Source organism: Erithacus rubecula (genome assembly GCF_903797595.1).
Source record: "Erithacus rubecula genome assembly, contig: SUPER_Z_unloc_4, whole genome shotgun sequence".
NCBI lineage: Eukaryota > Metazoa > Chordata > Aves > Passeriformes > Muscicapidae > Erithacus > Erithacus rubecula.
In genome coordinates this window covers 994,653-1,138,831 of record NW_027635670.1, presented here as the reverse complement: position 1 = coordinate 1,138,831, position 144,179 = coordinate 994,653, and the positions used below count along the sequence as shown (strand labels likewise).

Below are 144,179 nucleotides of genomic sequence, written 5' to 3'. Positions count from 1 at the left end.
CTAAACCATCTGTCAATGGAGGACCTGCAACAGACAGATGAGACAGGACATATAATGAACTTAATTTTACCATGCATTAATTATATTTCACGTGCCTTCTTAGCTAAAGTGCATGCCATCATTATTATTGTTGATTTTTGTGCCTGGACATAGGGTTTGAGCAAGAGTTTCTGAAATTTAAATAAGTTAAGTTATTTCTGGTAAACAGAGAATTCTACTGTCACAATTGCTGTCTTTAAGTGAGATGTCAAGAACTATGTGGACTGAAACAAGTTTCAGCAATTCACCTTATTCTGTGAATGAAGGGCACCCATTCTCACTGCTAAAAGCACTGTGATATTGAGGGATACCTGCTCACTTATGCACTTTTGCATGCATCCATCAGCTTTTCTGTCTTAGTTGTCTGGCTGAAGACATCTGAACATAGAACAGTACATTTGAAAGTATTTTGTGCAGCATTTTCAAAGTTTAACGTATTGGGTTACAGTGTTTGCCTGCCTTAGAGAATGTCTTTGGGTCTCATGTCTTATGCAGAAAACAGAATGTCTAAATAGAGTTTGTTCATTTTTATCTGAAATATAACCTTCCTTTTTTTTTTTTTTTCCTTCCAGATACTAAAGTCTACTCTAGCAATCTTCCTGCCACTTCCTGCCAATCTTTTTCTATTAACCACAGTTGTTTCTAGATAATTTTCCTGAAAATTGCCCAGATTTGCCTAACTGGAAATGCAAAACAGATCACTGGATTTCCCTGGTTTCTGGTAAAGCAAAAGTCTTTCTCACAGATGAGTGTGCTTTAAATGCATTCTCATTTAGGTAACATTGTATTCCCAATTAAACACAACAAACAAACAACAAACAACCTGGATTTTATCTAGAAGTTAATTATATAACTTCTTATGAAAATGATAACATATATCTTCTTTCCATGTCTATAAAAAGCAGCCTGAAATTTTTCAACAAGCTTTAAAGATGCTGGATGAAAATTTTCAACTTTTCCAAACATGTTAATCACTGCTTTGTTTTCCACAACATCTGTTCATTTAAGACATACTTTTTCTGTTTTGCTCTTTCACCCTTGGATTTCATGAATCACCTTCACTTTCCTATTTATTTTCAGCCTAGGAATGCTTTTAGCCTAGTGCAGGAAGTATTTTATTTTCCTCATATGCCATCTTCCTGTTTATTGTAGCTATTTTCATTCTAGGATTTTTTTCTCCATTTTGAGTCACAATTATTTCACATTTCACCTAAATAATGATATGCATTTCTTGACCAATAACTATTTGTAGTGCTGTACTATTATTTCAAGTAGTGAATTATACAACAATTGGATATTACAGCTATTGAAGCTTACATAGTTTTGTTGCTAATGTTTTCTTGGAAATGTTATATTCTATGTAATTATTTTCTTTTGGTCAATAATTTGATTGTTATTTGTTGCCTTTTCACTGCTGAAGGAAGGAGCCCTAGAGACTCCATACCCTAGCAAACTATGTGATGTGTTTTCTGACTTTGTGATAGTGCTTTCTGTATTCCAAAACACAATATCATTCCAGTTCAAAATTGTTCCCATGTTTAATACAAGTTCAGAGAGGAACTAGAGTAGAAGTTCACCATGCAAGTTGTGATTAAGCTGTTCCATGCCTTGCTGAACTACATTGGCTGTGGTAAAGTATGAGACCAATGACTGCATGAACTATAGGTTGGATTTATGTCACTTTGTGTCAGGAAGTTAAGTAAAATCTTTATGCTAGAAACAAGTTGTAAATATTTTTTCTATGTGTCTCTTCTCAAAGATTAAAAAAAAATTAATAATCAAACACAGCCTACCAAACTACGAGTTCTTCTCATACATGACCATACAGTGGGACATCAAAAATGTTGTAAGATTTTCACTGAGTTCATTGTAGCCCGGGTGTGCAAACTATTTGGCCTATATTGAGGCTCACTGCAGCCCCACATCCATTATGCAAGATTTAATTTAATAACCAAAAGTGCACAGATGAAGGCAGAGCTTTTCATTGGGCTAACTGGAACTCCAACTAAAGAAACCAGTGTGTCACAAGAATAAGCCAGATGTGACCTGTGACTGGATTCTTGTCCCTAAACACAGTGCTAGTTCCATCTATAGTGCACTGGCCTTTCCTAACAGCCCTGAGATATCAGTCCAAGAGCAATTTTTGATTTTATTTGGCGTTGATATGTCACCATATACTGAGCTTGTACTGTCTGAAAGCCATGGTTTACTTCTATAGGGCACAATTGACTTAATCTTTGTATAAAGCTGAAATTGTAATCATAGTAGTAAGAAAATCTGGTCCATGGGTTTCTGTAGAAAGCAAACCTCCATATATTCAATCATTAAAGAAATCTAATTATTATTTTGTTTTAGACATGCTCAAAGTTGCATAGATCAGATTGCATAGATAAGATTGCATATATTTAGCTTTAACCAGCTCTAAAGTCAGAGGACATTAGAGTGCAAGGACTTTATTTCAGTAAGCAGAGAGTAGATATTCTCTACCTTTGAGTTTTGTTACAGCTCTGGAAACTTTTCAAACTGAGAAACTCTCTCATCCAACGATCAATCAGAATTACAACCTGAATTCCACAATACCTTCTAAAAGGGAAAAAAACCACTCAAGTAATCTCAACAAAGTTGTTATAATTTAAAACACTGGAGGTAAATAATCTTCCACGGTGACTTGTATAGTACTGTCCAAAGTTCTCTGGAGTAGAAGTTGCACAGGATACGCTGCTGCACTCAGCAGTTGTATTGCATCACCTGTGCTGAATTCAGACCAAGACCTGAATGCTGAAGTACACACCTAGGCTTTATAAAACCTCATAATTAAAAAAAAAAAAAAGGAAAGTCTCTGTTGAGACAGTATCACTGCTACTAAAAATCTTGATTATCTGAAATGTTTCTTCCAAATTCAGAATATACAGGGAGTTCAGAAAGGGAATTATTCAGGGGTTTGAGCAGATGCCCCATTGATACTGACAGAAATGAGCATTAAGTTAGAAGCTGAAGATCTAGGGATCAAAAGAGCCAACATATGTTTTGAAAGTGGAAATCTCAAAGATTTGCGAAATCACTGGATTCTCGTTCTGAAATTCTCAGTGCTTTTTGGTAATTTTTTCTTATGACATTGTGTTGGCCACTGTTTAGTGTGATATGGAAAGGCAGACACATCAGAAACGAGGCAGAACTTTTTTTGCCCGTCCAGTTTGAGAGACCAAATCTGGGTAGAATGTGCAACTTCTCATAACTCTAACTGCAAAGGACCGAAGGAAAAAATGATAAAATTTTCAAGGCTACAGATCAAATTCCTTTGCCTTTTGCAGGATACTGACTATTCTGCATTTCTGAAAATCCAAGTGCTCCTTTAATTACCAGTATCTCTCAGCAAAACTAGCAGTTCTTCAGTCACTATAAAATTTCTGTGATGTATATACATAGAATGAGGCAGCAGACAGATGCATATCTATCTGTTTGAGTTTGAAATTTGAACTGTGTTAATGAAAAATCTTCCCCTTTTGCAACATGGACAAAAGCAGTGTACAAAGAAATGCCTTGGATTACATTTCTCCATTCTCTTCACCCTCATGGCAAGTGATGGGATTCAAGGAAATGATACGAAGTTGAATCTCGGAAGGTTCAGGCTGGATATCAGGAACAGGTTTTTCCCTTCAGGGTGACTGGGCAGTGGAACAGGCTCTCCAGGGACATGCTCATGGCACCAAGCCTGTCTAAATTCAAGAACCAATTAGAACATTCTCTCAGGCACATGGTGCTTGGGGTGTCCTGTGTAGGGCCAGGAGCTGGACTCCATGATCCTTGTGGATCCCTTCCTACTCAGTGGAATCCCTTCTATGCTCCTGTGACTTTCAACTCACAATGACATTTCTAAAGTACAATAATAAATTGTGACAGTGGATAAGTTTAGGCTGCATTTCATCATGCGAGTTGGAGGCAAGGGATGCAGTCCAGAGGGACTGGAACAGGCTTGAGAGGTGGACCTGTGAGAACCATATAAACTCCAACAGTCTTGCATCTGGGTTGGGCAATCCAAAGCACAAAAACTGTTGGCAAAGAGTAGATTGAGAGCAACTCTAACGAGATGGACTTGAGGTGTCAGTGGATGGGAATGTCAACAGTTTTGACAATTTGCACTGGCCGCCCAGAAGGTTAACTGCATCCTGGGCTGCACAAATAGAAATGAGGCCAACAGCTGAGGGAGGCATTTCTGCCCTCTACTCAGCACTAATGACACCCCACCTGCAGTGCTGCCTCCAGCTCTGCTGCTCTCAGCACAAGAAGGATGGGGACCTGATGGAACAAGTCCATGGAGATGCTCAGAGGGCTGGAGCACCTCCTGCAGGGAAACACACTGGGAGCTGGGGCTGTTCAGCTTGGAGAAAAGAAGGGTCTGAGCAGATCTCATGGCAGCCATCAGTAAAGGGGCCTGGCACAAGAGAGCTGGAAAAGTGAAGTTTCATGAGGAAGGGTACTGACAAGAGGTCTAACAGAATAAGTGCAGGTTTAGATTAGTTATCAGGAAGAAATTCTTTACTGTGAGGGTGGTGAGGCCCTGGCACAGGTTGGCCAGAGAACCTGTGGATGCCTCATCTCTGGAAGTGTCCAAGACCAGGCTGGATGAGGCTCTCAGAAATCTGGTCTAGTGGAAAGTGTCCCTGCCCATGGGAGGGAGTTTGGAACTAAATGGGACTTAAGGTCCCTTCCAATACAAATCATTCTATGATTCTATGATGCTAAATACATTTTTAGAATTATTTATTTCTCTTTCTGCTAGTTGGATATCTGTTCATTGTAGTCTATTTTTTTTTGGTAGTGTGAATCATAATATATAATGATTTTTGGGAACAGATTTTGTATATAGGACAATTTACACATAAAATAATCCCTAAAATGTAACCATAAAAACATCAAACTAAAATAAAAGGAACTGGATATATTTTGGGTCAGGGAGAGAGTGAGTTGTGATGCAGGAGTTATTACACCATTTTAAAAAACATGTATCTGTAAAACCCATTTCAGTTACAGGAAGTAATATTTTTCATAATATAAATTAGAAGAATATCTATGTCATCATTACAGTATTTCTTTAAAATTGCAGGAGTATTTGGTAGTATGTAGTGCATTTTGCATCCTTAAAATTAAATGATTTACGATTTTTTTCCTTTTTTTCCAGTTTGTCATTAAAAAATAAAAGGTGTAAGAGTTTCTGTGGAGAAGGTAATCAAGCAGAAACAAATAAAAAGAACTCAGTATAGTCTGATGCAATGAAAGTGTATCTATTTCTAGAGAAAGAAGAAAATTCTCACAAAACTGGGATACGACCTATAAAAAACCCATAACTGGCTTGTAAAGGTCTGTCTCTGCATTTGCCCTAAAATATAGAATATAAGCACTTCTATTTTATTCATATTGATAAAGTATTCCATACTCCCTTAATTCCTACTTATTATTCAAACCTGACATCAAATATTTGCCATTAAGGCTATAGAAAGAGTCAATTAATAAGTTATCATATGAAAAAAAAACAACAAAAAAAGGATTTTTCAATTAGGATAAACTAGTTTTCACATCAAGAGGACAGTTTTAATTAATAAATGTCAATTGCTTTTCAAACTTCATGACAGAAGTCAACATTTATATTTTTTTTTGCAAAACTGGACAGAAGATATGGTCTGAGAAAATGAGAACTCTTAATAGCACAGAATTACCAGAACAATGCATTAGTTAATAAATTAACACAGTTTTATTAAAGACTATAAGTCCAGTCTTGGCAGCATAGAATGAATTATATTTAGAGTATCTTTTTGTGAACCAGAATAAATTTATTCCTGTTTTTCCTGTTAAAAAATTAATTTAAAAAAATTTTGGTGCATAGGTCAAATGAAGGGGCAAGTAATAAGTAATACAATAGTTTGAAGATTTCTCAAATAATTGTTTACAATTAAAGAGAGATTTTATGACACAGGTCACAATAAAAGCTCTTATCAGTGAACTTCATGAATAATATGATGCAAATCAATTGAAAAAAAACTTGTCAGGGTTCGATCAGAATCAGACCCAGCACTAGTTATTAACCTACATTAGCAACAATTACTGCCAAGTAATTTTCAGCACTTCCTCCATAAACCTTTGTTTCAAAGCCAAGTTTTAGACAGCCTCAACTGATTTTACATAATTGCTATGTGTGCTTTTTAAGCCTCTGTGTAGTAATTGTGTTCTTCAGCTATGAAAGACTCACAAGTGAAAACAACCCTCTTTCTTTCTAATTTTAGTTTTGAAGAGGGTCTAAAAGAAGTCTCTGTAAAAAATAGCGAGAGGTATATTTAACACCTACTTCTTTCTTTGATATGTAGAAACAATTCTCTGAATGGATATTACTTAATTTCTTTACATCAGTTTTTATTATACTCATGTTACTATCTTATATTAATTATCAACATCATCATAATTATAGTAGTTTTGAAGGGCTTATTTTTGATACAGAATGTGTTAGGTCCTGTGTTCTCTGCAGAGCAAACATCAAATCTTTTTACTCAAGATGAGTACCTTTTCCATACATCATGGTAGTTAACTGCTAGAACAGAATTTGGAACTTGCAATTAATAGAAGGCTTCAAGAGGATGTCTACTGAAGTTACAACTGAACTGAAGCAAGACTAATACAAAGTCCATGATTATTCATTTTTGTGATCCTGTCTCCCCACTCACCACTAACTTGCTGTTATTTATACTATCATTTCCACAAAGTTCCTACAGAGCTGGCTAGAAACCATGCATCAGATAAACAATATTGAGGTCAAAATTGCTCTTTATAACACTTGAAATGTAATTAGAACTGCTGAGAAAGAGCCATATTTGCAGTAGGAAAGTGACTTATTAGGAATAAAAAACTTGGCACAGTGACTAATCACACAGCATTTTCAAATTGACTGTGGCACTCAAGTACTTTCCTTGTATTGAAATGTCAATGGAGGACATTGATGGATTTCCAACTCCTCTGTTTCCCAACTTTTTAGTTTAACTTAAACAAACAAACAAATAGTATGAAGCAAGACCTGCCTTTGTTTGCAAATTTCAGGGAGGATTCTCTGGATGCTGTCAGAGATTGTTGTTTCTAATGAAACGTGAACTTTAACCAGGTTGAAAATCTATGCATCTCTGGTCTGGGGGACTAGGACTCAGAATTCAAATTCCAATATAGAATAAAACTTTTGCAGCACATTAAGAAGAGTCTTCCAGAGTTTTCCAGCTGATTTTAAGGTAATTAGTAAGTTTTACATTATCCCCTGTCCTGTAGTTAATGTTCTAATTTCAAATTTAGATGTAGTGAGTTGGCTACATTGCCTTGTTAATTGTTATTCCCATTTTTCTCTGCTTTGTCATGATGACAGAATCACAGATTCAGCTATTTTGGAAAAGACCTTTGAGGTAATCAAGCCCAACCTGTGAGCCTACACCACCTTGTTCCAAGTAGACCATGGAACTGAGTACCACATCCAGGCTTTTCCTAAACACCTCCAGGAATGGTGATGCCACTACCTCCCTGGGTAGCCCATTCCAATGCCCAGTTGCCCTTTCTGTGAAGAACTTCCTAATGTCCAAATGGTTATTATCCAATTCCTATATGTTTGTTGGTAGAAATATTGTACTACTGTGTGTATGCTACTCATTAGCAACCACTGGAGAAAAAGAATTAACAGCTAAAGCTGTTGACTAGGATTGATCAGTCTAGCATCCACTGAGTCCTCCCAAGAGCTTTGCCATTGTCTGGCAAATCTTCTGAAGGAGCAGGTGGGGTTTTTTTACCTTTTTTTAACCTATTTTTTTACATGTGAAAAGGAATATGAATTGTGAGAAATCTGTAATGTATTAGTAGTTTCTGTAAGATGCCTTGAATGCCTTTCAGGATAGAAAATAGAGGATAACAATGTAGTACAGGAAATCAGGTTAATAACATGCACTTCAGGAACTAATCTTTTAGCTTCGTTACAGAAATGTGTTAGCCAGCAGAACTACAAATGCAAACCCAACAACAGTAAATCTTGGGAAGGAATTAAGCTTACAGTGAAAACCATACCCCAGCATGTGGTGTGTGACATTATTCACTTTTTATCTAAAATTAAAGGTACTATTCGTGGATGTGTGTGTGCATTTAATTTTTATTACAGATAGATAGAATTCACTTTTTCGGACTGATTAAATATATATATTTCACTTTTAAGAAGAAAATCAGAAAAATAAGTAAAATTATTTATCAAAGGAGTAAGAATGTTTGAAATGGCAGCATTGTAGTCCAATAAAATGTTGCAATACTTAACTAACTTATTATAATTCTGAGGAAAAAAATGCCTGCAATTTTTTTCTGATGGTTACAGAATTTATAAGAACACAAGAGTAACATTTGTTGGATTTTTTTTGTCCAAGAAATGTGGCATGTGTTCTGCTTCTCTTTCCATAAACAGATGAAATACTAGTCTCAGAGTGCTTTTCCTGTTTGATATTTTGTAACATTAGGCTAATGCTCTTATCATCAGTGGATGCAGTCTTGATAATCTGTGTAATTAAGAATGTAAGTAAACCTCTTTTTTAGATGATTTTTGTGCAACATCATCTGCTGTCAAAGTGTCCCAGAAAAAACTCAAGTTCAGACCTTTGAAGCAAATCTCTGAGGAGTTTTATAGATTTTAAAAAAATTACGTTAACATTATATCTATTTTAATTTAACTGCACAAATTACAGGGCAGTAGAATATTTAAAAACCTCCTTGTTTATTTTAATTTGTGTAAGAAAAGCTTTGAGAACTGAGAACACCAAGGTTTCTTATTTTTGAGATAAATGAATATGTTGATAACATTTTACCGCAATTTTCAACATCTTGCTGAAGCCTGCCAAATACATATTCTCTGGCATCTTGCTTTGGTAGTGAGAGTGAGGTTTTATGCACAGTAATTATAATAAAGTACTGAAAATTTTTTTTGAGTTATACATTTCCTGGATTGATAGTTGTATTCTGGGATGATAATGATAGCAGTGAACTGAAATTCACTTGGATGATCAGCACATCATGCTGGAGACAGAAGAGGCAAAAATAAATAAAAGGCAGGAGACAGTGGTCAAAAGCAGAGTTACTATTTATTCCTTATAAATTTTCAATGAAAAACAAGTGGCATACTGTTATGAATCTAGCTTGAATAATTAAACTTTTGCTTGTCTTTCTTGGCTTAGCTTGCCGAACTCCACTGACACAGTTTTTGCAGGCAGTGGAAGACAGTATTCAATCTTTCCTAACCAACATAAATTCACTTTTGTTTTGCTCAGGATAAAATTTAAATAAAACTACTCATTTATTACTCCTTTTATAATTGTCAAGAAAGTTTTAAAATTTCATCTGAAAACTAAGTAAAGTTCTGGTGTTTTCTCAAAATATCCCCTGAAATTTTGTATTAATTTGGCATAGACAGGTAGGAAAACTTTTACTTAAACAGATAGTGAAAAATGGAGAGATTGAAGGGTGAAGAAGCAGAGGAAAGAGAGATTGCCAGACTGCACACAAGCTAAAGCTTAGAACACTAATCAAAGTAAAGTTTTGATGAGATGAAGATTTAGCTACTGTGGTCTAAGACATGAATTAAAATAAAAGAGAATTGTGTATATCGATTTATTTAACCTGAGTGAATTCAAGCAAACTTATTAGGAAAGATCCCAATAGGAAACTTTCAATTTGTAGTTTGTACTCTGGATATTTTACCAGTCTAACTTAATGATAGCTAAACCCTCCTTTTGTCACCTCAGTGAGAACACAAGCACACAATTCATGTTTCCTTGCAGTGGATAAACATCCATACCTCTGTGATGTGCCTTTTGAAGAGAAATGTTCCCAAAGCAATTGTCCAAGTTTTCAACTGCTGGAAGCTGGGGCTTGAACTGCAGTTCCACTTTTCTGTGCAGAAACCAGGGTTTTTTTTTCTGGGCAGAACAACTTTTCTTCCACTGTACTCTGGTCAGATAATCACAGTAGTTAGGGGCATACAAGGGCACTCAATCTCTTGTAACTCTGAAACTTCTCACTTTTTAAATTCACCATTCCTTGATAAATCTTCTTTCCCTATGTCTTGTTTTAAATCACTGGAGTACACTAGAAGTGTACGTGGTAAAAAGCTGACAGCTACACACTAAGTACACTAGAATATATTCTATTTTGTTTTCTCACAGGTAACTGTTCCACTCCTGAAACAGAAGTATTGGTTTGGAGTCTACTGTCCTTAAATTTTCTTAACTTTCCTTAAACTTTCTTGTCTGTTTTTCACAAGATTAACTTCCCTTTTTTATTCTTCTATCAGTAGCAACTCTTTCAGCAAAATCAGCATAGCTGATTTCTTGTGAGAAACACATTTTTAAAAATGTACTTGCAATAATTATGCAGTATCTGTGTAATATCCAACATTTTCCAACATCGCAAGTTCTTATAAACTCAAACATCTCTACACATTCCTTTTCAAAGTGTCCTTCATTGCCAAGGACACTAAATGATAGAAAATAATACTGTCATATCTCTATGAAAGGAAAAGAAAATTTCTACTCAGTAGTTTTTCTCAAAACACTGCTCAGGAGTGTTCTGAGAAAAGCTACAAAGCAGCTGCTCACTGAGGAGAAATGAGATTCAAGTGCTGTAATTTGCAATGAAGAGGAAGAAAAATTTTAAAATGAGATCATGTTCACCTAGCTATAAAGTCATGTAAGTTCATATGAATTCAAAGGATACTGTTAAACTGTCACAGGATGGGAGTAAATCTTTCAGTACTTTTGGTACTCACAGTTCAGAAATGTTCAGAGCTTGAGGAATTGCATTTTCAGTTTGCTTAATACAATCACAACTATTTAATCATAGACAGAAGGTTTTGGATGGAAGGACAATCAGTTTAAGAAGTTCTGAAAGACAAAGTGCAAAAGTTGCTTTGACAATATTTTTCTCATTATTTTTTTCCCCATTTCTTCTCTTTGTGGTAACATGTAAAGCAAAATATTATGAACATTTCATTGGGTCGAATTATAAAATCTTATCTTGTTTTAGTGTAGCTAGTTGTACAAATAAAGCATTTAAAAACAAGACAACATCGAATACACTAAATGTTTTTTATGAGGGTAGAGGAATAGCTGTCTTGCCATCCTAGCTCTGTGACAACTGTAATAAGGATAAAGTTTCAATAAAACATTTCAAATCCATCACCCTTTTTACTATCCAATCCGTAATTCCATCATTAACTGAAGTATAGAAGTAGTTAAATAATTCTGAAGGCTGTGTAGTTTTGCACAATATTTCATTGTTCAGTTTATACAAATGCCACAAAGAATATTTCTTAAAATTAATCATGGCAATTTATTTTAGAAAAGATTTTAAAATGTCAAACACACAGAAATGTATTAACTTCACAAATGTCTCCAAATGGTTGCTCAGAGTTCTCTTTTACTTTTCCCCAGACCTGACCACAAAATAAGAAAACCTGCTTCCTTTGATCTAAAAAGATATTGCTTCTCAGGACTTTAAATTTATTTAATTTTTGAACAAATATTGATGCTAATAGAAGCTTAAAAGAAGGCCAATTAAATTAGTTGACTCAGATTAAGGCTTAAGAGGTACACTAGCAACCAAGAAAAGATACTAACCCGAGCATTTTCTTTTCAAATATGTTTGTGCCTGTAGCTGTACAGCCAATATGGAAAATTCAGAGTGAATATTAATGATAGAAAATACTTTGCTTGATGCTGGGCATTTACAGTAGCCTGCAGTCTGTGTAATGCCATTCAGTAGTTTAAAAAGGAAACATTTGTGAAAAGAGATGATCGGGGTTCAAAAACTGAAAGGATATTTTTGTAGATAACTCCATTACAGTGAGAATATGCCCACTTTATCCTAATAATTTCAATTTGTTATCCCCATGATTAAAATATAAAACATTCAAATATCACTGGATAGAAGATGAAAAAGTTTTTTGTATAGATTTTTATGCTGCTACACGAAGATGAAAAAAAATCTGTATACAGCAGGCTGTACTCACTATCACTAAATCTTTTTCCAGCATTCCTATTAACAGATTAAGCCTTATTAATCATCCAAATTTCCTACTGTACCTCTGGCTTCTGAGGAAACAAGCAATGCAATTTATATTCTGCATGTGCCCATGCACGAGATGATTCTGGTTGATCATAATTGGTATTTTTCTGGTTGCTTACAATTTGTTTGTTTCTGTATAGCCTAAACTAACTATTTGAGTTCACAAATTCTATTGCTGCAGCTCAACATTATAAGCTTTGTTGCCTTTATTCTTTCATTACCTCTTTTCTGTTTTTCTGGATTTTTTTTTTGTTTACCTAGCAATATCTGCCTTTATGTACTTTTTGTCTACTTTTATGTTTAGTTTACTTTCCATGTACTTTTTTAGTCTTACTTTTGTCTAAACATATAAGCGATGAATTTTAAAATAATATTTAGTCTGAGTTTTAATTCTGAGGTGAATTTAGGCACTGTGTCAAATCCGAAAAGATTGTTCCAAGTGTCAAAATACCCCTGTTTCATGCTACCAGTATATTTATCTCTGTGAATCTACCTCTATATGTCTCAAGAGTAAGTCTAAATCAACTGCAATGCAAGCATAAGCATTAGCAGCACAATATAAAACTGTCCTCAATGCCAAACTGATTTAGAGCAGTTTTTTTGGTATCAAAATTGTTTATCCACTCGGAGCAGTGTATCTTAAAGGATAATTCATAAAACAATTTTCTTTTTGCTTTTGTAGTATTTCTGGTTAGACAGCCACAGGTATGAAGCATTGTGTCACTAATACCGGCAGGAGACAGACACCTTTGCATTACCAGTGCACTTTAGAGGCTTCTTTTCTTTTGGTTCTGCAGCAGTTTATTACCTTACCTTGCATTCTGAAGCTTTCACAAAGTGTCATACTGAGCGTGGCTCAAGATGAGCTTGCGTGTGTCTGAACTGAGCTGCAGGGATAGCAGAGAGCTGAGAACACTCGGGACAGTAGATTCTGCTTTGTTACATAACAACCTTCCAGTCATTCCTCTCAGCTTGGGACTAGTGCCTGCCCTGGTTCATTACACACTCAAATGCAAACTTCTTACACCACAGCACTATATTTCTCTACTCCTGCCATCCCAGTGTGGATGGAAGACAGGGGTTTTGTGTGCATTGCACAGAAAATCATGCTGTTTTATTCATGGAGCTGACCTATTGGTTTAACATGAGGAAGGCTACAAGGTATGACAGAAACCATAGTTCTAACCTCAGAATGTGAAGGGATAAATATCTTCACTCTTAAAGAATCATCAGTATGTTTTCTCTATGTGTGGTAAGGGGGAAATTATTTCCTTCTTTTCTAAAAGTTTTTATATTCTGAACATCTTTTTGATAGATTTTAGACTAACGTAGTTTTACTACTCCCCCCTAATATTTTTCTTTCTGACTAATACATAAGGTCACACAAGTTTTATGGCTTCTGTGTAGCACTGAATGTGACATAGTCTCAGATGTCAAAACTTAATAAAATTACCAATGTGATCACTGCATAAAATTACTGATGTCATCTAGTATAGAGAGTTCTAAAGTCCTGAATTTTTTTAAAGTACATATTTATATCTTTCTCTTATGCCATTCTTACATTGTAATCTAAAATGCTTATAGAAAGAGAAAGATTGTATAAATTAAACAGACTTAATTGCTAATACTGAAATAGAGGTGTTAATGTAAGATCTTTTAATTCCATGGGTGAAAAAAGAACAATTTTTCATTTTGGTGTAAAATAGATCCACAACAATCACTAAGTTTTTGCATTACTATAGATAGAAAAGATCAAACATAGGAACAGTGTAAGGGCCAAATCTGTCTCCTTAATGAATTTAATGCAGTTTGCACATAACTGTACCAATAACTGTGAAATAAATAAACAAACAGTGTATCAAAAGTAAATTGTAAAAGACTCCTAAACTTCTTGCAGCATTTCCTTAGGGAGATCTTTGGTCTCATGTTGTCAATGTCCAACAAGAAACTTCTTGCATCCCTAGCCCCAGTAAAATCTCAGATTTTTGAGGGGATATTATCTTCTCCAGTGCTGTAGCACTCTGGTTTGTTCTGATAATCAAGCTTATACTTTGTCATTAATTAAGCATTCCTTTTGTGTCTCATTAATCTGATGTCCACTCTGTCAAAAAGAGATGTTTCTGGCAGAAAGGAAATTTTTTCTTAACACATATAATGATATTTTAATGGCAGTACTTTCAATGTCTCTGTTTCCTTTTTTTCCAATAGGTTTTTCATTCTATATCCAGATATCAGATTTCATAAAAGACCATTGAAAGTTGTATAACTTTAAAGCTTATTGCATTAGCATTGCTAATTAATGGATACATTATTAACATGAATTACTGACACACAACTTCATACACATGCAGGCACATACATACTGAATTAGCAATTTAATGTAACAATTATTATAAATGTGGCTGTCTATAGTTCATTAATTTTACACAACAATCTTTGAAGATTCAAGCTTTACGTATTTATTAATTTACTTATACACATATAAACAGCCTCATAAATGCTCCAAAGCACTCACATTTGTATTTAATGAAGGCATGCATTTTTGTGTTACTTGCACAGCTATACCTGTCTTTTCTAAGCATGCATTTAATTTCATATGAAGAGGACCATATGTAGTCAGACAAAAAATGTAAGGCCTTACCTTCAGATTCAGGGCTTGATTTCTTAGATGTGTTATAATTCACTTCCACAGCACACTCTGCCCTAAGGTCTGTAATCAGCACTACAGAAAAAATACCAGGCATGACCTTTATATAAACACAATTCACAGATATTCACAATAGAAACAAGTGAATTCTAAGATTCTTGTTTCAGTTCGACATTTATCAAATGATATTAATGTTAGAAAGAGACCCTTCAAGCAAACAATCTGCATTGAATTGGGAGTGATCTTGATGATACACTTCAGGGAAAAAAAGGACCTTATTGTACAACACAGCAGATGAAAATACCCGCAGCCATTGCACGTACCACTCATTCTGTTAACCATGTAATATAAATTGTCATTTTGACATGTAGACTATTTCTCTTCCTCTATCACCTCTATGTCAATCCAATTCACTCATTCTTGCCAATGATGAAATGAAAAAAAAAAAAAAAAAGAAAGAAAAGGAAACAGTGAAAGATTGTTATCCCAGATCTGTGTTTGCGGAACATTTTAAAGCCAGTTAGGTTAACCATTGGGAAGATGTTAGTCTAGATAAGAGAATCCCCACTGGTTTTCTGTCTCCCTTAGACAATGAAATCACGTAGTTGTGTCTGTGCCTCTGTTTTGGATTATTCTGTTTTAACACATAACAGATTGAGGGCTGCCTACTATTCCTAATTAACTCAAACTAATGAGAGAGTGGGTGGAGGGAGTGCCAAAATAAGAAAAGAGATCATGTGTTGGAAGCGATTGAATTACAACTTAGAGGGGATGGAGAAAGGAAAAGGAAGAAGGTGGAGGAGATGCAAATACCCGTCAGGCTGAAAATAAGGGGAGAAGAATTGCCTGAGAACAGATTTGCCTTTTATTTTTAAAAAGAGGCAAAGATGTCTTGCAAAAGACAAAGAAAAATAAGCGATACAATATTGCACTAATGTTAGATCATTGCTTCCATTTAGAAACTACTTCAGCACCCACTACTGTCCTGGTTCTGCTCTCACTCTCCTATGACCAGTAAGTTTGTTGTTCGGCTTAACAGCGCAGCCACTATTTAAACCAGTTTCAAGTTAAGGCGTAACAATTTTCAGGTGGGCACATACTGTGTGAAATGTCCTGTTTAGAAGGGCACCTTTTCTCTCCAGGCCCAGAAGAAGACTCTGGCCAAAGCTGCCAAGGTTCTGTGCCTGAGGTCTCCTCTCTCCAGGAGCCAAGGTGAGGATGGGACCTGCAGGAGGCAGAGAGGACACCAGGAGTGTGTTTGCTCTGGCTGCAGTTTTAGGACAGCCTGGAGGGAGACCTCACCTCGTCCATGGGTGTCCCAGCTCCATTGATTCAGGCTGGGCAGGAGAAAAGAGGGGCAGAAAACGAGAGAAGGAGAAGGTAGAAGGGGAGACCAGATATGACAAAGAGGAGGGGCGGGCTGGCGGGGGGAGTCACTGAGGATCAGGTTAAAATAAAGAAGTGCCACAAAGAAAATAGGTTGTCAGACCAAGGGAGTGGAAGACAGAATGAGTCAAACTTTAACAAAATTAGGGAAACACTAGGAAAGCAGTGTGAGAGGCTTAAAGCAGCGTGGAGCTGAGTGAGGAGAAGTTTTATCAGGCAGTGTGCTGTGGGGAGAGGCAGGAGGGAAAGGAGAGAGGTGGGAGAGGCAAGGGCTGGGGATGCAGCCTTGCTGGTCCCACTGTGAGCCCAGAACCAGGAGCCCTGGCTGGGGCTGTGCCTGCACACACGTGTGCACAAGAGTGTGTGTAGAGCTCACTCCCCTGCTGCTCCCAGACTGGCTGACACCAGCACAGGATAACAGGCAAAGGCAAGAGGGCGAGCCAGGTGAGCAGGCAGGGCACGGCCAGGTGCTTTTGGCCGTGGTTATTTGCATGTAGCCAGGCCAGGCTGCTCCAGGCTGCAGAAGGAATGAAGCAATGGGCTGCAGCAGGGCAAAGGAGGCGCCGCCGAGCCCTGACAGGCCGAGGTGTGATCTGACAAATCCTAACCACCCTGGACATCCTGGGACAGCGGGGCAGGGACACGGCCGCGCTCAGGCCCCGGGGACAAGGAGCTGGCCAGGGAAAGGGGGCCCTGCAGCACCTTGTTTCAGGCTGAACACAATCACAAATTTAATTACAAATTCGGCCAATGGAGGACAGAACTTTGCACCAAGGTTTTCTTAGATTTTGGGTATTTTTTTTTTTTCCCCAAGGAAATTTTTGGAATATTTTCACGTAGGGAAAAAATTCCAACATCTTCATCTCATTATCAACAGAGTACTTTTTTGGCTTGGGTTTTTGTTTTGGTTTGGTTTTTTTCCTGTTTGTGGGTTTTTTCCCTTGGAGCAGGATATGTCCTCTGTAAGAGAGATTAAAAAAATAGCTTTTGAAATGTATTCTGCAACATAGGCAAATGATAAAACAGCCTGATATCTGTGCCCCAGATATATGAGCACCTGTATCTTTGCAATCACTAAGTGCCTTTGAACATTCATAGAATTTAACTTACTGCATTGGTGAAGAGATATGACCACGTTAATTGCAAGAAAACAACGATAATCATAAGAAAACAACTGGTAGATAGTGCAGTTGTGGGGATATTCTTTTTACAGATATGCATATGTGTCCACGTCCACATAGGTCAGAGAATATATAATACAAATATATCTCACTTCAAATCTTTCAGGAGAAGCTGTTGCAGTACCTTGAATTGTAGTTTTAAAATCTTAAGAAATGGTAGAAAAATTCTGTTAGAAAAGTTCCTACCATGGACACTACAGACCTACTTCTAGTAGGCTTAAAATCTAGCCAACAGAGATGTGGAGCAATATATGTGTAGGTATAACACAATTGTGTTTTGCATTATCTGCTATTATAACTTCCAAATAAAAAAGGGAAATAATGAGAGAACAGATGAACTCAGTTAGAGCATGGTGCTAATAATGCTAAGATGATCCTTGTGGGTCCCTTCCAACTCAGAATATTCTGTGAATGATTACTGAAGAGGAAAAAAAAAATATATATACTATATACTATTATATACATATATACTAATTCTTTTTAGTTGATTTCTCTTAGTATTGCAAAGCCAAGAGATTGTACCTTTGCTCTGAATAAAGTAGATGTGACCCTAAGAGGGAGGAGAGGTCCTAGTGGACTGGAAGCTGGCTAACTTTGTCCTAACTTTCAAAAATGGCAAAAACAATGACCCTAGAAGCTACAGATCTGTCAGTCTCACTAACAGTGCCCAATAAAGTTATAGAGAAGATTATGCCGTAAGGTGTTGAGAAAAACCTAAAAAACAGCACAGCCATTGGTCACAGCCAGCACAACTTCATGAGAGGGAATCAAACTTGATTTAGTTTTATGACAAGATGCCAACCCAGCCATTTTTGGCCCTGTGCTCTTCAGCATCTTCATAAATGACTTGAACTCAGGAGTGGAAGTGATACTAAGCAAATTCACAGATGATACAAAACTGGGATGAGCTGTTGATTCCTTCAAAGGCAAGGAGTTCTTGCAGAGAGACCTTAAAAATTAGAGAACTGGGCCATCACCAACCATGTGAAGTTCAACAAGAGAAAGTGCCAAATCCTGCACCTGGGATGGGACAACAAAATGGGTTGTGTTCAATAAACTGGGGAATGGGATATTGGAGAGCAGTGCTGCAGAAAGGGACCTGGAGGTCCTGGTCAGCAGGAAGCTGAATATCTCTGTTTGGTGACCAGTGACAGGACCTGAGGGAATGGCAAGAAGTTGTGTTGGGGAGGTTTGGGTTGGTTATTAAAATAAATGTTCTTCACCCAGAAGGTGGCTGGGCACTGGAACAGGCTCCCCAGGAAAGTGGTCAGAACATTGAGCCTGATGAAGTTCAAGAACCACTTAGAACATGCTCTCAGGCACATGGTCTTGCTCTTGGGGTGTCCTGTGATGGGCCACGAGTTGGACTCCATGATCCTTGTGGGTCCCTACTCAGTGGAATCCCTTCTATGCTCCTGTGACTTTCATCTCACAATGACATTTCAAAAGTGCAAGAATAAATTGTGAAAGTGGGTAGATTTAGACTGCTGCATTTCATCATCTCACACTTGGGAGTGGTATTTTACTGAAGCTGTATTGCAGTTTACATGCAGTGCTGATTGTAGTCAGCACAAAGCACAAAGATGGTCAATTGGGTGCAGGATGCCAAAAATGCAACTGTTTTATAATTTTTTGACATGATTATTTAGAACATAACATTTCTGCACACATGACACCATCCTGTCTCTTTTTATTGGAAAACACACAGGTTAGAAATCTCTGCTTCCAAATATCAAATAACAAAACAGTTGAGCTGTGTTTTTGCCAGTTTTAACTGGCAGATCCTTCTGTATTGCACCTGCACACAGATACAAGTAAATGAGAAAGATCAAATTTATAAAGCTGTAAATTAACTTATCTTTCTGAAATGGGTTTTGTACAGTGTGCAGTTGTGAGGGGAGGTCTGTAGTGACGCTGAGTCCCCAGGCAGGTGCAAGGACAGCTGCTTGATTCTAAAAACCAGGCCTTTGAGAGCAGTCAGGCCTTTATCAGCAACATTCTTTTAAATCATAGCAAACATAATTCAACCAACCACCATACACCACGATGTGAACAGGTAATGGTTATATAACTTGTTTTTCTACCTCTAATTCTGCTGAGTCACTTTCCCCCAGTCCTTTCCTCCTCAGCCGAAGTAGCTGAAAAAGCAATGATTTTACAAGGCCTTTCCTTTGTGAGGTTTTATTTACATGCAACATACAATCACTTTTTTCTCTTAATCAAAGAGATTTTTGCACTCATTCATAAATCCAGATAAATGTTTTATGCTAGCTGAAAAAATTGTACTCATGAAAAAACGGGAGGAAAAGAAAGTGATGACAATTCAGCTAAGTCCCAAAACAAATAGGCAAAGCTTAGTAGAGAACTGATATTAAACCTGTTACATACACGTATTACACAACCTATTTACACAAAGCTAATGCAGACAAACCTGTCTCACCAGACCACACCAGTGTATAATTCTTCTTTGTCTTTTAACCATGGAAAACCTTGCACAAAAAGCTGCCAAAAATGAAGCTTTGCAACTGCTGTGAGACTTTGGAAACTAGATTGACATTAGATTAGGCATCAGGAATTTGACTTCTGTTGCTCTCATGAAGGTTGAAAATGGATTGTGGATATAAGAAAAGGATACAGCCCCCACTTGCACATTTTGCAAAAGGAGTCTGCTTGCTAAAGGAGTATTAGATTAGTCTTTCCTTTTCCTGCTGACATACTAATGGGAATAAATGGAGAAAAATTAAAATCAACTACCTGGAGAACTAAAGGTTTTCCAAAATGTAGATGCAATCCCCAAATATCAGTTTACACAAAGTAACACCCAACACCTAAAGAGGATGAAAAAAGAAGAAAAAAACCGTGAAAATGTGAGTTTCTGCTATAATCTTAATGCAAAAAAAGGGAAATTCTTATACCACACAGTGTAAATAATGAAAAATGTTTGGGTTACTGCTATGTGTTGGAATCAATGAAGTTACAACAAATTAAAACTTTAATGTACTACACATCTGTAGAAGACCTTCATTAAAGATTGAGTTCCACTGAATAATATGGATTTTTTCATTCCTCTCATTCATATCAAAGTATTATATTTTAATTTCTTCAATTATATTCAACATTATATTTGTAATTATATCAACATTTGTTTTGAGGAGATGTGCAAATTCAAGCCAATGATGTTTTCTGCATGACGATTATCATAGACTTCTTGGGCAAATAACTTCAGAGATAAATTTTGCTTTCCAAAGACAATAAATACCCTAACAATATTAAAAGTTTATCTGGAAATCTATTATAAACCTCCCCATCATAATGGGAAAGTGCCTTTAACATGTTCCTTACTATCCCATAGACATGTTAATTCATCAACAATCACATGAACATTGAATTTAACATTTTACTAGAAAAAGTGTTGTTCTGCAAATTCTGCAGGCTGGAGCTCAGTGAAACTGCATGAGTATGCACCTCTCTGAGACTACAGAGAGCGTGGAAAAGAATCAGTATCTGAAGTAAACCCTCTCCCATGTGGTGTTTTACAAATGCAAACAAATCTAAGCTTTCTTTTTCAAATAAACATGGCATGAAACCTTCAATTTTGTAATAATTATTGGATCACAAGGCATTCTATTCTGCTACTATTTCGTGCTCTGTCATGCTGCGCTAGCAGGAATTTCCTAAAACAGTTGCTTTAGCAAAATTGGTTTCCCCACACTCCTATTTAATTAACTGTAACCAAAGTGAAATGCTACCAATGCTATGAGATCTTTTGAAAATATGTATTATAGCCCGGGTGGAATGATACCATCATTACTGGAATTTGTTGGAAAAAAATCCAGTAGCTACCAACTTTTGTGTTTTGGCCAGCATGGAAAATGACAGATAACTAAAGCAAATTGTCTCAACCCCATGACCAGCAGTCCAAGCTCTCCTCTGGGAGCATCCCTCTGAGCCCTGCTAAGGCACACACCTATGCCAGCACCTCCATCCCAGTGGGATGGCTCTTGGAGCCTGCCAGCTCTCCAGTGAGCTTGAAAGGCTGCCACTGGTTCTGAGGCCTCAGCTGGTACTGCCCCTACACATACATGAGGTGCAACAGGGCCCACTAAGAGATGCTAGGGGACTTAATGTGAGCATTTGGTTGGACTCAAGGGAATTTTTGATTAGTTCCTTTAAACACACAGATGTAGATGCATACTACTCTTTGCCTGTGCACCTTTGTGAGGGTTGGATATGGCATGAATGCTCTTATCCCGAACTCAGAATTAAGTCACTGTTATAAGTGTAGCATATCTTTTTGAATAAGTGTATAGATGTTAAATTAGTCAATGATTAAGTGCTACTATACCCTTTTGAACCTTTAATTTCTTGTGTCCACACCATTTGTACTTTTACCCTCTTACAGTTTCTACACAAATCACTCTACATTGATTCTAGTCTGACTTCCTTCCTTATGTATGATTCGTCTCTAAGTGATAGAGTGAACCTTGCCACTGAGCTCTGTAAAAATTTCACTTTCTCAAATTTATATAAAAATCTGCTCTTCTGCCAGCAGCTTTGATGACAACTCTTTAAGGAACCTAACAATTCATTTGTGACATGAGATTGTCAAGCACAGGCGTTAGTGCTCAGACAGATATGAACACAGAGAACAGTCAGTAGCCTTAGCATCCACTCTTAAAAATTTTGTACATCCTGCTTAAATCATGTCAGCACATGACTGGACTGTGACTATCCTACATGCAGCAGTTACCTGAGTGATGCAGCATTTGGCAACTCATACCCGAGTTTTAAGTCTGTTCATTTTGTGTAAACCCTTTCTGCATCTTTCTTTTTCTACCTGTGGAGTACTGAAAGCTCTAAAATAATTATCAGTACCCAATGTAGACTTATGCCTGAAGCTAGTGTCACACCTAATTTACATCAGCACAACTCACTGAGTTTAGTTACACTTCTGTTAAACTACTCCAGCAGTGAAACTGTCAGATCTATATAACCAGAGGTGACTTACATTTCAGTTGCATTTGTTACTATTTGGGTGTGTTTCTACACTTGGTGAATATTACAACACCTACTGTGTCTCTATTAGTTCTAGTACATATTCCTGAGAAAAATGAATTTGGTGTAACGTCCTCACAAAAGCTGAATATCCTCTTATGGATAGCAATGCACTCTTTAGAGGGGAGCCCATATGTTAACATATGGAGAAATTGCCATATTACTCATCATTTTTTTCATTCAATCACTTGCAGATCAGTGGAGGATAAGGGGGTTTTGGCTCTTGTCCATCAGATTTTATCTTTGTTCTGCTGTAGAATGTACTAACAGTCGCCAAGTCAAGCTAGCAGGAGCTTAGGGAATTCAGACAAGTCCATTCCCTAAATAATGTCTGGCAAGACTGAATCTTCAACTGCATGACTTATCATGGGTTAATTTTAGGCACTGGTATGTTCACCAGAGACAAACAACGTATGTTAGTTTGGTTAAAATACAAAAATGGTGTAATGCAGTATTTTACAGTATTATTTTTACTGTTTTTTTTCAGGAAAAACAGCATCTTGAAGTGAACTACATGTTTGATACACCTAAGTGTGTCACATTCATGCAGCATACAAATTACAGTTTAGTTTAACTTGATATCTCTTGGAAATTAAGGTAAGCAGCAAATGTCTGCTACCTTAAAGATTGTATTTAGCATGCTGAGAAATAGTACAGATATTTAGTATATGCTCCACATTAACTACAATTCAGATTTTCACAGTAAGACAAAAATTCTTACATATTCAATTTGCTATAGAAACATTGCATATCTGACTCTGAGGAGCAGATGTCTAGGAAAATTCTGGACACAACACTGCTAAATTTGTTGCCCAGCAACAAACCTCTAGCTCCAAAACTCATGGTCATGTTTCTATGAAAAAATCAGTGAGAGGTCTTTCCCCCAAAACAAATGCAATGGATGAGTCTTTGATGCTGTTGGAGAACTAGTACAGCAATCATTTCCCATTTTATGGGAAATTATTCAGTCATTGTGTTACTTTTTAAAATGTGTGGCCTTGTAGTCATAAAGGACAGGACCAGAACTGTCAGGAAAATGTTGGAGCTTTATGAAGTTCCTTGCATTGAGGGAAGAGAAGACTGAGTCCCCAGAGCCCAGCACCTTTCAGACTGTGGCAGTGTTAAAGCCAACAGGTTGGCCCTGCTCAAGTGATGCACTAGGATTTCCAGAATGGGACAATCAGAATCTCACAGAAGAGTAATCTGTGTGTCGTCCAGCCTGGAAGTGTTTGTGTTAATTGCAGTTTTAAAGTAACCTTCTAATGTTGGAGTTTGTTGCTCCTGCTATTATTATCGTAAAGCATGAATGGCTAAATGTGAAGAGGTCGATTTGCACCTTGTCATGGTAAGGAGCTGACCAAGATGTGTAAAGAGCCTGTCACATGAAGCTTTATGTGCCATTTCTTCATACAGACTAACCCTCTACTTTTTTTTTTTTTTTAATTATTATTATTTTTCTTTCCCTTAGGGCTTCCTTTTAATTCTTGCTTTTCTTTGAAGACAGCAGTGTGTCTGAATAATAGAATCTCTTCTGTTGCTCTTTCCTTCTGTGGATGACTACCTGCAATAAATTTGAAGAAGAGATTTTACTGATCAAAGGCATTTAATTTAGCTTAATCATTCTTTTAGGTGCAGTTTTATTACCTTTATGAGCTCTCATGTTTTCTTGCATGTTACATTTTTTCGAAGACAGCTGCTTTCTCAATAAAGTGTTACCTGAGTGCAACTACCTAAGTCAGATATTCTCTATGTTAACAGAACTTTCATATTCAAAGAAGTTTTGAATGGTGTGCTGGTGTACTAATTTAATATTGGCTGAATCCCAAAAATATTTTAACACTATGTACTCAGCTGACATGAGTGCTTTATGATTAAAATTTTTATGTGCTTTTCTTCAGAATTAAATATTCCCAGAAATACTATAGAGATTCCATTATATTAATTTGTATTTCCATTATATTAATTTGTATTATAATGTATCAACAGAAGAATTTTGGTGTATACATGCTTAATCTTCATCACTTGCAGCACATTTCTTTCAAGTGGCAGTAATAAACTGCAATAGAGATGAAAGAATTATTAAAGTGAGTTACTCTGCAGTCTATATTGTATAGAAATACTTTTACTCCTGACAACCTGATAAATTAATACAATTAATATTATAAAAATTACCTTCAGATTATTACTAAATATTTAGTAAAAGTACAAGACTTTTCTTTCTTAACCTGCTCACTATTTCCATTGACAAGAATTTCTTGGTTTCAAAACCTAACTTTCACAGCTGAAATCCCTTAAACCTGAGGCAAATCAAGTTGCTTAAAATGCTGCAGAGGCAAATAGTCTTGTGGTGCCATTTCATTACTGTTCATAATGTACTTACAGCATTTTAAGTGCTGTCCATGTGGTTAGGATTTGTTAAGGCATTATTTGCATACATTCTCTTCTGGAATACTGGAAAATATAGCAATTTAGAGCTAATTTAATTTACATCCCTACTTAGGAGATCCTGACCAACAATGAAATAATTTAAATTTATAGTGCGTGTAATCAAAATTAAGTTGTTAGGCTTTGCAGTAAGGAAAGCAGTTGTAGTTGTATCTTTTATGTTGCAAACATGTTATGTTATATTTTATCAAAACTGTTACAGTCAGACTCTCAAGAGTTAATAATCAGTTATTTGGGAGTTTTCTACTGTTATCTGAGAAACATCTTCCAGTTCAGTTTTCTGTTTAATAGTTATCAGCATTTTTTCAGAAGGTATCTGAAGTGACTTTTCAATCGAAGATAACCATTATTTATTTTATTGCTCCATACTAGCAACAGTTTTTCTTCTGAGAAATTATTTTGATTCTATTTAAAACTGCCAGGTTTTCATTATGATGAGATCTGTACCTTTGCAAGGAGCCATGGCAGGAGAAACCATGAAAGAAGCAATGAAAGAGAACCAAGCAAAAGTTCAGTCTGGATTCTGAATTCATGGGCACCAGATCAAGCATGCTCCAGAAAAAGAAGCTTGACTGTGGAATTTTCATAAGCTTCAGTTGGCTCAACCCTTTTAGTAACATTAATGTACTTCTGAGCTGTTGGAACACTCTTTCCTGGAAGTTCAAAATGGAAATTTACTAGGTGGAAGCTTCTGAAAATACTTTCTATTTCTTCTATAGAACAGTCAATTTTACTGTCAGTTTTACCTTTAGATGTTACCTGAAGAGTTTTCTTTGTTTATTCACAGTTGCTTGTAGTGCTTGCCTTTATCAGATCTGTATGAGAAATATCTAGAGTCCTATTCAAGCCTATACAACCACTCACAACTACAAAGCTACTTCTGTGCCTTGATGTATATCTTAAATGCTGCCTATATTTAGCAGTGATATCTGCTAATCATCCTCTCAGACAGACCTTTACATAAATAGTAGATCAATGAAATGATACTAATGTAGTGGTTGTGTGATGGATTTAACTGCAATTTAAGCTCAGGTGGAATACAAACAAGAATGAACTTTGTTCATTATCTGCTAAGAGCAAAATTGTATTGATGTTTTATTTCATCATGTCTAGAAGTTTCTTATTCCTCTCATAAAGCAATTTCCTGTTTACAGACTGTTAATGATTTAGTTACCTTTCTGGACCATGTTCTTTTTGTTATACAGATAGCAGCTATAATGTTTTGCATTAAATTCATCTCATAAGTTGTAACATTTACAGACTCAAGCTCAGTATAAAGCTTTAAAGTGTGTTTATTTGTGTTAAGTGATTTGATAATAATATTCAATAATTTAAAATTAAAAATTCATTATAAATGAATGACAACACTGTGTTACCCATTTTACTGAACATAATGGTTGGTTCACAAAAAAAAAATAGTGTAACACTTAAGAGAATCAGAAACCTTAGATGAGTTCTGTGGCAGAGCAAGGTAAATAAGAAACTAAGATAATGAGATACATGGAAGTCAATAAAAACCAAGACTCGTGCAACACAGGCTTTTTGAAGACATTGCCAGAGATTTCAAACAATCTGTACTTAAAAGGCTAAGTTAAATATCTACTACTATTTAATGTGTGTGCAGCCATGCAGCCTTGAAGTCTGATCTGTGAATATTGCCAAAATGAAGTGGCTTTGGTGACTTTGGATAGATGATTCCAAAGGGGAAAAAATGACTACTGGATGATTTAATCTCTCCAGGAATGATGCTAAGAGGGCAATAAGGAATTTTTATACTTTCTTGCATGGTGGCTGAGTGTAAGCAGAATGTAGGAGGAAGAAATGTTTAATTTCAGTGATCTATATTGCCCTGAAGTGAGGAATGATTGCAGTATGACTAGACATTTTTGGTCTAGTTAGAGGATAACACCTTGGAATAGATCCACAGAGGATGTGTTAGAGCAGACCTCAGTGAAGACTAGGTGACAGAGCATACTGTGCCTTCACCAAGATGTCTGCAGACTTATGTAGAAATTATTTACTAACATTTCCAGCATTCATTAGTAATATTGAAGATGGGCAGTAAGGACTAAAAGAGTCACAGTTGACATTGGGCTTTTTGAATACACAGAAAGAAATATACCTTGACCTTGGAAGTATTAGAGTTACTTTTCTAGTTCAGGGTCTGGAATTTAGCCTGAGGGAAAATTCCTGCTAGAGAACTCTTCCCATAGCACTACTGGCCTAATGAGGACTCATTAATTAATTAATTAATTAATTTATAAGAAGGAACATAAATCAAAATATTCTTTTAGCTAGGCAATAAAAAATTAAAATCCTGATGAGTACTGAAATTTCTCCATGGATTCCATCTTCAAAACCCCTGTAAGAACTGAAAAAATACATAAGATTGTTAAAAATATGTAAACTCTGGTTCTTTCAACTTAAGTCCAAAGCATCAGTCAGGAGGCAATTATGTCTATTCACCTAATATGGTTTGTAGAGAATTTGGAAGATTCACACCACTTCCTCCACTTTTCCCGCTGTCTATCATTTGTGGTTCACATTCTGTACCATCTGAAGATAGAATGGGGTAATTCACACTATATTTCTGAATTATACAAACCATTAAAACCCAAGCCTCTTTTTCCTAACCACCATGCCATGTCATGGCACCCTAATTCATTATTCCAGAGAATCCGTGTTCCCCAGGATCAAATGATACAGAGTGGGTTTTGACCACACTGTTAAGATTAGCCTTCAAAGTGCAGATGTGCTTGAGATGCCCTGAGGTTTGCTGCCCAAAGCCCTTAAGTGACAATTTCTATGCATACACTTTAAATCCAAACTCCCTGAAATAATGTGATGCCATTTACCTCTTCTAGAGTATCTACAACACTGATAACTGCTGAGAAGGAATGAAGCCTGCTAGAATTTTGCAGAAAGCTCAGATTCTTCAAAAGTCTACAAGGTTTCCCCCTGAAGGATGTATTCCCAGTTGGTTATTTTTTTGTATGAAGCTGCTCAGTAATTTGCTTCAGAAGAGACCCTGAAACCAAACTTAACAAGTCCAGTAGCCTGGCATCTCCCATCTTTGGCTGTGTAGTTGTGCCCAAGGAGATTGACAGAATCACAGAATGGGTCACGTTGGAAGAGACCACCTTCTGGCCCAACCTCCCTGCTCAAGCAGGGTCATCCCAGAGCACATGGCACAGGACTGTGTCCAGATGGTTCCTGAATATCAGCAGTGAGGGAGGCTCCACAGCCCCCCTGGGCAATCTGTTCCACTGCACAGTCACCTACACAAATTATCCCTTTATGTTCTCATGGAATTCCTGTGCAGCAATTTCTGTCCATTGTCTCTGTCCTGCTGCTCAGCACCACCAAGCAGAGCCTGGCTCCCTCCTCTTGGCACCCTCCCTTCAGCTACTTACAGCCATTGATGAGATCCCCTCTCAGTTCTCTCTTCTTGAGGCTGAACAATTCCCTCAGCCTTTCCTCATGAGAGAGATGCTCTGGTCCCTTTATCAGCCCTCCCCTGGACCCATTCCAGGAGCTCCATGTCCCTGCAGTGCTGAGGATTCCAGAGCTGGACACAGCACTCCAGCTGTGCCTCCCCAGGGCTGAGGGGCAGGATCACTCCCTGGAGTGCTGGCAGTGCTCCTGCTGATGCACCCCAGGGCACCACTGGCCCTCTTGGCCACCAGGGCACACTGCTGGCTCATGGACAGCTTGTTGCTCTTCTTTCTCAACCACTGGTATTCCTGAACTAAATTTGCTTTAATATGAACTTCATATGTGCTCAGCCCACACTTTTCACCCCATTTTTTAATGTGACACAGAAGAACATTTCAAAATATTAAACCCTTACCTGGGAAAGATTTTACCTTGAGAGCAGGGCTTTTCATGTGCTGATTAATTTTTGTAGTTTGTGGTAGTCTACAACATTTTAAAGAACTGATTGCCACTCCCACATTGAAATTTAAATGAGAAGCAAAACTAATAGCTATTTGAACCTGCTGAAAAATGATCCCATGACAAATGCAGGAGCTAAAAGTATCACTTAACTCCCCAACCCTTTCCTTAGAATGTGCCTGCATAAGTAATTGCTGTGGTTTTAAACTCAACTAGAGATGAAAAACCATGTCACCACTCACTCAAATCCTCCTTTCTTCCCTCTCCACCCCAGTGGAATAAGGAGATAAATCCAAAACTTATATGTGGAGTTAAGAACAGTTCAATAATTAAAAATAAAATTCAATAATAATAGTAAATAAATACAATAATAATTGTAAATAATAATAATAGTAATAATAATTATGAAGGGGGAAAAACTGCAAGTGTTGTAAAATTCCATTTCTCACCACCCACTGACCAATGTCAAACCCTCCTTATTGAATTCAGATCAGCTTATCCATCAGGTAATTCCTCCAGTTTATATATTGGCCAAGATGTTCTAGGGTGCAATATCCCTTTGGTCAATTCAAACCAACAGTTCCAGCTATGCTCCTTTCCAGATTATTTTGTGTACCTCCTTAATTGCAGATAAGGAAAAAGTCCTTGAGTCAGGATAAACACAATTTAGCAGAAAACCAAAACATCAGTGTGTTATTAACACCATTCTCATTCTGAATCTAGAACACAGGACTGTAATAGCTTTTCAGAAGAAATCAACTCTACCCCACTTGAAGCCAAGAAAGAAATGATGGGAGATAGCCCTTATTCCATACCACGTGTAATGCCAAGTTTCACTCTCCTCAATAGTCTACCACCTTTCCTACTTATCTGTTTTGATAGATATACATATAAATATAAATCTCTAAGTCTATGGAACACCTTTGCCAAATGTTCATAAAATGCCTGCATAAAAAACCCCAAACTAATGAAACAAAAATCAAAAACACAAACCAAAAACCCCACAAAATTTGAATTCTTTCAGTCCATGATTTTGTCTTTCATTCTCAATAATAATCTTTTGGGCATTAAAAATGTTGTGAGGTGTTGGGTGGTTGCATGTTGCACATTTTAGTCAGTTCTGATTCCAGAACTGCTGCACTTGTTCAGTTTTATCAAAGTTCATTCTTCATTGGTGTGATCAGAGGGAAGTCAGGCTCAGACCTACAGAAGGTTGTGGTTAAGAGCAATACCATGAAGTGCTAAGTGAGGTGATGCACTTGTAGCCATCACAAAAGTGGCAATACACAGTGCTGTAGTTATCAATACAATTAAATTTAGTTAATTGCTTTTCTCATCCAAAATCCAATTCCCTTGGGCCACACCCTGGACTTCCCCATTGTCCTGTGTTACCCACAAAGCTGCACCTCAGTGCTTGAGCAAAAGCACCATCCCACAGATGGATTGGCCTCTGCCTAAGGCAGGAATAATGCAGTTTCCCCCAGCATGTTTTTAATGTGTACTACAGGAATTTTATCCCCTTCCACGGTATGTAAAAAATTTAATTGGGCCAGGTCAGCCTGATTGGCAGGTCCCCTGGTGTTGATAAATCATGTGGCCTCTGCTAAATGTGCATCCCAAAGTCTGAAGGTCCCAGCACACATTGCTCTCAGTGTAGTCTTTAACAGTCTATTACATCATTTGATGTTTCCAGAGGCTGGTGCATGGCAGAGAATGTGCTATACACACTCAATGACATATTCTTTGGCCCAAATGTCTATGAAGTGGCTTCAGAAGTGAGTTTAATTTTTTTATTTTGTTCTTTCTGGAGTACCAGGTTGCCATAAGACTTGCTTTTCAAAGCCTAGGATACTGTTCTGGGTGGTAGCATGGGACACAGGGTATGTTTCTGGCTTCCCTCCATGCCATAAGCCCATAGCACTAGCCATCATGTTTTTGGGGATGTGTGACGTTGCCAGTCTGCCAGGACTTCCTATACTCACATTTCAGCCATATCCCTCCATACCAAAGTAGGTTTATCCACTTGGCCCTGCCTGACAGCAGCACATTTCATGACTGTGGATAACTGAGAGACTGTATCCATGGGTAGCCTCCCCTCGGTATCACCCCTGTTGGAACTTCTTGATGACCCAAGGTGTCATGGACCCACCAGTCTAGGAGTAACTCACACTTATTAGTCCAAATCCAGCTGAGACACTTCAGTCCTATTGAAGCCTTGCTGGTTGTTCTGGTGCTCTTCTGTGGCCTGACACTTGTTTACATCTCTGCAATCTACCTCCACAGCCATGTTCTCCACCTGGGCAGTGATGTCTTGCCACAATGCAGCAGCCCAGACAGATTTACCATCATGCCACCAGTTATTCTGCATCCTTTGTTGCAGCCACCCCTGCCACCATCCATGAATCAGTATAAAGTGTTGTCCCTTTCTCTCATTCAGCATTGTCTAAGGCCAGCTGGATGGGTTTCACCTCTGCAAGCTGACTCAATTCACCTTCTCCTTCAGCAGTTTCTGTGACTTGTCACAGGGGACTCCTATGCACAGCTGCTTTCCATCCCAAATATTTTTGTACAAGATGGCAGGATTCATCAGTAAAAAGGGCAATTTATTTCTTATTTTCTGGTAATTTGTTATATAGTGGGGCCCCTTGAGCACATATTACCAACTTCTCTGGTGATATACCAAAATCTTTGCCCTCTGGCCAGTCCATTATATACTTCTAAGATTCCTGGAGGACTGGTGTTTCCTGTTTGAGCTGGTTGTGTGGTCAGTGTGACCAACTTACTCCATGCAGCATCTGTTGCATGATGTGTAGAGGAGATCTTCCCTTTGAACATCCAATCCAACATGAGTAACCAGGGTGCTAGGCACAGTTGTGCTTCAATATCAATCACATCTGGAGTGGCTTAGACACTTTCATAACCTGCCAGTACCTCCTTTTCAGCTGGTTCACATTCTCTGTATACCTCAGTCCAAATTGCTAGAAGTCAGCCTTGAGTGCTCCCTGGTGCTTTCTGCCAGAGCCTGCAGGTGGGGCCATTCTCCCCAGCTGCAGCACAAAGCACATTTTCTACATCTTGCCCAGTTTGGACTGGCCAGGGCAAGCTACAGCATGAACTATCTCCTGCTTTATTTTCTCAAAGGCTTGTCACTGCTCAGGGCCCCATCTGAAACCATTCTTCTTCCAGGTCACTTGACAGCAAGGGCTTACAATCAGACTGTAATTTGGAATGTGTATTCTCCAGAATCCCAAAACACTTGAAAAACTTGTGCTATATATCTCACTGAGGGTGATGTTTTGTTGTTCACTTTGGAATGGGAATTGTGAGAAAATTCCTGAAAGAAAGTAGGATGAGGTTCTGTTTTGTTGTGATGATCCAATTTTTTTGAAGCTGAGATGCTGAGTACAAGCATAAATTAATTTTCATCTCTTGAAAAACTTGCTGTTTTAATTTCTGGAGTAGTAAATGAATGCAGATAAATCTGGTGAGACAGGACAAAGGGACCAAAGATTAGTAGAATTTGTCATTGTTAGAGGGTATCTAAGGTTTGCACTGATTTTTAAGACCGATTGATCAACTCATCATACAAGTGCAGGTAAGAAGGATGGATCCAGCATTACTGCCTAAAAATAGAATAAAAATAAAGGTACCCATAAGATAAATCTTTGAAGTGGCCCTTCTCATGGAGGGACAGTGAGCAAAATGTTTCAGCAAGATGTAAATAGTTCAGTTTTTGTCCCTTCTTTACTGTGGAAATTCTAATTTCTTTTTTTTTTTTTTTTTTTTTTTTTTTTTTTTACATCCAGGATCTCAACATTTGGCTTAAAATTAATATTTCTTCAAAATACATTTTTGTTTTTTAAGGATAAGAAAATGAAAAATGCAAAATGTAGCTTTACATAGTTTGTTTATTAACCAACAGATAAAATATGAAACCTCCTATAAGATGCTATAAATATGTTCTCATCATAGGAGGAGATATTAGTAAAGTTTATTAACTTTCAGAAAGTTATTAATAATCAAATTATTAGAGATAAAAAAAAACCAAAAGAAAACATAGCTTCATTGGGCTTCAAAGGCTGAATGAAAAGTCACAGGGCAATGCAATCATGCCTTTTCACACAAGTAAATAGAAAAAACAGTACAGCTCAGCTGTGGAAACAGATAACTGAAACAATGAAAGCAGCACACTCCAAACATGCAGAGAGGTTTGAGTGGAAATGTGACCAAGCACTGATACAGAAATAAAAGCAATGGCTAAGGCACAGCTTAAGGGAGCTTTAGGGCAAACCATCTCAGTCAGATTAGCCTTGTTAATGTGTCACAAAGGAAGAGCCGAGAAAGACATTCAGGATCAAGTGCTGACTAAAAGCAGGAAGGGACTGTGAGCACAATTAGTTAAATTCTAAGGGGATCAGCACATCCATGCAGCTTTTGTGGACAGGCTCAAGGAATGCCTTTGTAGGAGGCTTGCTTATTTCTGTCTTCAGGTTTACAACCTACAAAAACACATGAGTAAATTACAATTGATTAGGCAACTGTTCAGGTTGAAAGGTGGCAATACTCCTTTCTCAGAGAGAAGAAATGGCAGGTGAGTTGACATGGCTGATTTTGTCTGTGAGGCTATGATAAGATTTTTAAATATATGTACTTTTCAAATGTGTAGGTTGGACTAGTAGTTGATGGCACTTAATAATATAGATTATAAACACTAGCAAGGTCAAATGAAAAGATTCTTTTAACCTTTTCCCCCTTTTTTTTGTCAGAAAGAAAGATGGCTGATGATTGATCTAAAACATTTACTATGGATTTTTATTAGTAATTTCAACAGAACCGACAGCCAGATATGATCTTCACACTGAACTAGCAGTCAGAACTTTCACACCCTCTATAAACCAAAAACATCTCAGGATCATGACAATAGTTTGGTGATTTTCTCATGATTTTTTTTTTCCACCTACACCATTGCAAGCAGGACACAGGATGTGAGTTTAGCAAGGAAACAGAAACACTGTAACTGCATTACAAGTCATACTTTACATAAGAGCAAGAGAGTAGGGGTGCTGGATATTTACTGTTTTCATCTAAAGCCAAATAGGAAATTCCAAAGAAAAACATCAAAGCTCACAGGAAATTAATTGTTATTAAAGTGTGGAAGTTCAAATTGAAAAAAAAGAAAAAAAGAGAGAGAGAGGAAAAAGATCACTTGCACCTCCTTGTGGTCTGCAAATAAAAGTGAATGAGTCTTAGACATGGCTGTTTTAAAGGTTTCTGAAGCAGATTAGTGGCGAGGCACTGGCACAGAGCTGTGGATGCCCCACCCCTGGAAGTGCTCATGGCCAGGTTGGAGAGGGCTTGGAAAAACCTGTGCTGGTGAAAGGTCCACGACAGTGCAGGCACAGGGGTGGAATGAGGTGATCTTCAAGGTCCCTTCCAACACAAGCCATTCTATGATTCTACAGTTATTGCAAAAATTACCTGGAATTACAGCTTTCACCTAGGTAATCAGGGGAGCTTTCAGTAGAAACACTGGGACATTTAGAGGTGCCTTAATTAACTGTGGGCTCTTAATCTTGCCAAATTAGTGCCTTGCTTTGCTTTGAGAGATTGTTTCTTTGATAGATGCAGCAATTCACTCTGTGTAGCATCTATTTCTATCCGTCCGTATGTGCAGTCCCTTGTGTGAACTGGGCTGTGTAATAAAGTCCTCTGTTTATCCTAAGATAATGTTTCTACATTAAAGAATGAAACACTTATACATGTTAAAAATCCTCTGCATTCGAAATTCGTTGCATAAAAATTTTGGAAGAAAGGGGATGTCATGGAGCCTTTGAATATATAATTGATCCTGGCTGGGTGCCAGGCACCTACCAAAGCAACTCTCTCACTCCACTCCACAGCTGGACAGGGGAGATAATAAAAGGAAGGGTCTATGACTTGAAATAAAGAATGAGAAATCACTCAATGAAAACCATCAACATTCAAATTAGAGATACTAATTGAATTTATTGTTAACAAAATCAGAGCAGGATAATGGGAAGTAAAATGAGATTTTAAAAATACCTCTGGAGTGAGTTATAACCTGCTTCATGAAAAGCATGGATACCTTGGTAGACAAGATGCTAGCAGTCAAAGACTCCAGCAGCCATGCCTCCTACTGCAATGGAGAACTGGTACCAGGTACTGAGTACTCAAGAATTTGCTTGGATTATGCTTGTGATTGGCCAAGACTCGCCTGGGTGAAGTTGCTGGTCTTTCTGTTCTTTAAATGGCACCTGCTGTTATATGAAATGGGAAAGCCATGGTGCTGGGTTAGGACACATACATTTTATATGAAAATGTCTCTCATTTAAAAAAGAGATTTATTTGAGGTGCAAACATTGATAGTGAATCAGAGTACAAACAGTGTGCACAAATTAAGTACAGATTCTCACAGCAAATATCTCATCTTTCTGCAGTCTGATCAAAGTTTGTCTCCATAGATTCAGCAGTGGTTTTTCCTGGAAGACTCTTTGCATCTATGAACATCTGCATAAAAGAAAGCTGTCGAGGCATGCAAACTAGAATGGAACAAACTGTTCCTGTAAAGAACATAAATTTACTAAACAAACTGGTTCTACTGAGGACACTCTCTTGGTTGTCAGAAGCAATCTAAATGACTTTAAATTCTGATAGGTGTACTTCAGGTCCAAGGAAATAATCAAAATTTTAATGGCTGTCCTCAAACTGAACAGTCTGGACAGCATATTTTGCTGATGGTTTAAAATATGTCATTCTTGGCAGGTTTTTCCCTCAGGTGGGTTCTTGTGTTATTTTTCTTTCCTTTTAAAAAGAAAAGGTTTTGGTGTTAAATGGAATACACGTACATAAATACTGGGTGAGGGTACTTAGGATTAAACTCAAGTGGTTAAAACATGAAATGCATGCTATCCACTCATTCCCAAGAAGTACAAATCCCCTGGCTTTAGAGGGAGACAAATCCTTTCTGAAAATGGGTGTTATTACAGCTGGATTGCACACGAAGTGATGCACAAATAGGTCATGGTTTAATCAGGCATCAAGCACATGTTCATATTTTCTTTACAGTTTGAAAAGCTGGGTTTGTTGGAGTTTATTAGACTCTCATTTCTGCTATAAAGGTGAACTAGACGCACAAATTTTACCTGTGTCCAGTTTTAAAAATCACCCCACATTAAATTTCAACAGGTTAACATACATCTTCAGACAGATGGGACTTTACCTGAATGCTTAGACTGAGGTACAGTACAGGTGTTATAATTTAGGTAACTTTCCTGCCTCCAGTGTCTCTTGGCACAGGGACTTCAGTTCACATATGACTTGCATAGTTTTATTGCTGCAAAATATCAGAGTCTTTGTAGATCTTTTGTTTTGCTGTGTTTTTGTATATGTTCTGTGTCTGTAGATTGGCCTATTAAGCACTTAGACTGGGAATTTTTTAAAGTTAACATTCTCCTAAATATATAGAGAAAAAATGAGTAAACTGAACAAGAGAATACATTAGACTATATTTTCATTCTTTCTGTGAAAGTGAAAGTTTAATATGTCTTGCTTGTCTAGAATTACTTATGTCAAACATTATGTTGGTGTGGCATCTATACATGCCTGTCTTAAATGAGCTATTTATGGTCACTCAAAATATCACCCTCAAAGGTATTAGCGAACACAGTTTTAATATGGATTTATAAAAATGCAATTTGACAAAGTTTGATTATGAGACCCATCCTATTAGTTAGTAAATGGATGAAACTTACAATGCTAATTGAGTCAGACCTGAGTTAGAACTCAGGAGACTCTCCCACTAAATGAAGAATTTCACAGTGGACCCCTTGCTTTCTAAACACTTGATAGAACTTAGATGTGTAAGAACACAGAATCCTGCACGTGGGGAGGAACCACTCCGTGCACCAGCACAGGCTGGGGGTGACCTGCTGGAGAGCAGCTCTGTGGAGAAGGACCTGGGGATCCTGGTGGACAGCAAGCTGTCAAGAAGAGAGAACTGAGAGGGGATCTCATCAATGGCTGTAAGTAGCTGAAGGGAGGGTGTCAAGAGGAGGGAGCCAGGCTCTGCTTGGTGGTGCTGAGCAGCAGGACAGAGACAATGGGCAGAAATTGCTGCACAGGAATTCCATGAGAACATAAAGGGATAATTTGTGTAGGTGACTGTGCAGTGGAACAGATTGCCCAAGGGGGGCTGTGGAGCCTCCCTCACTGCAGATATTCAGGAGCCATCTGTGCCAATTGCTGTAGGACAGCTCTGCTTGAGCAGGGATGTTGGACCAGATGACCCTCTGTGGTCCCTTCCCACCTGACCCATTCTGTGATTCTGTGATTTAACCCTGAACTATTTTAAATATTACTTTAATTTATCCCCATTTAAAAAAGAAATATTTTCAGTAGAAACTGTGGATTTGCAGAGTTATTATATTGTATGTTTCACCTTTTGAAAGATATCACAAAGAAGGAGGCAATAAAGTAATGCTAATCCACCAAAACTTCCTGATAGAATTTTCCACGGGAAGAGTGTACTAGTTGCAATATAGGATGTGGTCAGAAATGTGTATTCTATCACCATCTGTTAAGTTGGGTGTGGCAGTGATTCCTTATTTCCGTGGCACATATTATCTGCTCATGGTCCATCTTTTAAACAAGATGGGTCAGTCATCTTTATCTTTTCCACAACCCATCCTCCCTCCAGGAAGGTATCATCTGCTGCTGGGCCATTGAGTCCCACTGTATGACTGATAAAATTACATCAACCCACTGGGAGATGCTCCAGCTAGGGAGAAGAGCCAAGCCTTTCCTACCTAGATAAAAACTGAGATTTTGGACACCAAGATACCTTCTTTCCACTGGATTCCACAGGAATTCTGGACCTTTCTGCATCATCCCTGGACCTTCAGAGGAAATCTGCACCCTTCTCCAGGAGCACTGCTTCAGCTGAACCACATCTGCCACTGCAGGAGGATGCAGCCACCATTTAATGGGACTGCTACCAACACCCTGACTGACTGAAGGGGTGTCAGGCTGTATTCTGACTCTGTCAGTGTTTTGGGATTGTTCTTTGTAATACTGTATTTCTATTTTAATTTTCCTAGAGCTGTTATTCTTAATTCCCATATCTTTGCCTGAGAGCCCCTTAATTTCAAAATTATAATAATTTGGAGGAAGGGAGTTGACATTCTCCATTTCAAAGAGAAGCTTCTGCCTTTATTGGCACACACCTGTCCTTCAAACCAGGACAAAGAGACTACAGTGCTACTGTGTGCAGCTTCTCTTTGAAAGATTATATGCAAATTAAATATTTAGAAAGTTAAGAATATCTTGTTTCATGATTTAGGGTGGTGAAATTAAAAGGATGAGATTTTTTTAGCACTAACTGTTGGAAACTGCAGAAGTCTTTTGTCATGGAAGTAAAATTAGATTGTGAACATCTGGCATGGGCTTTATTTTAATATTTTCTTCTCAGTATATTCCTTGTTATTAATTCATGCAATGATAATGATTACAAAATGTTAAGAAGGTATTACAGTCTCTTTTAGTTTCATAAAAACAGAAAATTTAATAAATTTAGTCACTATCATGACATCATATTTTTTTAAATACCAGCTGCCAGTTTTTAATATAATATCCAAGTCTATATTTATACAAAAGAACTAGTGCCTATATGATGAAGTATGACTTCTAAACACAAAGCCTATTAAAAATAGCCTCTTAAGTAATTTATTCTGTAGAAAATCAAACATAGTTACTTTCAATTGGCCTCTTTGTACTACAAAATACATTTAAAAATAAACTTGGGTCTTAAAATATATTCTATTGCAGTCTCTGTGTATTCTAGTACATTACTTATTAAGGCCATTAAATAGACATTTGAAAGCAAAAAAAAATATTAAAACTATTTTTAAAGAACTAATTCCATAACTATTTTTGACAGTGATAGTTTGTCGTCTTTAACTGACAGATAATGTTTAATGTCATTTTAATTAATCATTGAAATTGTAAATATGCCTATAGCTGGAGTGGCATATAAAGTGCTTGTATATGAGTTGTTCTGCTATTCTGCATCATGATGAGTTCAACCACATTGTTTTTGTGCAGAACAAACTAATAACTTTTGCATGCTAGTAATTTTAAAATTTTACTGTTATTTTGACAATTTTCAAACACCTGCTCAACAAACATCTATTTTTAATTGTTGTGATGCAGTAGTACAGAGCACAATATATGTTGAAAATTCTCATCAGGCTGAAAAAAGACACTGGACCACATATTGGGTAATTCTTGTGCTTTTACCATACACTATGTTTTACTATATTTAAATCTGGCAACAAGCCCATAGTTCACACTAAAAAACTGTTGTCTAACAAGTCTTTAAATCTTACAGTACTGTTCGTCAGAAGTGGTGGCTCACAAATTCTTACTTTATTACAGTTAACTTTAATAAGATTTCAACTGCCCCAGAAAACTGCTCAACTTTGCAGGTTAACAACTATAAAGCCATAAAAAACATAAACCACAAGCTCCCCACTCCCACAACAAAGTTCAGTACAGACATGGGGTAGACTACAACCATGCTTAGCCCAGTAAAAACAAGAAAAGATAGAAATAAAGGCAGAAAAGAGAGAGAGAGAAGTAAGAAGGTCACAAGACCCCACATTGGTCCTGCTGCTTGGATGATCCTGGGCTGAGATAGTGAGGAAGAAATCAAAAGAAGAATAGAGGAAAAAAAAGGAGTCTGATCCTTTTCATTTCACAGTTAACTTATTGCAGCCTGTGATGTAAACTGTGGCTGTTCTGCCATTTCACTCACAGATTCACAGCCAGCCCTTTGACCACTCCTCCAGAAACTGAGTCAGGAATGACAGATCATGACAAGGATGACAACAAAACACAGCTCTCAAGGTGGAAAAGAAAGTTGGTTCAGCACAGCACTGTCCCACCTTCATGAGACACTCTCTTCCAATCACAACTCCTGTGTTGCAACAGTCAAAATGTTTGAGAAAAAGGACCAAGCTTGTGTCTGATGCTCCACACTAATCATTGGAACTGTAACTGCAATTTCAATTAAAGATGCAATATAGGAATCTATATCAAAATCTGACTTTGAGATATTCTTTTAGATATGTAGAACATTCTATTCCCTACCAAAACCATGTTTTCCATCTAAAAAGCTACCTACAAGTCAAATATCAAAGTTCAATATTTTTGTCATATCCATAAATTCGAATTTGGACAGTGAAGTTACAACATAAAGCCATTTAAAATGATAAATTTCTTCTCTTTCTCTTCCACTTCCTTTGTATTTGCCTTGGACAGCTAATATAATGTCTATGAAATTTGAAATTTTTTTCCGATATATGTGTTGGGCTTTGTTTACACTCATGAAACTGAAATCTGTATCATTAGCCAAATCAAATATTTTTTTACAGAATAACTGTATTATGATATCTAATGTAAAATATAATGCTTCATTTTGTAGGTTTGTATACTACTACAGCTAGATGTGTTCTGGTGTGTAATTAAATTTTATTTCCCAAACTCAGAAGACTCTACAGCAGAAAACTGGTAAGTGGTCTGAAAATTTGTCTCTACAAACGTATTTTAGACATAGACAAGGTGTGATTTCTTTAATCTGAGAACTTCACTTGGATCTATGATTTAAATATGCAGCAAAGTCCTTCTGAGGCATGCACCTCATTTCTCTTTTAGTCAAAGGAGAAAAGTTAACAGTTTTTAAGGATTCTGGAAGCAGAAATCCACACAGAAGACTATGAAACACTGTTTTTGGAACTGGTCTCTGACCTGTCCATGGTCCCTTCATTTGGTGAACCTATATATCTAAAAGCAGCAACCAAAGATAAATTGAGAGGTACTTACTAAAAGCCAGCAAAAAATGCAGTTGTCACAGCAAAAGGCCTGTAATTTAGAATTTACAAATACCATTTCTTGAGGCACCCAAGAATGCAGTTTCACCAAGAATGCTCTGTCTACCCCATGGAGGATTTTCTTGACTTGCAGAGCATGCCACTAATGTCCCCTCATGTCAGTGGGATGGGATGGGTTTAACTGCCAAGTGGCTCTAGGCAATTTCAAATCAGGTTAAGTTTTGTGTGCTTCAGTGATTTAAAAATGATTCATACTGCCAAAGCTGCATGTATGTTCTTTACAGAAGGGATGGTGAAAAGCAGAAACAGAGAAATAAAATGGCTGGTGGAAGTGAAATTGAGTCAGCAGTAGGAACTGGGTAAGTAAAGGGAAGGCAAAGAGCTCAGATGCTGAAATAATGACATCAAAGGAGGTAATGATGGGAACAGAGGGTTCCAATGCACTCAGATTACATTCATTGCACAGGTGAGGGTTGGGAGGATTAACCTCTGCTATTGACCTTGAACTTGCCAAAAAATTACTACAAGCAGAAATACAGTCTTTTCTCAGTAAGCAGTAGCCACGTGTGCACTAAACCACAGAGGACACAAAGGCTGTCCTGCCATCCAGCAGAATTGAGGGAATGAGGCATGTTCCACCCCGAGCCCATGGCCACACTGCCTCTCTGCCACCAGCAGAGAGGGAGCTGCACAGGCCAGACTGAGTTCTGCCCCAAAGGTAGCAGGGATGCAACTGGCTGCTCTGTGTGTTGAGGTCAGCCCAACACTGGAGGCATGTGGAGAACAGCCAGAGTCTGCATCATCAGGACCAAAACTGCTCAAGGGCACAGAGTGAGGCAAAAATTGCCACTTCAGGATTACATTTATAGTAAAGAAAATATGCATGCAGCATTTGGACAGGCTAATCTGCCTGATAATAATTTTCAATTATGCACCTGTGTCTACAGCTGTCATTTTGTGAGTAGATAAAGAAATAGCAGTGCATGTATAAAGGAGTAGATAACACTACTAAGAAGGGCAGCCTTTGAAAACTTCTTTTAACTATGGCTTGAGTTTGATGGGAGGCAATAGACCTAGCTGTGCTGAAGGAAACCAGGAGGCTATGCTGTCTCATTCATTAGCAATCTGGGACTTCAGTATTTATTTCATATCATAACTGAGTAACAATTTACTAATTTATTTATTTTTCTACCCTAAAAATGCATTTGTTAATTTATTCAGCTTAAAGCATCCCACAGGAAGCAGGGGTCCTGGAGGGCTAAAGAGAACATCTGAACATACCCTAGATCAGTGCACTTGTAAGAATTCCTCTAGCAGGAGTGTACAGGATGCTTGCAGCCCCAAGTCCCATACACCTCAGATTGAAGTGAAGCCTACTATTTATGATGCTTAGGATGCTTTGAGAAAGATTTTAGATGAAAATTTGTCCCTTTAAAAAAAAAATTTGTAATAGTTTCAGATACATTTCTAACATTCTAAACATAGGCAATATAAAGCCAACAGCTAATATAAAAGTTCCAGCTTTATCAGTAATAGAGAAGTAACAGAGAAGACAGTAATAGAGAAGACATTTCTGAGCTGTTCAGTATTAGTAAAGTAATTATAAGCTTTTAATTGGTATTCATGAGAATGTCAGAGTACTTTAGAATAGGTTTTTGCTGAATTTTTCAGTTGTTTATTCGGTTTTGTTTGGTTGGTTTTTGTTTTCTTTTGTTTCTTTTTTTCCCCTGTGCATATAGTGAATCTTTACAGAATGCTCAAATAAAATTTTAATAATAAATTCATGTGATCATATTTTACTTAAAGAAAACTCATTATTTTATGAACAAAATGAAAAAATTCCATTTGTTTTTTTTTTTTTTTTCTGGACAAAGGATTAGATTGTTAGATTAGAGCTATACAGATGCTTTCTTAAAGAGTACTTGACTTTTACAGCTAAGATCCTTCTCTGATGAGAGAAAATAATTATAAAATTAATTTTCTGGATAATCTGATTTAAAAAAAAAATAATTTTTCTTTCACTGTACTCTTCTGTAATTTGATTACATTACTTTTTAAATCTTTTGTTTGTTTCCTTACACCAGAGGAATAGTGAAGTAAAATTATCAGGGACAAATGCTTTGCATAAATCCAGCTAGAAGATGCCAGTTGCTCTGCTCTTATCCAGAGCTGTGGCCCCATCACAGAAGGTCACCAAATTTCCCCTTTGCAAAGCCATGGTGCTACATAGCACCTCCAGGTTTTCCATGTGCCTTAGCAAAGTTTCCAGGAAAATCTGCTCCATGATCTTGCCGGGCACTAAGATGAGACTGACCAGTCAGTGGTTCAATGGGTCTTGTGCTTTCCCCCTTTTATAAAGGAGATTATATTTTGCTTTTTCCAGTCACTGAGGACTTCATCTGCCTGCCACAATTTTTCAAAATTAATGGAAAATGGCTTAGCAACTATGACAGCTACCTCAGGACCCTCAGATAAACCTCATCAGGTTCTCCCATGGACTTGTATATATTCAGGTTCCTTAGGTTGTCTCAAACCTGATCCTTTCCCATAGTGAACTTAGGGTCTTCATTCTCCCAGTTCCTGAATTTGAGTTTGTTCTCTTCTTGGGTAGTGTGGCTGAAGCACTTCCTGTTGAAGACTGAGATATAGAACTCATTGAGAATCTCATCCTTCACCTTGTCCAGGGCAGCCAGGTCTCCTGTTTCCTGCTGCAGGGGGCCTGCAGAATCCCTAGACTTTCTCTTGCTTCCAACATACCTAGAGAAGCCCTCACTTTATCTTCAGTACCCTTGGCCAGGTTCTATGCTAACTGGGCCTTGGCTTCCTTAACATTGTCCCTAGCTTCCTTTGCAATCCCCGTTTTCCTCCCAGGTCACCTGTCCTTCTTTCTAATTCCTGAAAGCTTCTTTTTTTGCTCTGAATTTGCTCAACATCTCCTTTGCCATCCATGGAAGCTTGCCCAACTTCCTCCTTGTTGGGGTGCATTGCTCCTGGACTATTTTCTAAAACAAAATGACACTGTTTTCTTATTCTTATTTTTATCATTTATTGTATATTGATTTGCTTAATTGCATTTAAAGTATGTAATGATGGGTACTTACAATTATCTTTTATGGTTAATTTTAACTAAAATCTAGTTCTCAGCCTTAATGTTGACATTATAAGTTAGTAAAGACCAACAGCTAAGTAGAGAAATTATTCAGTTTCTCTTTGTCACATAATTAAAAACAGATATAAAAACTAGCAACTTGTATATTGCTTCAGAAGTTTTGAAATTGCTTCAGAAAACTTTCACAGACATAAGATTAGGTGAGGGAAAGAGCTAAATTATAGGCTTTGGAGTCAAGCATTCAAAAAGGCCAGAGAAAGTATAACAATAGTGCCAACATTTCTTCATAGATTAAATCTTTTCATATTGTTTAGCTAAACAATAAAGTTAATAAAAATATTTATTTTTTAGACATTTTATTTTGCACTTCCATACTTAAAACATTCAATTACTTTGCACTATACAGTTCAATAGCTGAACCACAGCTTAAAAATCTTAAAACAGAGTTCTGGCTTTCTACATGACTTCCATTCTTTAAAGCTGATTTAAAACTGGCCTTAACTGTCTCATTATCAAAAAATCAAAATTCTAAAATGGCAGTAAAAATCGAATAGTGTCTATGTGTACATTCTGCATATAGACTGTATATAGTTTTTATAAATATTTAGGTTTGTTCTCTCTCTGTGGTGGACTGAACTGGTTCAGTGCTGTCTAAAGCCTGGACTTATCACCAGTGTTGCTGCATCTTGGAGTGATATGCTCACAGCAAAGCACTCAAGATCACCCTCTCTATCCACTCTACAGCATCTTCACCATAATGCATCCACATTTCAGTGACATCTATGTCCTTGTTCCTTTTCTCTTGCATTCCTTTCTGATAGTCTCACAGTGCACTCTGAGATTCAAGTGCAGAATGCCCTGAGTTCTGGTAATGGCACTCAGAAACAAACACTGTGTTCCCAGTACTGCACTTCCCAGAAGGGCAGTTCCCACAAGGACAGTGATGAGTACACATCAATTTGTTTGCACAAAAGTACATTCATCGGGATGGTTCATCTCTACAGAGTGTTCTTTCTACATAGGTGATTCAAACCTAGAAGATGCACCTTATGAACAGATACGCAGTAAAAAAAATAAAGTTTGGGGATGTTACTATTTAAATTATAGGTTAATGCTGGAATACAATTTTTTTTCAGTTTATGATATGGGACTTGATGCAGCTGAGTAGTTCAGATAAACCACTCAGCTCCAGGTACACAGTGCATATTTGGTATTTAAATGAACAGTGTGCATTTACTTCCAGGAACTTAGCATTATCGTCTTCAACAACTACTTGTTAGAGACAAGCTTTTGTCTTCAAAACAAAAACCATCATCTTCACATTAATTTGCCCCTTATTACAACTATGATTTCGAAGTTTATAGTTTTCTTCCTGTCTATGATTTGTTGAATTTCATAATTTATTTAAAAAAAATCAAAAAGAGAGTCTAAAAGGTTGAAACACATATCATGGTATAAAAGCCAGCACTTTAAAACAATTTCTAAACAGCTAAATAATTTGAAGTGGGACAGAGCAAAGTTAATTTTGGTGGCCTGTGCTTTGCAGATATAAGTTAGCATTAGGAGCCACCTTTCTGCAGATATTGCTTGTGGAGGCATGTTAAATGCCCCACTTTAGAGAGGAAAAGCTTATACATCTCATCCATTTTCAATGGAACTATACCTGATTGACTCAAAAACACCTTTCCTTAGTCACAGACGACTTTAGGTCATTGCTAAGCTTTTTATTTTTCCTATTTTTTAGAAGATTTCTTAAAAATATTCATTGAAAGGCATAAAAATTTCCAAGCACTTAAATGCCTGCATAAGTGTTCTGATATATAGTGAACCACATGGATTGAATGCTTCCAAATTTTTGTCCACTCAAAAATTACTGCAGAAAGTGCTTTTGTGTGTCAAACTTTCTCTCCAGTGCTCCCCTCTAAAATAGGGAGCTTGTTTCAGTGCTGGCATCTCTCTTAGAGTTTCTTCATTATTCTGTAAATCTAAAATCTAAAACCAAAACCAAACACAAAAATGCAACAAACAATACAGTCTAAAATTAACAAAAAAACAATTTAGAGGTTTAATTTTTTATTTACCAATGAAGAACTTCTCTACATTAGCTTGATATGATAGTTATCTTACCATTATCTTACCCTACTTACCTATGTAGGGTAAGAAATTATTTAATGCAATTTTAAGTCTCTTCACTGAGAAATTCAACAACCAAAATATTGTAAACGTATTACATCACTCTGGCTTTTGATGTATTTTAATGTATATGGTTGGGTCAATTCATCAGAGAATCACAGAATGAGTCACGTTGGAAGGGACCACCTGGTCCACCCACCCTGCTCAAGCAGAGCTGTTCTACAGCAATTGGCACAGGATTGTGTCCAGATGGCTCCTGAATATCTCCAGTGAGGGAGACTCCACACCCACTCTGTGCAATCTATTTCAGTCAAATGGTAAGTCACAGTAAAGAATTCTTCCTCATGTTTAGGAGGAACTTCCTGTGCAGCAATTTCTGTCCATTGTCTCTGTCCTGCTGCTCAGCACCACCAAGCAGAGCCTGGCTCCCTCCTCTTGACACCCTCCCTTCAGCTACTTACAGCCATTGATGAGATCCCCTCTCAGTTCTCTCTTCTTGAGGCTGAACAATTCCCTCAGCCTTTCCTCATGAGAGAGATGCTCTGGTCCCTTTATCAGCCCTCCCCTGGACCCATTCCAGGAGCTCCATGTCCCTGCAGTGCTGAGGATTCCAGAGCTGGACACAGCACTCCAGCTGTGCCTCCCCAGGGCTGAGGGGCAGGATCACTCCCTGGAGTGCTGGCAGTGCTCCTCCTGATGCACCCCAGGGCACCACTGGCCCTCTTGGCCACCAGGGCACACTGCTGGCTCATGGACAGCTTGCTGTCCACCAGGATCCCCAGGTCCTTCTCCACAGAGCTGCTCTCCAGCAGGTCACCCCCAGCCTGTGCTGGTGCATGGGGTTGTTCTTTCCCAAGTGCAGCACCTTTCATGCTCATCTCTTCTGAAGCACAGCACAGCAGTGGTACCAGCCTCTGCTCCCAGCTCAGAGTCATCAGCAAATTTTCTGAGGTGGCATCTGCCCCTTCATCAAATCAATTGATAAATAATGTAAACAATACCGGGCACATTACTGCACCTTGTGGGACATTGCTAGTGGCAGACCTCCAACCTGACCCTGTGCCACAGATTAGGACCCTCTGGGATCTGCCATTCAGCCAATTCTCTATCCACCTCACTGCCCACTAGCCCAGTGCACACTCCCTGGGTTTGCCTATTAGGATGTTCTGAGAGACAGTGTTGAAAAACTGCAGAAAACATCCACTGCTCTCCCCTCATCACCCAGGTAGTTGTTTCATCATAGAAGGCTATCAGCTTGGTCAAGCATGATTTACAATTAGTGGATGCATTCTGACTACTCCTGATCATCTCCTGTCCATGTGGATAGAGATTGCTTCCATTGCCTTTCCAGGAATTGGTAGTTCTCTGTGCAGTCCTTCTTGCTCATTTTGAAAACTGGGTTGACATTTGCTTTTTTTCTGTCCTCAGGCAGGTCTCCTCAACTCCATGACCTTTCAAAAATGATGGTGAGCAGCCTCACTGTGATTTCCACCAGCTCTCTCAGCACTCAAGGATGCATCCTTCAGGGCCCATGGACTTGTGGATGGCATTTACCCAGTGTGAGAAAACTCAACTCAAAGAGTTACTTTTTTCAGTTATTTATTCAGATGTAAATTCACATGAGGCAATACTTCTTTTGTAGCATACCAATAAGAAAGGAATCCATGTATCCCAAATCACTAGATCTATGGAACTGGAATTCCTGGAGCATGTCCAGAGAAAAGCATCAAAGCTGGTGAATGGCCTGGATCACAGATCTTATGAGGATTGACTGAGGCAACCATGGACTTTCAGCCTGGAGAAAAGGAAGCTCGGGGGGAACCTTATTGCTGTCTGCAACTACATGAAGGGAAGTGGGAGTGTGATGGAGAAGTACATCTTTTCCCAGGAAACAAATGACAGGACCGTAGGAAATGGCCACAAGTTGAGCTAGGGGTGTTTTAGATTGGACATTGGGGAAAATCATGTAGAGGATTGCCAAGCATTGGAATAGTTTGTCCAGGAAAGTAGTTGAGTCACCATAGCTGGAGGTATTTTAGAAATTATGTAAATGTGGCCCACAGGGACATGGTTTAGTATTGATTTGATGGTGCTGGGTTAATGGTTGGACTGAATGATTGTAAAGGTTTTTTCCAACCTAAAGAATTTTATGAATCTAATGTATTTTACTTATAACAGATACCAAGATGCATAAAGACTTGTACATGAACAACAGAACAGACATACAGGGAAACAACAGACCGTGAGAATAATTTCAAACACAGAAAACTGTAACCAAAGCCAGTTGCAAACCAGTTAGCAAAACTACATCATTCTTGGATGTAAATGTGCTTAGACATCACAGAAAAAGAGTAAATATCAAATCCCTTAATAATAGCTAGGAAAATGAGAGCATTACTAATAAATTATTTTAAACCATGTGGGGTGATACATTGCAATGTGTTACCTTTATGTCCATTTTAAACTTCTGTATGAGTTCCTCGGAATGGTGACTCTATCTCCTCAGAGCATATTGCAGGGTCTTCTGGGGAGTTCCCATAATCATATAGTTACACAGGATCAATACATAACCCAGAAAAACTTCTAAACAAGAAATAATCATTTTTTTTCAAATAGAAGAACACATCCATCTTCCTTTCCCTAAATCACCTAGATCAGGCTTTGTGTTGCAGAATCATAGAAAAAGCAAATCAAATATTTGAAGAAAGATTTTCTGCTAGTCCCACTAGAAGAGAATAGTTTATCAAATTAATGCAATTGATATTTTTAAGTTTTCTTGAAAAGGGTTACTGCCTTGTGAATTCCACATTTGTTATTTCATTCATTGCATGTCTGCCAAATCTGGGAAGATTCTGAGTTCATCTACCTAGAACATGAATTGAGATGTTTAAACACAGTACAAAGAGATATCTATTTTCAAACAATAAAGATACCAAAGAAAAGATGCACGGTGGAGTATAAATTTGGAAGCCCTGTATTTACAAGCCAGAACCCACTATTACAATTCATATGGCAGCTCACTGAAATGGACAAAATGGAAAATATGTCATGGGAACTCTTAAGACATGTTAACAACACACTTTTTACTGCTCCACTGTTGCTCTATGTGTTCAAAAGTATCTTGGCTGAGAATAGTCAAGCTTCTATTATTTGACAAGAGGATTTCTCACCTGAGCAGGCTACATAAAGACAATCCCTTTTAATCCAGTTGGGGATTTCTCCTGTCTGGATACAATCAAACACAATTTTTTCTGTTTCAACGTATTCTAAATCAGACTTTGCTTTCCCAATATTTCTGAAAAGCTTCGTTGGGAGGTGTGTCCTATCATGAAAAAGAAGAAAGAGAAAGGAAAAAAAAAAAAAGAAAGAAAAGAAAAAAATAGAAGTTACTTATAAGGAAGTTAATTTGTAAGGAAGCTGATTTGTAAGGAACTTCCTGTAGAAAAAGTAGAAAGAGAAGATGCTGATGTAACACAGGGCTGCCAAATAAGCTTATTTCAGCATATTTTATAATACAATGGATGAAACTTGCACAAGCCAGTTAAGTTGAAACGTTTTTCTGCTTTTTATAAAAGGTATTGTATCCAAGTTATTGATTTCTTTCATAATACAGATGTAGACCCTACTTTAATACTTTCTCCCCATAAATAGACATGAAAACTATAACAGCATTCATTAAAAAATATTTTCTCTCTGTGAAAAGAGCTCATTATTTTTCTATGCAATATCTATCTTTGTTTTATTAACTATTCAATATACCTTGTGTCATCCATTAATTCATTTCCACAAAATATTTCATAGGACAGAATGTTGGCCTGCGCATTATTAAAAACTTCTTCCAGATCAGCTCTTTCATCCTCGTTCTTCCTGATAAGCTGGTGGAAGCATTGTTGTGCCTCAGGGATATCACAATATATGGTGTGAACCTAACATGCATAAAAAAATTGCAGTTCATGCAGTTCACATAAAAGACTAAAAAAATATGGTTTTTTTCCATGCTCCCATTCTCATGCTTCCTTAATTTATCTTTAAAAATAATGCCAACTATTGTAATTAGTAAACATTACTAAAAATAATACCAACTAATGAGTGTTCAAGTTGGTCATTAATTCTGTGTGTTATTCTGAAAATCTTACCAGTAAATTACTGTATAACAAATAAAATTTTGCCATTTTTAAGACTATAGCATTAATAAACTACACTCTTTTTCTTTAATAAACTTTTTAGAATACCCATTAAATAAACTTTCATCTTGGCAGAAATGTATTCTTACCATCTTGATAAGAGATTTCAAGAACATTAACACTGTTATTTGAGGTTTCATGGCCTTGTTAAATCTTCTTTCACTTTGCAGGAGCTCAGTGACTTCCCTCTCTCGTTTCTGTAAAGATTCTTGTATCTCTTGCAGGATGCTGTGTGCTTGCCAAAGATATTGCTTTTCCACTGACCAGTCAGTCTTCTCTTCTTCATTAGCTACCTAGAGGCAACAAAGATAACTCTTATACACTAAACCAGTGTCAAAATTTTGATTGCTTTCATACAAAACTACCAAGACTTTAATGAGCTAGGTGGAGTAGAAATGGAGAAAAGAAAATGAAATATTGAATAAGATGGTTTCTTTGGTTCCAACATTCAGAATATTGTTTTGATAAGTCAAAGAGGTGGGTACTTGAAATAATTTTGTAGCAAAGTTTCTACTATCAAATATATGATGACAGCCATAGCACATTAATGGTGATTCCTGAAGCAATTACTGTGATGTTTAAATCATCCATCATAAATGTGTAATTCCAAGCCATGCATGTATTTGCACACCTTAATTAAGATCAGTTATGTTGATTTTCAGCTAGAATTGGCCTGATTGCCTTTGAAATACCTGCAGTAATCCCATAAACAACCAGTTACATTTCCATTTTTGTGCTCACTTGTTCTGTTTTTAGTACTAAAACTTCAGACACATCTGAATTTTCTTCTTCTGCCTTTTCAGTCTTGTGTTGAAGAATTTTTATCTGGAAATTCATGAGGTCTTGCAATCTCTCCACATGTAAACTGATGTTGTGTAGTTCCTGTAAAGCTGAATTGAGAATAGACAACTAGGTAAGAATAACTTCAGCATTTCTAAATCTTCAGTTTCAACAATACTGTCTCTGTGAAATTATCTCCCCATAGAAATCAAGAATTCATAAAGCACCAATAATTTAAATAATCAGTATTTCATTTTTATCAATAATTAATTTAAATTTATTTAAACTCGAAGAATTTTTAAGGATTCATGCTTTGTTTAGTTCTACATTTTCAAAGAAAATGAGAATAATTTCTACTGAGAAATTATGCTGACTGTAAAAAGCAAAGTGCTAAGGAGATTGGAGTCATTACAGGCAGTATTTGTAGCTTCAACATTCTTTTATTATTCCACCTGAGTACTCGGTATTGAAAAGGAAATCTTCAGCAAGTATGCAGATCAATGTAAACAAAAAACAAAAAGCAAAAAACAAAACAAAACAACCCCCCACCAAAAAAAAAAAAAAAAACCCAGAGAAGAAACAGAAACAGATGAAGAAACATCTGCATCTGAAACACTCACTGTGTGTGTGCTGTGTATAAAGGTAATCCAGCTTTTTACACACATTTTCTAGAATCCAGACCTGCAAGACAAAAAACAAACAAACAAACAAACAAACAAACAAACAAACCCAAAAAACCCCACAAACAAAAAAAACCACCAGGAAATCAATATTCTACAATTCTTCATTATATTCCCTTGGGTAGAATAACCAATAATATGGAAATAATGTTGTTGCTAATTACGTGTACAACATACAAACAGGTTATTAGATGTCGCTGGAAAATACAGAAATAAACCAGAGACTAAACCTGCAGATAAGGTTGTGTGCCAAATATTACCAGCATTATCTGCCTAACAGAAAATAATCCTTCTTCCCACAAGCCTTGGGACATTGTATCCTCATCACTTTTAACTCTTCATTATAACACTTTTGCTACATTTCCTCTTTATATGATAATTAGTTCAAATGGTCTGTAAACCCCACTGGGATTTTTTGCAGTTTATCCAAAAGGCATAGGATATCACAGGGATGGGCACAGCTCAATGTGTTTGAAAAGTGAAAACCCTTATTAAAAATACTAGTGCCATGCAGAATTTCAACAGAAGGTGGTGCTAGGACACTTGAAAAGAGAAACTGAAAAACCTGCCTGAGATCGCATGGAAATCACACAGAAGTCTGCATTCGGTTTCACAAATTAAAAAAGAATCTGCCTCACAGACCCTGCCCCCAGACCACTCTCTTCCACCACCACTCCCCAGCACAAGGTTGAGTAAGATCTTCCTGAATTCGTGTCTTGGAGAACTGCAATGAAAACTGAGTGTAACAAAAAGTGTTGCAAACTTAAAGGAAGAATTGCACATACTGAACAGAACAGAACCCTGTGCAGAAAACAACAAATATTAAACCATGTTTACCAATGCTATCTATTAAAACCCTCCCAAAATTTTATTTTTTACACCTGTGCTGTAAATAAATTAGAGTGTCATTACTACAGACAAATTTGGAAAGCCTCAGAAACTTTAGGCAGTTTTTTCTGGGAACTACCAAATAAAGTAGTTTTGCTACTGTGTTAGCCAGCTGAAATGCAATGTTGCAATAACTTTCACAATGAGTTTTGTTGGTTTTTAATGTCAGTTGCTAAACAAGGAAGAAGCAATGTGCTGCACTGTAATTTTAAAATTCTTCAAAGAAATACATAAAATATGGAATGAAAAATAAATTACTGTCTAACAATTTTTAGTGGCAAGAAAAATATAGTAAGACAAAACAACATATGCCATCTTCATTGCTGTTTAAAGGGTGAAAACCTACATTTTTCTCTGAATAAAAGGAAGGCAAGTGCATAGTAGTTCAATCTTCACCTATTTAGATGCACATATTTAAAGTCACGCAGACAAACAGCACACACTGGAAACAATAACAAGAACACCACCTGACTCCAAAAAGAAAACACAAGCTGTTTCTTTACCTTTTCTTCTCTCCAGTTCTCTGTTCTTTGTTTCATTTGGTCAAGAATGTCTTCCTTCTCTTGAATCAGTTGTCTGTTTCTTTCTCTCAGGTTCTGATGGTAGCAAAATAAGGCAAAAGAGATGAAAATTGCAAAATTATTTTTCAGAAAGGCATCCAGTCTGAGATTTTTTTTGTTCCACACCTTGAAAAGTCATAACATTTGGACTAGACTGCAAAGACCTGTGGACCTTAAAAAGTTAAAATTCCTCATTTATCAATGACCATCTGTGGCCAGAGGCAGTCTGTTTCTAAAGACCTTTTCTAAACACTTGAGGACTCTGAACCTTTTCCTCAGTGGCAGAACAGAAAGAGAAACAGGATAAACCTTAATAAGTATTCATCACCAAATAAGCAGTACATCCTCTATATTCTAGAAATACTATTCATCTATTATTTACATGAAAGCAAAGTATTTCCAAGTGCATAGCACAGCTAGGCCAAGCCTTGAAAAAAGCTTTGGAAGTATACTGTGCAAATCTCCAGGAGAATACCATAGCTTATTTTAAAATAAAATCTTGCAAACTGCCTGTCTTCATTGAACTGTCTGTCCATAAGAAGAGATCATTAATTGTAAGGTCTGTTCCTGCAACTTCTGTAAGTACCTGTCATGCTTATACCCATGTAAAACAGAAATACTTGCTTACCTTAACTGTATCTTGTAAGTGCATGTTGCTCTTGTTCATCTGCTCTTGGTAAGCTTCTAACTGGGATTTCACACACCCCATTTTCTCAGTGTAATAATTCTTTATAGTACTTATAGTCTTCTCCTTTATTACAAAATATGATTCAGAAAATAAATAGTGAATGAGAACAGAAAGTCAGGCACAATAAAGAAAACAGTTTCCACATCAGGTTCTCTTTATTCAATGTTTTTTATTGTCTGCAAACATTTACTATTGACCACAGGAGGTTATGTCATTCATTGCAGACTTCAAGCAAAACTTATCGCTAAAATAACACATTTATATATATATATATATATGTATATATATATATATATATATATATAATTTTTTTTCCAGAAATAAAATCCAAAGCTTTCCTTAGAGCAGATCAGAATTAATTTGCCCAAGCATAGCTAAGCAATTTTAAAGAAATTAAACTTAGCTTAGTCAGGAAAAGTTTGAAAGTAGCATAAAAATATTCACACAGCAACCAAAGTGAGAGTGATTCTGAGAAGTAGGATCATTACAGTCCTTGTGTTTGCAGCACTGCCCAGCAGGTTGTTGCATCTTGCTATGCATCTGTGCTCTTCCCTGTTCTCTTTCTCTTCCCTTAGTGATCTGTAGCCAGTTGAAAGTGGAAGATGTGACTGTGCCAGGATTATATCCCTACCAAAGTTCAGAAATAGATTTACAAGATGAAACCTTTTTCTCCACCAAAGGGTATCTAGCTTTTGTGCATGACATACAGGAAATTCTCTAGATTTTACTTGACAGTCAGAAGAGTTTGTTCACTTCCCCTTGGTGGCTTTAGAGGAATTTCTGAATCTCCTCTTTCTGTCTGCCCAGAGTAAACTTTAATTGTGTGGAAAGCATTCCTCTTCATAGGATCTGAGTGCCTATCTTACTCTGGATCAGATAAAGAGAATGGTGTGACAAATAAACAGAAATGTGAAGCTGTAACTGCAAGAAAAGACTCCAGAACAGAGTAGTGAAAAATTATGTATGTAATTCCATCTTTTTGGGAGAATTATTGACTAATGGACTCCAGAAATGCTTCCACTAAGGAAAGAGAGGTATTGAGGAGTTTTGGTCACAGGAATGGCACCTCTGGATCCTCATTGTCACCTTGAATGAGTTTACAGGAACACATTCTTCTATGCTGCAAACTACACTGATGAAATATTGCAAGTCAAAAGCCAAGCTAAGTGAAAAACAGAAAAAATGCCCATAGAAACAAAAAGTCACAAAGGCAATACAGCCTAGCACAGTCCTTAACAATGCAGTATTCTTGAGACGTACAGCCTATAGAAATGTAAATGTTGAAACCATAGTCTCAGTCATGACATGAAGGTGAGAGAAAATTTTGGTAACAAATAAATTATAGAAAAACCTCTGCCATTGTGGAAGATAAAAAAAAGTAAAACCAGACTTCACAAATTTGTAAGATAAAATACACTTCAAGATACATTATTTACAGACACTAAGAATGGTACATGAATGGAGATGTAGTTGTGAATGAAGCTGATTTTATCTCTCTGTACCACTTTGATTAATAGTCAACAGTCCTAATGCTCCAGGATAATTACCTGCTTTTCTTTCCATATATCATCTAGTTTTCTGATTATCTTCATGTGTCTATTTTTCATTTGTTGCATGTCTTTCACAATCTATAGAGGAAGAAGGAAATTATAAAGTCAGAGCACTAGCAACTCCAGCTGTAATGAACCAAAGATAAATAGTGAGTAGAAATCTCATCTCCTCTTTAAATACCTCTTGGAGGGCCCTGGCCACGGCAGAGACATTAGCTTGCATTGGGTCATTCATCATGCTCTCGAAATTTCTGAGTTTGTTGGCAACAGAACACACTGTTTCTGGATGGTTATTAGCATTAATCATTGCTATGTAGGTGGTATATTGAGATGGACCCAAGGTTGCCAAGTTCTATAACATCTGCCCTGTGCACTTGACCTTGTCAGGGTCATTGTCATGCTGTCCATCCCTCCTAAAGAGTACCTCTAATACTGCTGTCTTTTTCAGCTGCTGGATCCCTTCCTCAAGGGTCTTCCAGCACATCCTACGGTGGTGCTTCTGCATTTTCTCTCTGTGTAAAACTTCTTTCTCACACTCATTAAAAGCCGGTCCCAGAGGGAAAGGAGGCCTTGTTCCCTTACGAATATTTGGTTTACACCTGAATCCTGGGCCAAGGATCCCAAATTCCTGGCCTCAGTTCCATCCAGTTGAACACCTGTTCCCGTAAGGTCCCAGACCCGGAGTAACCAAGTTGTAAAAGGCTCACGGCCCCGCCGAGCAATGTCTTTACGCAGGTTACGGAGACTATTGTATGAGAGGGACTTGGTGACAATTTCAACCTCTGGCTCCCTTGCTGGTTGTGAGGACCCTCCTTGCTGATCCCCATTATCTAAGTGCCTCGTTTTAATCTTAGATTTCTTAGTTTCCACAGGGGCAACTGCTGCTGGCTGTGGCTGCTCCTGTGATCCAGCTGGAACCTGGACAGATACAACATCTACGGGTTCCACTGCAGCACCATCTAACTCTCCCTCTTTAGGGCAGGGGGAGGGTTTCTCACCAGCTGGAGAAAAATGCTCCTTTATCATCTGGCGAACCTTCTCCTCCATTACCTACATCCAATCTGGGTAGTTTATTTTTGCGGTGGGTTCTGGGGCAGTGTCAGGCTCTGGGGCAGCAGCCCTATTTCCTTTGGTAGGCATCAGAGTATCCAAGCCAATATCCCCTTATCTCTGAATGATAAATAGAACAGGCCTATCAGCAACACCAGCCACTGTATGATATCACTGACATTCAGAGGAGATTTGAACCCTTAAAAAACTGGGGGGGGGGGGTAGACCCAAAAAAGCTGGGTGAAGGGTTGGACGAAAATTTTCCCTGGTGTCATTACATCACAGTAAATGCCACTATTAAAGTAACCCCAAAAACATACAGTTAGTGTATGATAACCCTGAATCCATGTACCCACCTTCCAAAGGAAGTTAAAAATCCATTAATTCCTTACCTTATTAATCCATAAAGCAAACTGGATAACAGACACAGTAGCCTTAGTTATAGGGCCTATGTTTAGATAAGGGCTTGCAAATGGGAGAAATGTTGCCATGACCATGTGTCACCTGAACCAGAGTAAGCTAAACCACATGATGCCACCTAATGAGGTTTCTATGTCCAGGACACAAAATTAGGTTATTCAAGAACTGTTTTTCCTTTTATCTCTCGTTGCTCTCGTGCCCCACACTGTGTGCCAGAATCTGTCCTGGTATGAAGGACAGGTGTGTGCCAATAAAGGCAGAAGCTTCTCTTTGAAATGGAGGATATAAATCTCCTTCCTCCAAATTATTATAATTTTGAAGTTAAGGGGCTCTCAGGCAAAGATATGGGAATTAAGAATAACAGCTCTAGGAAAATTAAAATAGAAGTACAGTATTACAAAGAACAATCCCAAAACACTGACAGAGTCAGAATACAGCCTGACACCCCATCAGTCACTTAGGGTGTTGGTAGCAGTCCCATTAAATGGTGGCTGCATCCTCCTGCAGTGGCAGATGTGGTTCAGCTGAAGCAGTGCTCCTGTAGAAGGTGCAGTTTTCCTGTGAAGGTCCAGGGATGATGTGGAAAGTCCAGCTTTCCTCTGGATTCCAGTGGGAAGAATGATAACTTGCCGCCCAAAATTTCAGTTTTTTATCTGGTTAGGAAAGGCTTGGCTCCTCCCCCTGGCTGGAGCATCTCCTAGTGGGATGATGCAATTTTATCAGTCATACAGTAGGACTCAATGGCCCAGCAACAGATGATATCTTCCTGGAGGGAGGATGGGTTGTGGAAAGATAAAGATGATTGCACCATCTTAAAGATGGCCCATTAGCAGATAATATGTGCCATGGAGATAAGGAATCACTGCCCCACCTGGCTTCAACAGATGGTGATAGAACACACATTTCTGGCCACATCTTGTATTGCAACCCAAGACGCTTATAAAAATAGATGTTTGCGTCAAGGATGGACAAATTGAGCATTTTCCTGTTTGAAAGTGAATTTAAGCTTTAAATTGCATCAGGTTCCTCTGTGAATCTCTTTAATTAATTCTGTTTTTAATTCAATTCATAGTGGTCACTAAAGGAAAATTCCACCAGCTCCCATCCTAGCTTCTGCTGTCCACCATTTTTGACATACTTGCCTGGTAGGTGCAGTATCAAATTGCACTGACATGTGAATGAGACTAACAGATATTGCTCAGCCAATTACAGCAGTAATGGACATAATCATATGTTAATTAAAAAAATCTAAAACTATTCCATAGATTTTCTTGGCTTCAATTCTGCATTTAAGCTTCGCATGATGCAGATTCTGCTGACAGTGATCCAATCAGCCAAATGAAAACAAAAAGGATGTAATCAGATTATTTATTGTGGCTGATGTACTGTTTGAATATAGCTGTGGTTGTTAGCATGGATCTAGGATGAGAGATTAAATTATGAATATTTACAAACAGTTGATTTATGAGTGAGGAAACTCTACCATCTGACACTGTCACAGTTCAAATGACATAAAAGTAACCAAGCAGCAAAGCAGTCTTGAAATACACTCTCTCCTATTTACCCCATCCACAAAACCACTGTGGAAGTAGAGGAATTTTAAAGAGACACAATCAAAATTTAAGACACAAGAAAAGCCTCTTTGAGGAGAAGATTGAAAAGCTCTGGATTGCATCACAGATATAGGTTTGAGTCATTTTAGTAACTTTCCTCAGGTATTTAGGTTGTGTCTTACAGCTAGCTCAACAGTGTGCATACAGTACATAGCCTGTACAAAAGAAATCACCACTGAGCTTTTTTGAATCTTACTAAAAGATCAAGAGTACAAGACCATATTTAGTGGAATATATACAGCAAGTAAACCAGTAAACCAGGATATAGGTATATTTGTATTTATTTTATATATAATGTATCACATATGATGATCTATATGATGTTCCATAACTTAAATATGGCTAAATACAAAATCAGAAGTTATTCTAGTTTCTGCCCCCGAAAAAATTGTAATAGGAAAAAAACCCTCATCTTCCATTCACATACCACTTCCAACAATCAAGAATAATAAGAAATACATATAAGAAGACAGGGGTTTCCTCCAAACACAATTACAACAGGTTTTATCTTTAGACACCTACCTGGCAAAAGCATTTAAGCAACTTACCATTTGATCTAAGTGAAGATGGCACTTTGATATTAACATTCATATTTTTATATCAATAGCCAAAAATTAACTGCAGGCTTGTAAATGCAAATCAAAAAACCAACGTACTGGACAGAAGGATTGTGTGAAATGAGTTCATGGCAATTCATCCAGTTTATCCTAAGAAAAGTGACGCTTTATTAAACTGTCAATTTTTACCTTGGTGATATGTAGTGTAGCCAGGCTGTATGGAATGTATGGCACCTCTTTGGTTGTACATTCCTTCAACTCAGTTACTTTGTGATCAGCAGCAGAACAAACTCCAGGTATGGCAAACTGATCTAGTGTAAAAAAAAAATTATCAACTAAAATTCACTGCAACATCACATGTACATATTACACTTAAAATTTTTATCAGAAGCACTAACTACTTTTCTTTTTCTTTTTTTTTTTTTTTCTCTTCTAATAATAAAATAGGCTTCTGGAAGGAGAAATACAACAATTGAGAGCTGTCAACTTTTCTCTCTGGACACCATCATACAAACTTACATTTGACAATTACTTGTTCCTGAATACACTCAAATTCATTACATTCATATATTTATTTATTATTCATATTTATTTATGTTTTAATATAAATATATAATTTATATATTTGTATTTATTTATATTTAATAATAATTTAGTAGTTATAACTAAAGATTAAAAATCAGGTTAAAAACCCCATGCATAAACATGTTGCCTCTTAATAAAACTAGCTTTTACCACAGCTAAGAGAACATATCCTGGGAAATTATCTTTTACAAATGATTTGATAGACACATTTTTGTTAATCAGAGTATTATACATGTTTTAATTTTTTTTTCTAATCTTTTTTTTTGTTGAATAAGGCATGAAATTACTCCCCTCCTGCCCCCACCAGATTGCTCTGGTTTAATACAGTAGCTGACGTCCTACTGGAAAACAAATTCAACCATCATAATTCTCAACCCAATATCATTATAAACTAAGAGGAGTTCAAAAATACTGATGCAATTACTTAGAATAATGACACATGTGTATCTAAAGAATTTTATATGAAAGTCCAAGCAACAAAGCTTAATTCAATCAGAATAAACCTCCTCATTTTGTTTAAGGTCTGTTCCAGAAAGCAAGAACTATACTTGCTTTGTAAATATACCTTTTTCTTGAGTTCTGTCTTCACTCCATCCAATCAAGGAATTCAGAAAAGACCACTTGCTTGTATTCATTCCAAGCTTGTGCAACCATGAGTTTCCTGCTCCATCTGTTAACAAAATTCAAGTGCTAGAATATTGTGAAAATCTTTGACATTCTTTCTCTGATTCTCTTTGGCTAAAAAGTGTGCATTAAGTAATTAAAAGGGATATAAAATGTTAGAGACTGGGAAGTAACTGAGAACACCACAAGCATAAGAATGGTATGTGAGGACTTGTGTGAGACTTAAATGATTCCACTTGATCCTGAAAGTAGAGATATTGAATGCAAAGGCTATATTCTGGACTTCTTTCTTATCTTCTGTAGAAATGTTTTAAAAATATTATTTTGAAAAATTAAAAAAGAAACTGGGTTTTGCCTAATATCTTGGAAAATGCGAGTGAGTGTGTTTGTGTGTGTGTGTGTGTGTGTGTGTGTGTGTGTGTTAAGAGGTTTGTCTGTATCAGATTATTACAGGAGGTGTGTCTGACTCAGATTTATTTATGAGCACTCTGGACACATGCAACTCTCCTGCTGAGAGACCTCCAAGCCTCAACACCCTCAAGTGCTCTGATGTGAAAGAAAACAGTGTCTGAAAGAAGTCTTCTGACTCTTTGAATTAGTCAAAACAATTATCACAAATAAAAAAATTTTGTATACTGAAGAAATTTAAACATATACATTTCCTGAGTTCCTAATATAATTCTCATTCACTTACATGCTTCAATTATTTTACACTACAAAAATATCTGTCTCTGCATGTTACTTTTACCAGCTGTATGGTGGATGCACTGTTCTAAAATACAGTCTGTCCAGCTACTAGATGGATCATCAGATCCTGTTCAAGTAGAGCCATAAAAGTCTTGTTTTTCAAGATCCAATTTTTGTGATTTATAAAATACATAAAATACATGTTGAAAAGGGTACTCTTTTGGTCAAGCTATTATTTTTTCTGAATTCATTTTTTCATCACTATATGTTACATATATAAAAATATCAGCTTTTGTTCTGTGAATAATGTCATTAAAGGACACAAAATCTCTATAGATATTCTCTACAGATACTTTTTTAAAGGCTTGATGTTCTCCCATCTACATCCTTTTGGTTCACATTTTGTTTTCTTTTTTCCATCTTGGAGACTCTTAGCAGCCCTTTACATAATCCTACTTCAGGCAAAATTAGCCACTTATGCATCAATGCTTGAAGGCCAAGAGCATAGGGTATATATTTTCCTTAGGATAAAGATTAATCAGACATCTGATTTCATATGCAACTTAAAAAATACGTTACTGTATCATGTATTGATGCAACTCCAATGCTTGTCTTTGATCTAGACTGACCATTGGGAGGAAAAATATTTGAAAGTCCAACGGGTTAATTAATGAATGCTAAAAATCAGTCTATATGTCTTCTGTTTAACTTAGCATTTCACAGAACATGTGATTCTCAAAGCTACTGAACATCCATTTTCACACCATTTATGTGAGTTAGCTCACAGGGAACTCTGTAGTGTGGCAGGGATGAGACATCTGTACCAGTTTTTTTCCATTTCTTTCCAAAGCTTCCAGTCACACTGCTCTCAAAGGGCACTCTGGGTATGACAGTTCCTTGCAGTTTAATCCCTTTAGAATGTAAAGCTCCTCCAACCAGAGGTCACTCCTTTCTCAGATTACAGCTAGATGCAAACATCCAGCGGAGTCTAGGCAGCCACATTACTATTTCTGAATAACTACAACTCTACTTTTTGACAGTTTTCAGAGAGATTGCACACTTTGTTTTAGATTAGTCCATACCAACTTTTATCCATATTCAAGGTATATCAGCTCTGATGACAATGTGGATTATGATGTTTGTGCAGTTCTGCTTCTGTGACTTTACAACACAGATACTACCACTACCTTTTATGGGAAGCAGTGAAGCACAATCTCATTCTGTACATCCAAGGCACTACTACTACCACTACTACTACTTCTTCTACTACTACTACTACTACTACTATTACTACTACTCACCCTCCTCAGGTGTGTCTTGCACCACAACACTTTCAATCACACATGAGGGATGTTCCTGCACATCCTCTGAATAATCAGTAACGCTGCCCGGTAGAAGAACAGCAGACTGTGTGGTGGACTGTGGTTTAGTTTCAGGATCAATTATTCCTGCATCTTTGGGGACTTGCCAGCCTGAAAGGTCAACACTGTGCACCCATGCTTCTGAAAAACAAGCGATGTAATGGTTTTTAACCAAATGCTAGGACAAGACATTCAATTGAGAGTCTTAAAAACAAATTTTATGAAACAAGACCAGATTGTAATATCACACACCAGAATGCATTTAAGATCAAAATACTGCAAATTGTGAGCAGTTAAATTAAAGCTGGGTGACTTTCTTAGAAACTGATCAGACCAAACTTTCAGTTTGGGTCTTTCCTTTCTGTTTATTTATTTTTTTTTTTTAATCCAACATGATTTGATGATCTATTTTTGGTTTGACTGTTAGATTTAGCTGAATTAATAAAGCACATCAAGATCCATGAAATAAAGTAGTTGGAATTCACCATCTATCCTCAATAGTCTCATTCAGTTTCTAACCCAAAGCACATCTCAAACACACTCCTCAGTGTGAAACTCCTGGCCAACTTTTGTCTCTGGATATCTCTAAGATATTTGATCTATTTTATGATCGATTTCTGTTTCCCCAGAAAAATGTTTTATTGATGAATTTTAAAGAAATCAATGATTTTTGCAAGCAAAAAGACTTTTTCTTTTTCCTTCTTTTTTTTTTTCTTTTTCTTTTTCTTTTTCTTTTTCTTTTTCTTTTTCTTTTTCTTTTTCTTTTTCTTTTTCTTTTTCTCTTTCTCTTTTTCTCTTTCTCTTTCTCTTTTTCTTTTTCTTTTTCTTTTTCTTTCTTTTTCTTTTTCTTTTTCTCTTTCTCTTTTTCTTTTTTTTTTTCTTTTTCTTTTTTTTTTTTTTTTTTTCTTTTTCTTTTTTTTTTTTTTTTTCTTTTTCTTTTTCTTTTTCTCTTTCTCTTTCTCTTTTTCTTTTTCTTTTTCTTTTTCTTTCTTTTTCTTTTTCTTTTTCTCTTTCTCTTTTTCTTTTTCTTTTTCTTTTTCTCTTTCTCTTTTTCTTTTTCTTTTTTTTTTTCTTTTTCTCTTTCTCTTTTTCTTTTTCTTTTTCTTTTTCTTTTTCTTTTTCTTTTTCTTTTTCTTTTTCTTTTTCTTTTTCTTTTTCTTTTTCTTTATACTTTGCCAGCCTCATAAATTCTGTAGAAAAACATGTTTCTTTTCTAGCTCTTCAAGGTTTATGGAACAGCCAGAAAGTAAATGAATACTTGATTCTGAACATGGAATACAAACGACAGGCTGTTTAGGAAGCAATTTGTGCACATTCACAGGAATGAAAATGTAGGTGACTGTAAGTTCAGGAACTGAGCTAATGTCATTGCAGTATTTTCAGGTATCTGGTTAGGGGTGTCAGCACTGGGACCTGCTCACTGCCTGCCAACATCACACAAAAAGTGCCAAATCCTTTAAAACTTGGCTTGTGCCCACTGGAAAGGCCTGAAAACTACACTTAAAAGTGGTCATAAAGAATTATGATTATAGTAAAGCTATTCTTGAAACGACCATGGACAGTCGAAGAATGATGAGAATGAAGCTGACAGAATGACAGAATATGACAGAGAAAACCAGCTCAGAAATGCAGTATAACAAAGATCAATCTGGTTAACTGACCCTTCTCTCCTAGTATCACCACAGTCTGAATTTTTAAAAATGTTTCTTGATCAATTTAGTAAGTAGCACTACCCAAAGAAGCAGCACAAGAATATGTTGCTCAATTGATACCAGCTTCTGTTGTGGTTTAAGCCTGTCTAGCAGCTCAGGTCCATGCAGCTGCTTCCTCACTCCCCCACAGTTATGGGTGGGTGAATCAGAATGATAAAAAATTATAAAAATCATAGGTTGAGTTAAAGAGAGTTTAATAGGTAAAACAAAGAGCTACACGCAAACAAAGCACAATATGGAATTAATTCACCACCTCCCACTGGGAAGTCAATGATCAGTCATCTACAGGAAAACAGGGCTCCATTGCATATAATTGTGACTTAAAAGACAAATTCTGTAACTCAAAAAATGTTCTTTTTTCTCTTAACTCTAAACTTTTACTGCAGCACACAACAACATACGACATGGGATATCCCTTTAGAAGTGTTGTGGTTTAGGAATGCTAATCTTGAGTTTAGTGCCTGCACCAAGACTCTCCAAAATCACACATCACTCTTGTAACATAAATTCTCTTTTAATAACTTTATGTAGAGAGGCTGTCTGAGAGCAAGTTTCTTCTTGGCTTGTCGTTACAGCACTTTCTACTGATGCACAGACTCTGCTATTCAACATTACCCACAGAGCAAATGCATGCACCAGGCTTTCCCATACTAACAGCAGGCTGAACAGAGCCTGACTCACCCTCTGTGCTCCCATGCAAAACAAAGAGCAGCAGTGTGAGAGAGGAGTGGTGGGAGTGTCCTTAGAGTGTGGTTCATTAGAGCAGAGTGAAAGAGAAGGACATGGCTTCTGGACTTGGGCAGAGAGATGTAAAGAGTGTTTCCTCCTTTATCATGTGGAAAATGGAGCATGAAACTTTATGTGGATAAGGAGCAACTGCTCTCCCAATGTCCTTATAAACAAGACCATATTGTTTCCCTTCGTGGCTTTCAGAAAGGTGGAAACTGTAATTTTTATCCCTGCTGCTGATCATTCAGAGAAGCAGGAATGTAGCAAAGTAGTTGCAATATTCAGTATATCTAGGTGACTGAACTCTCATCTCTTGTGTGTGCATGGAATAGTGGCTTCCCCTTCTATTTCCAACTGCCTGGATTGTTTCTGAAGTCTATTCCTTCCTCATTAGTACTACATCATATTGGGATTCAGATGGCATGAAGATTCATACCAGGATCTTTTATAACTGCATCTCATCCCCTGGAAGTGATTTAGCAATGAACTTGGACAGTGTATTACAAGTAAAGGCTTGTTTACATCTTTACAAGCTACAACTCAGTTCTTTTCCAGATGGAAAAGTATTATGCAAACATTTTCTTTTTACTCCATCTGGTCAAACCACATTTTTATCTCTAACATTCTCAGGTTACGCTGCCTCAAGTAACAACCTTGCCCAGTTGTATTGCCCAAGAGAGCTGACAATTAAACATGTTTAACTTGTTATTCTGCAGTTCTGGTGTGAAGAAGAAGAAGAATTGGCAAGAAGAGAATATATAGCAGCTATCACCTGATAAGTTGCCAATATAGAACAAACCCCCATGTCAAGGGTTAATATTTTAGCTTGTTACCACAGACAGAAAAGCTTTTATTGCTGTATTTTGCTGATCTTTCATCTTGCAAATCAAAATAAAAGCCTGTGTTTTGTACTATAATTCATAGAGATGTGGACAAAATGCAAGAATGTAGGTCTAACTTCCCTTGGAAAAAGATGTGTGTCTGTGTGTCTATTGTTAGACAGAGTTTTTCCTCCCTGTTGGTTAGACCTGAGGTTCCATGGTATCACCAGTCTGCTCTTCATCAGTCAGCTGCCTAAGACTACAAACAGATCACAGTGCCCCACAACGGCAATTCAATGCTAATCCTTACTACTGCATTTAAATCTTAAACAGAATGCTTGAGAATTATGTTTGACATTTGAGGAAAAACTACTTTTATGAATATGTGTGGGAAGTCCTAATATTAGGTAAGAAAAGACTGTTCCCTCATGACTTATGGACAGAATCTGTAGGCTGCATAGAAGAAGCTGTAAATCTCCCTCATTGTTCCCTATACTGCTTTTCAGCACCTTGCTCCCTAAGGTGGGGCAAGACAAACTACCCTGTGTTTTTGTTACAGGCTTTGCATAACTGCTCATTTATTTTTTAATTGCACACCCTTGAAAAGCAAATACGGAATCTGGCATTCTGCTCTTGCTATCCTGACCCTAAATGAACACTTAATAAAATTCTCAAACCATCAGTGATTGTTGAAGCTGAATGCTTTAATTTTTGAGATCCAACCTTGGTTATCTGTCAGCACTTCAAACATAGCCATATCGGGGTTTGTATCAGAAAAAGAAATAAAAAGAAGCCTGAGCAGTCATAATAGTTTTTGTAGAAGATAATCTATATAACAAAAATTATTTTAAAAATACAAGTGCAATGTAAAGACAATTTTAAGATTCACAGTTAGGATACATGTTATCTCTGTGGAAAATCTAGAAGGAAACCCACAACTTTCGACAGTATCTCTTTTGTTTTCTTTTTTTTTTTTTTTTTTGTGACATCATCATCTCTTCTTTGAGGCAGAATTCTCTGAGGAAACTTATTTGCCTTGCAGGTCAATTTTTTTTCAGCAAAAAGAAATTAAAATTTCAGGGAAGAAATAGGCATCAAGGATGTGAGACTTTGAGAAAAGGCCAAAGTTTGCAAAAAAAAAAATCCTACATAAAATAATGATAAAACAGATATTAGGCCCTATTTAACCCATTTTAGTCACTTATTAGGGAAAATGGTTTATGTTTAAAATCCAATTGAACTCACTTTCCTTAAGTTCATTGCCTCCCGTTTTACAATTGAATTAATGATTTTTGAAGATTTCTGAACTCACTCTTCTGAGAAATAACTAAAGTTTCTTATATGATTAGACCATCATTCCACTTTTCAGACTTTCACGAGAAGCCACACTCATCATCCTTCTGATGATTCCCCTGTACAATCTCTTTTGCTCATCTTCTAAGATTTCATTTCCTAAAATGACTTGAGTATCATGCTTATAGTCAATAACTTGTTGAACTGTGAAAAATCATGTATATTTTTCTAAAAACTCCAAAACTGTTTGTAAAACCTGCAGTGACTTTACTTAGACCTTAATTTATCACACTTTTCTAAATGTTTGTGAAGACACACGCAAAAATTTCCAAATTATCCCTAGCATTCAAACCCATATTTCCCATGTTAGCAAGACTACTTTTGAAAAATCATTAACTCTGTTTAAAACCATTCTCATGTATTGGTGCTTATCTTCCTGCTATGTAAAAGACTTAGTTCTTTTAGTATGTATTTCTTATGCATGAGTTCTTTTCTTTCCCTGAAAAAGACGGTTGTCCTCTTCACACTTTGCACTCAATTTATTTGATAGAATTGTGGCCTGGCCCCACCCTTTTACTCTCAATAGCTGCGTGTCATAGTGTAACATACATGAACATTTCTTGTTTCTGCTAAATACATTTTAAGTCCTAAATAATTACCTTCATCCATGATTATCTGTCTGTTTCTCGGCGTTTCCAGAGAGATGAGAGTTAACTTCTGGTATTTTCTGAAAACCTCCCACACTGTGTACATAAATATTTAACCTGCAAAAAATGCAGGAGCCTCTCTAGGCAACAAGATACCTGCAGAAAGTAAAACAGACACGGATCAGGTTTCTTCTCATGGACTCCTGTGCCAGGCAATGTCTGTTTTGCCAGAAGATAAAAACTTGCTAGATGAAACTCAAAGCTATAGGAAACTTAACTTTAAGTAAAAAAATACAGGTTGATTCTACATATCTGAAAGCACAAGATGAGAAAGGTTTCATTAGAATAATTTATAAATCTCCACAATGTTTCAGCTAGAAGACTGTGAAACATGATTCTCCTGCTACATTTCCAGGACTAGTTAAATTAAATAGAGTTCCAAGTGGTACTCTATACAATCTCAGATCTAATTTCACATGACCTGAGCAATTAAATCAAGCCAGATAAAGCTGTTACTAAGCTAGAGAAAAGTTTTCCCTGCTTTTTACAATTGATTCAAGAAAGCATTGCCATTTCTCTTCTCTGCCAGCTAAAGGTAGAGCAAGCCCATTGCCTATGCAGGGACTGGCCTCAGCTGAGACAAGCAAGGTATTACAAATATGTTGCTCTCTTGAAATAACTCCAGGCACAGAACTTCTGATTTATTCCTATAATAATATGAACAACACAGCAACAGAAACAGGGAGAAGCAAATACTATTTAGAAATTGCAAAGGAAATACAGAATGGCATTTGCAGGCTGACGTGATCCAGCCTAGGCAGGTGAGATGAGTGGCTCAGGATTTCTACCTGGCTTCTGTTGCAGTGTACCCCACCCTTATGACAAAAAGGACTAAACCCAGGAACTTGCCTTTAGAAATAGTACAAAAGGAAGGCTTTTGGTATCACTAACTCAACAAGCAGTTTCGCTGTGAGTTTACAGGAAGCACCTTCATTGGGAACCTTTGTACAAATAATCCACAGCTGATTTAAGTTGGATGACTATTTGCTCTACTGTGCTAATTTGAATGTTTTATAGCTCCACTGGGATGTAAGGAACACAGCATGCAACCTATAAAAATGTTTTTTTTTTTGAGAGAGTATTTTTTTATTTTTAAAAAGGAACTATTTTGTGATTTTTCTTTTTATGATAACAAAGGGTGTTTTTGCCTTCCTCTTTCCTCTTACCACAGGGGGAAAAGAAGAATAAAGAATGGAAAATGAGAAAAAGAAGCAACAGAAAATCCACTATCTGAACAAATGAGGGTGTTTGGTTTTATATATCCACAATCTCATAAAATTAAAAAATATTTGACAGATTATATTTCCAAATTATTTTTACAGTAATAAAATACATAAGGCCTATTAGCACTACAACTACTGCTAAATGAAGAACCTGGCAAAGCAAACAGAAAATACCAGATTCCCAGTTGTATTTATATAGGTTATTTTAAGTTTCTACTTAAATTTTTAATTTTCATTGTGATGTTTCTTGCTTTATTTAATCTTTGACGGCTGTGTTGTAGTCCCATTTTTGAACTAGAATGTGACTGTGCAAGCTATTAAACAAACCCAATAAAACAGATTGGTAGTGCCACAGATATCTCGAGATCACTCCTTTCAGTATGTTTGTTTTGGCAGGTATTCTTGCTCATTTTATTTTAAGAGGAATCTTTACCAGACAAATATCTACCTTTTTACCCAAAACACCCCTCAAAAAATAACTACAATAATCAGTTACACTGCAAGACTTTTTTTAAAATGAACATCATTGGGATTCACTAATCCACTCTTCTCTTGTATTTTGTTATCCATGACAGCTCATGCACAATTGCATGAAGATAAATTTCTATGGCTAGGAGCTTCATGTTCCTCTTTGTACATTCCCAGTGACTTTGATTTTCTTGAGAAACTTATAGCAGCTCCAGGGATAAAAGATTTGCACTAGTATAGAATTGGGCTACATTTGTAATGTTGCATCTGCATCTTTCTCCTTTAAGAAAAATCAAATCCTAACAAATTCTGAGTTATGTACATTTAGGTGTTCTATTATGGGAAAAATTACAACAAATAAATGTCTTGAACCTTGTTCTCTCTGAAACAGAAACAAGCTTAAACTCTTTAAAATTCCCCTTTAATAACTGTGACTCACACCATGTAAGTCATTGTGCCCTAGTAGTATTTCTTCCCCAGCAGTTTGATGCAATCCAGTCTAGAGTAAAACTGACACAAAAGAAAAGGAGGTTTCTGGGGTTTCAGCTGGAAACACAATAAGGAATTCCTGTGAAACATCACAATATAGAAGTCTGTAGGAAATCTCCTGGATACATACCATATTTTGCTGAAAGTCAACAATAAAATTATATTTAAATTGAGAAAAAAACCCCATATAAAATGGAGGAGGTTAGAAAAAAAATACTTTTTCAAATGAAATACTGCAGTTTAGATATTTTCACTATCAATATTTTGGTTTTGTGAAGATTTGAGGGAAAGGTATATGAAAAGCTTTATTTTGTCTGAGGTTAAATTATTCTCATGTTCCATAGAAAGAAATCAGTTTTGCAATCACTGACTAATTGTGTATTAGTTCTGTCTGCTAATTTTGGGACGTAAGCTGCTGAGTGAAATAGTAAGAGCCAAGCAGTCTCCAAAAACTTCTCCCAACCACAAACTATCCCCACTATTCTGGGAACAAGATGTTACAAGAGTGATTGGAATGTATAGTTTCCTCAGGTTTTTTATGACTGTTCTTACCACACCTTGAATGTAGACAATGAGCAAAACATGGTTCACTCTTATGCCCTTATTATGTAATTCTTGTTTCATCATAGTAGTGGGACCCAGGTCAGGGCTCTGCCACTCAGAGAAAACATCACAAACTGAAGTGATTCTGAAGATTCAGAGCATGATACTTGCTCCTCATTGTAGATAGGGAACAAGATGTGTTTTATTGTTTTAACCTGGATTTTTTTTTGTAAATAGATCCACTTAGTGGTGTGTATTTCAACAGCAACCAAAGCAGCACAATTTGCTAAGGGCATATTTATAAATGTTTATAATATTAGTTTTCTATAGAATAAAAAGTGGTATAAGAAATAGCAGTAGATGTAAAGCTACTTCAAAGAATCAATTTCAGAATGCCAAATAAACTGGGAAATCCCAGTTGGCTAAATTTAACCTGTATATTGCAGTGCCACAGGAGGTTAATCTGCTGATTATTTTTTTTGTTAATTAGTGTTTTCTCTTCTTTATTTGAAGTTGCAGTAACCTAATGGTGCAGCAGGGTTCAATCTGTTGTATATCAGAGGTCTGCTCATCCTGCTGCTTGCTTTCCCTAGAAGAAATAGCGCAGTTCCACTCTTCTGAGATCAGCTGTGACACACCACCAGCTCTCTTGTTTTGGTTAGGTTTTTTGTCAGGGAGAATGTTTGGACGATTTTTCTTCATTATGGGCACCTTTCAACAGATCTTATGCTCATTCTGATTGCTTAAAGTCAGTTGCGTTCCCTTGATGTAAATGACTCTTCTGTTATTATTTACACCCTCTGATTAGTGTTATACTCTGCATAGTACAGTAAAAAGCTTATGTATTCCCACTTTTTCTTGTCCCCTTAGCACTTTTCCCTTAATGTGCCCTGAGTTTTACCTTTCACTGCAATTTATATTTTTTGTCACAACTTTATCATCAAACAGGTCTCTTTTGCTCTAGTGTGATTTGGAAGAAGATATGTGTAACAAGGATTCACAGAGTTCTTTTCCTAGAGGCTTCCTAGAAGGCCCACGTTTTCCTCATATAAATTACTGTGGTACACAGTTACTGTGGTTTTTGTCTGGAAGACAGTCTGAGACATGGAGAAGCTTATGGAACTATTTCTCTGAACTTGAGTTCATATAAACTGAATGGGATTTCTAATCTCCAAAATGATGTTACCTTGACATGATTTCTCATGCAGCTTCTCTGCTTGTGAGAGGATGGGCTGTTTTTATTTCTCTGTGCAGGGGGCTGCTCACTAACATGCTGGATATTCTGGATAGCCAAGCCATGTTTAACCATAAGACTCAGAATATCCCATTACACTTGTAAAAATTTATGAAACTGTAGAAAGGTATTTGCTGCAACTAAGAGAGCTGTAAACATTAAAGCTGATTATACAAGCAAATGCATGTTTCTTTAAACCATGGAATTCCTGTTGCCTGGATATTATTGCTAATTCATTATTTCATGGGGCAATAACAAAATGCAAATCCATGTTAAAATACAGAGGTGTTAAATATTTTATGCAGTGTAAATAAAATGAATCTTTGTTAGAAAATTCCTCTTTTTTTTTTTTTTTTTTTTTTTTTGCAACAGTATCAGCAAATCCATATTGTCCAATCTTTTCCCTATTTACGAGTCTGCACAGAGGTTCAGAATTGAAACATGATCTGAATGGAAAATAAATATTAATAAATAAAACCTTTAACAGAGAATCCATAAGAGATATTACACAATTCTGAATGTGTCCTATTGTGTCTAACGAATATATATTATTTTTGTTTAGGCATGAAACTAAAAACTAAAAATAAAATAAAAAACTAAAACTAAAAATAAATATATCTCTAGATTTGAAGCAATCCATCCCATAATATAGGATACAGGGATATACATAATCAACCTGTCTCTAGATGAACCTTTCTAGAATCATGCAGATCAGGTGCAAATGAATAGATAATATAGCTGTTCTCACTGAATTCTTATATTTAATCTCTTATTATGTCAAAGGAAGAAAAGAGGGTCTGAGGAGGTCCTATACCTCAATATGCAGGAAAGGTATTTTTCTGAATAAAGTAACTGACACACTTCCAGAAACAGCATTTGTAGAGGAATTGGTAAAAACACTGCATTATCTCTGGAATGTCTTCTTGGAAGTATTAGTGCCTTCAGTAGGCCTGCTGTTAGTCACACATGCTCTTAGATCTGTGTCACTGATATAAATGTCCCTGTTGCCTGAAACCTGAGCACAGGTGCTACACTGCAGGTCCTGTGCCTGAGGAAATCGAATAAAGTGTTCCTGCCCGGTTTTTAATGAAGTGGATAAAAGCTGCTGAAGGTAAATGAAGGTGCAAAAGATGAGAGAGGCAGATTCCAGCTGGCTCTGGATTGCTGTGAGAGGGCTCAACATGGATATCTGTCCTGGGGTGTCCTTGCTCCGTTTCATGATTTATCACCTGACTGTACTGTCAGGAGTTCTTTCAGGACAATGCTGCTTCATAACAATGCAATTTTTGAGCACTGTTTTTCTCTTAAAGTATAACTCACAGGCAGTCTGGAGGTCATTTGTAAAATGGGGTGTTTGGTTTAGTGCAGGTAGAATCCTCATTTCCTAAATTTCCCCAACCTTAATTCTTCTTTAAGGCACCTTGGATGGAATAACCACAGAGCTACAGCACGTAGGTAGCAGACTCTGAAATAGATGTGAGGGCTCTCACTCTCAAACTTCCTGACTAATTTTTGTATCATTTTGTGTAGGATGGATTGCTGAGGGAAATCCTATCTTCTCAACTGAGCTGTCGTCACTAGCCTTGAGAGAAATATTTGGCATGGCCAAGTCTGGCAGTTTATCAAGTGACTTTTTTTTTTCTATTTTCACTGAACATTTCTGTTTCTCTCAACTGCACTCCATGCATTGAGTGTTGTAAATGAACTTACTTATTTCTGTCACTTTTGAGACATTTGAGCCTCTACAACAGTGGCTGCATGCTTCACCACTTCTGAATAAATAATAAACAAATGCAAACTGTGCTGGCTTTATGAAACAAATTATGGAGTAACAGTTAAAAACTTAACAATAAGCAATTGTTAAGAGCTCCATCTAATTAAACTGCACTTTTTAAAGTGGCAGCATTTTGTACAATAAAGCACTCTAGTGCAGATGGTGACTCAGTTGAGCTCCAGGAAGACAATGAGTCAATCAACATCTGTCCACTCATTAAAAAGGAGAAAAAAAAAAATGCAAACAGCTTCTGCAATGACTAGTAGCACAATACCTTCTTGTGACATCTTTCTGAATGTGGAAACAAGGGCCTGGAAGACAATAGAATTAGATTCTTAAAAAACCCAAACCCCCCAAAACCCCTAAATCAGAAGTTTAAAAATGCTGTGATAAAAATGGGATGGTAATCTGATTATCGAAAAACTATTTAGTAATAAGAGGCCACAAGGAAGAGTGTCTTACTATGCACTTGTAGCACACTGCTAACCTACTCTTAGCCGTGCTCATTAATAGACAGAGCAAACAGTCCCAGAAAAAGAGTATAAATAGAGATTCTGGCCAACACCTGACCCAAGTTGTGGAGGTTCTTAGACCTCCAGTGCTCTAAGGCACCGACTCTGGAGCTCTGAGGCTTCTATTTCATTGGGTAATCTTCTAAATAAGCAAAGCAGCTAATAGTTAAAATATCATTTATTACCAAACATATTTTATTACAAAGCACATCAGTCTCAAAAGGCAATAGCAAAAAGCAATGGCAAATGCAGTGGCAGTAGCAAAGCAAACACTTGGCAAAGAGCAAATGGCTAAAAGCCCTGGCAAAAGATAAGGCTAAAAGCAACAACTATCCCCAATACATACTCTCATATAGGATTTTTCCAACAAGCTAAGACACAAACCACCACTCCTTAACCTATTAGAATTTTAGTTTCTTAGCACACCAGGTTATCTATAGAACTACTCATACAACCTATCTTGTTCTATCCGAAAAATGTCAGCAATACTCTGACTAGAGCTCTATTATTTCTAAGTCCTGACTGCAACTGTGGGCCTGGAGCCTCTATTGAAGATATCAGTGTGTTTCAACCTTCACTAGAACTCGCTCTGCTACTGTGGAATCTAAACTGTTTCACTTACTAAAAGCATTAAAACTCACCCTAAAACTACTAACTAACTTATTTCTACTTGAACATCTACTTTTTGTGTGTGTGGCTCAATATACTTCAATCCATCCAAAGGCTTTAATTCAATCCCTGCACTCTGGTTTCTCTCTGAAAAATTCAGAGAGACCTCTGACTCACTAACTCCAACACCAAGTGAAGTAAGATTGCTAGTGTCATTCTGACATGGCATTCAGGTGGGCTAGAGTAATCTGAACATCAAACATCATAATTAAATAAACAAATCAGCATGCATCTTACAGGTTTCTCACTGTATCATTGTCAGCTGGCAAGCCCCTTCAATTATTCAGCTTACTGAAAATATGCAAAATACTTTTGTTAAATGATATATCAAATGTGCAAGATGAGAAGAAAAAACAAAGCATAGGAGAAATTTTGTCTCAGAGAGTGGGCTGGAGACTCCCTGGGGACCAGAAGGGTTCCCATGGGGGTTGGCAGGCAGGGCCCATCACCTCAGCCAGGAGCAGGAGTAGGCAGCCCCAGCTCCAGGCATTTGGCACAAATTCATGTGAGGCAGATCAGCCCTGCTAGGGGTATCTGTCCATTGCAGCCAGTCAGCAAGAGGATGAAAGTCTTCTGGGAGCCCTATCTGCCCATTGCAAGCAATACTGGCTCAGCAGCAGGAGAACTTCACTGGGCATCATGCTCCAGGCCAATCTGAGATGTTGTGATATGATTGGTGTTGTGCTGTGCTGGCTTGGCAAGGACGTGCTTGCAGAAAACCACTTCAGATATACCCTCATGTTGTGCAAACCACTCTCACTTTGAACTTCAGAGTTGAATGTTTCAATCTCTTTCTTATTATGTTGGTGCCAAATATTGCCCTTATATTAAGCTTGCCTCTTTCCTTGAAATTCTTAAAAAAAAACAAAACAGTTATTTGTGTGAAATACTAGACATATTTATTTCTTCCTTATTTCTGCCATGGGCCTACATGCAAAAGATGCAGAGGTAGTGGCCATCAGATCTCGGTGAATTGAGGATGCTGCCTTGACACTTCACCCTTTCTTCACTCAAAGTTTCATTGAGCAAAGATATATCTTAATATATTCACTTTTGAAATTATATCAGACATGTCAAAATGTGATGAGAATAACTCAAGTTTAGCTTTCGTAATATTTAATCATATGACGCCAAAAGAATTATGGCAATTTATTAAAACTGGGGATGTGGTCAGGCCAGGAGAGGAGAGTTACCATGACTTGCTCATTTGTTTTATTTTCCCTTCTGAAATCTGCTCATACTTTTGCCAGCACATAGTTTCGCAATGACTTTTTTTTTTTTTTCTCTAATGTTTCTCCACTTTGGGTGGCACCCAGACATAACTGCTGCAGATGATTACTAGGGCTGTGGAAACTCTGGTTGCTGGGTGGAGTTTCCTGCAAAAGCTATAAAAGCTTTGAGAGCCTTGTGCTCCTTTGCTCCTGACTGTGCAGCCCAGCGAAGCAGTGTTTGTGAGGAGGAAGGTAGGATTTTGTAGTTCATTATTGCTCTCTGTGGACCCAGAGCATTTTAGGAATTGTGTGCTGAATTTGTTAAGTGACCTGGTGCAAACTTTCTGTGGGTTGGAGCTGCTGTCAGGAAAAAAAGGTGTGGGCAGGAGAAATTCTTTCCGTTCTGGAACATTTTACACAAGGGCTTGGGCAATTGTTGGGTTTTTTTAATGCAATTAACTAAAGGGAATTTTTAAAAAGGTAAAAATTTCAAAAGCAAATTTATTTGGAGTTGACCATTTCATATACGTTTGCTTTGTCTTTATACTAGGCTGCTGTAGAAATCTGCAGTAAAACCAGAGTTCCTAGAAAACTACTATGTTGTGTAAATTTAAAAAATACAAGCAAAATACTTGAACAACAGTTTGCTACATTGTGACTGTAGAGTCATTGTTCATGAAAGTGATGAGAATCAAATCTCTTAGAAATCAAATTTTGAAATCAAACCAATGGTTTAGAAACATAAGAGCAAAATCCTACTTTTCTGACTAAGAACTTGGCAAAGCCATGTAAAAGCTGTATCATCTGGGATTCTTTCTGCTAAATCTTTCCACAGATTTTACAAGGTTGGGATTGTTTTTTTCCCTCTGATGTTTCCATTCAGCAGACTTTCCACTGCAAAGTGAATTACTCTATTAGATCTTCTGCCTGTTTTACTGATTGAGTGTCATGACTGTAATGTACCTCAAGATCCTGGTATTGAGCATTTGAAGTAACCAGGCATCTGACATGCTTCATTGTATGGTTAAATAAACAGAGAAAAATGCTGCCATTTGAGACAGACTGTAGTGTAAAAATATAGTTTGTGTCTTTAATTATTTTTAATAAGGTATTTTCTCAAAGCCTTAAAATTTTTTGATTGGTCCTGTTCGAGGTTGCATCTTCAGGGGATTAAGAACCAGACAGAAAGCAATATTGTGGTGATTTTTGTGAAACAACATTTAGGGCTGCAGATCTGTCTGATTTTTCAATCCCATTGGGATGTTGATAATTCCGATTGGGAATCAGTTGCCTCAGTCCTTTTCATACCATATTAAAGTAATACTTGGACTGAATGTATCCCTTCTGTATCTAGGTATTTTTTACATGATCTCATTGCATTTTACAGTGGCAAGACAAAGTATTGGGCAAGACCTTGTCTCCATCAGGGGGTATGCTGTCCTCCTAGATTAGAGTCTTTTTTCTTATCAGCTGTAGTTTCTTTCAAAGCAGTTTTATATGTATGTTGGTTTCTTACCTTGCTATGGTGATTCAAGCAGACTAAGGTCTTTAGCTCCTCTGAAGGACCATTTATTACTTTAACTTATATTAAAAGTGCATTATTTCTTTACTAGATGGAAATAGATGGATCTACATGCCAGTGCCTTTAGTTCAAAATAAAAAAAAAAAAAGTTTTAAAAGCTTTTAAGGCACAGAAATTTTTTCTTACTGTGCAATTTAATTCAGAAAATACAGTAAGTTTTAGAGGCTTAATTAACCAAATGCAGTGTAGTCAGTAGCCTTTTGCTCCAGCCAGCCCAAGGCATCAAAACTTTAGAGCTTGGTGTTGAGCGTGGGTGTGGGGATATGTAGAAGAAGGGGATGGGTTAGCAGCACTTCCTGAAGCCAGCTCTCCCTGTAAAGGGTTACTTTATCAGGCAAAACGCACATCTTTCCAGATCTGGTGCCGGGAGGCTGGATCTCGTTTCCTGGTTTGGAGCGGTTCTCTGCGCTGTGAGTCACTCAGCAGATGTCCTGGGGCACAGGTCCAGTGTGGGTGACTCACTGTGCCCAGGATCAGCCTTCCCAGTGTTTCCATCCTGCTGCACACAGCCTTCAGTGTGCTGTTATGAAGTGCAGCAGAATTTTGGGTACCTTGTTGCTTCATCTGCCCTTGCTAACTTCTGTCAATAGAAGGGTGGAAGGGTGCAGCAGTCACTCTGACTGCAGGAGAAAAGGGCAGGTTGCATCTGTGGTGTGAGCATGCTTTTCTGATCCTGCATAAATAGCAGGTCATAAAAGCTGGTCCTTCAGTCTGACTGAATATTCTGTCTATTATTTACCCACTTGAGACTTATTCTAAATAACGTACAAACAGAAATTTTAAATCTGTTTCAGCTTTTCTGGCAGAACTAAATTCCTTCTTGAGGGAAGGAAACAAAAGTAAGAGTTTTTTGGGGAAGAGAGAATATGGCAGGCTCTTACCCTGGAGAGAGCTGCAGGCAGGCTGTGTGAGGAATTTGTCACTTTGTTGGCTGCTGAATGCAGAAGCAAGCTTTACAGTTTTGCTGTGAGGGAAAGAAAGAGCTGGGCTGCAGCTACACTCCCTGGTCCTAAACTTGTATCCACTCAAAAGACTGGTCCCTTCCCTTCCTGCAGGGCAGAGGGGATGTGCTGGTAGCATAACTAAAATAACTTTTTTACAGTTTATATGTTTATGGTGTATATTCCAAGACTGCAAATAGAATTTTGTCTCTTAACACCAATTTCAAAATCAGTCTGGTTTACTTGGCAACACTATCTCCAGTTATTACTTACATGTGTACTTTAAAGCCAAGTCTTCCCTAGAGCTTGCTGAAGAAGAGTGTTTTGTGAAAATGATCTAGTTTGAATAATTTTGTTTGATAGACCATTGATTTCTTCTTTCTATTTCCTCACTATTTCAGTTAGCAAACCGAATATTCCTCACACCAACAACAGAAGTTGTTATGAAGCAACCTATTCATTATTTTTTTTGTACTTAGTGTTACATTTTTTTCCTTTTCTGCATAGTGATTTTTGGGAAAGCTGGGTGGACTTTCTTTTTGAGTGGTAAAATGCAAAACTTACTTTTCTTTCCTCTTCTTAAATTGATAATACTTTATTATTATTATGTAGAAGTTGTAGCAAATATGTAATAAAAATCAATGTATATAAAACTAACCAGATTTACTCACCTTCCTTAGACAATGTCTAGTCAAAGAAATTACATGTAAGAAGATATAAAAAGGGAATACCTTTTTTCCTAACATAATGCATAAGAATTCCAACACAGTAAATAATGAGACAAGAACCTTTGTTTACCAATGAATTTCAAAATGATCAAACTAAATGGGCATAGAAGATAGACCAATTTATGAGAAAGACAGACTAATTGGTTTCCAGTAATTTCCCTTCATAAGTAGGTGCTAATGCTAACATAATGCTATAAACAAATAGTACCATTGCTTGTACTGTTCTTACCTAAAATTTCTGAAAGTAGCTAAGGGTGTGGAGGTGAGCAAGCAGTTGTGGAGCATCACATCACTCATAAAACATCAAAGTTGCCTGCCTCCAATACTGCTGGTCTGTTACCACATGGGACATTCACCACCATATGTCTTAGTGCTGGAGAGGTGAATTTGAGAGTGGAAAATCTGGAGTCGCACTGGTACTGAAAACAATGAAAAATGCATTGTTTGTAACTTGATGCATCTTTTCCCAGAAACTCTGTCAACATGGCTATGGTATCAGAATTTCTGAAGCAGGCATGGTTCATAGACAATCAGGAGCAGGAATGTATTGTAAGTATTATCAGCTTTGAGAGCCCCATCCTTATTTTTGTGTACTCTTACAAGTGGTTTAAAGGCATTTAAACATCTTTCATACATGCAAATGAAGGAAAAACAATGGCAAAACTCTTGCAGATTAGAAATGGAACTCAGTTTTATTGCAGTGTATAATCTAACGTAACCATATAACCTAGGAATTTTGCTGCAAGATTTGCACCTATCAGTTATCAATTCCTAGGCAGAACTAGTTAGTGTGATTAAATTGTAATTACCAGTCACTGATTCACTCAAATCAGCTTCTTTAATGTAGTAATCTGATGTTGAATTGTGTGAATGTGTATGAACATGTTCAGGCAATGTATGTGAAAAAAAAGGGATTACTTGGCTGAGGTAACAGGAAGCCATGAGTGGGAGCCCAGGAATGTAAAGGAGGAAGTAAAGTCACTAGCATATATCCCAGCTTTCATATCACATGTCATGTTTATGGTGGAGTGAGCCACAGCACATAAAAAAAAAACCACATAAAAAAATGAATAGTGTTGGACATTAGAAGAGAGGGATATGGTTGTGAGGAGTGAAGAGCTTCTGTGCTAGGATGATATGGAGAATCTTTGTGATAATGAGGTGAAGCTACTGAAATGAAAGCAAAGGTAAAGCAGTGCACTGTGAAATCACACAAGTTCCCTAAAGAACTTAAATTTTGAAAACAAAATTGTATAGGGGAAATTTCAGTAAACAAAAGTTTTCTGCTCTAGACCCCTGTAGATTTTGTAATTTTGACTTCACAACATTTTGTGCACAAACCTTTGGCTCCACTATCCCATCCCCCCTCTATTTCCAGTGTCCTGAGACATTCTTGGCTATGGTGGTTACAGAGAGTTTTGTATTGCTGGTAGATAAGTTTGGCATGGAAACCATTATACAAATGTTAGCCTGCAAGACTGAGAAACACGCAGTGAGACACTCCCATTCCTTTGTTGACTGAGCACACAAGACACAATGATCTCTTGAGAAGTATGCAAGAGTCTGATTTAAGTATGCAGTCTGTCTGCTCTCTTATAACTCCTAGTGAGACAACTGTGCTGAAAGATGAATATTTAATTATCAAATACTAGAACAGTACAAACTTCAATACAAATTGTTGTATGTAAAACATGTGTTCATAAAACCTTGCCCTTTCTCTTGGGATATTTTTTTTAATGGCAAAGGATTACAAAATTGAAATACTAATTTTTGTAACAAGAGAAAGATTATAGGTGATTTTGTGTCATCCAGCTAAACTACTGGTGTCTTCTAATAAGAAACCTCACCATATATCACAACAACAGGAATTTTCTATAAATCTTTCATCCAAAAATCTTGGAGCATTTTATAGTTCTGTGATAGTAGTAGACTGGAATCAGTTATTGAGTACTATATGAGTTATTTAGCTCTGTTAAATCCTACCCATAACTTGATGTGTCATGTTGCTGACACATGGCAAGGCAAGTGGTCAGTTGTGCAGTTCCCAGAGATCCTCAGACACTGAGCAGGGAGTGCCTGTCTGGGATCAGATTCACCAAAATCATCTAGTGGATAATGCTTTGCAAAGACTTCAGTTTATGTCTAAATTTTCAAAGAAGCTGAGCGAGAGGTCTCCACTGCCTTTTAGGGCTAGGCTTAAACACTTCCCAAAGATCTTGAATGCTAGAAGTGTTTGAAAACCTAGTTAAAAATCAGCTGAGGGCACCCTTAATGTAACATACAGTCAGTTTGCAAAACATGAGCAGAGAAATTAGCACTTTACTGGAAGTGCCTGTAGGATTTAATGGTGGGTTTAGAGCCTTTAAAATTGGAGCAGAATTTCCTAATTAGGACAGCTAATGATATTCTTATGCAATCCAATTTACACTAAGAAATAGGTGTTCAGCTTAAGAAATAGGGGTTCAGGTGCCTAAACCAATTTATGAAGTACTTTTTGTACGAAGTACTATGAGAGCTGTCAAAGGAATAGATCCAATGCATATCCATTGTTGAACCCATTCAATTACCTGTAGCTAGAAAATTGTATGATAAAATGCAATCCCAATTGCATAGTTTATTTGGGCATTCAAAACTGCTTCTGCACAAGAATATTCTTCAGTATAAGCAATTTTTTTCCTTTTTAAATTTTATTTTTTATTTTCCCTCTGCAGAAGAGTGCAAAAGGTATCCATGGAGTACAGTCATATCCAAATTTTGATCCATCAGCTGATGTTATTGCTTTGGACAGAGCTATTACTGTAAAGGGTAAGAGGAGTAAATATTTAACTTACTATATTAGGACTCTCCCTTAAAAAATTTTGAGACTAGTGCTGAATAAAATATAGGAGCTAGAGGCAGTGGCAAGCTGGAGAGGTGCCTCTGCTTTAGAAAGCTTGGCAATACACTAAATTATGCCACTTGGTGAAGATTCTTAACTCTTCCATAGCCTGATGTTGTATTACAGTTTCAGACCTTACTGGTATATTAAAGTTCTTTAATATGTTGAAGGAAGGATTGTAAAAATTTAATTTCTAGGGCAGGAAATAATATTGCAACATACTGTACTTTTTGTTTTGATTTCCATAAAATTCCTGCAAGAGGCAGTGATTATGCTGATAATATTGTATGCTTCTGTTGCATTTCTCTCTTTTAGTGAAATTCTCATTTGGCACTTTGTACTTCAAAAAGGTTTTTCAGTTTGACTTACTGAGATTAAAAGACTATGCCATCTAGTTTGTTTTTAGTGTGGATTTCTGTTTGTTTGGGGTTTTTTAGGGTTTTTTCAGTTTAGTGGAAGATCTACATTCAATGCACTTTAAGACTCTTTGTATGAATTTTCTGTGTCTTAAATGGATGTATTTATTTGGTTTCTTAGTTACATCATTAATCTGATTACAACTTTTCCTTTGGTTGAATTTGAGTTTGTAAAGATACCAAATATGACATAAAGCAGATAATAATTAAAAAAAAAAACTGGCTAAATGATGTATATATTTTGAATGTGTTGGAATTTTGTTTGGTGATTCACAGGTGTGGATGAAGCCACCATCATTGACATCTTGACTAAGAGAACAAATTCTCAGCGACAGCAGATCAAAGCTGCCTATCAGCAGGCTAAAGGAAAGGTAAAGTATATTCAAGCCAAGCTTTATTTTCAACCAGAATATCAAATTTTCTCCTGGCTCAAATGGTATCAGTGAGTAAAGACAGAATACTGAATAGGACAGGAGAGTTGTAGGATCATTACACTGTTCCCCAAGTATACCAACACTGGTATAGGGAGTGGGTTCTAGTGGTTGTAGAGCATTTTTTAAATCAGTTTTTTAATTTTTTAAATCAGATTTAAATTTTTTTTTTCCTTCCCACTTAATTACATTCAGGTCAAATTAGAACATAGCCTTTATCTTCAGAACTTGTGGTTTTGTTTAGGGTGATATTACATATGTTACTACATAGGTTGACTTCAAACTTCATGCAATAAGCAATGAGTTCAAATGTTACACAGATAAGTCATACCTGTAAGAGTAATATGGCATTATCTTCTCTTGAGGAAGGAGCAGCCTATTTCAAGCCTTCCTCTGATGCTGTAGATGTTTCCATATAGCTGAACTGCAATGTGTGAAAACACTCCAGAAAACTTACTGAAAAACCCTGCCTAACACTTTAACATAAAGTGTCAAACATGACAAATTGGAAACTTGAAGTAGGGCTTCATAATTCTTTCTGTTATAGATACAGGAATGATGCAGACTAAGGCTGATCAGGGGTTAGACTAATTTTTGGACTGCAGCTGAACTGCAGCTACACTTTTGCCATTCATTAACTTAGCGTGTTTCTTATTCTTCCTTGAAACAGAGTCTAGAAGAGGCTTTGAAAAAAGCTCTGAAAGGCCATTTAGAAGATGTTGTTGTGGCTTTGCTCAAAACTCCAGCTCAATTTGATGCTGAAGAATTAAGAGCTGCTATGAAGGTAAGGCAAAATCTTCAAAGAAACTTTCTTGGAGAGCACCTGTACTTATTAAGGTCTATGAATAACACTGAATGTGGATTTCAAGGCTTTTTAACTTCATTTTGTTAATTAAATCTTTATTGGTAACTCAGTTTATGAGAGCAAGAATCAGTAGTTCCTGCTGAATTTTAGAGTTCAAGGAGATTCTTTTGTGAGAATGAACTCTTTCTGCCTTCTGAAAACTAGTTGCTAATGGGAGCTATAGCCTTTACATTCATGTTTACATAGGAGAAAGAGAACAGGGAAGGAGGTAATTTTTCTTCATATATTTTACATTATTTTATGTTCACTGTTTGGTCCCTTTAGCACTTTCTTTGGGCACCAGTATATTGAATGTTATAAAAATTTAATTCCTAAAGAGCCGAAATTGCATTATATGGAAGGACAATATGTTTAATTTTTATTTCTCATTCCATGTGATCCCTTCAAAGCCAATGAGTTTCATCTTATTTCTGTTATGAATTTTAAGTTTTTTTCTATTAAATAACATCTCTAAAACTTTAATTGCTTTTGTCAGGGACTTGGAACTGATGAAGATACCTTAATTGAAATTCTGGCCTCAAGAACCAACCGAGAGATTGGAGAAGCCAACAGATACTATAAAGAAGGTAATTCAGAGCAAGAAAGAAGCATTAAGAAGTAAGAAGTTATACCATTGTATAGCCCTCTAGCAGACACATTAGAGTCACAGCCTCAGTTAGTATGAGGAGCTGAGAACAATACGGAGACAAATGAAGCTTCACAAAAATTTGACAGGGTTGCTGGGGAGAGAGGTCATGGTGACTTTTTCTGACCTATGCAGACCCAATAGTGAAGGAAAAGATACATCACCACTGCTGGAATTGTGGGAGTCTCATGGAATGAGTCACACATTTAGATGATTTTTGGATGCATGCAAAGCCAAGCTGCTTTTCTTCCCCTGTAACTACACCTTGGCTGACATTTTAAGAAAAAAGCATGGACTTGGAAAAAAAAATCTTACTGAGTTAGTGACACAGACATGATAGCAGTAGGAGCAACCAGTGACCAATAGGGGTAAAATACTTGAAGAAGTTACTACATTGTAATGTGGCATTTCCCTTATATGTTGAGTTTACTGTGTTGTCTAATTAAATCCTGTTTTCTGAGATGATGAGGTAACTTTTACCAGGACATTTCTTCTTAGATGTCTATATTAAAAACTTGATTTTTTGGGAGAGTTTGTGTTTGAGTTCAATACCTATAAGAACAGCCAGAAGTAAAAATGAAAAAGGCTCGGAAAAGGTTTGTGTATTTCACAAGCAGAAACCTGAGACAATGCTACCCATGCTACCCACAAGACCTTAGAGAAGGACATTTTTCAGCACATTTTAGGTTTATTGTCCAATTTCACAGCATATCTCAGGATTTAAAGGATATGTTATGAATAAACTCCTTTACTAGAAACCAAATGAGAGAAAGTAAGAAAATCGCATTTCTAGTGGGCATATTTAAGAGGGAAATTAGGAAAATACTAAAAAAGATCATGGAGTGGTTTGATGGGACCTTTAAAAATTAGGTAGTCAACTTAGTTGATAACTTCAAAAAAAACCAATTTGTTTGCAGTGCTGAAGAGAGATCTAACACAAGACATCATCTCTGACACTTCTGGAGACTTTCAAAAAGCTTTGGTTGCTCTAGCCAAGGTATGCTATGTTTAAGCATTTTGAGTGAAAATATCTATAATCAAAAATCAATGATCTCAAGACTATTTTAGAGAGATGTGCAATGAATAAAGATTTATGCAATATTTATGTCTTTGCATTGACTTTTTTCACTTTCATATCCTAAATCATTAGAAACTGTTCCTAAACAAACTAGAATGAGATTTTATGTCAAACACCTTTTAAAAAACTTTAAAACAATATTTCTGTTTTATCAGTTATGCTTTTAAGACGTTTTTGTGCTATCTTTAAATGCTAGAAAAAGTAACAGACATAATGTCATGTCAATTGACTGGAAAAAGAGGAAATATTTAAAATTAGATAAATGAAAATTTTTTCCTGTTAATTTATGTTTCCAGTAGTTGATAATGGGACAAAGGCATGGAGTTACCAAGTGGACAAAGTGTTTTGCAAATTTACGTTCAAAAGCAGATCAGTTGAAACACTGGACCTTCCCATTAAAAATATCCTTCTAAAATTAATATATATTTGATTTTTGAGTATGTATATGAACCTTGTACTTCCATACAGGATGATATTTTGATATATCCATGTAGATGGTTTGGTTTTTCAGTTTTAACTTATAAATCAACTTGAAAGGAGTCTATTGAATGATCAGCAAGAAACAGGTCACAGGTTTGAAGCCTGTAGTTTCATGTCAAGAAACAATTACTTCCTGTGGATTCTTAGATAGGAATTAAGAAATAAGTTGCTGATGGCTGTAGAAATATGTTCTCTGATTACAAACACAACAGTTTTATTACCAGGTGATTGAGATAACTGCACCTATTTCCAGTTATGTATTGGTTTGTGTATGACAGTGGTGCTGCAGGACTCTCAAATGTTGAGCTTTAGTGAGCTGAATGATTGTGAGAACCAGTGAAACTTTATTTATTTCTTTATGTAGGCTGATCGATGTGAAAGTCCTCATGTGAATGATGACCTTGCTGACAATGATGCCAGGGTAAGATCATACTTGGTACTTTGCAGAACTTCTTCTGACTTACTTGAGATTCCATTGGTTGTCTGAATCATGTGCACTGCAGAAATAACAGAGATTTCAATGTCACAGAGCAGTAATTTCTGAGGAGACAGTATTTTGCAAAGTTAATGTAAGTTAATTATATGAAGGACATTAGATTTTCACTCTAGTATCTGGCTTCAGAAACATTTCTGGGACCTCGTCTAGTTCCTGAAAAGCATGCAGACCATTTGAAGTGGTTGAACATTCTAGAGGAATCAGACTCAGTCCTGCTTCTGTCTATAAAACAGTTCTTGAATTAAGGACAAGGTGTGCTCATCCATGTGCAGAATTAGCTACTATATACTGACCAGCGTGAACTCCACAGTATGTTAGATATAGACATGGCTTTTTAGTGACAAACTTTTCAAGAATATTGGTAAACCTCACAGTCATTTTCTCAATAATTCTTAAATAAACATTTGATCTTTTTCTTATTTCTTCCAACATTAGTGGAACTAGCTTTACTAAAATCTTGATAAAACTTAGCAGTCATTGCTCAGTTTTCATCTATAGAATGTTACATCACAGTTACAATTTAACTTTAGATTAGTTCAGATTTTTTAAAAAATCCCAGCCAAGAAAGGCCATTAAGAAATGCTACTCTAACTCCTGTTACATAAGAAGTTTAGTTCTGTCATCAGCCCTAGATATGAAAGCGAATTAAGACTTTTTCTAAATTCAAAACATCAGATAAACATCAGTAATGTTTATCTTGATGAGAGTGTTAAATCTTCATGCTATATGAAGGCCTTTTATTATTACTCATAGAGAGGTTTGAGGAGGTGAGGAAAATGGAGGAGACTGATTTGGTTTTTACTGTCCTGGATGTTAAAGTCACTCCTAGAAAGAAGAGGAAGTACCTCGTACATAAGTTCCTCCTGCATATTGCACCAGTTAGTTGCAGAAATAATTTAGTCAGTCTTAAGAAATCCTACCAGTCCTGAACCTCCATAGTTTTATCAGTCTTAAGACATCCTAACGCTCCTGAGCTTCCTGCAGGCTGCTACCATGACAAAAGAAAAATAATTTAAGAATGTAGTATCCTCTGGAAAGTAAAGTGTCTGAAAATATGTTTTCTAGCTGCATAGTATTCCCTAGGTACCATTGTGACATAAATGAAGTAATTTGACAGAGTTGGAGTTAGTCTGAGGTAGGGTAGAGTTTGGATCTGGATTGTGTCAAGGGATAGTGTTCATTACTATAATGCAATGGCCCTCAAAATGCAGTATTCCTATTTTAGTTTATCTATTCCGATATTGACCTTGCCACCTTCTTTTCTTTATGACAGGCCTTGTATGAAGCAGGAGAGAAAAGGAAAGGAACAGACACTGGTGTGTTTATAACCATTCTTACTGCAAGAAGCTACCCACATCTTCGAAGGGGTAAGTTGAACAAAGCTTCAGCTTCTCTGGGATATTTTTGAGCATTGCCTGGTCATGAATTTGGAGAAGATACAGATTATCAGGGTATGATTCTAATTGAAAGCATGCTTGCTGACTAAGAATGTGGTTGGCAGTCTGGCTGTTCTTTCCAAAGTAGAGATGAGCAATATAATTCAGGCTCTTAACAGCACTGAAGTCTCAGCTGGGTTGTGATCACAATGCCGAGCGATAAGAGCTCCCCAGAATGGTCTTGCTTCTCAGCCAGTTTGCCCTAGACAGGGGGTTATCACACAGTGTCACAGGCTCTGGTGTAGTCTGTTGACCACCTCTACCCTAGCTGGTGGGAAATGAACCTTTCCATCCTACCAAAGTCCCATTCCATAAGCTGACTCCATCAGTATATGCAGCAGCACTGCTCTTTACACTGCTGTCTGAAGAAAGTGAGAGATGACCCACAAACAGTCCTCTGCTGCAGCAGAACAGGGCAGGGACAGTGCAGGGAGAATACTGTTTTTTCCCATTATTAGTTTTTCAGAAGTACGCCAAATACAGCAAGCATGACATGAACAAGGTCCTGGACTTGGAGCTGAAAGGTGATATTGAAAATTGCCTCACTGCCCTTGGTAAGTGGTTCTGCAGATTGAAACCTACTGTATGTTCTGACTAAACTTAAGCTTTTATTTCTGCCATAATTTCTCTGATCAGAAACTCTTCTGTACTTACCTGCTTCATTGAGAAGCTTGCTAAATAATACCTTGGAAAGTCTGATCTGATTATTGTGGTTTAATTGACACCTAAAATCAGTTGAAGTTGATGAGTGAGTAGAAATATCTCTCCTGATATTTGGAAAGGTCTTCCAAGGAGAACAGATTAATTGTTAACATAGGAAGACCTCTACAAGAAATCAATATGGCAAAAATGCTGTCAGAAGAGGTATAGTTTATATCAAAAATCCAATAGTTTTGAACCTGTCTTCAACCAAAGCCACTCTTCTCCCAGTTTCACATTGTGAGAATGCTTATAATATTGATTATTAAAAGCATTAGAAAATTCCTTTAGTAGTTTTGTTCAAGAAAATATTAATATAAATTTAATTGCTTGTTCATGAACAATAAGGTAAGGAAGGGATTCCTTCTCACCACTGGATCAGCGATGTTATTGGGGTCCATGCATCCATCTGTTCTTAGCTTTTATATCAATATGTCAAAATGTCAATAATATGTCAAACATATTTTGGATAAAAGGATAATCAGTTCCCTCTTATTATCAAAATTGAACTATAACTTGGTTTACAAAATATCAGATGATAACCTCCAGTTCTGCTGTAGAAGGCATAAATGCTTTCCCATTTTTCTTCTAGAGAACTGCAACACCTTCCTTAATTTTGTGGCAGTAAACTAGGGAGAAATGTGTTGCTTTTATAGTAATTGTTGTCCCCTTACTGCATTGCTTTGTGATTAAACAGAGGAAAGGATCTTCTTGTCCTCATATATTATGAAGGAAGTTAACAAAGAAATACATAAATAGGGTATGTGGGTAGGAAAAATGAAAGTGTTTTATTGGTAGACTTTTATTACATGTATAGCCAAAGTGACCTTGTCTCACTGCTTCATTACAGTAAAGTGTGCCACAAGCAAGCCAGCTTTCTTTGCAGAAAAACTCCATTTGGCAATGAAGGTAATCTAAATAAAGATTTCTTATTTGTAAACATAAGGTGCTTTATAAGCTGAAAGATAAAAAGTTAGCTAGAGGTCTCTGGGCCCTTTGAGTGATAGAAAAAGACTGCAGAGGGAAATTCAGAGTATTTCTCTCACTCCTTCTATTCCTTCCTTTGAAACCTGAGACTTTCTGTTGGAGGAGTTGTCTGTTTGCTATAGTGTGTTCTGTCCATCCACACATATCTTCTACTGTTCCAGTGACACGAAGCAGACTGGAACCCTTCATATGAAAGTAAAAAGGGAAAAGGAGAGCAATTCTAGATCTTTGCAGATACCTAGTGGAAGCCTAATCTATAACATCCATGATCCTTCTGGCAGATTTGAAACCCTTGTTATTGAGGCAGTGAAGAATATGAAACATGAAAAGCCTAGTATGTAGGTATTGTCCTAACTCTGAGACTTGGTTAGGAGCAGTATGTGAAAAATGGAGTGAAATATTATGAAAATGCAGATCATTGTACTATTAAAAAAACTAATTAAAAAAGGCAGTTTTTTCAGTTGAAAATTTAAGCTGTCCCTAATGTCTAGAAAGCACAGTGAAGGACATGTCTGTTTTCAGAAAACAGCTAAAAGAAATGTTTAAAATATTGAAAAAAACACCCAAAACAACAGTGTGGAGATAGCCTATCAGAAGTGAATTGTGCTTATATGGAACATTACGGCCCATGAGACCTCCCTGTTAAGAGACATACCAAAGGAAAAGGAAAGGAGGATGTTCATATATAAAGAAGTCTGATGAACTAACATACAGACCTTGATTAAAGGTATTCCAATGACGAAAGCAACGCAATTCTTTCCCTCTTTTTTCTTTGTTTCCTTTAACAGGGCTCTGGGACCCGGCACAAAGACCTTATCAGAATCATGGTTTCACGCCATGAGGTGGATATGAATGAGATCAAAGGCTATTACAAGAGTCTGTATGGCATCTCTCTCCGTCAAGCCATTATGGTAGGTTTCCTCCCACATGATGCATGAAACACAAAACAACTGGATGATTTGTGAAGTCCAGGAAAGATGTGTTATTTTTTCTGCTCCTCAGTCGCTGGTTCATCCTGCATAGCTCATTGTGGATAAGTACATTATGTTTCCAATGGCCCACAGGCTGGGAGAACTAGTTTCTTTTCCAAGTTAAGGTTTTTGTCAAAAGAGCTATAGAAATAGTAGTGACACACGTCTCAAGATATCATCTTACAGTAGAATCCAAGAGCTGAATGCAGAGTAAATTATCCCCTCCCCAAGTAAAATTCTTGTACTTAAGCAGTACCTTGGCAGGAGAGTGGAGATGATTGCTGTGACAGCTCTAAGGGGGGTATTTGACACAACTGGATATTGGCTTTTAATATTTAGGGTACTCCAGCAAATTAACTTTAAATTTTATTAATATTTATTTGGCTTGTTTTCCCTGTGACCTAAGTAAATGAGTTAAACTTACAAAAATATTTTGCTAAAAGAGACTGACCTCCCCAATGTACTTTCCAGAAAATTAAGTGGCGAGGGACTAGAAGAAAGCTAAACTGGCAAAGCATCTTTGTGGAGAGTAGTAGACACTACTGAAAAAACAAGATGTCTTAATTGGAGTAGAAACATACTCCCTACATGTATAAAAATGCCTTTTGGATTTTTATTGATGTCTGCTACTTTCTCAGGTGCCAAAGATCACTTTTAATCTTCCCTTCAGCGTGTGTGTGATCTGTAATTTATTATGTAATTACACCACCTCATCATGTACCAAAGTGGTGATTACATCCAAATGCCTTGAGGCATAGCTTGGCTACACTAAAGAATTCATATATCTCTGAAAACTAGATTCAAATAAGAAATGCATGTAATAATTACACTGCATACTTAATGCATATTATCCATTTTTACCAAGCTGAATAAGCAATCCCATGGTGAGTAGAGTATCACTGTATTGTTAGCCTTTGTTTGGGATGCTCCTAAACACAATGTATGTACGCAAAGTGTTGTAATATTACTGAGCATTGGACAGCACTGATCAAGAAAGAAAGTTCACTTAATTTAGAGTAAAGGCTCAAGCTCCTGGGTAGATAAAAATCTTATCTGCTTCTCTTTTTCACTTATGCCACAAGACCTCCCAGCATTTTTACTAGCCTTGTGTACCTATGCTGCACTCTGGAAATGCATGTGTTTATTTCTAGATCATACAAATAACTTCAGTGAGGGTTCTTGGTTCCAGCTCAGTCTGTGGCTAACTGTCTTACCAAGTGATTAATTTATATAGATGGAGCACTGATATTTGATCAATGTATAATGAATGTTAATTTAAATTTATTTTACTTGAGATCATTATTCTAACAGTTGTGGCATTTTCATGCTTAAATTTACAGGATGAACTCAAAGGGGATTATGAAACCATCCTGGTGGCTTTATGTGGAAGTGATAATTAAGTTTCACGTTCCTGAAGTGCACTCAAGCAGAATTGCTGAAAATCTTCATATTTGCATGTCTATGTAAAACACAGGCTTTACACGCAGAGGTTGCTGTGCAATGACACTTAGTACATATGTATTATGTTTAAAACCTGTATCCCAGAATGTATTTTTTTCAATATCTTTGCTCAGAATATCATCAATATTTCTGGCTGCCATTATTTATCCAAAGAGAAAGAATGCCCCAAGTTTCTATTCACGATTAATTATGAAAATGGTAACGTTTTCATCTACGCTAAGCATATAAACTTTTAAAAATAAAATTCAGCCATGTGTGACTTTGTATATCCTTTGTTGCTATTTACATTTAAAGTTGTGTGAGTATAGTGTGTGAGGGGAAGATCAGCAAATAGCTTAATCTGAAAGTAATGCAGTAATATCAAATGTAGCTCTGATCTGTTTAAGATTTCTCTTTGGCAGAGGGCAAGAGAGTTTCAGCAGGAATGTGTCCTTTGCTGTGAACCCAGCCTAAATATTCAACTTCAAAATGGTAATTGGGGACCACTTAGAATGTTCATTTAGAATAAAGGACAAGATAAAGTTAAACATGTTAATATGAAAACAGTTGTTATCTGATTACAGGAGCTTTGCAGGACCATGCAATGGCGGAAATTGCTGTATTCAAAGTGCTTCTAATTTTAAGGCATTTCACTTCTTTTAAAGTGTTGTATATATGCACCTTAGCTACAGGCAAGAGTGGTGGCATTTTGATTGTATTCTATTTTTGTCTACTTCTAAAATGGAAATGCTGATTGTTTTGAAGAGGAAGGATTGCTTTGTGCAGTGCTGTATCCAAGAGAAGCCAGTTTTACCTCAAACCAGCTCAGTCCCCCCAGGCATTCACTTCTATCTGAGACACACAAGTTTCTGTACAGTTAGGGAACTACTTCCTTAAACATTTAAAAAAACAGCAGTTTAAAAAAAAAAATCCATTTATATGACTGTTTCATATGGCTATTTCACAATTGTTTTAAATGTACAATCTATTTATTGCCATAGAAACTTGCAGCCCATTATTGTAGTCTGAAAAGTTTCATACTGCAAAAAGTAGGACTGAGGTTAATGATTGAGAAACAGAGCACCATCTGTTTCACTTCCAGAAGGCCCCATGATGGTCTGAGTAGAAGTGAGAGATGTTTCTAAACAAAAAACAAAATAAAACAAACAAAGAATTTTAGGTATGCTAACATAAATGGAAAGGTCATTTCCTGGCATTAAGAGGGACAATCCTTGTCTTAAAGAGCTATGCTGCACAGTAAAGAGGAGAGACAGAAAATTAAATGGACCAGCAAAAATAATCTTTGTTTTCAATGCAAATTAATAAGAGCATCAGCAGTGAAATTTAAGTGAAAAATCTACATATGTTAGCTCTAGTCAGATTGTCATTAAGATAAGATGGATTACCACAGAAGACCAGTAATCTAAGATTGTTTGGATTTTGTGTTTTTGTTCCTATCTTTTTGCATCAAAGGAGAAAATATCATAGGAAATCACTGCAAATATTTTTAATAAGTCCCTAAGGACTCCATTTAGTAGTATGCTTCTCACTGTGCTGGGCTTCAAGCATGGGAAGAGTGCACAGATTTGTACCAAGAAAGGACATTTAAAATTTTTTTGCAGCTGTTTTCCCAACCAGTATTAGATATTAAGCATCAGTGTAAGGAAAAATAGGAAAGGCAAAACAAAAAAGAAAAGATATTTTTCTAAAGATCTCAAAATCGAAAAGTCAATTGTGGCAATGTTGTATTGGAAAGAACTTCTTGGTTCTTATTCAGACTGTCCAGAGAAAGGCTTGCTTGGGCACAGTGTTGGAATTTTAACCACTGTTTTAGTGAAACACAATTTATGAATTCTATAATCCCCTTCTGAGATGGGTATTTCATAACACTCAACAAAAATAAAGAAGCCATTAATCAGGTGTACACATGGAATAAAAGGAATGTAGCCTGTCAGGTTTCAAAGACAGTAAGATAAGATTTTATTGGAAAATCATGTATTATAATTTGAATTGCATTCAAACATGTGAGGGATGGTGATCTTCTCGATGGCGAATGACTGTCCAGCCATTTAAAGGTGATGGAGAGGAGGGGAGTGGTGAATTCAAGAAGAAATGTCAGGGGAATGTCAGTAAATATGTTACAGTAAAGGCCATAGTGAAATTCATGAGAAGTGCTTCCTTGCTTTGTAAATTTTTTGGAGGGGGGGGAGACAAAAGGGACAAGAAAGGCAACAAGAAGATTGAAATATGATTTTTTAAAATCATTGTAGACTTGAACTCTATCAGCATAAAACTATTGCGAGGGCACAACTTCAACACAAACATGTAAATGAAGGAGTCACTCTGCATCTTCAGCAGGAAAAGCTTTCTTAACTTTGAAATAATTTAGAAATATATTGGAAAACTATTCCTTCAAATAGCACTAATTCTTTCATGACTCTTTAATAAAATACACTGGGAATGGTACATTTGTCATATTTAACTTATCATTTTATGATCAGCCATCAGCTGCAGTCTTCAGTTTCTCTTTCACGGTGAATACTTTTCTGACCCTTTTGGCTTTGCCCTCACAAAACAAAAGACGAGTTTACTGGAGGCTAGAAAAAAGATTATTAATTTCCAAACGACCTTTTCAAAAAACTTTGAGCTCTGGTGCCACCTTGTGACTGTAGAGACAAGGACAAGGGACAGTATTTCAATAGAAACTCAGTCGTAAATGGACACTGATTCCAAACTGTCATAATGTAATTCAATATCGTGGAAAATAGGGGTTTTCTATATCCCCCTGCTCCAGCATCTGTTTTTTTCACACTGATTTCAACAAGAACAAATAGGAAAAAAAGAACTAGCTGAGATATTCTCAAGAGGAGAGAAGTTTCTCAAAGCACTGACACAAGCAGTTGTAGAATACTAAAAAACCTCCAAATCCAGCACATCACCAAACCTTCCTAAAACCATAGCACATGCTTACAACAAACCCTGTATTTGAAAGACTCATCCATCATGAGATGCTCTCATTCAGCAGACTTGGGCAAAGAAGTGTGAACTTCTAACAGGCACCACTACAGAAGGTGCTGTGGCAAGGTGAAACAGTTAAACAGCCCTGTGTGTCCATCTGGCATAAAGATAAAATGACATAAAGTTTTTTCAGAAAATTGGGCTGGTTTTCCATCTCCATTCCAAAGGTGACCAGTGACAAATTCTATCAATTGCTGTGTGCTTTTATTGTATGCCTATTTTGCTTCAAATAATTGTAATAATATAGACAAAAAGTTAGTTGAAAATCTGGGCTTTAGTTTTTAATATCTTGCTTTGCAACCTATTCAAGTGCTTCTGTCATTCAGTGGGACCAAATATAGAAAAGCTAAACACACTGCTTCTAAGGAATTCAGATTTATAAAAATGGTGGGTGTTCCAGTCTGGGGTTTCTCCTTTGTCCCGAGATCACCCCAGAGGGACATGAAGTGGTTCAAACCCTGGTTCTCTCTGAAGCAGCTGAAGAGAGATTGCCTGAGACAGTTTTCTCTTGTTCCAAGGATTGTTTATTATTTCTTATCTCTGGGACCTTTTGCCTGGCCAGCAGGGTCTGCTCAGCCTGGCATCCATGGTGGAATCTGCCTGGTGAAGGCAGGGCTTATCTTATATAGTTTGTACTACGTATTACATGTTTACAAAATTTTGCCAACACAATACAATTTTATTAAATGGTCCAGCCCTGACCCCAACCAATCCAAGAGTGCCAACGTGTCACCCAACATGGATGACATGGAGAAGAAGGAGGAAAAGGTGTCCGCCCCCCAAATTCTCCATCTTGGCCACGTGTCCCTTATCATAAACATTCAAAGAAAACCTATTTATCTACCTCCTGAAGGTCTAATTTACACTTCAGTAATTTTGGTAGCTTGTTTCCATTTTTTTTTTGTGCTGGCTACTTCCCCCAGGGATTAGAATTCAGCACCTGTGACACCAGGGTCTCACTCAGAGTCTTTGAGACCCTTGCCAGGGGGGATTTGAGACCCCCAAGGAGGCCAGGGGTATGCCCTGGGCTCCCACAGGTGGCAAGGTGCCCATTACCATATTGATTATTGCTTTCTATGCTATATTCTTCACAAATCAATGAGTCACAATATTTCTAGCATTGTCTGAATAAAAAAAGGCAGAAATTAGATCTTGTATGTTCTCCAAGCTATGCAAAGCTTTTCATTAAACTGTTCTTTGTGACACTAATAGAGGTTTTCCAAGCACTTGCAGTTAGTAAGTATTGCATAACATGCATTTATGAGTAGCAATAATAACTTACCTTGGCAATTAAACTTATTCTGCCTCTTTCAAAGTCTGCTTAGTCCTTCCTTCTTATCTGCCTTAAGTGGTTCAAGGTCACTATAAAAAGAATTGCTAGTTGATTAATGTAATTTAATGCATGAAGAAAAATTTTGAATTTCCTATTGTTTAGTTATATCCATTTTAAATCACTTTCTTCTTATTCCACAACAACCTCTTGCCATAATCTAACCTATGCTGGAACTTGGCAGCTAAACAAATTACAAATATCTTGGGAGGTTATGTCAGGTTTCAAAAAGTCCAGTTAAATTGTAAAGGTTTTTCTACTATTTCTGCCATTTTACAGTGAAGCTCTTCACTCTTTGTGGGGTCATATATGTTTAATTATGGGGATGATTAGAAGTTTTTAATTATGCTTTTCTTTGCATTGAACATTTCAGTTAGTATGAGTTTACTGGCAAATAAATGCTTTTGATTTCTGAATTGATAATATTACTTCCAAATACTTGCTTATTTAAAATAATAAATGGATATGAATAAATACTGTAGCTTGCTAATTATTCCTGCTAACATTATCTATTTCTTAAAAAAGACTGGAAATTTGTGTGGGTTTTTTTTTTTTTGGTTTTCTTAAATTTATTTTTTTTTTTTTAAATAATAATCTGGAATTACCATTACACAGAATTGTTTGAAATATAGTAAATTTGCCACTAATTCAATGAGGCAAATGTTTCTGGATTATCTGGAAACTTTGATATTTTATATTATGGAAACCTGAAGATATTGTTCATCTGTGGTTCATCTACCAGGTCTAGAAACGTGTTAGTTAAGTGTTTTTATCAAACTCTGATATGAACCTGTGGCAAGTTACCTGAGCTTGTTTAATTCAATTCCACAAAGTTTAAATCATAGAATTTTGAATTTATAATTTTATGTATATGCACATTTAGCCTACTATAAAGGAAAATGCACAAATATAGTATATGAAACTCCTACAAAAATACAACTGAGAACTTACAAAGATAAAAAACTGTAATTCTCCGCAGATTTATTTGCACAAAATGAACTGGGGAAAGAAAGTACTTTTAGTGAAGCATCAGTGCTGCTACAAAGCTCTACACTGGAGGAGAATTTAACGTTTCTCTGGGATGCAGAATACAAAATACTTCCCTAAGACATGGCTGTAGGTAAATTGTCCATGCTGCCTAAATCCACTAGATGTAGCTGTTGGTGCTTGCAGCAGGAAGAGCTCACACACCCAAACACACACCCACACCTGCCTGCCCCCTCCTCCTCCCCTTCCCCAGCTGCGTTGTTTGTTGGTTCATGCAAGTGATGCTTTGGATTTTTATTTTTTTTTTAAGAAAATCTTCGTATTGTGGCTTTCCTTAAAATTCTACGTAGGCCTTTTCCCAGTCTCTGAATTTGTCAGTCTCTCTTCATTAGACATGATACTACCTCTAAGGAGGTAGTGTAAAATTTAAACATAATATGACTGTTCATGAATTAATGATAAATAATGATAATTGAAAATAGGTTAACCACATATGCTTCCATCAATTGGCCTGACATTGTGACTGGAGTGGTACAGGGCAGGTTTCTCTGGCAGCATTGATGCATTTTACAAAGCTGGGACACAGCAGTAATCTGCTGAGCTGCAATTACCACAATACCAGATGGATCCCTGAAAATAGGAGTCCTGCACTAATCTGTCTAGATTATTGAATTCAGTGGCCAGTTGCCAATATACCAGGGAATGCCTGTAGAACTGAATTAAAATAGATGATGAGGTTTTATTTTCAGTTACATCTATAAATATTTTGTATCCTGTTTTACCACTTCCATGGGAAATGCATCTAAAAAGTTACCCTTTGATTTATATTGCTTTTTAAAGGTGTTTTGATTTTCAGCTACCTGTGCCATCGTAATATTTCAAAATGTATTGACAGTACCATTCTGTAAAATTTTGCTAAATTTCCCAGTTTAATTAGGAAAATTATGAAATTTTTAAAAAACTAAATAAAATATAAAATAAATAAATCCCAACAAATTTCCCTATCAATACAAATAAGCTATGCATGTAAGCATATTCAAAACCTTTTGTATCATTTTCTTCTTCAATGATTAAGACAAGTATGTTTGCAGGCACTTGTATTTGCATTTAGATGCTTTTCCAGAATGCAATGGTAAAAGGTACATTTAGGGAGGAAGAGACAGAAAAGGTGGGTAGGGCAGTGGAGAGACTCATGCTGGTTGCTGTGCTTCATTCATGCCCTACCAATGAAGAAGTACTAAAGCTAGGGGTCTGAGATTGCTATTGTATAATGATAAAGCTGATAAATGCAAACAAGTACTTAGTGTAACAAAGAGTCAGTTTTAGAAGAATGTTACTGGCTGACTGTTGACAGGCACTCCATGTCTGTACATTTATAAATGCTGAAGAACTGGGAAAGAAGCATGAGTTTTTGGGTTTAGTTTACTGTTAGTGAAAGTGTTTTATTTGTTATTAAGATGAGTTTTGTTATACATACAATGAGTGGTAGAATGGCATCTACACTCCTACCTGAATGAAAGTGCAGGTACAACAATATCCCATGTGCACCTGTCCTTTGAGCCCCCTCTCAGTGGTGTGTTCATGTTTCTCAGTCATGTTCTGTGACTTTGTACAGATCCAAGGGTGACTGCTGTGGTATAAATACACTTGTGTCTATCTGTGTGTGCTCCTTTGACTCCATGGTCCACAGCTGATTTGTGCAGAACCCCTGATAACTCGTCCAGACATCACATGGCAAATGCCTGGTCCAGGCAGCAAAGCAAGTAGATCATCAATGCAAGAAACCACAGTGAGAGGATTATAGGTATTTAAGGAAATCCAGAAGCAAAGCTAGAGGAATTTTGCCATGATATATTCTAGAACTCAAAGTAAAATTAATCCCTGAAGAATTAAGTTAATAATGAAGTACACTGGTTTCTTAATCAACATCCCCTACTCAGACAAGGCAAATTCACTGCAGTCTCCAAGCCAGGAGAAAAACAGCAGCAGTTTTATCCTTTCTAGTAACCTAGTCCCTGCTGCTGCTGACCTCAAAACTGTTTAGCTCTCTCTGCACCAATCTCACAAAAGAAGTTGTTTCCCCTCTCCTCTTCCCTCCTCTCATATTTAGCATAGTGGTTACCAATAGAGGGGTCTAGGTCTTAAAGCTAAGAGCTGTGTTACAAAACATGTACACAGGCCAAAGAAATTATACAGAAACTACCACAGAAATGCCTATCAAGCAAAATACGTAAATCAGGACATAAAAAGAATTTTTTAAAATTCACTTTCCTCTGTTGTACATAATCTGTGCTTAATAACAGGGATCTGCTTTCCTTGAGTCATGAACTCACAGAGGTGCAATAAAAAAAATTTAATTTGTATATTTATGGTACAAATGGTCATGAAAACAAGCTCTCTGTGTTTGTACTATTTTTCTGTAGTCTGCAAGATGATTTAAAGTCTAGAGTGCCCAATTTTCAAATTTTCTTTAGATACCTGGAAATGAAAACAAAACAAACCACTGCAGTTTAAAAGTTCCAGCACATTTGATTAAAAAATTATTTATAATTATAAATAATTATAAAATTACAAATTATATATAATTATAAAATTATATTTATAAAAACATATTTTACAGGAAAAAAAGTAAAAACTGCAAATTTTGAAATGTTGAAACCATTGTCATCTCTTTTACAGCAACTTTATAGTAACCTTTATTTTAATCAACCCTGTCCAAATGTTGGGGCAGGGAGGGGGGTTGTTTGGCTTTTTGGGGTTTAGTGGGTTTGTTTGTTGGTTTGGGGTTTTTTGCGTGTTTTTTTCCCATTGAATTAAGAGGAATTCATTAGGAAATTAAAAATTCTGATTCTGAAATGCAGTTGTTTACTGGCACACAAAGGTGTTTACTTGCAAAAGAATTGTAAATACTATACATTACAAACATTCTTGATTTGCTTAAACTGTCTACTTTCACGCTGACTACTGACTAATTTTTTAGGCTGCTATGATTACAATTAATTGGTTGATCCAGTTCAAAACAGATGATGCACTCATTTCACGTACCAAGAAACAAAGTTTAAATATGGCTGAAGGTCTGCTCTGTCCCTTGTTAATTTTCTGGTCCTTGGACTGGTGGAACAAGTGACTCTTTTCTTCATGGCACCTGCAACCTACAATAGGAAACCCAGTTGCATATATATGGCACTCACAGTCAATGCTTAGGACTGCACTGCTGGTGGAGAAAAGCAGAATGCAGCTAGTGTGATCTATTTACAGCTGTCACAGCTTAACAGAAGGGCAGCTGCATCCAGCTTTAGAGTTTCAATAGCCTTTAGAGGATGTTATAGGGAGTACTAAAGTGATTTGGTCTAAAAGTTACATGTGCCTGACCCTCTGTGATGAGCCTGACCTTGGACAAAAAGCTTGTGAGACAGGTCAGTATAAATGCTTTCAATCCGGAGCACCAAACAGAAACATGGGAACAGTCCAGGTTCAAAAAGCAATCCTAAATGACAAACTTAGGCTACTGTTACAGTCTCAAATAGCCTGTTACCACCTTGGTTAGGCCTAATAATTTTCAAGTAGGTGAAAAACCTTTTTGACCCTGGAAAATTTTTAATGCCTGTCTTGGATTGAGATAATTTAAAGAGGTGGGCAGTTTGAAATGGGTAACCTCCTTCTTGATTCCAGTCCATCTCTTCCCACCAATGATGAATGAGATATGAGTAGATACAAGTGAAAAAACAACAGCTTAGTAACAGAATGCCAACAGGCAAGGGAAGGAAAGGAAATTACACAAACTCACGATCTGCCACACAGATACCCGAAATGCTGGAAACGTCCCTCCTGAGACTGTGCCCTGGGATGGCCTTGGGCTTTAGGACAGAGGGACGAGATGGCAGCAGATCCCTCCCGGGAAAGCAGGAAAGGAGCTCCTGGAGCAGGTCTGGCAGCAGATGGAGAGCACTGGGTGGCTCAGCCGGGGCTGGGCCCTTCCCACAGAGGCGCAGCGGGGCCAGCCTGCAGCTGGAGGAGCCCTGGCCAGGGCTGGCACTCGCTGGGCTTTGCCACTCACTCAGTGCTGCTGGCCTGGCCCAACACTCACACGCTGCTGGTGGCCTGGCCCAGACATTCTCTCAGTGTTTGCACTCATTTGTTGCTGGTGGCCCTGCCCAGACACTCGCTCGGTGTTTTCCACTCGGTGTTGGTGGCCCTGGCTGGTCACTGCTGGGGCCACCACGCTGCTGTTGGTCAGTGCCTCAACTGTGGATGGGCACCTGTGGAACCCTCCCCAAGGCAGCCCAAAACCCCCGCTGCAGCCTCTCCCAGATGAGGGAAAAAGCCCAAAACCTGAAAAGGGAAGAAAAGCACCTTTGCCTGAGCAAAGACCAAACAGCACGCGAAGCAAACGGCACGTGGCAAAGCAGCTCCCCATGAGACACAATTTTAAAAATACCCGTGATAGCATCCCGAGGCACACACACAAGGTATTTGGCTGTACAGACTTACAGACACAGTAACAATTTTTGGGCACAGATAGATATGGAATACAGTAATATTATGGATCACAAGACAATGCCTCATAAAGCTAAAAAACCCAAAAAACAAAAAACAAACAAAACTGCTAGCATAAGGCTGTTGGTGTTTAGCATGGACTTATCTTCTGGAACACATGGACTTAATGATGTTTTAACCAAAATTAAAATTGTGTTTTTTCTTTGTATGTGACTTTTTTCAAGTATTAGCATTCTTCAACAGAACTAAAGTTACCATATTCTGTTAAGTACTTCACAAGAATATATTTCCACAGTATGGTTTGTAGTATTCATACATCAAAATAAGCAGATCCAAGAAACAATTAAAAGATCAGCAGAGCTACACAGTATCAAGTTATCTTAATAATATGTCTAAGCATGTACTCACACACAGTAGTTATCCATTGATGTTCCATAACAGATTGCATCCCCAAAATGACTGTCAATCATCATTTAACACAGGAATGTCCTTAGAGTTCCCCTGCAGACGCCTTGCCAGCTCTTCGGCTCCCATTAGTCTCCAAAGCCTGTACTTTAAAACATCTCACAACTTTAAAAATGAAGCCATTCAGCACATTGTTTGCTGTGGGATGTAGAAAGCATAGTTGCTTTCATTTTTCTGGAAATATTAATGAAAGCACGAGAACATGCTCAAATCCAGAAAATACAGGAAAGTGACACCACACACACTGTAACACTGCTAAGGGCTGATGCTGAGGCCAATGACACAGGTGGGCAGGAGCTGACAAGAGCCAGGAGTGGCTGTTGATATGTCTTTAGCTTTCTGATTTCACATACCTTTCCAAATTGGCTTCTAATTCCACTGACAGTTTTAGAGCACATCCTGAAGCAATTTGAAGCCATTTCCAAAGCAGGGGCTGTGTTTTCTAGCTTGTTTTGGACTCATGGGAAATTTTCCTTACATTCTCTTTCCACTCATTGAATCCCCAGCCTTTACTCAGGAATTCCCACTCCTTCCAGGGTGTCATCCTTCAGAAAGTGCAGAAGAGTTAAAAGGCTAACTTGTGTTGCACACGTACATTCTAGACACAACAGCTGCATAATTTTTTAATGGAGCTGTATATTTTAGCACTGAATAAATATGACTACTTCTATAACTCATTCAAGCAAGTGTCAATGAATAGGGACCATGGTTCAAATTAATCTTCATTTAATTTTGCCCCTCTTCCCAAGAATCTTAGTTCTATGGTCTTTTAGAGCCAGAAACAGCAAATTAACAAAAATATGATAGCGAGTATGATTGCTTATGAAATGTATCTCGTGAAATTTTATTTTTCTTTTCAGAAGAACAATAATTAAAAAATGACCTAACGAAGATAAGAATTGCTGAAAGGGATCTCCGCAATTTTTCAATTTTCCTGCATCCTTGAAGGAAAGCTTGAGACAAATGGATGCCACAAAACCCATAGAAAATAGATATCTAACATTCCTACTGGCATTGTAAGAAATGCATGTTGCTTTGTCTGGCTGTGTTCTGAAGATGGAATACTCTTCCGTCTCTCTACTCCCTATAAAGATGTTCAAGTATTTTTTGAGGCAATCTGTCTTTTTTTTTTTTTTTTTTTTTTTTTTTTTTTTTTATAATTTTGCATTGGATTGGAAAGAAAATTTTAAAAGTTAATTCTGATATCAAACTTTTCTTATCATCTCAAATTATTATTTTCTCTGAGAGGCAAACTGCTTTTTCTAATCCAATGCCATCATAAAAGTCTCCACTCTTCAGTGCAATGTCTCTGGAGGTGCAGCAGCCAACTCTGTTTCTAAAGCTGAAATTCACAGTTCGGTTGCCACTTTTCTGAGGTCACTGACATCAACAGAATTGCATTCGTGTAACTTTGCTGCTCCTAAAAAAGCACTAGACTCCACATTCTAGTCTGTGGTGGGTTTTAGTTCATCTGGTTATTACTGTTCTGAAGGATGCTTAGGGGAACACTGTTCTGTGCTGTCTGAGTTGTGTCTGGACTGCTGCTTTCACAGGGATAAAGGTGAGAAGAATTCTTGCAAGCAAACAAAATACCAGGATGGGCAGAAGCTGTAGCAAAATAAAACAGGCAGTAACAGGTAAGCTTGTCATAACTACGTTTTTTTCAGTCACAGCTACGGAAATATTTGCAAACCAGGGGAGCATCAGGTTCCAATGTGACAATGAGAGGCAGTGGGGGCTGGGGGGAAACTGCAGTTTCTTTCAGGTGCCTATGAAAAAAAGCCCCTGTTCCCATCTCTTTAGAGCCAAGGCTGTTCTTTCTTTTTCCAGCTTGTAATTACAGTGACATAAAATAAGCAAAGGCAGTGGTAGTTAGTCAGCACCCAAAAATCTATTGTAACAGGCTGAACATCTTTTATCTTCATTCTTGACATAGGTAAAATGTTAGAATTCAGTATAAAATGACAAGACAATAAAAAAATCCCAGCAACAAAGAATTACTATGTTATTCTTGTGTATTAAATTGTAGTCCTGGCTGCAGTAAGAGATGGTCTAATCAGCAAGGGAATAAAATGGTCTGAGGTCAGCCTCAGTGAATGACAACTTGTCAGAAAAGACATTTCAGCATCTTCCTACCATGTCCTGCGGTTGATTGTAATAGCTGTTGATTGTAATGGTAGTTTGAGCCATTTCATATTATGGGAATTGTCAAAATCTATGATACAGTCTGTATGACTCTTAGGTTTACAAAAATAATCATTAAGAGTTGCAGCTAATACAATCCACAGCCTTCCTAAATACTAGATGGAAGCCCTCTCTTACCATATTTTCCCCCTAATTTCTGCATTTATCTGTCTTTTGCTACGCTATTATAGTGATTATTTGATTTGCACCCTTTCATTCTGAGGACCATTGTGTGGGTAGCTGGTTTGCTCGTGTAGGAGCCTGTCATAACCTAGGAGAAGAGTCTCCTGCTGTTATGTAAATAACATTTAACAAAGCCTATGCTAGAATGACACTTTTGACCTCCAGATGACACATCATTACAGAAGGAGCATTTAGAAATTGTTGCTATTTTTATGATCGCTTCCAGGATACTGGGGTTTTTTTGCTGAAATTTTACATTATTTTGTAGCTGAGACAAAATACTAAAGAGCAATCTAAAAAAAGATTGTTCTTCACCTTCCTCATATCCTGTTTTTATCACTGTTTTCTTCTTTTTCTTTCCCTGCTAGAACAACATATAAAACTATTCTTTACCTTCAATTGTCCCTAGCACACAATATTTGATACTAATGGTGCCAGCATTTTTAAGTTTGTACTCCTGAGCATGATGGTGCAACCAGCCTGAGAGTTTACAATGTCATTGAGACACTATTTACTACAGCAGATTTTTCACTTTTTTTTTTTTTTAATCGATAAAGTTTAAAAATAATCTAGTTTTTAAAGAATATAAGTTGTTGGTCTGCTCCTGAATGCATCTTTCTACCTATTGAATACCTACAGCTGTGGCATCCAAATGTATGTTTGACTTTTGACTATCACTTTATTTAAAACAGTTGGTCTTTTAAAAATTAAAATATACACCATGATGAAGAGAAATAAAGTGAAACTGAAGACAGTTCAGCTATAAAGGGTTAATCTGCTAGATATGTTAGGGAAAAAAAAGCAAACCAATGAAAACACTTTGGCATCAAATATGTACAACATTAATCATGTTTTTTACCAGGTCTTGCTAGAACTCATAAATAAATTTGGTGCTTGTTTCTGTTCTAGTTGCTTCTGCTTTCATTTAAACAGTCTGCAACTGTGGAGGGTTGGGATGGTCATAACATTTCTATAATCAATCAGAAATTTGCAGCTATTAGAAAAAAAGCTGTCTGCAAAATTAGAAAACATGTTTTCAGTATAACTCTTCAAGACTGAGTCTAGCTTTATTAGGGGTCTATTCAAATTGAGCTGGTTTTTTGTATTTTAAAATCCTTTTCATAATTCCCCACTTCTTTTATTCCCGCTCTCCTCTTGTGTCCATCACTCTGTTTTTCTTCACAGAAAATGTAGATTTGTGGGGGAAGCAGAAACATAACCAAAATCCAACACTTTCAGTTTTATTTTTTATGATGTTTAACTTAGGATTTATTTTCTGAAGTTATAATTGATTAAAGGAACATAATAAAGCATTGTGCTTTTCTACTGAATTCTTATTGGGAAGGAAAGTGACAGAGAGTAGAAATTACAAAAAATGCAAATCTCATAATTTAAAAAAACTTGTTTTTCTAAAGAAACATTTTAGCATCTTATGTGAAAACGAGGTTTAAAAATAAAGGTTTTTTGTGAACCCTTAGTATGTATGCTAACAGAGAGATTTCCAACTATGGTTGGTATTAAAGAGGAGACAGAAGCTTTATCATGCAATAATAGTAAAGGTAATTTTCATTTCATCCTGAAGTATAGTCATTAGTGTTTCCCTATTGGATTGTTTTCCACAAAAAAAAAAAAAAAAAGAGTACATATGCAGAATTCTTACTAAAATATAATAGTAATTGTAATAACAGTAATGACAATTCCAGACTTGCACTTACAGTAAAGTCAATTAACAAAACTAGTGGCATAACAAAGAATGGTAAAAGTAAGTATCTCAGCAGGAGAATATTTTTCTTGACATTTAAAGTTCGAGTCCATTGTATTAAAGGGCAGCTGTGAACGCAGGAAAGAGGTATTTATGATGGAGGGATCTGACTGTTGTGACAGCTAGATATTTTAATTGCAAACTATGGCTTGGTCTTCTTAATTTTACAGTTTGAAGCAATAAATTGCATCAGCCTTATTTACAGCCTTTTCCCCACCACAAGTTTTTCACAAGCCAGACTCCTTTGTAGAGATCCTGTGAGGTCTGTCTCAGTTTTTCTACATTTGCTCATCTTTATATATTTACACTGTGATTAAGAGCCAGAGATCATCCTAGCAGTGTTCTTGGTCATGTGTTTATATTTTTGCATATGTAGTTAAAATGTAATTTTAAGAATCCAGCTAGTTTCTGTTTAAATAGTAAGAAGCAATCAACACCTTCCCTCCCAAAAAACTCACCCACCTGAAAAATAAATCCTAAAATGCAAATGAACTCCTTTTTCTCTTTTTCTCATCCTCATCTTCTTTCTCTCCCACCTCTCAGTGAAGATGGATAACTACAAACCTGTACTCTGCATGCTGTGACTTATGTTGTACAACTGCAGCATGTAATCAAAGCTGACAGGTGAACCTCCAAGCAAAATTATTTTCTGTTCGTGAATACAAAAAATTGGAAAAACATAGGCAAAAACATGCAGTTAACACAGACCACAGATCCTAGAGAAACACTGTGTTATGCTTTCTCACTACTAAAAAAGCACTTACTCTAAGAGAATCATAAAGGGAAGAATCCCAAATAATATTTTCCAGAGATTTTTTCTTTCTGAAACTATCTGAAAGAAAGAGGAAGTTATTTTATTTTTTTCCCTCTGTCTCTGTGTCCTCTTCTACCTTTCCCTATTTTTTTTACTGTGTGACAGTATGTATTTTGATCTGATTTGAAAGTAGTCAAGGGCAAGAACAGAAGGGAAAAGAACTTTTGATTTTAGATCTACACCAAAGCTCAGTGACTAGGCAGGAAGAAAACCAAGGAGCCTAAGAGAAAATCAGAGAAAGAGAAAATTGGCCACAGCCAACTTGTAAAACCCCACACAGATTTCTAAAACATGAAGAAAAACTGAAATAGAATTTGATTTCACTGTGCTTCCTCCTGCTGCTCTCACTGTTGAATTCAGTGTTACTAAGAAAACCCAAATTGCAATGCTGTTCTACCCTTCAATGGAAAAGAAAAAGGCAGTGAAGAAGGGGAAGGCAAAGGCAAAGGGAAAGGGGGAAAAAGTGACTGTCAGTCTTTGTATAAGAGTTTTTCATCAGGCAACATTAGCAAATCATTTTTGCTTTCTGTATAGCAGACAGGGAAAAATTTCTTAAATGCTTTTGTTCAGGTCACCTTACTCAAGTATATAAACTTTTAAGAAACATCTATGTAAATCTCCTTGTGGCTTACAATGGTTTAAGCAGGGCTATTGGAGGACCTTCTCTTAAAAGAGATGTTATTTTCCTCTGGCCCATGAAATGTACATCAGGAACTTGCTCATGTTTCAACACAAATTAGATTACGAATTCCAACTTTAAAATTCTGGGAAAAACTTTACAACATCTTGAATGCTAACCAAAGTAGAGAGTAAAATTTTTTTTTCACTCTGACATATTCTTGCAATGTCTTTTGAACTTCATTGACACCTATAGAAAAACAGTGATTTTTTTTTCATCAGGAAGACACTTTTGCCTGTGTACATGAGGGCATTATTTTATTGTTACTGAGGTGTCTCTTATTAATTAATTAATTAATTTTATTAATAATAATTATTATTAATTTATTCTGAGGAGAAGAAAACACATTTCATCAATAAAACACAGAAAACCAAAGACTGTTGGTCTAGATTTGCAAACATACAAAACTTATGAAAAGCTTTATGTATCACAATGCTGCATGCATTCATGCTTGCACATGAGAATGTATTTTGGTGGGTTTTAATTTCCATCTGCTGAAGAAATCAGAGGATAGCAATATAGAATATGAGAGTTCAGTAAATAATTCAAGCCAAGACCATAAAGCATAATTCCCATCCACTTCTCCACTCTGTGACAAAATTTAATATAACATTTATTGCTCGTTCCTGCTGTTAGAGTTGATAAGTGACCTGATAACATTGTTCATTCTACAAAAACGGTAATAGAACAATTTCTTTTTTTGTTTATTTTTGATTTTTTTTTTGTTGTTTTTGTTTTTTGTCGGGGTTTTTTGTTGTTGTTTTTGTTTTTTGTTTTGTCTTGGGTTTTTGTTTTTTTGGTTTCCCCCAAGATTCACTTAGAAGGCTTGAAAAGAGCTACTTCAAACATCTGGGCAAGGATTCTGTCTCTTAGTTTGACTTAGGTGCATTGTCTTTGAGGAGATATCCTTTTTATACTCTCACATTATGAAGACAAGAGAGAGTTTTTTCCTCAATTCTTCCGTTTCACTGAATATTGTACAATCACAGCATGAGTTCTTAATATTTCTCTGCTTTACAGTTTGAAAATTCCACTAAGAATAAGCACAGATTTTTCCTCTTTTAATTATTTTTTTTTTTTTTGCAAATTTAATTATAAAATATTGTAGATTTACAATAATTTGGGGAAGACGTAGTAACAACTTGGGACATGTCATTCTTAAAGAGAAAAGACATATGTAAGACTAAATTAAATCCTGTGTTATGCTGGCAGTCAGTAGTGGGATTCCCTAGGGAGAACTAGGAATGGAGCTTTTATTCAGGCCTGAGAATAGTGAATGTAAACATTTGGAACCAAAGAATATTTTTGTTTCCAAGGGAGATCGAGAGGAGTGTTCAGTCCAAGCCCTGCTCAATGCAGTTAATACACCTTGCTCATGCCTTTGCCCAGCTAAATTTTGAAGGTCTGTGAGGAAGGTGATTTCACAACCTCTCTGAGCAATGTCTTCCAATACTTCAACCTACTCATGATGAAAAAGTTTTTCCTAGGATTTATCCAACATTTACTAATATAGTTCTCAGCTTTGTGTCCTTCAATCTTCTTCATTAGGCATCTGTGGACAGCCATCAGTTCTCTGTCCTGCCTTTTCTTGTTTTTGGAGGCCAAACAAATCTAGCTCTCTACACTCTTTGCATGTCCTGTGCTTCATCACCCTGAACAGTGTGGTAGGAAGAATCTTGTGTGTGGCTCGTTTGCCTCATTTGCTGCTAGTTGGATTTCCCTCATTTGGAAGTACTGCTGTGGAAACACAGTGAATCAAATCAAAGTACACTGGCTGTGTACATATAGGCAATTTATACAGAGCACTACCTCTACATTTAAAATAGAAGATGAAAGGGACCTTTGTGAAAATGTGAAAGCACACAAATTTCAGTTCATCCTTTTAATTTAATTTACAGGAAGTTTTATTTTTCCAGACAACTACCAAAGATATGCTCTGCTGGTCGAAACATTAGTGAGCCTAAAATGTTAGTTCTGTCACTGGACAGAGATCTTTCTTCTTTTTTCAATCACGACATGATCTTGGAACATAACATTTTCATATGTATTTATCACATTTGTTGAATCTTCAGACAAAAGTTTCTGAATTTAAAATTACTTTTACAGAGAGTTCTGTTTAATGAGATGCTACAAAATATTTGCCATGTAAATACTACTTGTTGGGAATCCTAAAACTGATTAAATAAAGATGCTTTTGATGAGGGTTAGCCACAGTGAAGGTCATTTAAGCAGTCAGTGTAGTATCAGTAACAGCTGGAATATCTGATATTAATAACTTATTTCTAGGAAAACAAATTTAGAGCTTGAAAAAAACCATTTCGTTCTTGTGCTGCCAGGAAACAAGTGATTTTTTTAACCTTGGAGAATTTGGCAGAAGGGTCTGCCCTTAAATACCTGGTATTTTACCTATGCCAAGAGATTAATGGAGGAATCAGGGTTGAAATGAGCACTTTCTCTATAACTGCAGTATTTTAGATATAATCATCTTCTGCAATTTTAATTCCTTTCATATTTTTAGTAGTGGTACTTCTTAATTTGCTATTTTGGTTTGTGTTTTGTTTGGGTTTTTCCTAGGGAGTTTTACATTTCCTCTGTTTCCCCTGCACCTTCTTTTACTGCTATCCAGTGACCATTTGTCATATTAAAGGCATGACCACAATCTTCTTAGCAACTCTGGATGGAGATTTTCTTAGGAACACTTCCCTTACTGCATGGTTATTGAAAGCACACACAGCTGTAGTTGCTGGAGGCAGGTTTTGAAACACAGCCCTGCTGTTCTTACATGGCATGTCCTAGCATCAAACTCCAGAATTTTATTCATCAGGCTATCCAGCCAGGTAAAATATATGGCTTTGAAATCTGAGGAATGTTTAATATGAAGTTTCTGGTGTTATCACACCCCATAGATAAACAGAATTTTACAAACAGCATTTTTCAGAGACTATGACCTAATTCTTAGATTTCTGTTTCAGTAAAGTGTTAACTTTACTTTACTGTGTTAATTACAAACACAACTATTACCAGAACAGTTATAGTGAAGATGAGCTGTTCTTTGTGTTAAGAGAAGACAAGAAAGAAGGTGTTCTTCAGTTAGGAGAACAAACAGCTGAGTCAGATGGAAAAGGGATAAATTCAACCAGATTAAACTGGACTTTGGCCTTGTTTCAAGACTGTTGATCTCTATATATTTCGGAACATCTATGTTCTTATGCCTATGCCCAAGATAAATTTTATTTTTCCTGTTTCCTCAAGGACTACATGTTTGATGTGACTCAAGCTTACTTCAGGCTCATCATATTCTATTCACAAAACTGAGACAGCAAATAAACAGGTGTTTTCCTACAAATCCTTTCTGATTTCAAATTGCAAAGCATCAGATCCTCTTGGCTGGAAAATTAGTGGGAAACAATTTTGCACACAGGAAAAGAAAGACATCCAATTTTTCACTTTTGAACCCAGAATGAATCTTCCATTTCTCTTTTTGAATTATTTTAAAGCCAAAATATTATTATGTTTTTGTATTTTTTGAAATAGACAGAAAATGCCTGTTTATTTCAAACAGAAGAACATTATGAAGCAGCATCCGTGTGGTTGCAAAGCTTTCTTAAAAAAAGAAAAATAAATACACATAGATGAAAATTCTTGATTTGATTTTTTTTTCCTTTTTGCTACTTTTACAAAGTGGAGGAAGCCTTGGTTTTTGTTATAATCTGCTCATTCTTCTGTACTAAAAGAAGAGATTCCAAGGGATATGTGGAAGATAACTAGGCAACATTATTTAGAAACAAGTAAAAAACTTGCAATTTTTATGTTTCAAACCTGGCTGATAAGTAGGTAATTCACTGTTTTTCTCTTGCTAAATTGATTCATTAGAAGATGTACTATAGCTCATTTGCAATTAATTGGATTAAATGACAGAAGATGATTCAGAAAGTGTTAGAGATACCATAGATGAGAGTATAATGGACAGCCAGTCTGCTCATTTTTCCCGGGAATGATAGACTATAAATAGCTGCCTTTTGCCCTCCAGTACACACATTCAAGTCCCATTGAAGTCAGCAGTGCAGAAATCAATGGGAACTCTGTGTGTAGGTATCAGAGCAGATTTTTTGTTCAACGAAGTGCTTTGTACTTAGTATAGGAAGATTTAGAGATTATAAGAAATCTGAAATGTTCAGAATAGTAATATCACCCACAAATCCAGCTAATCTTACTCTATATATTTGACTGCACTAGGGCATTCTTAACATACATATACAATACACATCAAAACAGATTTAAAATAGGCATACATATAAATATACATAGCATATTTTACCTACATATGTTATATTTTAGCAGAAAATAGAGGGTGTGTTTTTACTGTTTATTTCAGTTATGAATATTTTTTGTGTTTTCAAATTCTTGTACTTCTATTAGATGCATTATTCCTCTCACTTGGACTGTGTTCTGAGCATGTTTACAGAGGGACACTAGTTCAGCCTTATATTTGTGCCTGCTTTCTCCTGTTCAATCTTCCAAACAGAGAATTGCTCATTTAGGCAAAGAGTCAGTGCACGGGATCATAGAATCATTAAGATTGAAAAAGACCTCTAAAACCTCAAGATCCAACCATTAACCCAGCACTGTCTTGTTTACCACTAAATAATATCCCAAGCTCAGCATCCAAACACCTTTTGAAAACTTCCAGGAATGGTAATTACACCCCTTTCTTGGACAGCCTGCTCCAATGCCTGACCATCCTTTCAAATAAGAAATATTTTCTGATATTCCCCTGGTTGAGGCCATTTCCTCTTGTCTTGTCACTTGTTACCCAAGAGAAGAGAACTGATCCCCACCTGTCTTCAGCCTCCTTTCATGTGGTCATGGAGAGGATTAAGGTCCTCCCTGAGACTCTTTTTCTCCGGGATAAACACGCCAGCACCTCATCCACCCCTCATATGATTTACCCTTCAGATCCTTTCCCAGCTCGGTTGCCCTTCCCTGGACTCTCTCCAGTTCCTCAATGTCTTTACTGAAGTAGTCCTAAAAATGAACACGGAATTAGAGGTGTGACCTTACCAGTGCTAAGTAGAGGGGGTCAGTCACTGCTCTGGTCCTGTTGGTCACATTCTGATTTAAGCCAAGATGCCTTTGGCCTTCTTGGCCAACTGGACACATGCTGGTTCATAGTTTAGTGTTATTGACCAGCATCTAGCCATGCTTACCCCATTCTGTAATATACAGGGGACTGTTGTGCCCCAAGGGCAAGACCCAGCACTTGGCCTTGTTGAACCTCATACCACCGACCTCCTCCCACCAGTCCAGCTTGTCCAGGACCCTCTGTAGATCCTTCCTGTTCTCCAGCAGATCAGCACTCCCACCCAACATGGTGTTGCTGCAGACTCACTGAGGGGGCACTCCAACCTCTCATCCAGACCACTGACACAGGTGTTAGGCAGGACTGGTCCCAGGACTGAGCCCTGGGGAGCACCACTGGAGACTGGCTGCCAGCTGGATACAGCTCCATTCACCTCCTCTCTGGGCCTGGCCAACCAGCCAGTATTTCAGCCTGTGAACTATGCAGATGTTCCCAGACATGGGAAGCCAGCTTCTCTAGGAGAATCCCATGGGAAATTGTGTCAAAGGCTTTACTAAAACCCAAGGAAACAACATTCACAATCTCTCTCATCCACTAAATGTGTCATCCTGTCATAGTGGAAGATCAGCTCAGTCAAGCAAGATCTGCCTTTCTTGAATACATGCCATCTGGGCCTGACTCTGTCCTGAAAATGCTATGTAATAGCATTCCAGGTGATCTGCTCCATGACTTTCCTTGGCACTGGGATCAGGCTGAGAGGCCTCTGTTTTCCCAGATCCTCCTTCCAGCCCTTCTTATAGATAAGCATCACATTAGATAATTTTCAGTTCAGGGAACCTCTCCACTTAGCCATAATTGCTGCTAAACATGGAAAGTGGCTTGTTGATTATTCCATCAGCTCCATTAGTACCACTGAGTGGATGGCATCTGACCCTGCAGACTTGTGTGTGCCTAAGTGATATAGCAGGTCACTGACAAAATGGTTTTATGGGGGCTTCATTTTCTCCCTATCTTTGTTTTCCAGGTTAGAGGCTTAGTTGTCCTGAGGACAACTGGTCTTGCTGTTCAAGACTGGGGCAAAGGCTTGAAGTTTCACAGGCTTCTCCTCATCCTTTGTTGCTATGTTTCTTTCTACATCCAGTGAAGGGTGGAGATTCTTCTTAGCTCTCCTATTGTTGATGATGTATTTGTGAAAACATTAGTTGGGTCTTTTACAGCAGTAACCAGATTAAATTCTACCTGGGTTTTGGTATTTCCCCTGAAAGAGAGAAAAGAGATAATGTAACAGATTAAACTGGCATCAAACTGTGGATTTTGAAAAGCAGAAAATTCAAATTGGAAGAAAATACTAGACAATCTGGGAATATCTGTATCTTCCTTTATGGAATATGTCTGCACTTACAAATGCTGTCTGTGAATGGATTCCTAAATCTATTTACTACTAAAGTAAGAAGCAGTTCTTTTTTTGCTTTCATTTCATAAGTTCACCCTATTTTTCTCCATAATTGAAGGCACTGTTGGACAGGCTACTCATAAATTATTATTATTATGCAGAGAAGAGACTCTCTCCAGATGCTAAGGTCTATCCAAGCTGGAAGTTGTCTCCCATAATAAAAAGCTGATTTGTCCAGAGAGAAGTCTGCAGTGACATTTACCAATTTCAATAACAACTGATAAGTGTCTCCTGTTGACTGTAGTACTGTGTTTTATTGAACAAATAAACTGCTTATGTACCATTCTTGCCAAGAAACCCCATTCACTGAGGCAACAGCTAAGGCTTACCATTCTTCTCAGCTGGGTTTTTTATTCAATGTTTTCCTCTAATTTATTGTTTCTACTCATTTGTGTACAAACCAAGAAGCACTGAGACAGAGCAATCCTATAACTACTATTTTAACAACAGCCTTCCCTTTGCAGCTAAAAAGGCTGGTAAAAGAGAAAGAAGTGAGGCTTCTTGTTATGAGGGTAAGATTCTTTTCCTGTGGTGGCTTCCACCTTTGCAGACCATTGGACAAGGTGAGAATTCACTCAGGAAATTTTCTAAGGCAGAAATCTATCCCTGTTTTACTCTATATAGAAAATTACAATCAAATCTTTTGAAGTCCTCTTCCACTGTGTTCAAGGAATATTAAGGAAATACCAGGGGCATGGAATATGGGAGGTAGTAATTTGCTCATATAGCTGGGAGTAATTTTTGGACTTTTCATTCCAGCTGTCTTTGTGAACATGAAATATTTTACATTTTCTTATACCTTTTGCCTCACTTGTATGACAGGGAAAATATTACTGTGAAAAGGAGCACTCCAAACCCTCTCCATCATTAATGTAAATCCCTTGGTTTGGACTGAAGGACTAACCATCTTCTCTTTCAGGTGCAGGCAAATCTTAAAGAGATAATGAGTTGAGAATCTCTTTTAGGATTTAATACCAGGACATTTGTGTGTATGAGATGCTTCTTTGAAATGGTGCACAGAGAAGTGAAGAATTTAGCAATACTATTTTGCTTGTTAGGAAACAGAGTGTATTTATTCTTTTCTTCAGAGCCTTATTTACAGTACACTCGGACTTCTGAGTGAAGGAATGGCAAACTTAATGAAACATTTGATTGGTATTAATTACTTTCCACTTAATTACCTGCCATGTGGATCTTGTTGAGCTATTGATTACTGGGAAACATACATCCCACTGGGGATAGTGTGATTTAACTTCATCCAATGAGTCAATTAGCCCAAGTAACACTGGGAGAGCTGGTGCTCTGCCTCAGTGAATGGGGTTTCTTGCCAAGAATGGTACATAAGCTGTTTATTTCTTCATTAAAACACAGTACTACTGTCAACAGGAGGCACTTATCAGTTGTTATTGAGATTGGTAAAATGTCACTGTTTCATCAAAGATTAGCAGCAGCTCATAGCTGCAAAGTGGATGAAAAGCTCTCTCTGGTTTGAGAGCACAGTTGAATGCATGAGGTCAAGACATTAACCCCTGTTTGCTTCTCATTTGTGAGAACTTCAGTTACAAATTTGTGTCAGCTCTCCCAAGTGCAAAACATCTTTCATTGTCATTAATTCAGAAGCTGTGGGACAACAGACCCTGAACTGTGGCATGTGACGTTCAATTAATTTCACCAAGAGCGAAACACATGGTATGTCCTCCACCTCACCAAAACTAAATACTAATATTGTTCTTTAGTGAGGATGATCTTCCTAACTGACAAGAACAGCCTGCTGTCTTCTCATGAATTAATCTGAGAATGAAAAGATCTTTTTTATTTTCTGTCTTTCTTTCTTTCCTCCCTTGTGATTTAAATTAGACAAAGAAACCATTATTCCTATTGATAGTTCCCCTAGTCTATAACTGAAGGTATAAAAACAACCCTCTTGGCTGGAAACAATAATTAAAAAACCGAACCCCCCACACAAATAACCAAACAACAGTAAAAAAGACCCAGAAAAAAAAAAAAAAAAAAAAACAACCCAAAAACCCCACAACAAAATCTCAAACGGACTACAGCAAAACAAGAGAATAGAGGCAGAGAATTAAATTTGTTCAAGGAAGTCTTAAAGTGAATCTTTAATGGAATGGTAAAATAAAAGATTTTGAGTATTCAAAGTACATATCTAGAAAAGTTACTTTTAAATATGATATTTGGATTGAAATACAAATTTGAGATCATGTTATACAATATACTTGAAAGAAAGATTATCTCAGTGGTGAATTTAAAAAGTTATTCTAAAATAAGAATCCTCTAGGAAAACTGAACAATTTAACAAATAACTGACAACAATTGCTTGATTACAATAAATTAGATAAATATAAATGTATAAGCCAAAAAACACTGACATGGAGACAGAATCCTCCTTTTTTTTTTTCCTGTTAAAAAAATCAAAAGAGATTATTTATGGGATTGTTTATTTGCAGTGACCTGCATAAGAACTTGTAAACATTGAGAAAAGGATTCAAGTACCTGCTATAAATGACTGACGTGTTTTGCTGATATATTTTATTCTGCTTAATAGAATACCTCAATTTCCATTTTACAGTTCTCTTTATACTCCTACATAAGAGTAAAATCTAACTTTTAAATATTTTCGATATTGAGAAATGGTGCAGATTCATCTTAACTTCAAGTCTTTCATGCTTTACAGGGCCATTGGATTTGATGTAATGTATTTGATGATGTGACAATATTATTCTTGTGTACCTGTCTGGCTGGAAGATGGTTGCTTTTCCTCATAGGGCCCATGTGGTGCTGTGCTTTGTGCCAAAGCCCAAACAGCATTGGTCACACACTGTGTTTCAGCTGCTGCTCACAGCATCAAGGCTGGAGCACCAAACACCCCTCATTTCCCCACTAGAAGGCTTGGGGTTGGGCAAGAGTCTGGAAGGAACCTCAAATGACCAAAGGTAATCCCATGCCATACAATATCATGCTCAGCAATAAAAGCTGGAGGGAACGAAGGGAGAAGAGGAAGCATTGGAAGTTTATAAGCAAGCAACTCCTGTGCATGGTGAGACCCTGCTGCCTAGGAAGTGGCTGGAAATCTGCCTGATGATGTGAAATTGAGACTGAGTTTCCTGGGTTTGCTTTAATTCCACGTGTGGCTTTTGCTTTCATTATTAAATTGCCTTTATCTCAACCAACGAGCTTGTCCATCCTAGTGTCTCTCTAGTGTTGAGCAGAGTTAGAGAGAAAGCACCTGGGCAGGGATCTGAAAGCCACTCCAAGTCAACCCACTACAAATAGTTACAACTATACCTGGGTTTTGGAGAGTTTGCACACATGGTGGGAGGGTGCAGCATATATATTACATATGAGCCTCTCATTTTCTGGTTAAAGATATTGGAGCATAATTAGGGTGTGCTGTTTAATTCAGCCATAACCTTTATCACAATTATACAAAGAATAACTTTAAAAAAAGATGTGACCAATAAAAGATTTCATTAACTGCTATAAATCTCTTTGAGATGGTCAAAGAATGAGGCCAAGGAAGGAAATTATTAAAATTTCTTCTTTTTTTTTTTTTTTTTTTTTTTAAGTAATTTTTTAATGCAATAGATCTCACTGTCTCTTACGTTAGAGTTTTGTGAAGCTGTGAAATAAAGGGATGGGGCAGGGGATGGGGCAGAAATTACTGTAAAACATTCTTGTCTCTCCAGTATTAGGTTTCTGCAGTGGTAAATTAGCATGCTAAAAGGAGAGCAATTGATGAATTTCAGACTACAGTGGAGTTTGTCTGTACGTTGTGGAAGAATTATTCAGTGGAGTGTTGCGCTTTAATGTGCTTAATGGTAGTACAAAAGGTGAAAGGGACCTTGTTTTTCAGCTTATGCTGTAAACAAGGTTTCAGGGGAAATTCTTTGAAGTGCAAAGATCTAAGCTGTCTGGTTTTGAATTCCCCCTGAGGTACTACAGAGGGACAGTAGGTATCTGATAATGTTTTAACTTCAAGTAAATATTTCTGGGCATCAAACAGTACTGAAAAAAAAAAAAGTGGATTATTAGAAGTGCTGCTTAAGATAAATAGGATGCTCATATGCTTTGTGGTGTTTAAGTTTTTAGTCTCTCTAGAGTTACAAAAGAGAATGTAAAGCAGTAAAGGAGTGAAATCTGGAGGTGTACTGATGATGTCAACACAGACTTAATCCCTAGTGTAGGGATTAAGTCTCATCTCTTTGTAGAAACTGAGTATGAGAAGCAGAGTGGCATTCCCCATATTTTCACTGTTTCCAGAGATCTGGTCTAAATGCCAATCTTCTTTCAACAATTCTGACAGCTGCCTTTGTTGGATTGTCTATTTAAATGTGCAGAGAAGTATATGAGCTACAACTCTATGGTGTGGAGTCAAAATAATATTCGAAGATGTAAGCAGTGCTGACAAAAGCCAGCAGGAAGCACTACAGTTTAATTATAGCATCTCAGGAGCTCAGAAGGTTCACATTCTGCCACAAACAGATAGGGATAACTTGCATAATGTTCATATGACCATTATCTCTTTTTGTCTATAAGTATGATTTTATTTTCTTTCCCTTTAGCTCTGAAAAAGAAAACAACAACAAAACACTTCCATAAACAGTTTTTAAGTTTGGTTGTAGTTATTATTATATGGCTTATAAATATGTTTGAATTCAGTCTATTTTCAGGACCACACTGGTAGACATATAAGATGCAGGAATAAAGTTCTTTCTCCATAGTGTTAAAAAAATGTTTCCAAAGTTGACCTGCTTACCTACAGGACTGCAAAATTCTCATTTCTTTTTAATAAAATTTTCTTGAGATAGACTCTGGTTGTTTTTCCTAAGATTTTCCTAAAAGGATTTGACTTCTTATACCAGTAGCATTACTAGTTACCCGAGATGCTGAAAATTGTGGCAATTGAAACTTCAGAAAAATAAAAACCTATTAGAGATTAGGTTTACAATATTGCTCAAAACAGTAACTACTGGATTTGTCATAACAACTGACATGGCCAAACAGTGTGCCCAGCAGAATGCACTGTTTCAGCAAAATAAAGTCTTTGGAGTTTTTTCAGCTTTGTTTGGTTGGAAGTTTTTTGTTTTGTTTTGTTGCTTAGGTTTTTTGTTTTTTGTTTGTTTGACTGGTTTTTTTTTCTTTTCTTTTCTTTTTTATTTTTTTTTTTTTTAATATCAATGGTGCCATTTTATTCACAAAATAAGTCAGTGAAACATGGGAATTTATTCTCATCTTCCTTTGATTACAGCAAAGGGACCCCATGAGCAAGGAAACAACTGCTAGGTGTGCTAGGACAAAATTTCCATCATGTTCACAAATAGGTTTTTCCTGTCAGAGCATACAGAAACTGGAAGGGCCTGGTGGGTGAGGTCTAATTTAAGTCTTGCCCTTCCTTATAAGTGATAGAGAAGCTCAGAAATGGAGGTGGCAATGTCAAACTGGGTGGGACACAGCTCTGTAAAGCTGGTTAAGCTAGGGATAGTTCTCAGCTTTCAAGGATTGACATGAGCTTCCTGAGAAGGAAGAGGATTTCTAAAGAAAAAAGATAATTTTTCTTCAAGTGCATGAGCAGTATCTTGTGTAGCAGGCCTGACCATCCCTTTCAGAAAAATCTTCATTATGCTATGAGCAAAGCCTCAGTTACATCTATCAGCCACCTAAAAGCAGACAGAAGAGTGTTTATGAAATGGTTAGAATGCTCAAGAGCTACTAAACGCCTACAGTCTTCAGCAATTTGTTTTCTTCAGACCATACAACAAACATAGAGATAATAAATTACTTTCCAAATGCAAAAGACACCTAAATGACAGAGATTTATAACTTCCAATGGGATTTAGAGCACCATATGAACTATATTCTCTAGTTCTTGGAAAACATAACCTTGCAGCACAGTGAACTCATTAAAGTTTCCCACTCCTTCACTGGTGTCAAGAAAAAAGCCCAGATGCACTGCATTGACCAGTGAAGTCCTGGCCTTAGTGATTTGTCTTATCACACCTGGAAAAGAAAGAAAATCTCTTTCTGGACTGGTGATGTACGCTGTCTGTAAAGGTTTGGACTGAAGTGTTTGTGTTGCTACACACTTCCTCAGAGATGCATCTGAAAGAATTGCATTTGGACTCCTTCTACATGGCCCAGCTTTACTGAGGCTGTACAGTAACCTACAGCCTAGCTAACTCTACCTTGAGGCTTTTATCAGACCTAGAAGACTTCCAGGAAAAAGTAATCATGTCCTTCTGTGCAGGTTTTGCATGAAAGTCACCTACAAGGAGGAGCACTGAGCACAGACACACACACAGAGGGTTGTTTTTTTTTTTTTCTATGAGAACTTCCTCTGTGAGTTCCGGGGGACCAATTGGAAAGCTGATTTAATAATTGACAGTCTAGGAAACCAATTGAAAACTTACTTTGCCTCCATGAGTCACATTGGTAAGAGTGAAAGCTTCCCCTTTTGACTTCAGCTGGCAAAGAGCTAAGGCCAGCCAGCTCGGCCCGCTCCCCGTGCGGCCGGGCTGGGCACAGCTGGGGGAGGCACCGAGGATCTCCCTGTTTTCAACCAGGGGCCCTGATGGCCAAGGAAAAGAGAAACCTTTACTAAGATCTTGGTTTCCCCCCAGCTGCCCACACAGCTTAGGGAAATGCAGCTGAGCTCTGTTCCAGTGGAACCCCCCCATGCATTGGCTCGCTGGGCTCTGCAGGTTCATCCAGCCTCCTCCACACAGCCCGTGCAGCCTGAGAATCCTGGCACAGCTCCTGCTCCTTCTGTGGGCAACTTTAACCCTTCCAGTGCTTGGATAGGACTGCAGATCCTGATCTCCCTTGAATGAGAGGAATAAAGCAGAAAGGATGCTAGAGTCAGTGAAGTAAGAGCCAAGTTTCCAGATGGGAAGAGATTGAGGAGATGCCGTGAAAAGACTGGCTGAAGGGAACCTTTTTGTAAGCTGTGGGGGACTGGACTATGCTGAAAATTCCTATAAATTTTGGAGAAATACATGGACGGGTTGAAGTGTTTGAGAAAATGATCCTTTGCCCTGAGGGAATGGGGGTCTCTGTTCTGGAGAATGGAAAGATGAACAGAGACATTTGATTAAAAAAAAGAGATGAAAGAGAGCTTTTGCTTTTGAACAGCTTGCCCTTAGAAGTAGTATCCCATGAATTGACATGACCCATGACACAGCTCTGGAAAGACTGTGAAGATGGGAGAAGTTCCATGATTTGCAGATTTTCCCAGGCGGATGCAAATTGTGAAAGTGAAGACAAATCCTATGGCTAAACCAAAAAGGAGCTTCTCTCTCTAGAGTAAATTGAAAGGATTATTTAAGTAAATGACTGACTGAAGTGTCTCTGTATGTTGTTGTTCAAAAATATGGAAGGGGGAGGGGAGGAGGGAATGATCTGGAAGTCTTATTCAGAATTTTTTATTTTCTCTGTACTATTAATACATTTCTTCTTTATACCCTTTTAAGTTTTAGGCGTGCCTTGTTTTTGCTCTTAAATCCTGTCTCAAAGAGAAATTGAGTATATTAAAATTGGCAAACCTAAATCAAACCAAGACACCTTCTATTATATTCTACTTGGTGTATGGGAGCACCAGACCACAGAACTTGATCTAGCCTGTAGCTCGTTCATGATCCCAAAAGGAGTACCATGTATTTGGGCTGTTTTGTTACTTTTTTCCTTTCCTACTTTTTATTTTCTCTTGTACTTTAAAATGTTCTCTCTCTTAGTTTATTTTATTTTATTTTATTTTATTTTATTTTATTTTATTTTATTTTATTTTATTTTATTTTATTTTATTTTATTTTATTTTATTTTATTTTATTTTATTTTATTTTATTTTATTTTATTTTATGTATTTTTCTGCTTGGACCAGTTTATGCATTATTAATGTGAACTGAAAGGGCAAATGCCCCCCATCAGATATCATGTGTTTAATGACAAAGCAAAGTTCTTAGATTAAGGTCTTTTAATACTAACAGTAGGATTTTAGTGTACTTTCAAGTTACCCAAAATATGGGTATACATCAGGAACGGTAAAACGTGGTGGTTGCTTTAAAAGTTGGAGAACAGAATCCCCCTACTACTTTAATTTTGGAAAAGGATCATAGAAAGCTTTCTGCTGTCATCAGAAGTTTTGCAAAATTCTAAGAAAGCTGCTGCAGGATGGGCATTTTGACCATTTTATTTGCAAACATTTGGACAACATGCACCACAGCTGTTGCAATGCACACTACGTATCTTGTAGTTCAGTAGGGTACCATGTCAGAATGGCAGAAAGAGGTATCTTTTTTCAATGACAAGCAGTCTATTATATATACCTGATTCTGGTTGAATTAGTATTATTTATGCATCTGAAGACTGTCCCCCAGAATATAAATCTTACCTGCCCAGGTAGATATAGTCACAGAAATGAAAAATATACTATGATGAGAGCCTGTGTGAAATACATCCTTCAAGAAAAACAACTTGTTTCTTAAAACAAAGCCAAGTGCAATTAAGAGATAGAAGTTTTCTGCTCTAAATAGTGGGTCAACAGGACACAGTGTACTTGCAGGAATGACACAATTCCCATTTGTGACTAAACACTGTGGGGTCCACATCTCTATGGGTAAAAACCAAACTCTGTTAGCATACAGATGTGTTATACCTTTTAAAATCCCTGCAGTATCTTCCTACCTGCTGTGCTTAATTTCAGATTCAAGTGCAGTCATTAAAGGAAAAAAAGCCCCAACAAACAAACCATAAAACTGTTTTTGCCTTTATCTGTGTCCTACATTGCACTGGCTTTTCCTCAAATATCTTCCTGGTGCTCCAATACTCAATATTTTAGGGCCTCAGTTCTCACTTTCCATTTTCAAGTGTCTCTGTGTTAAAGGATTGTACATTTCTGTCTAACAGGTTAAAATCACAATTTTCGTTTACTTACGAAAGTTTTCTTGCAAGACTATCTTTGCAACATTCCATAAGGAAAACCAAAGATTTTGTTTAGAATTGTAAAAATCTCTTATAATGTGGAAGCCCTAAACTCCCTTCAAAGGCTGGTTGCACTAAGCCTAATTCTCATTTTGATTTATTTCACTTTGAATATAATGGTATTAAATTAGCAAAGACAAGCAATGAGCAAAACTCTGGAGAGGAATTAGCCATTGTATCCAGTCCATTAATCTCTTCTTCAATTCTTGAGAATTGTGGCTCACCCAGACCCAGAGATCAAATAAAATGCCTAATTGGGAAAATCCTAAACAAGAGTATCCTGGGGAGCTTGAATTTATTTGTCAAGTGTTCAAACAACTATGTTGTTTATAAGTCTTTAAAACCCTGATACTTTTCTGCCACTATACCTTTATCCAGATACTTTAAACACAGGAGGGTGATTGAGAATTGCTTTCAATTAACTGGAATAGGGAAAGACACTTATTCTAAAAACAGATAGCTGTGTTGTGAACATTCTGCTGAACATGCTGAGAATTTTAGATCTAAACATCAGGTTTGAGAGATGCTCTGAAAACTCTTAGTGAGTCATAGTAAACACAGCTAATGGATATTCTCCTCTTATGATAGCATTTGTTCTATGCACCATGACTTAATATGAGGAAGACATTACAGTATAAATGAATTATGTTTTCTACAAAAGAAATGCAATAACATTTTTCCAGACATCTGAAAGACAACAACTACTTGAACCTTTTCTCTCTGTTTGTGATTACCCTGAATTACCTGTTGGTTTTTCTGGAGGTCAAAGAACACAATCCCAAGACTGAACTTGACCTGCTATTGCAGCAAAAATGCAGAGAATAGTCAAAATACCTGGGTTTGAGTTTGATAACATCTCATATTCCCATCAGTGCTAAAAAAATAGGTAAGTGGTAGTCATCTAATATGAAATACGTTTTCTGACAGCACAGTAACTCATCAATAACCTGACTGCTAATCTATGGAAGAATCTCTGGCCAGGAAACACATGAGGTGGTTGGTTCCCCCTCTTCACTCCTGCCCTTACTTATGTATTGTGGTCCTAGTCACCAGTTTAGATTTGATATGCCATAGAGATCACAAGTGTCATATGAATTGATACTTCCTTCTTGCCATAGAGGATTTCTTGTTCTCAGCTGCAATGAGTGATAGTGAGATTACATTAAATTGCTTACAGGGTGAACAAATTAGCACCAGCATTATAAACATTACATATTTTCATGGTATCCAGAGGTGTGTCTTTGTCAGACCTAAAGATGCTTTTGTTTGTGTTGCCATGGAGATCTGTGTATGACAACTCTCTTGTTCAAGTATGTAAAATTTCAGAGGTTACTTAGAATTGATCACATTAATGATGATAGGCCAGAAGAAAGTCTGTCAGGGACTGTTTAACTATAGTTGAGAACAGATAACTTCTTGAAGCCTCTTCTTCTATGCCTTTTATGCCTGTACTTTAACAATTTCATCTTTACCTCCAACAAGCATGAGCCAAATAATGAAATAATAAAACTAGTAGGAACTTGCCAGAATGGAAATTACCTCTGGACCTCTGAACCACATAAGACTGATAAAATGCATTTTGTTCATAAATTTGTCCTCTTTTTCTTTCACATGTGTAAGAAATAACAACCTCTCAATGAAGGAGAAGCAGAGGGAAAAAGCCAGATTGATTAGGGTTTTAGAAACCTTTCTCTGAAAAAAAAGATTTATTTTTTAAAATATTATATGAATTTGCTGATGGTCATTAAGGTTTTGTTCCATATATTAAAAAGATACCAAACTATTTCTTTAATTGAAAATAAAATCTATTTGTTTCAATTTGTCCTGAAAAAAAAAATCTGTGTGGAGAATTAAGTTCCACTTAAGCTTCTCTCTTTCCCCCTCCACCTCCTCCTCATGAGTGGGAGTCTAAGAGCAGAGATTCTGAGCTAATATATGAACCATTTACTTGAAAAAAAACAATGCAGCAATTAAATAAGAAAAAATAACAGTAATAGTAACTATATGGAAAGTACACAAAATGAAGGTGATTCATGTACAAAAAAGGTGTTCACTGACCTAAACCCCAAGCAGCCTGAGGCAAAGACAAAAATGGCACTAGCCCCAACCTATTCTTTCCCCAGAACTGTGGCCAGTGGTTCCTGAGAAGCTGTTTGGTCTGGGCAGGGTCACTGTGGGCAAGTGCTGGCTCTGGCTGTCTCGAGGTAGGAGCTGCCTTTGCCCTGGAACAGCAGCAGCAGCAGCAGCAGTCACCCCTTGCCACAGGTTAACACCAGTTATGGCTTATGCATCTTAAAGGAAACAGTTTATGTTTTTCAAGCACCAGGGTAAGACGGAAATTACTTCCTAACCAGGTGGCTTTCCCTAAGTGTAGATCGCAATGTTTGAGGGTAGTTTTCAAAGTTCCATTGTCCTGTTTAATTTTCCCAGAGGCTGGTGCATGGTAAAGAATATGTTACCTACTCAATACTGAGCTCTCTGACCCCTGGGTCTATGAGGCTATTTTTGAAATGAGCCCAATGTCTGACTGACATCTTTCTGGGGTGCCATGTCACCACAGGACTTGCTTTTCAAGGCCCAAGATGGTGTTCAGGCTATAGGGTGAGGCCTCCAGCCATCCTGTGGCTGTTTCCACCACTGTCAGCACATAGAACTTGCCTTGGTAGGTTTGCAGAAACATGATATTGTCAGCCAGCCAGACCTTCCCATATTTGTATTTCAGTAATTTCCCCCCATACTACAGAGGATTTATGTGGTTGGCCAGCTTGATTTCAGCACATTTCACAGCTATGACTAACCAGGGAAATAGTGGTGTGGTTAAGTCAACCTTGTGATCACAAGCCCACCTGTATGTTGTGTCTCTTCTCTGGTGACTGGGCTCACCAAGCCAGAAATAATTCACCTTTATATTTCCAGTTGAGATCTGCCTGAGACGCTTTAATCTGGGCAGTCAAATCCACCTGTCCATTGTTGTGATGTTCTTCAGTAGCCCAGCTCACAGGTGCATGTGCATCTATAGGATGTGATTTTACAGCCAGCTTTTCTATCCAGGCAGTGATGTCTTGTCAAACTTCACCAGCCCAGACAGATTCACTTCTGTGCTGCTAATTTATAATTTCCATTGATCCAGCTACCACTACAAATATTTGCTACAAGTCAGTGTATAGTGCTGTCCATTCCTCTTGTTCAGTGATATCTCAAGCTGTCTGGATGGTTTTCAGCTCTGCAACCTGTCTTGATTCCCCCTTGTCCCTAAATAGCTTCTGCAGCTTGCCACAGCATAATGCAGCTTCCTACTTTTGATGTGTCACTTCAATACAGCAAGGAAGAGAAAGTGTCACCTTTCATGTTCTGGTAGCTGATTACAGGGCAAGGCCTCCTCAGCACATCACCTTCTCCTCTTCTTCCAATGATATTCCAAAATTTTCACCTTTGAGCCAGTTTGTGATAAATTCCAAGATCCCATGGTGATTTGGATTATCCTATTGAAGCTTGTTGTGTGATCAGAGCAATCTGCTTACTCCATGCAATATCAGTGGCATGATGTGTGGCAGGAACTTTCCCTTTGCACATCCAGCCCAGCGTTGGCATTTGGGATGCCAGGAGGAGCTGTGCTTTGGTGCCAATCACTTCTGAAGCAGCTCAAACCCCTTCATAAGCTGCCAGGATCTCTTTTTTTAGTTAGGGTGTAGCAAGCCTTGTGTCCTTTGTATTCCTGACTCCACAACCCCAGGGGCCGTTCTTGAATCCTGAGGCTATCTCCTACCAGAGACTCCATAAAAGCCCATTCTCCCCATCTGCAGTGTACAGCAAATTTTTTATATCCTGTCCTGACTGGCCCCAGGGCTACGGGATGAACAATCTCCCGTTTAATTTTTTCAAAACTTGTTGGATAGGACCTCACTTGAAATCTACATCACCAGAGAGAGAGAGTTTACAGCCTGACTGTAGTCTGGAATAGGCATCCTCCAAAAACTCACAGCATCTAGAAAAGCCTATGTTTCCTTCTTGATGGTTGGTGTGAACAAGGCTGCTATTTTCTTAACCACATCCATTGTAATGTGATGATGTCGCTCTTACCATTTTTCTTCTAAAAACTGAATTTTCTGGGGAGGTCTGTTGACCTCATTTTGCTTTATGACAAAACCAGCTTTCAGGATGATCTAGATTGTTTTCTCTCCTTTCTCTAAAATGTCCTCTGCTGTGCTGCCCTCCACGATGTTATCAATGTATTGCAAGTGTTCTCACCCTTTCCCAGTGTATTCTGGAAGAGTCCAAGGCAAATTCTGTGGCTTTGTTTCCACCCCTGGGTCAATCTGTTTCAGGTGTACTGGATGTCCCTCCAAGTGAAAGCAAACTGTGGCCTGCACTCTGCTGTTGAAGGAGTGGAGAAAGGATTTATAAGGGGTCAGCATTTTTATTCTCAATTTTCTATGAGCTGATAAACATTTTACAATAATGTAGATAAAAAAATTCAGTGTTGATTTTGTTCTGGAAAGAAAGAGGCCAATGAAGACGGAATAAGTGTCAGTCTTGAAAGAGGCAGCTAATCTTCCTATGTCTAATTCCAAAATCTTCTCTGCCAGCCAAAGTGATCAAAGAAGTGACCAAAATCTGTCTGAATCAGGCACATCTGCAACTGATATTTGTTGCTTTGCTGGGCACATCTAGTGTCTAATGCAAATGTCTGAACACATACTTTAGAATAATATTTGATGATCTGAATTTAGATACACAAAAAATCTAGACACCTTCCTATTGTCTAGCTTGGCAAGTGATTTTGACAAATTATAAAAATATATTAACACAAAATATGATTAGATTAAGTAATCTAGTTTACATTCTTTTTTGACACGTTTCATTTTTCTCCCATTCTAATGCAGTGCATTTTGTATGAATTATGATTAATGCATTTTGGAGAGAGGAAGCCGTGTGAAATTTTGTATGAACTATGTCATCCTTTCAAACAATGGAAAGCAATGCAAGGTTTTTTGCAAGGTAGTCAAGTAGGAATTTTGCTATAGCTAGACCAGACTTAAGCTTTTGCCATGCCTGGGAAAGAAATTAAAGTGTGTTATACTTAAGATCATTTGTAGTTCATATGTCATTGTGAGATGATTCAATTTGTGTCAGAGTTCTTCCGGGTTTTTTAGAGGTTTTGTTTGTGTGTTTGATGTTTTTGAATATTCAATTTTTCTTTTTGTCAGCAATTTTTTTGGTTTTTTTTTGGTTGGTTTTTTTTTTTTCTATTTAAGACAGCATGAAATCTATCAAATAAGACCTTAAACTGCAGATCAAAATTCTGATTTTTCTCTCACTGCTGTGTCTCAACAACAGTAACCTGGCAACAAGTACAACTTATTTAATATAATGGAATAATGATTTAGGCTGCTAGATATGATAACTGAGATGTCAATGTGTCAATGAGTAATCATCTTTATTGGTCTCTTCTTTAGCAATTGCAGAACTGAAAATATAAGCCAAACTGTTCTATGATTCTATGAAAATTAAATGCTAGTAGTTTTTAAAATTACAGCTTTTAACCAAACCCCCAAACTCTGTGTAAAATGACTCATCACTGCAACATGCGCTGAAGATGGGTGCCTCAATCATCTGTATCTGTGATCTAATGTCATGGAACACTGCTGTTTTTCATCCCATGTATCTGAACTTCTTTCTTTCTGATGTGTGATTTTGTGCTGCTTGTGGAGCCAGAATACGACAAAGACATATGCCCTTGAAGTTTGGCTGTTTCTTTGGGCTGTCCATGTAGGTAGCTGGGATTCTTCTAGTGGAAATATTTCTCATATGGATTGAAATTTTAACCTGGCATTTATAAATCTAACAAGATCTCAAACTGACTACAATTTAATGAATAAATTATAACACTCTTACCTTGACACAGTCTCATGCTTTAGTGGAGAAATAGAAAAAAGTTAACTTATCCTACTTTGCATGCATTTGTCCATTTCCTCTTTTAGTGGTATTATTTTGGCTTTTCACACTGCCTAGCTTTGAAGTTCACAATAATGATATATTTTCTGAGAAAATCAGAGGAGGGTCATAGAATGATTATCCATGAAGACAAATCCAAGTTTTACAGATTCATTACTCATTGCCTATCATTTCCTCCTTTAGAAGTCTATAGGAAGTCATGAGTACACATTAAATATTTTTGTTATTTTCATTCATTCTGTGTTCACAGCATAGATGCTCTATGTGAATGACAAGCATAAGGAGCACAGGAATACAGAAGCCTCGTTTCAGATGACTCATATGGATCACTCATATAGAACAGTTCCATCTGATATGGTATCTCATTGACACAATATTTCTAATACATGCAATGTATGTCTTTCAGACATATTTCACTACCTCCCAGAATAATCTTGTCCATAACTCTACCAGGCACTGAAATGAAACTGACACACCTGGAGTTACTGGGGTTCTTCCTCTTGCCCTTCTTGAAAATTGGGACAACATTGGCCAACTTCTAGTCAGCTGGGACTTCTCTGGGTTTTCAAAACTGCTCAAAAATCAAGAGGTTTTACAGTAACATCAGCCACGTCTTTGAGGATTCTTGTGTCAATTCCATGAGACCCTACAGATTTGTAAGAGTCCAGCTGTAGCAGCTGATCCCAGAAAACTTCAGGGTCAATCGGGAGCTGGTCATTCTCACAGTCATGGTCCTCCAGCTCAGGGCACTGAGATTCCCTGAGTCTGTAATTTGTGCTGAAGACAGAGGAAAAGAATTTTTTAAACACCACTGCCTTGTCCATGTCCCTGTGTGTGAGGTGACCATCCTCATCCTGTAATGGGCCGACATTATTTTAAGACTGTTATTGACATTATTGGAAAAAAATTTGGAAGTATTTGAAAAAACTCCTTTTATTATCCTCTAGAGTTCTGCCTGGCTTCCGCTTCAGTCAGGTTTTGGCTGCACAAATTTTCTCCCTAGATTGGCAGGCAGCATGTCTTCATTCTTCTCTTTTTTACACTGGGCTTGTACCATTTTTTACCTTCCTTATTTACGAGAGAAGATTCCTGTTCAGCCAATATGGCTTCTGCCCCTCCTTCTTAACTTTTAACATTCGAAATTGCTGGTCCTGTGCCCTTTGCAGGTGATGTTAAAAAGTAACCAGCACTGATGTACCGCAGTGCCTGCAAAAACATTTTCCCAGGAGAAACAGAGTTTCTTTCAGAGTTGCTTACTAATTCCTGAGCAACATGAAATATACTTTCCTTGTGTCCAGAGCTGAGATTTTACTGGCACTTTCTGTCAATAGAGATTTTAAACATTGCCTAGACACCGATGGTTGTGGCCAATCTTCACTTTGCTCATGACAAGCAGTAGATCAAAGAGGGCATCTTTCTGCATCTGCTCCCTTAGGACCTGTTCCATTAAGTTGTTACCCAGATTTTTTTTAGGAATCATCAGTCCTTAGTTTCCAGATGTTCCCAGGTAATTTCTGGCAAGTTGAAGGACATAAAGAACAGGGCAGTTGACTTAGAAGTGTCCCTTAGTTACTCAAGGGGTAATTCGATGTCATCATTGCTCTGGTTAGGAATCCTACAGTAGACTTTCATGATGGCATTCTCATTATTTGTTTCATCTAGCAGAAACTGATAGGTACTACTTTTCCTGATGTTTCCTGATGTTTCTTCACAAACATTTGTCCCATGTATTTGCTTCACTGACTATAAAAAGACAAAAAATCAGTTGTGATATGTATATACAGATGCCTAAAAGTTACATATTTTGAATCTGATAATAAATTAATAAAAAAGAATCCTTTTCAGCATACAGATATTTTAATGGCAGAAATTACACTAAACAGGACACATAATAAGGAAGGATATTGTGTCATTAGCTATTATAAGTGGTCTCCATATTTTCTTTCCCTACAAAAGGAAAGGTCTGGTTTTCACTAACTTAGATTACTTCAGTCTAAATTTCTGATCTATCTTGGAGGATAAGTACTCTGTAAGTACTTTGCCAGCCTTTGCCATCCCAGATAAGCTACTTGAGGTTGTACATAGTCAAACAGAACTTAAATCAACTTCAAAATATGACAAGTTCTGTAATTACAACTGCACTTATTTTTCATAAAATGACAACACTTTAAAATCACAACATTAAGTTGCCAGGACTATTGCATTTTTAGAAAAACTGTTTTAACAACATAGAGAAATGGGGCTCTCAGGATATTGAGAATGAGGGCCAGGGATCACAGTGCAGCTTAGACAGGGCAAAGTGCAAGAGACTTATTTTAAAAGTACCTCACAGAGCAGGAGAAAGCAGTCCTTGGCCTATTTTGAGGTCTCTCCCAGTTCCTTCATCTCTGATGCTTTCACCAGCTTTTGTTGAAATGTCCAGTGAAGTCCATGTCTCATGTCTATCCCCTAGGAAACAAATACCTGGAGTACAGACTGGTGTTCTCACATTTTTAGAAACAAAATATTTTCAAAACCCAAAATATTTAAAATATGTTTACTTCACTAGTTCTGAGGTAGTTTTCATGAAGAATTTTGTGTCGTAACTTCACACTCTTTTTTTTGGAGCAGAGATGTACCATACAAAAATCTTCTAGGCCAGGCTCACAGCATTTCACCATAATAACAACATGCAATATACTTAATAGCTCCCTTGGCAAGAATCATATTGTTTAATTGGAAAAACCAGCCCAAACAGATTCAGAGCAGTGTTTTCCAGTGTCTCTAAACAACAGTAAAACGGCTCAACAAATCTGTCTAGATGGCACACCTGTATTACCTTACAGCTCTCTAGGGCACTTTTCAGATTGTGTTTTTGAAAACACACTTCCTACTCTATGGTCTTTGCTCACTTCCTAATGTGTACTCCTTATGATTGCTAAAATATATTTTTCCATAATATAATTTAATGTAATTCCTCCATTCAACTCTTTTTTTTTCCATGACTCACCCAAACAACGAAATCCAGTAATTCACTGTTTTACAGATTGTTTACATTCAATAATTGCTTCTTCAGTCAAGAATTAGAAGTTCGTGATAACCTACAAGCTTGCTTCCTGAACACATTTGGTTTTAGCACACTGTATTAAGCAGAGCTAATATGGTGATCATAGACCCAGATAAACCTCAAAGCTATAGCAAATGAGGAACTGTCTGTCAGATATGCATTTGAGAATCATTAAGGAGCTAGCTGCAGCATTTATCACAAAGCCTCTCTAATCCCAGCTGGCTGCTTGCTCCCTGCTGCTGAGAGGAAAGACAATGGCCTTCTAAAAGTTCCAGCCCCTGACCAAGCACTGATCACCACAATTTTCAGCTGCATTTGCAAATAGAGCAGCTGCTTCTGGAGATATAAATAGTAGGGGAAGCGGCTGATGCCATTTTTCCTTTGTCTCCCTACATGAGGTTGTCCATGCCAGCCATGGGGCAGGGCTGCTCCAGCATTCTGGGTTTCTTTTCACTTAGGAGAAGTTAATGAGATGTAGCACTTTTATATCTACTGTTTGTATTTGCTGTTATTCTTGTGCCTCTTGCAGTTTCACTTGATAGCAAATTGATAGTTTTTCACTTACATTGCCTTGCATTTGTTTCTGATTGGTGGAAAGGGATTGGTTAATACCATAAGGGGAGACAACTCATTTAAGAGCTTCTCACAAATTATTGTAAAGCAAGAAAACAGGGTAACACACAGAGTTGATCTTAAAAAGCCAGTTCCTGCAGTCTTCTTTGGACTTAAGCATGCCTTTGCTCCTGCCTCACACAGGATCCTTCTGAACAAAATGTCCAGGATACAGCTGGATAACCATGTTAAGTGATGGGTGAGCTACCAGCTCACAGGTCAGACAGAAAGTGTTATGGTAAATGAAAAGTGACATCAGATTGGCATCTGGTCACTAGTGTGTTTCTGCAGGGCTCAAAGGAATGCTTGGCGAGTTTGAAGATGATTAAACTGGGAGGAGCTGTTTACTCCCTTGAGTGTAGAGAGGCCCTTCATAGAGACCTTGAGAAATTGAGGGCTGGAGAATCACCAGCTATATGAAGTTTAACAAGGGACCGTGCCTAATTCTGCACCTGGGACAGGACAACCAGATGTATATGTAGACTGAAGAATGAGAGGCTGGAAAGCAGTGCCATGGAAAGGGATCCAGGGGTAGTGCTTAAGTGCAAGTTGAACCAGGAGTGCCCTGGTGGCTAGGAGGGCCAAGAGTGTCCTGGGGTGCATAAAGCAAACATTGCCAGCCTGAAAGGGAAAGTTGAATTGAAAGGAATACCCAAAGATCAATCCAGTTTGTGGCCTTCTGCACAAAAACTCCAAGAATCACACCAAGTATCTGAGACCATTGTTCAAATGCTTCTGGAACTCTGTCAGACTTGGTCCTGTGACCAGTTTCCTGGGAACTTGTTCCAGTGTCCATCCACTCTCTTATGTGAAGAACCTTTTCCTAATTTCTAACCTAAATATCCCCTGACACAACTTTTGACCATTCCCCTGGGACCTTTCACTGGCCACCAGAGAGAAGTGCTTAGTACCTGCCCCTCTGCTTCCTCCGATGAGGAAGTTGTATACCATGATGAGTGTCCTCCTGGCTGAGCAAACCAAATTACCTTAGCTGATCCTTAAATGGCATCCTTTCCAGACCCTCCACCATCTTCACTGTTCTCCTTTTGAAGCTGACTAATAGTTTTCTGTCTTTCTTATATTGCGGTACCCAAAATTGTACACAGTTCTCAGGGTGAAGCCTCTCCAGTTCAGAGCAGAGCAGGACAATCCCCTCCCTTGCCTGACTGATGATGCCCTCCAGGACACGGTTGGCCCTCCTGGCAGCCAGAGCACTGCTGGCTCATGTTCAACTTGCCACTGACCAGGATTCCAGTCCTTTGCTCTGTCTCTGCTTTCCAGCCTCTCATTCCCCAGTCTGACCACACATCTAGGGTTGCCCCAGGTGTTGAATCCAGCACTTTTCCTTGTGGAATTTCATGTGGCTGTTGACTGCACATTTGTCTAATATGTTGAGGTCTCTCTGCTGGGTGTCCCTGCCTTCGAGGAAGTCAAGAGCTTCTCCCAGTTTAGTATTGATAGCAAATTGACTCCATATACCTGTGAGTTCTGCATCCAAGTTGTTAATGAAGGTGTTGAAGAGCACAGGGCCTAAGATGGAGGCCTGGCAAATCGCCCTGGTGACAGATCACCAGTCTAATGTCACCCCATTCACTATCCATTCTTTGTGCATGACTCATGACCAGCTTCTCACTCATTCCGTGATGTGTTTATCCAGTTTGTGCTGGATTTTTTTCTCCATAAGGATACTATGAGAAACAGTATCAAAAGCTTTACTGAAATCCAAAAAGAATACACCAACAGGCTTCCCATGATCAGCTGGATGAGTTACTGTGTTGTAAAAGAAAATTAAGTTTGTCAAACAGGAATATCCCCATGAACATGAAAAACGCCTGCATTTGGCTGTCTTTTTTTCTGCTAGCCAATCATTCTAGCTGATTTCAAAGAACCTTTCAATCAGGGTAATGGAAAGCTCTCTTTGATCATCTCTAAAAATAAAATGTGCAATGAGATTTTTCTGTGTTGCCTTTTCCCTCCACAGTCACTGCAGAACTGCTAAGCATCTGACTTTAGTTAGAACAATGAGCATGCTCGATTACTTAGTTTATCATGTATTTCAGATTTATGTTTTTGTCTATCCTGAAAAATCTACATATAAACACTATTTGCAGGGTTACATCAAACAAAAAAAAAAAAAAAAAAGAAACCAAAAACCCAAGTGGAGGATTATATTTCATCCTTAGCCCTTTGTACCATTTGAATATTTATACAGCCTGTTTCTGTACTATCCAGTATTGGCAAAACAATATAATTTAGAGAAAAGGCCTTTTTATGCTTGTGCTTACACTGTACTTTTAGAGTGCCTTCATTATTCAGTACATGCTCTAAATAATGGTGATGAGAAAGGTTTTGTAGTCAGAGGGAAGTCTTATCCTATGCACCAGAAATTTATACCATTTTTTGGAACCTTTCATCTTGTTGAATATATTTTGCTAATTTTTCTGCATTTTTCTTCCACTATGTGTCTTCAGAAAGAGACAGAAAGAGGAGTCTACGGAGACCAAGCAGATCAGACACTATGGAGCAGTGATGCAATCCTCTGGCATTTTGAATATCTGCATTTCCTTTCCACCTTGTTCCTTGCAGACAAAGAAGGCAAAGAATCATGAAATAAAAAAAAAATAGGGTTTTATTATTAGAGAATCATAAAATCACAGAATATTCTGAGTTGGAAGCGAACCACAAAGATCATGAAGTCCAGCTCTGGGACCTGCAAAGGACAGCCTCGAGAATCCTATCTCAAACTGAGAGTGTGGTGCAATTGCTTCTGAAACACTGTCAGGCTTGATGCTGTGACCTCCTTCCTGGGGAATCTGTTCCAGTGCTCACTCACTCTCCAGGTGAAGAACGTTTTCCCAATATCCAACTTAAATTTCCCCTGATGCAGCTTCAGGCCAATCCATCAGGTTCTGAAAATCACACAGATAAGATCAGTGCCTGCACCTCTACTTACTTGTATGAGGATGTTGTAGAATCTGAAGAGTAAAATTAAGTATTCAGATTTCATTACAAGAAATGTTGTCAATGCAAGAGATTTACATTTAGAAGTAACATCACACATAGAAAAACAAAAATACTTAAGGGAAAATTGAAAAGTTACTCAACTAAGGGGATGTGGCAGAAAAGTGGAAGGCTTTTGGTATAAGTTGTTACGGAATCGGGACATACCCAGAGCTGATCCTGCCCATGCAGAGAAAGTGTGGATGGATGGAATAACAGAATTGGGTAGACTGGAAAAGCCCTTGGAGATCTATCCGAGTATTCGTGACACTATCAGGTCACCCCTGAATCAGGTCTCCCCAAACACACATGGAATTGAAATCCCTCCAGGAATGGGGACTTTACCACTTCTCTGGGCTGGAAAACCCTTTTTGGGCACAGATTGTTCCTAGCAGCCAGCCTGAAGCCCCCCTGGCACAGCTGGAGGCAGTGGCCTCACATGCCCACCCTCATTCCTTGGGAGAACAGCCCTATGCCAGCCGGCTCCAACCTTTCTGTGTTACAGCTGTGAACTCCTTCAAGTTTTGGGGCAGAGGAGTTTGTGATCCCAGGGCGCTGCCTGGGATTGAAGAGGAAAATGCATCAACGGCGCAGAGAGAGGAGAAAGGAAATGTGGAGGCTCTGCTCTTGTGCCTCACAAATTTTATTGGGAAATAGAAGTGATTTAATAATATTTTTCTATTTACTAATTTGCTAATAAATACCATTCTCTACATTGATGGAATTTTAAACCAGTCTTCTTATTCTCCTTATTCTCACTATCCTGCCTCTTTTCTCCCTCTAGCTATTTGCACATTGGACTAAGTTTTACACCTCTTCTCCTACAGGTCTTAAAATTCCTATTATGACTACTCTTCTCCTATGAATTCTAAAATTATTATAACTATTTTTCTTGTATAGGTTTTTAAATTCCTATTCCTCTTTGTCTATGGATTTTAAAATTTGTATTCCCCTTCCTCCTCTTCTACTATTGAAAATGCTAAATTCTTTTTCCTATCACTACTCTTATTCTCCTATGTATCCCTAAGAACTTCTTCGTCATCCTGTCTCGGTTGTTTTGCTCATGGTCGTCACCTTCTCCATCGCCGCCTTCCTCATTATGCAAGTTGTCTGCCTTGCCATGTCTTGACCTTCATCATTGCCTTCATCGTCATCTTCACCATCCCTTTGCCACCTCTGTCTTTCCCGTGCTCCTGCTGCCGTTCCTGTTGGTGCCCCGATCCCCTCGTTGCGAGTCTCATTGGTTCCGCTGCCCCGCGGGGAGGCCAGCTCGGGGACAATGGCTGCTGTCGTTGCCGTGTCCGTGCTACTCCTCGGGCGGTGCTGCCAGGCAGCGGAACCGGAAGAGTCCCCGCAGAGCCCGCAGCAGCCGCCTGAAGCGGGAGGGACGTTTCCTGGGGGCACAGGGCTGCCCGTGGAGGGCCCGGCTGGGAGAAGCCGCGTGTCCCACGGGGGCTTGGCCATGCAGGGAGGCAGGAAAGGCACAGAGCGGCCCTGGGCTGCACGGCTCTGGTGCCTGCTCCTCAACCCAGGCCTCACGAGGAACTGGCACCGGGAGGCCCTCTTCTGCAAAAACTCTCCATTTCTGTTGGTGGTCTTCTTCCAGGGGCAGCTCCAAGACACTCAGCTCGTCCCACTCGTCCTGCTCTGCGGCCAATGCCCTCATCTGGGCACGGGCGTTGGAGCCGACTTCCCAGGGCTCCTGCGCGCCCTCTGGGTCGCCGTCGTCCTCGCAGCTGGGCTGCGCAGAGGGTCCCTGCTTCTTCCCTCGGGACACGTCCTGGCCAAGGGACACTTCCCCTTGGGAAGGGGCTTGGCAGGTGTGTTCTTCCCAGTAGGAAACCACCTCCCAGCTGTTGACGTCTCCCTGGGACAGCTCCTGCCCGATGTTTTCCTCCCAGGCCGAGAGCTCCTGGAGCAGCCCTTTCTCCAGGTATTCTTCTCGGCCTGAGTGTTCCTGGGAGCTGTTCTCTTCTCCATGGCACATCTCTTCCTCCGTGCACCCTTCGCAGGCTGACACTTCCTGGGACAGCTCTGCGCACTCTTGCCCCTGGGACCCTCCTTGGGGGTTGTTCCTTTCTCCCTGGGACAGCTCTGCCTCCTGCACAGCTCGCTGCTGCCTAAGTTCTTCCCCCGTGCGGGATTTCCCAGGCACGAGGCTCTGCTCCCTCTGGGCTCTTGCTGCCTCTGCTGCTCCTGCAGCCTCCTCCAGGGCACCTTGCTTCTCCAGCTGCTGCAGCTGGGCCTGGAACTGCAGCAGGAGCTGGCTCAGGAGCTGCCCGCAGCTGCTCTGGTCCTTGCAGAGCAAGGCAGGGCTGCTGTGCCCACTCTGGTATGGGACACTGGGTAGGCTCTGTGTCCCCAGCAATGACAGCTCCTTGCTGGGCACAGCAGTCTCCAGAAGCCTTTCATCCTGCTGGCCAGTCAGAGGCTGGGGGGGCTCCTCCTGCCCAGCAGCTCCACTCGGGCCGGCAGCTGCGGCTTGGCCTCCGTGGGACTCTGTGGGGCCAGAGAGGCTCTGGGCAGTACAGGCGCTGCCACTGCTGCCACCGCTGTGCCCACGGGGCTGAGGGAGGCGGGCCAGTCTGGGACATAAGGCTGAGACTCCTCCTTCTCATCCTCGTCCTCCTCTTCCTTATCCTCGTCTTCATCCTTGTCCTCGTCCTCATCCTCGTCTTCATCATCGTCGTCGTCACCGTCATCGTTATCATCCTTGTCCTCGTCCTTGTCCTCGTCCTTGTCATCGTCATCACACTCGTCCTCGTCATTGTCTTTGTCATCATCATCCTTCTCGTCCTTGTCCTCGTCCTCGTCATCGTCATCACACTCGTCCTCGTCATTGTCTTTGTCATCATCGTCCTTCTCGTCATCGTCATCGTCATCGTCGTAGTCATTGTCCTTGTCCTCGGCCTCCATCACTGGGTTGAAGGCGCTGCTCCCAGTGCTGGAGGTCATGCCCTTCTCCCATGGGACCTGATCTTGTTCTCCAAACTCGATCCCAGAGGACAGCTCCGTGTATGAGTCATCCTCCCTCTGGGGCATGTCGTCGTCGCTGGTGTCGTCCCAGGTCGTGTCCCAGTCCGAGTCCTCCTCGTAGTTGCCTTGCTTGGCCCCCCCCCAGCACGCCTCCGGTCCCAGCTGCGGCTCACTGCGGGCTCCCAGCTGGGCGGGCGAGGGGCTGAGGGGACTGCTGGGGGCAGGAGAGGCACTGGCCAGGGCAGCAGCTGCCTCTGCTGCCACCGCTGTGCCCACGGGGCCTGGGGAGCCAGGCCCTGCCAGGGAACAGGGCTGGGGCTCCTCCTCCATCAGTGGGCTCAAGCCTTTGTTCCCAGTGCTGGAGGCAGCATCCATGCCTGCTGAGGGTCTGGGTGTGCGGCCAGCTGGGCACGGGGCCGGGGCACCGAGACTCGGGGCTGCCTTTGGCGGCGTTGTCGTTGTCCGTCGCACCGGGCCTCTGTCTCTGACGGATCCCGGGAGTCGCTCCCTCCTGTCAAAGTGGCTCTCTCGGGACTGAGCACCGCGGGCCCTGCAATGCCCCTAGAAACCCTCCTCCACGGCGGGGCTCTGTGATGTCACAAGGCTCCCGGGCCATCACCGTGTCCCGTGTCACAAAGGGCATGACACAGAGCGCCCGGGTTGCCAAGGGCCGACCCGGCACCCCAAGCCCAATGGGGCAGCCTTGAATGGGCCAGGAGCGGGCCCGGCCTTGGGGACTGCTGTGGTTTTGCAGGGCTGTGGTTTTTTTTGGTGAGAACATGGGAGGGAAGCAATGTGGAGACACCATGGGCAGTGCAGAAGGAAGAGCAGGAGGTGCTCCAGGAGCCGAGATTCCTCTACAGGCCGTGGTGATCACCAGGGTGAAGCAGCTGTGCCCCTGCAGCTTTGCATCCCATCCTCCTATGATCTCAAGACTCAAGGAATAGGCAACAATCTATCCTCTATGGACTGATAACACCAGAAATAAAAACAACTTTATGGGTTGTCCTTAATGCCCATGCATTTAATACCATGTCTTGTAATTTCTTGGTTTAGCACGGATCATGCCTCGATTGCCTACACGTGTTACGGAAGCTGAAACTTCAGCAGGTGCTTGCTATCCATTTCAATGGATATGCACTATCTTTTGAAGACATTGTACAGCCTAGGGAAAAAACCAAAAGGCGTCTCAAACCATCTCCATGACCCCTTCAGGGATGGCTCCAGCAGCTCCACATCCTGACGCTGATCCCGCTGCTGGACGCAGCTCTGCACGTGGGGGCTGACAGTACTGTGGAATCGTTCAGGCTGGAAAAGCCCTTGGAGCTCTTTATGCACAATCCCCTGTGCTGCCTTGCCACCCCTGATCCAGTTCCTCTCAAATGCATACATAATGGTAATCCCTCCTGGAATGGCATCTCGTCCACTGCCCTGGGCTGCCAAATTTTTGTGGGCACAAAATTTTCTTTGTACCCCATGTGATCTTTGCCTGGCACATCTGGAGCCCCTTTCCTCTCATTCTATTCCTTGGCCTTTGGGAGCAGATCCTGATCCCAGGTAGCTCCAACCTTTCTGTGTTACAGCTGTGAACTCCTTCAAGTTTTGGGGCAGAGGAGTTTGTGATCCCAGGGCGCTGCCTGGGACTGAAGTGGAAAATGCATCAACGGCGCAGAGAGAGGAGAAAGGAAATGTGGAGGCTCTGCTCTTGTGCCTCACAAATTTTATTGGGAAATAGAAGTGATTGAATAATATTTTTCTAGTTACTAATTTGCTAATAAATACTATTCTCTACATTGATGGAATTTTAAACCAGTCTTCTTATTCTCCTTATTCTCACTATCCTGCCTCTTTTCTCCTTCTAGCTATTTGCACATTGGACTAAGTTTTACACCTCTTCTCCTACAGGTCTTAAAATTCCTATTATGACTACTCTTCTCCTATGAATTCTAAAATTATTATAACTATTTTTCTTGTTTAGGTTTTTAAATTCCTATTCCTCTTTGTCTATGGATTTTAAAATTTGTATTCCCCTTCCTCCTCTTCTACTATTGAAAATGCTAAATTCTTTTTCCTATCACTACTCTTATTCTCCTATGTATCCCTAAGAACTTCTTCATCATCCTGTCTCGGTTGTTTTGCTCATGGTCGTCACCTTCTCCATCGCCGCCTTCCTCATTATGCAAGTTGTCTGCCTTGCCATGTCTTGACCTTCATCATTGCCTTCATCGTCATCTTCACCATCCCTTTGCCACCTCTGTCTTTCCCGTGCTCCTGCTGCCGTTCCTGTTGGTGCCCCGATCCCCTCGTTGCGAGTCTCATTGGTTCCGCTGCCCCGCGGGGAGGCCAGCTCGGGGACAATGGCTGCTGTCGTTGCCGTGTCCGTGCTACTCCTCGGGCGGTGCTGCCAGGCAGCGGAACCGGAAGAGTCCCCGCAGAGCCCGCAGCAGCCGCCTGAAGCGGGAGGGACGTTTCCTGGGGGCACAGGGCTGCCCGTGGAGGGCCCGGCTGGGAGAAGCTGCGTGTCCCACGGGGGCTTGGCCATGCAGGGAGGCAGGAAAGGCACAGAGCGGCCCTGGGCTGCACGGCTCTGGTGCCTGCTCCTCAACCCAGGCCTCACGAGGAACTGGCACCGGGAGGCCCTCTTCTGCAAAAACTCTCCATTTCTGTTGGTGGTCTTCTTCCAGGGGCAGCTCCAAGACACTCAGCTCGTCCCACTCGTCCTGCTCTGCGGCCAATGCCCTCATCTGGGCACGGGCGTTGGAGCCGACTTCCCAGGGCTCCTGCGCGCCCTCTGGGTCGCCGTCGTCCTCGCAGCTGGGCTGCGCAGAGGGTCCCTGCTTCTTCCCTCGGGACACGTCCTGGCCAAGGGACACTTCCCCTTGGGAAGGGGCTTGGCAGGTGTGTTCTTCCCAGTAGGAAACCACCTCCCAGCTGTTGACGTCTCCCTGGGACAGCTCCTGCCCGATGTTTTCCTCCCAGGCCGAGAGCTCCTGGAGCAGCCCTTTCTCCAGGTATTCTTCTCGGCCTGAGTGTTCCTGGGAGCTGTTCTCTTCTCCATGGCACATCTCTTCCTCCGTGCACCCTTCGCAGGCTGACACTTCCTGGGACAGCTCTGCGCACTCTTGCCCCTGGGACCCTCCTTGGGGGTTGTTCCTTTCTCCCTGGGACAGCTCTGCCTCCTGCACAGCTCGCTGCTGCCTAAGTTCTTCCCCCGTGCGGGATTTCCCAGGCACGAGGCTCTGCTCCCTCTGGGCTCTTGCTGCCTCTGCTGCTCCTGCAGCCTCCTCCAGGGCACCTTGCTTCTCCAGCTGCTGCAGCTGGGCCTGGAACTGCAGCAGGAGCTGGCTCAGGAGCTGCCCGCAGCTGCTCTGGTCCTTGCAGAGCAAGGCAGGGCTGCTGTGCCCACTCTGGTCTGGGACACTGGGTAGGCTCTGTGTCCCCAGCAATGACAGCTCCTTGCTGGGCACAGCAGTCTCCAGAGGCCTTTCATCCTGCTGGCCAGTCAGAGGCTGGGGGGGCTCCTCCTGCCCAGCAGCTCCACTCGGGCCGGCAGCTGCGGGCTTGGCCTCCGTGGGACTCTGGGGGGCCAGAGAGGCTCTGGGCAGTACAGACGCTGCCACTGCTGCCACCGCTGTGCCCACGGGGCTGAGGGAGGCGGGCCAGTCTGGGACATAAGGCTGAGACTCCTCCTTCTCATCCTCGTCCTCCTCTTCCTTATCCTCGTCTTCATCCTTGTCCTCGTCCTCATCCTCGTCTTCATCATCGTCGTCGTCACCGTCATCGTTATCATCCTTGTCGTCGTCCTTGTCCTCGTCCTTGTCATCGTCATCACACTCGTCCTCGTCATTGTCTTTGTCATCATCATCCTTCTCGTCCTTGTCCTCGTCCTCGTCATCGTCATCACACTCGTCCTCGTCATTGTCTTTGTCATCATCGTCCTTCTCGTCATCGTCATCGTCATCGTCGTAGTCATTGTCCTTGTCCTCGGCCTCCATCACTGGGTTGAAGGCGCTGCTCCCAGTGCTGGAGGTCATGCCCTTCTCCCATGGGACCTGATCTTGTTCTCCAAACTCGATCCCAGAGGACAGCTCCGTGTTTGAGTCATCCTCCCTCTGGGGCATGTCGTCGTCGCTGGTGTCGTCCCAGGTCGTGTCCCAGTCCGAGTCCTCCTCGTAGTTGCCTTGCTTGGCCCCCCCCCAGCACGCCTCCGGTCCCAGCTGCGGCTCACTGCGGGCTCCCAGCTGGGCGGGCGAGGGGCTGAGGGGACTGCTGGGGGCAGGAGAGGCACTGGCCAGGGCAGCAGCTGCCTCTGCTGCCACCGCTGTGCCCACGGGGCCTGGGGAGCCAGGCCCTGCCAGGGAACAGGGCTGGGGCTCCTCCTCCATCAGTGGGCTCAAGCCTTTGTTCCCAGTGCTGGAGGCAGCATCCATGCCTGCTGAGGGTCTGGGTGTGCGGCCAGCTGGGCACGGGGCCGGGGCACCGAGACTCGGGGCTGCCTTTGGCGGCTTTGTCGTTGTCCGTCGCACCGGGCCTCTGTCTCTGACGGATCCCGGGAGTCGCTCCCTCCTGTCAAAGTGGCTCTCTCGGGACTGAGCACCGCGGGCCCTGCAATGCCCCTAGAAACCCTCCTCCACGGCGGGGCTCTGTGATGTCACAAGGCTCCCGGGCCATCACCGTGTCCCGTGTCACAAAGGGCATGACACAGAGCGCCCGGGTTGCCAAGGGCCGACCCGGCACCCCAAGCCCAATGGGGCAGCCTTGAATGGGCCAGGAGCGGGCCCGGCCTTGGGGACTGCTGTGGTTTTGCAGGACTGTGGTTTTTTTTGGTGAGAACATGGGAGGGAAGCAATGTGGAGACACCATGGGCAGTGCTGAAGGAAGAGCAGGAGGTGCTCCAGGAGCCGAGATTCCTCTACAGGCCGTGGTGATCACCAGGGTGAAGCAGCTGTGCCCCTGCAGCTTTGCATCCCATCCTCCTATGATCTCAAGACTCAAGGAATAGGCAACAATCTATCCTCTATGGACTGATAACACCAGAAATAAAAACAACTTTATGGGTTGTCCTTAATGCCCATGCATTTAATACCATGTCTTGTAATTTCTTGGTTTAGCACGGATCATGCCTCGATTGCCTACACGTGTTAGGGAAGCTGAAACTTCAGCAGGTGCTTGCTATCCATTTCAATCGATATGCACTATCTTTTGAAGACATTGTACAGCCTAGGGAAAAAACCAAAAGGCGTCTCAAACCATCTCCATGACCCCTTCAGGGATGGCTCCAGCAGCTCCACATCCTGACGCTGATCCCGCTGCTGGACGCAGCTCTGCACGTGGGGGCTGACAGTACTGTGGAATCGTTCAGGCTGGAAAAGCCCTTGGAGCTCTTTATGCACAATCCCCTGTGCTGCCTTGCCACCCCTGATCCAGTTCCTCTCAAATGCATACATAATGGTAATCCCTCCTGGAATGGCATCTCGTCCACTGCCCTGGGCTGCCAAACTTTTTGTGGGCACAAAATTTTCTTTGTACCCCATGTGATCTTTGCCTGGTACATCTGGAGCCCCTTTCCT

General features: G+C 38.4%; 2 protein-coding genes and 1 long non-coding RNA gene across 6 annotated transcripts; 1 reads left to right on the top strand and 2 right to left on the bottom strand.

Annotated features, from left to right (window-relative positions):
- Positions 1-9,889: 9,889 nt before the first annotated feature.
- On the bottom strand, positions 9,890-13,086 carry LOC306814945. Its single transcript, XR_013777287.1, has 3 exons — positions 12,970-13,086; positions 10,859-10,973; positions 9,890-10,041 (listed from the first exon to the last, which is right to left on the bottom strand). It is a non-coding gene; the product is annotated as an uncharacterized lncRNA (long non-coding RNA).
- Positions 13,087-32,854: 19,768 nt separating this feature from the next.
- Positions 32,855-67,423, bottom strand: LOC306814930 (uncharacterized protein). 4 transcript variants are annotated; one of them, XM_079331459.1, is made up of 14 exons: positions 67,354-67,423; positions 62,080-62,280; positions 60,033-60,137; positions 59,072-59,193; positions 55,240-55,320; positions 53,633-53,755; positions 52,948-53,040; positions 51,497-51,557; positions 50,838-50,986; positions 50,186-50,389; positions 49,672-49,838; positions 49,083-49,234; positions 48,359-48,436; positions 32,855-33,263 (listed from the first exon to the last, which is right to left on the bottom strand). In XM_079331459.1, exons 1-13 carry the CDS (start codon positions 67,361-67,363, stop codon positions 48,372-48,374), a joined length of 1,533 nt encoding a protein of 510 aa, XP_079187585.1. In that variant the 5' UTR covers positions 67,364-67,423; the 3' UTR covers positions 32,855-33,263; positions 48,359-48,371. The 4 variants fall into 4 exon arrangements, with proteins under 4 accessions (XP_079187585.1, XP_079187587.1, XP_079187588.1 ...); XM_079331461.1 differs by having other exon boundaries at positions 48,359-48,433; XM_079331460.1 differs by lacking the exon at positions 32,855-33,263 and adding an exon at positions 35,091-35,292.
- An 8,208-nt stretch (positions 67,424-75,631) lies between these two features.
- ANXA1 (annexin A1) lies at positions 75,632-96,415 on the top strand. The gene is made up of 14 exons (XM_079331464.1): positions 75,632-75,776; positions 79,246-79,324; positions 81,487-81,580; positions 82,346-82,440; positions 83,171-83,284; positions 83,841-83,931; positions 84,908-84,987; positions 85,913-85,969; positions 87,318-87,411; positions 87,939-88,034; positions 89,030-89,088; positions 89,955-90,077; positions 91,478-94,982; positions 95,633-96,415. The coding sequence occupies exons 2-13, from the start codon at positions 79,259-79,261 to the stop codon at positions 91,535-91,537; spliced, it is 1,029 nt and encodes a 342-aa protein (XP_079187590.1). The 5' UTR covers positions 75,632-75,776; positions 79,246-79,258; the 3' UTR covers positions 91,538-94,982; positions 95,633-96,415.
- The last annotated feature ends 47,764 nt before the right edge of the window (positions 96,416-144,179 follow it).

What these genes read in the sequence shown, in the direction of transcription:
- LOC306814930 (XM_079331459.1), bottom strand. An exon ending in ACTTACAAGATACAGTTAAG is followed by an intron (nt 53,041 to 53,632) that starts GTAAGCAAGTAT and finishes TGCTACCATCAG; the next exon opens with AACCTGAGAGAAAGAAACAG. An exon ending in TTATACACAGCACACACACA is followed by an intron (nt 50,987 to 51,496) that starts GTGAGTGTTTCA and finishes TTCTCAATTCAG; the next exon opens with CTTTACAGGAACTACACAAC.
- ANXA1 (XM_079331464.1), top strand. Translation starts at nt 79,259, where the DNA reads ATGGCTATGGTATCAGAATTTCTGAAGCAGGCATGGTTCATAGACAAT. An exon ending in CAACAGATACTATAAAGAAG is followed by an intron (nt 83,932 to 84,907) that starts GTAATTCAGAGC and finishes ATTTGTTTGCAG; the next exon opens with TGCTGAAGAGAGATCTAACA. An exon ending in AACTCCATTTGGCAATGAAG is followed by an intron (nt 89,089 to 89,954) that starts GTAATCTAAATA and finishes TTCCTTTAACAG; the next exon opens with GGCTCTGGGACCCGGCACAA.